Below are 144,179 nucleotides of genomic sequence, written 5' to 3'. Positions count from 1 at the left end.
GTGTGTGTGTGTGTGTGTGTGTGACAGCTAATTCACAATAACCGAGTCAAATCAGCATATCATACTCACTATAGTCACCAGTTTAAATCAGTCGTGCTTAAAACTGAGCACACGTAATGAAAGGGGGCTGCAACTAACTAACACACACTGATTTCACAAAATATGTCTTATTTATTTTTATTTATTTTTATTCTGTGTTGTTGCTATGGCATCCTGGATGTCAGATGCTGGGATCTGTAATACCTCAACCCACGAGGTTGATCTGTACATAAAATGGGTTCTTGACTAGAGTATTGGACAACCCAATCACCAGAATAAATGTTGGCATTGTACGTCTCTGCAAACCACAGATTTGCTACATATGTATGGTAATACAGCGCGAATATGTTAAAACGTTACGTTTCAACAATGCCGTGGTTAACGTGTGGTTAGGTTTAGGCACAAAAACCACTTGGTTGTGGCTCAGGAAAGATCATGATTTGGCTTAAAATACTTGGGTTTTAGTGGCACATTCCCCGCTGAAAAAGCAGTGATGTCTCCGCAATAAACAGCTGTTTTTGGTGAAACTTTCCCGGCTGTAAACACAGCAGTGACTTGCTAAAAACAACTTGTTTTGTTGTTTGGTGGTCTCAAACAGTGGTTTGCAGCTTGGCAGGTGTTTTAACAAGGTGTCACGCCGTCTAACATCCCCTCCACCTCTCAATGACAAAGTCTGCTCATATACTATGTCACTTTAGAGAGGCTGATATGATTCGTATGAAATGTACGTAACGTGGTTTGCAGCAATGTACAATGTCAACATTTTCTTCTGGCGACTACTGCTGAAAATCCAGGTATGGGTATGTAAGACTACGCACTTATATGATAACACCTAATACCTAATAAATTAATTCCTCTTTGCCTCTCTTACACACTTGCAATTTGGCAATATTTTACACTGTAAAGTCCCACCTGTAAAAAGGCAAAATGTACAGTTAGAAAGGCTTTAGTTTCGAGGGGTGGGACTATGTCGCCAGTTTCAACACCAACAATCTTGTAAAGCATCACTTGAAAGAGCAAGTCAAGTTCTCCAACGCAAAGGAGAAAAGGGTTTGTACTATACAACTGTTCTTTTTTTTGGGGGGGGGGGTTTAAGTAATGGTTGCTGAACTCGCTATTGCCCTATACACAAGTTCCAGTATCAGAATCAGGACAAAAAGGTATTGAAACATCTCTATTCTTGACTGTCGAACCAACCAGGATGGGAGGACACTGCCACTTTAAGTAAATAGAATGGGAACTTAAGCTGATGTTACTTTTATGAATGAGCTGGCTAGTTTAATAAAGCTAAAGAGAGAAAGACGGAGAGCAAATGAACTGAAACTTAACCCCCGATGTGTAGATACATTACGTAATCTAATTCTGTGTAACTATGTAACTCTGCGGTTTCGCAATCATTTGTATTGAGCTGCAGATTGAAGTCTTCATTTGTAAAAGCAGTCTCAATTGACTCAAACCTGGGTCAAACATGCGTAAAGCACATTGTACTTGGTTTGTATGAAATGCGTATATGCCTTGTGTGGCTTGCAAACAGGCAGCGGTTAATTTTGCCTCCTCAGAAGCTTCCAGCACAATTTCAGACTGACTGAAAGATTTTTTTAGGTTATTTTCCATGTAGGGAAATAAGGTTCGAGTTTCCCCCCAAAATGGCATGTTGAGTTTTTACATTACTCAAACTAAAAAGAAAAAGAAGCACTGCTAGTTGCAAGGTAATCTGAGTAAAAAAACAAAAATAAAATCACTGAACATTTAAAATATAACGGTGTCCTCTCAGAAGCTGTGGGAATGTTGAACATAATCATTATTATTAAAAAATCAATTTAGCAAATAAAAAAAAATGTCTTCATAAAATTGAGTACATGACTATAAAAGCTATTTTCTCAGTGTTATTAAAACTACATTTCTTTTTGTATGAAAATGAAAAGAAAGCCTCGAGGTAAAAAGAAAAGCTCAAGAAAATAAATTGCTTATGGTTAAAGGTGAATCGGCTGTAACATGCAAAAACACTGTCATGGTAAAAAAAAAAAAAGACATGCTGGTGAAAAACATGTTTTAACCTTACATTAAAACCGCTGCATTAATTTAAGTTTATTACTGTAGCTCTTGAGATCGAATAACTAATGTTTCAGAGGGCTGAGGCGCTGTGTGCCCATGTGGATGATGTAATAGTTTCATCAGATATGAATACTGTAGTGCCGAGATCATTTTACATGAATATTCAATAATCTTTGAAAAAATATCTGCTAAAAAATATCTTGGCAATGGACAACTGCATGTACGTTAATAGAGCAGGCATTTAGTCATCTCTATAGACAGATGTCTGCATATGAGTGCAGAATCTGTAGGCAGCAGGACAAGATTGTGGTATCCAAAGTGTTCTGGTTTCTGTTTGTAGTGCGAGTAGTACTGACCCATCGTGATGAGCAGATTTTGGTAGCATGCAGGTAAAGGGATTCCCTAAACCCCTGGTATTTCACTCAGGGCGGTGCCTTACATGTTGCGTCACACAGAGTATCGTGTGCCTGATGCACATTCTTGTCGGCTCACATTCGGTCGCCTTGACATGTTTTGGATAAACTGGCAAAACCACTGAATCTTTAATAGACTTGACCATCAACTGCTGCGACCCGCAAAACCACGCCCATCCAGGTGAAACCCTGTGTAGGTAAGCAGTCCATGTGGAGAGCAAAAGAGACGAACGCATTGGCTAAAATGCAATCTCAGAACCCATCTACGATGACTGAGCTTTTTATCAGCTTTCTTATGTCTATGTGCACTCATATGCAGATATTTGTTTCAACAGATTAGCCGAAATGACGTCTGGACCTCCATTTCCGATTCTCAAATCAGACTGTAAACGATGAACAGCGGACAAAAGAGGAAGTCTCGGCCCACATATCTGCTGTCTACACCAGAACTCTTAAAATAATGGCATCTCATAAGCTAACTTTGAGGTCAGTTTACCCAAATATATGAATTTCCTAGAGCGATATTCACTGTGAATTTCTTTGAAAATCATTTCTAGTCAGAAGCATCTACTGAGCAACTAAAAACCTCATTTTCATTTCGTGTGGCTTTTTCATGTAGGAATCCAGGATCCTAATTTCATTTTCTGACTCTTGGTCCAAGGCTAATAGAATCACTAGAGACCCAGGCGTAGCCAAGTCTTTGCTTTATAGTTTTTAGAAGAATGCAGACTTGACAACACTTTGCTGTGCGTCACTGATTGGTTACTGATCCCTCGTTGCTGTGCCTGACGGACAGAGAGAGGACAAGCAGAATTTAAGGCTGCTGTCAAACCTGTGATGTCACACACAGCTCCTAAAATGAATCTGAAAAGAGAAGCCAGATAATGACTCTCTGCTGGGACTTTTTTTTTGCTGGATGAGAAAAATTTAAATTGAATCTCTTGAAATCAGACTGAAAACTTGCTTTTTTGATTTGTAGCTCCACTCTGGCTCCTAAATAGTGAATGACTGTCCGACACAATGAGAATAACTGCTATAAATCTGATTTCGCCTCAAGACGCCTAAATAATGATGCTGTAAAAACAGTGAGACGTGATGTCCTGATATCTACTGTATTATTAAATACAGCAATCCACAGACATCATCGTTCGTTCTTTCAGGGCCTGGTCCCTGAGTCTGAAGCATTACAGTCCTCCAGAGGATGTCGACTACTGTAATCCTGGTTATTTGGTTCTGTTGCCACCGGGGCGGTTACCATGTCTGCAGTGGCAAGGGATTCCCCTCAAATGATGGGCGAGGCAGCAGACACACCCCGCTGCCCAGTGCTGCAGAGAGACTGGCTGGGTGAGGGGCAGCTCTCCCTCTGACTCGGCATAAATCGGAAGGGGTGGAGCCGGGCCCCCTCTGGCATTACCACTACAGCCTGGTCCTGGAGGGCGGCACACAGCGTGGCCTTTAAACACCTCACAGCTTACTTGTTGACTCATGTGATTGAAGAAGATGTAGAAAAAGTTGCTTTGTCTACTATTGGACACAAAGCACTGTGCTATAGAGCTCAGACTTACAGGCCTTGGTAATAAAAGCAAACTATATGAAGGACTGAGTCACTCTATGATATCATGTTTAGAAGAAAATTATAGAAATATGACACCAAAACTGCTTGCCTTTGAATAAAGAAGTAAAATGCATACCTTCTATTAACCACAGACACAATATGAAGTCCTGCACACATATCACAGCCATTCTTTTAAATAAAGGAGTGAGCCTTCCTTGACTTCCACTGCCAGCCTGTCCCTTCCCTTCTGATCTTACTGTAGTGATACAGAGAGATGCAGCCTTTGTGAAGCTGGGATAAAACGCTGCCTATGAAATGGTGCACTACGGGTGGGCCTGTGCTGCATCTTGGCAGATGCTGCGGCACGCCTCTGTGTGGGAACCTGCTGGAAGAGGTCGAGGACGCAGGGATGCGGTTCCTCCACAGCATCGATTAATAAACGCAGCCCGTCATCAAAGTACAGTTCGTGGACCCCCCTCCCCAAAAAAAGAGACGACCATTTGCTGCAATACGACATCCACAGAGCTTTCTGGAAAGAAGCTGTCCGTCCACCAACACCCACGTCTGTAAGGTGAACGCTTCGCATTTTGTGCGCTGCTTCTGCGCAAATCGATTGCGATCAACCTTCAGCCAACATTGCTCTTTCTCCAATGCGCCAAATGAAAAGGAGGGCCTGCGAGTCTCTCCACATGCAGCTAAAGAAAGGGTGTTTTTTTAACACTAAACCGACGGCTCGTTATTTCTCAGCATCATGCAAACCGGAACACGACCATCAGCTCAGCCTACGATGTCACTCTCATCATCATGGTACCACCTAGCTCGTCCTCTGCTCCAGTATGCGCATCTTTCGATAGGCTCATTTTGATACCCTTTCACTTCTAAGCTCATATTTGATCCAGACAAACCGATTCTATCGCGTCTCGTGGTTATTTTGTGCTTCATTTCCACCCGGTTCTTTTACAACCGAGCAGCCTGGCTGTTTTTAAAGGAGCCTGGTGAAAGGCACCGCCCCAAGATCAAACAGTCCGCATTTCAACCACAATCCGCCGCAACACAGCTCCGATAAAACCCTCTGATTAACTGCAAGTTACTTATTTCACTCCAACCCCACCGTATCAGAGCGGTTTCACTAATATCTCTGAAATAAATGGAAACGGGTGAAATGTGAACATAGGCTTCACGGGCCTTGCAGTCCTGCTCAACATGATGTTGCCCAAATCTTATCATAGCAGTGTTATTTCCTGCTCCTAATTATGTCTTTCTCACAAACGTTTTCTTTAATCATAAGTTTCATACACCAATTTCGTGTGGTTTATCCGCTTTAAGTCAAAATGTGCTCAAACACAGGAGGCACCGTCTGCTGTCTGCGTAATGCTACTATCTAGCTTTTACGCATTCCTCCCCAACGCGCGCACACACACATCGATGAGGAGATTTTACACTCAGAGAACCAAAAATTAACCAAAAGAGAAAAGGTCATTTCAGAGGGAGCCTACTTACCGATTTCATGGCAGCTGCCATATCATCATACCTCTCCGCCTGCTCGGCCAGCCTGGCTTTCTGCACCAGTTGCTCGCGGTCTACCATTTTTAGATGTCGTGCGTGTGTTTGCTGTCGTGTGTGTTTCGGAGCTAAAAAATCGTAATATAAATGTTTTAATGCAGATAACGGGTCCTTCTCGCTGCTGCAGCTGCTGCCTGCTGTCTGTGTGCCTGCCGACGGGACACCCCTCCCCCTCCGAGCACTTTCCCTCGGTTGTGTCACCACCCAAAAAGGCGTGTCTTCGCAGAGTGATGTAACGAGCCTGGCAGTCCAGAGAAAATGACAGCACAGCCTATTGCCCTACACTGAGGCAATGTAGGGCTTACACTTCACATATCTGACGAAAAGGAGGTCGTTTTTTATATAATGGTGATACATACTGTAGTGGATCCTTCTACCATACTTTCCAAGCATGGTACCAACATGCCCAATGCAACGCTTGACTACCATCCAGGCATGGGCGGATTATGAGACAATGGGCCCCTGAGCAGTGATATGCAAAAGGCCCCACCACACCTCTCCTTTATAGGAGCAAGACAGTCTTTGTGGTGGTTTTGCTTCTTTTTGTAGTCAGTATGCATCTCTTTGTGGTTCTTTTGAAATCTCTCTAAACAGAGATCTGCATACATGGAATGTTGTTATTCTAGTGATGACTAAACACAAAAAGTAAGGAAATTTGTGTTTGGTAGATTATTTCTTTGTTGTAACAATGCTTCTTGGCAATAAATCTTATACTGTTGGAAAGAATGTTTATTTCCATTTTAAATGGTGCCACATTTGTGAGGAACATGCATTTGTGAGATGAGCAGCAGAGCTGAGTATGTGGGTTGCCAAACAGCTTTTTTTTTGCTGTTGCTATTGACACTTGCTTTGAGCTTCTGGTACCCCCAGGTGCTGACAACCAGGTGCCTGATTGGCACCTCACTGGAGGCAATCTCAATGGAGAGAGATATCCAGAAGAAATTCTGCAACCAGTGGTAGTCCCATATCCCAACAGTCTGGGACCAAACTCCTCCAAGATGACAAAGCTTGCCCCCACAGAGCGGGGTTTATCAGAGACTACCTCCAGAATTTGGGAGTGGAGAGGATGGATTGGCCTGCCAGCAGTCCAGACCTCAACCCAATTCAACACTTTAGGGATCAGCTTGGGCGTGGTGTTCGTGCCAGAGTGACCAACACAACCAAGTTGGCTGACTTGCGACAAATGCTGGTTGAAGAATGGGAAGCCATCCCACAGCAGTGTGTGACCAGGCTGGTGACCAGCATGAGTAGGAGGTGCCAGGCTTTTGTGGCACTGTATGGTTCTTCCACATGCTACTGAGGCTCCTGTTTGTTAAATGAATAAATTGTTAAATTACCAATATGTCTTGTTTCTCCAGACTACAATCATCCAATGCACCAAACAACACCAAACAAGAGTCAACGGCAAAAAAAAAAAAAAATGCTGTTTTGCACTGACAGAGGAGATTTGGCAAATTTTTCATGGGCGCAACTCACATACTCAGCTCTGCTGCTCATCCCACAAATGCATGTTCCTTAGAAATGTGGCACCATTTAAAAGGGAAATAAACAAGCTTTCCAACGGTATAAGATTTGTTTTGGTTCAATGACAGACATGATTTTATACATATTACTGTTTTTGTTGTTGTTGTTGTTATGTATCTGTCCTTCATCCGCCTGTTACACCAAATCTCTGTCGACAGACTGAAAGCCGATGGGTTCTAAGACTGGTTGTTTGTCTATGTTTTTGTAGACATTTTGTGTCTCTTTGTAGTTGTTTTGCCTCTACTGTGTCTATTTGTGTCTTTAACATCGCTTTGTGGTCTTTTTGAGTCACTTTCTGGTCAGTATGTGTTAATTTAATGACATTTTGCAGATTAATGCACAGAGAAGCCTCTAATGCATTGGGCCCCTGTGTCCGTTTCAGTCCATCGATGCATCTCGGCAAATGCCAACTGCCCTGGGACCCAGACCCTCATGGCCTGCTCGAAAGGCTGTGCTTTTATGCACAACTCAAGCTCAGATTAAATATCGGTATTCTTCAAACCACGGAGATGCTACATTATGTATGTAGCATCTCCGTGCAAACTTTGTTTCCTTGTATTTCATTGTACAGTTTTATGTTGTGGTTAACGTGGTTTGGGCACAAAACTACTTGGTCATGGTTAGGAACAGATCATATTTAGGCTTAAAATACATCATCGCCACAAACATGGCTGAAGATGTCCCGCCATGTCATTTAAAATACCCACTTCTTTGGTTCGTTGTACTTAACAGTGGTCCCTCCACCTCCTGGAGACAAAGTCAGCTCATATACATGTAGTCAGAAGTACATCACTTTAGAAATGTTGATATGATTCGTATGAAACTTATAAATGTAGCACATCTTGATTGCAGAAATGTACAATACTAACTGAATATACATTACAAAAGCACAACCAACATGATGAGTGCCTACCCGATTTCGGGCTCTGTCTTAAAGAAGGGTCCCATTGTCAAAATCTGGCCTTTATCATTTAAGCTGATATCATGTTTACATTGTTGATAGTCCTCTATTAACAGACAAAAGTATAGTCTTCAAAGTCAAATTAATTAATATCAAAGGTATGTTTGACTGTGTCGTGTGTCTCAGGATTAATCAGTGATTTTTTTTCTGTTAGTATGCTAATCATATTTTCATGTTTTCCAAAAGAGATGACAAGAAACTGAACTTCATGCATGGTAAAGATATTGTTTTTTTCCCGGTAACTATTCCTTTTAATGCACATGTTTTGAAAAATTGTCACAAATGTAAAGTTGTTATGGACCTCAGGCTGCTGCAATGCAGTAATGGGGATCCTAATAAACTAAAGTAAACTCTATTAATATGTGTGTTAACAGATTACTGCACACAAACCTTGTCTTGTAGTATCACAGAACTGGAATACTTGACGCTGTGCAACAGCAGCTCATTGCTACATGCATGTGATGCCAATTCCAAGTAGCCCACCACCATGTGCTGAAATAAGAATATACTGTATGACACAAGATCATGTTCTGAGTCATGCTCCTAAGTGATACTTTCATATGTTGTTTGCAGAATATATATATATATATATATAAACTTGATGTTCAAGTGAAAGTCCCACAGTTTTTTTGCTGAAAGCAGTGGTGACATAATTTTTTTTTACCAAATATAGGATGCCAAATGATCAATGTACATATCTGTAACAGCTAATATGTAACAAAAACATGTTTTATGTATTATTTCTATTAAAGTAATTATACAGTAGTCAATGCAACAGATTTGCTGTCCTCTGCTCTGATTGGCTGAGTCACCTTCAAAGGCTTTGTCACTGATAAAGAAAAGACACACCTGTGACCACAGAGCAGTTCATATCTTGTGTTTGACATGACTGCAACATGGCAGCAGAGAAGCATAACAGCAAGCCTACTATCATTTAAAGTATCATTTATAAGCCAAAGATTCTGAATTTGTAACAAGTTCCACTTTTTAGTTTTAGATAATGAAGTAGTAGAGCCGAATGTCAAATATCAATGTAGCTTTTTTTAATAGAAAATGTGAATAGAACGAGGATGGTCTCATGTAATATATTTCTTTGATAAGCCATCATGGATATGCCATTTCTGGATATGGCATTTCTAGTGATAGAGTAGTGATTGTAGGTATGAAGCAGGCTCATAACGCTGACATGCTGAGTCATTTATCATGAGTCATCAAACACGCCCTCTTACTGTACACAGCCCAGTCTGTTTCCCAGCCTGTGAGACACTGGCTGTTTCTGAAAATGATCAGTCAGCTCCAGCTTTGCTCTCAAGCCTGTTAGATTATATAGAAAGCCGTTTACCATATACTGTGTGTATACATATCTCTGGACATGAGTCAAAATGCCATATTTTACTGATCAAAGTGCTGATTTTAGATGCTGAATTAATCTCTAAGTAAAATTTGATCAATAAAGATAAATTTGCTTTTGCAATCAGAGTATGTGAAACATCCAAAACAGATATCTGCAATTCTGACCATCTGTAATGTGAATCCCAAATTTCTCCATTTAACTGGTAACTTAAAGAAACTCAGATTCAAGATACTGTGTCTCCAGGTAAATTCTGATTATCTTTAATTCCTGCTTGTTTAGGATACCAAAATTCATTCATTTTCCCTAACTGCTTACTGCGTACCCTCAGAGGGGTCGCGGGGGATGGGGGCTGGAGCCTATCCCAGCTGTCATTGGGTGAGAGGCGGGGTACACCCTGGACAGGTTGCCAGACTATCACAGGGCTGTTTTAGCAGGGAGAACATGTAAAGTCCACACAGAAGGGCTCCCCCACCCTGGGGTTTGAATCCCGGGCCAGAACCAGGAACCCTCTTGCTGTGAGGGGACAATGCTAACCACTGCACCACCATGCCGCCGGATATCAAAATTTACTCCTCTCTTCCTCTGTATTGTACCTCATGTATTTATCTTTATTTATTTTGCTCATCATGTGTGCTTCTTGGTGTCATTTATTTTTTGTTGTATTTCTCTAAATTATGTTGGCTTAGGTTTCTATCTTGTTTGCTCGGTTGGTTAGTTAATATTTATTTTTTCTCCTTTCCTTTTTGTTGTTCTCTGTTGTTTCATGAAGTTAAAGTCTTGTGTTAAAGCCTCTGGCTTCTTGACCTCTCCTAAAACATTCATTTTTTTTCAATATGTGGATTTTATAGAAGTTGAATTTATTAACCAAAAAAAAACATTTCAATACATTAGGAGTAGCATACTTAGCTCGTTGTGGCTAATGTTAGCTAACGTTAGCAAACTTTATATCAACACTACTGTGTAAGTGACACTAATGAGTCAATTTACTGACTTTAACCGCTATTTTTGCACCAATAACACTACATTTTAACATTTATCGTCATCTTGTAAATATCACATGTGGCCACAGTGGCTACTGCTAGCTAAGTTTTGTCAGTTTGCTATTGTATACATTGAGTGCAGTCAATTAGCTTAATTTCATTAAATGGTAACTGGGTTTTTTCATTTGCTATGCTGTAAAGCGCTCTGAAGCATTGGGCTTTATAAATAAAATTGAATTGAATTGAATTTGAGACTCACATATCAGCTAAATGATGCTAGCAATACTGTTATTCGGTTACATGGACTGAATAAGCTAACATCATGCATTAGCTCACCAATTAGCTTGTTTATATAATGACAAATTACGGAGGTCCTGGGAGGCAAAATTATTTCTATTTATTTATTTAGGCCTATTTATTTTCAGGCAATGTTGGTGAAAACCTATGGTTATCTCATAGCAGACAACAGCATATTTCCCACATAGGATAGGAAATAATGTGCGCATTTCATTCCCCATACTACCATATGATATAGTAAGCCAGAAAAAGATTTAGTATGTCCCAATACATAGTATGTCAAACACAGTTTATCAAAAATAACAGGATGTCCTACTATATGCGGTAGGATTTTGCAGTATGCAAGCCAGCATGCTTATGTGGTTATTCTGGCCCACAATCCTCTGTACAGCAAACAAAATGTTATATCGATGTCACAGCTCACTGACAGCTGTCAGAAGTCACAGTGATAGATGACAGTGCATTCAGGTGACTGATGACCAGCTGATTAGTAATAAAAGGAATATTAGTTGTTTAATTTAATAAAATAATCATATAACCAACAAGACAGGGCAACAGTATTAAATAACGATGACAGGCAAATGTGTAGCCTATGTCATTTCACCATCAACAGCATTTTGTTTTATCACCATGGTAACGGATATATGTGTATATGGGGGTCAAAGTTCAGGGTGGAATGTTATGAGGAAGTTGCATGTCCCAATTGTGTGCATACTGCATGCAATAGTACATACCTTTGAGGGCAGCAGCAGTACCTACTAAAAGTAAAAAGTATGCAATTCGGAACGCACCCAATATCTTCTACGTAGGAGATAAACCTTGCCACAAGAAGAAATAAAATCACCTTGCCTCTCCAGGCTTCCGCAGTGATGACAAATTGGGCTGGTTTAAGAATTAAAAGGTGTTAAACCTGCTGTAAAACACATCAACTCTGACTCACCATATTTGCATGTGCCATTAAATAAGAATACAACATTACAAATTATAGCACGTTTAGGAAAATTACCAAAGCAGATACTGTTTAAAAAAAACTGTTTTTACACCAAAAATATATTATATACTGAAAAATAACATTTATTTTGTCACATGTAAATGATTATTAGGTACATTTATTTATATGATGGTTTACAGAACAAAAGTAACACATCATTTATTTGTAGATGGAGAGAGGCTGTAAGTTCACAAGGTATATAACACATTTATTTATGGATGTTTTCTGCGATCTTGCATTCTTGTGCTTTGTAGTAAAGCCTATAATTTGATCCCATTTATATCTCTGTTTATCTTATCATACATATTTGCTGACTTTGGAACTGAAGTCTACAAAATGGTCTCCTTTCATCCTCGTAATGATGTCAGTTGTCTTACTTAGTAATCAGGAATCACATGTACAGTAAATATTTTAACAGTTTGGGGCAAAAAAGAGAGAGACAGGCGGTTAAAAGCTTCCTTGGTTTATCAAATAAAAAACTGTGTACATTGTATTTTATATCATATATTTATTTATAAAGTGCTTAATAGGCATAGATAGTTTATAGTATGTAATCATATATTGTCATATGAGTTATTTTGTATGTTGTTGGTGGTGGAGTATTCCTTCAGCACGGTGACAGCTGTTATTTACATAATGTATACAAGTCCCAGGTTGGTGAGCCCACTTCCTACCCATGGTGGAGATGGGAGTGTGGTTCTGCTGAAATCACGACAGCGAGCAGGTGACGCCAGCATCTTCAGAGTGGTCACAGTTGTGCACATCCCAGGATATATGGGAGCACTCCAACAGGGAAGCCTCCGCACCGCTGCACTTGAGATTGTCCAGCAGGATTGTTCCTGTGCCGGGCCCGAAGAAAGCTTCTCCCCAAGCAGCCGTGGCCTCTCCACAGCCCACCTGGCGACACACGACCTGAGCGTCAGGGAGGTCCCAGGCATCATCACAGACTGTGCCCCATGCAGACTTTGAGTATATCTCCACCCGGCCTTCACACTGGTGCTGGCCACCAACCAGCCTCATTGCCCCTGCAAAAACAACAAAGAATCACATAAATTCAGCATCTGAACTGTTTTTTGTAAACTAAAGGAAATGGGTTGATGTTGTGCTGGTTGAAGATATATTTGACGTACCTTCAGAGGGTTGCGGGGTGGCAGTAGTGGTGGTGGCAGGTATCCTTTCTGTTACTCTAAAGTCTCGTCCATATCCAATGTAGTATTCAAAAGCTACAGAAAGTGGAGGAAAGCAGAAAAAAACAGTCATTATTCTGGGTCCTGAGCATACGCAGGAAATATCAAGTGACAAAAGCAAAAGCAAGGCTCAGTGAACAATTCATCTGAAAAATGATCATTTGCATATTAATTACTTGCTATGTGTCTCTTTGAATTCATGAAGAAGACTATGTTTTTCTTGCATGCCTCTCCAATGAATGGAGTATCCAAAAAAGGCGAATATTTTTCATGAATTAAGGAAAACAGAGACGGTGTTTAACAACAGCAAAATTATATAAGAACATCTTTTCACAAACTGTCACACACAACCCAAGTCGTATTTATCAAGCTGTATGCTCAGTACATCCCAAACCAACCCAGTCTCACTCCCAAGTTGTCAAAATGTGGTGCTTGAGCAGTGACTTGCGGCATCAGACACCAACAAAAAAAGCCGTCCTTCAATGTTTGTATAATTTGCAGCTAGTTGCCATTATAGTTTAACAGTGCACAGTGGCGTCAGGGGGAAATACGGCAGGACAAGTACGAAAGTTAAGGTGGCGAAAGTCCGACTACTGTGGCTGGGAGGGGTGGTGGATGGGTCCACCAAACCCTTACCTTCACCCGGGACAGCAGTGTTCACACCCCATAAAAGTCTAAAGCCAAACCCTGTTCTTTTTTCCTAAACCCAACCACATGCTTTTGTTGCCTAAACCCAACCATGTGTGTCGGTTGGATCAAACATCAATTTGCGTTGTTGTACTAACGTTGTGCATTTCCTGTGAAAACAGAAATGCGTTTTGAAAATAGACAATGTATGTAACAGGAAGAACTCAACACAGCGTCCCAGAATGTCAATAACAACCAACGCACCCAGGGTACCTTTGCTGTCCTATCTGGATGTGGAAGGTCCATGATGAAACGTCAATATGTGACGAGGTCGGAGTGAGAGTATGTTGCCCAAACACATGCATTTTCGCTTAAATGTTGAAATATTAAACGCTTCCAAATAAAAGTAGCATGCCCTGAGCATACCTGAGCTCTGCTTGAGCACAGTCCAAATGACCATGGCACGCTACTCGGCCGTGCATGAGATAGATGAGACTTGCATTATACTGCACGAGTTCTGTGAGAGGATATTTTGATATAGTTTTAAAAGCGGACCCTGTTTACTTCGATTCATGAAGAACGTTTGCCTTTTTTGGACTTTCTGTTCACGGTTGAGGCATGCAAGAAAAACAAGGTTCTCTTCGAGGTAACACGCTGTGAGTAGGCTAATTAATTTACGAATGGTCATTTTGCAGGTGAAATACACCTTTAAGGCCACAATACAGGGAGACACTTTGCAGTGCAATTTAACAATATAAATACAAATTGTCATGTCCCCTTTACCCTAATTACCTGCTGAAGGCAGAATTACTCTACAACTGATTAAAAACCGCTGCTTTTTGGAAGCATGGATGTGCTATTTAAGTAAAGAGGAGTCTGTATGTGCTTTTGATTTAGCCCTGAAGAAGTGAAATTTGGCCTGCAGGCATGCAGTGACGCTGATGTGGCTTGACTCATCCACTGTATTTTTTATGCTCTCTGGGCTGTCTCTTCCTCAAAGTACTACAGTCATGCATTGCAAGTGGACAGCTCAGCAGGGCGAGCACAGATCACCGGATGAAAAGGGAAGTACAAGCTTTCACTGGAATTGATGATTCAAGATAGAGGTTTGTGATACAGACACTTCCTTTGAGTTGAGTATTGTACATCTATGCCTAATGGAGGTAGTTTTACCCCCCACATGGTGTTAGAGAGATCCAGGTCTTACATGCACATTTAACTCCAGCGTCCTCATGATGGCCACAGTTGTGCTGACCCCAGCCCAGGTGGAAGCACTCAGACAGCTCCGGTTCATTGCCGCTACATTCTACATTGTCCAGAAGGATCGGCCCCGGACCGTAGCCGTAGTAGGCCTGACTCTTGGCCCCAATAGCTGGGCCACAGCCTAGCTGCCTGCACACCACATTGGCATTGAGCATGTCCCAGTCATCATCACACACCGTCCCCCAAACATTTTTGTAGAGGACCTCTACACGACCCTCGCAGGTGTTGTTATTCAGAGGATTCATCAAACGAATGGCTGGTTTGCCTGCACAGGAATAAATTGACAGGTACATCAATGCAGTGTGTTATCTGAAACGTGAATAAAAGGCTATAAATTAAAACCTACTGTATTTGTGTTTAAAGTTTAGTATTGTTACCTTTTGTCTGGACAGTTGTGGTAACAGTTGTTGTAGTGTGAGACATGGTGACTGGAACCTTTTCTGTTGCTGGAGGGAAGATGTAGCGCATGATAAGATTACTCTCAGTACACCAGAAACTACCTGTTCATGATGATCATGGTGACATTAACCTGTTACACCCTTTCACCAGCATGCTTCATGGTACTGTGATGTAACACATTTCAAGGCAATGAGGGAGAAATGGCTCCCCCTGTTGGCCATTTGGCAAAAGTGCACATTTCATTTTTAAAGAGAGAAAAAATAAGGAAAACATTTGGACATGCTGATGCAAAAGAGTGAAAATCAATGTGTGCTTGCTAATAAGCATCTACTGTATATTATGTTTGCATACCTTCAGTGTTATATACTGTAGAGAACATTCTCTGGCCTTCTGTTACCACAGGAGGTACAGTGGTGGATCCTGAAATGGGTAGAAATGGATATGAAATACTCTGTATATGTACAGAAATACCAAAAATACCTTCTAATACCACTACTACATTATTGTCATTATAAACTCCTCTCATACTCCTTATTTAATTTCCCCTGAAAATCAGTAAATTAGATTTAATCTTGTTTTATCTATACCTGAACATTACTGACTGACTTATTGTCTATGGAGTCATAGGAGTGCCATAAAAAATCTATAAAAGAATAACAAAATAAATGTGGAAATATAAACAGGAATAGATAATAAAATAAAGAACATACATAAAAATGTGAAAATAAATAAATAAAATAACATTAATTTAATAATATAAATAACAAAAAGGAATTAATTAATTATAAGCATTTTCATTTAATATCACACATCTCTCTTTACCTATTTCTGTATTAATTTATAATTATTTATTATTTACTATTATTTAATAGCTCACATTCAAAAAAGCCAAAGCAGAAAAGAAAAAGCAATAGGAAAAAAATTGGAAAAATAAAGAGCAAACAAAATTGCATTCTTATTTTAAAAAGAAATAAAGAAACAGAACAACAAGAAATAGATTAAAATAGAATAAAAACAATCAAAATAGATTATTTTCTAATATAATAATAATAATAATAATAATTATAATAATAATAATGTAATATCTATGTATTGTAAAAACAAAAAAAAGCAAATAAATGCAGAAATAAATGAACAAATACATTTAATAAATAAATAAATATGCTTCGCTCCGAGTTCGTCAAACACGTCAAACTGTGACGCTCTAGCTACTCCTGCAGTGTCGCTCAGGGACAGCATGTCCAGTTATGCTTGTTACATACGATGTCTTTTCAAAATAAACTTAAGTTTACGCAGGGAATGTGTTAATGCAAACTTGTGTTAATTCATATTCTATGACTCAGAGCAGCGTACCAGTACAGGTGACCCCAGCATCCTCATGATGGCCACAGTTGTGTTTGCCCCAGCCCAGGCTCTTGCATTTTGTCAAGTCATGTTCAGTGCCGTAGCAGTTGACATTGTCCAGGAGAATCCGACCAGTTCCATAGCCAAAGTAAGAGTTGGTGTGTGCATAGGCAGCGCTGCCGCAGCCCATCTGTTGGCACACCACATGGGCATTGTCAAGGTCCCAGTCATCATCACACACCGTCCCCCACTTTCCCAGGTAGTAGATCTCTACCCGGCCCTGGCAGGCGTCCTTTCCATTCATCAGACGGATGGTGCCATCTCCTAAACCAAGACAGAAAGAGGGGGATTTATTGCAACATCATTTTCTACAACACAGTTTTAGACTCTGTTGGTTTTTATTAGAATCTATATTAATGTCAAATTTAATACGTGCTGGGATAACTGCTAGGATTTGTGTGTGTCTGCTTGTGTTGAAGTCAGTGGCATGTGTTTTGAACATGAGCAGAAATCTTGCCAGGTTTTTTTTTTTAATTAATTAAAATAGATTAATTTATTATTGACACACAGTAGATACCACATGCACATTTAAAGCTGGGGTAGGCGGTTATATTTGGGTGTCATTGGGCAAAAATCCCATTATAACCTTTCAGTATATTGTGATTCAAGTGGAACGCCTATCCCACCCTAGACAGGTCACCAGACTATCACAGGGCTGACACATGAGCCCTTTTTAGATATGAATTGTGCAAATTTGCAGCAAAGCCCAATCAGTATTTTTTCAGCATTGGTAGTATAAAAACAAAATCGGGGAGAGCGGAAAATTTTCGCCTACCTACTTTTGTTTATACAGAATGCTCCTTTTTGGGGCAATGGGGGGCGTGAGCAAGTAGCAAAACGTGTAGCTCAGCATGTGACATAAACAGTGACATGGGAGGGAAGCCACGGCTAATCAGGCGGCGGTAGTCAGGCGGCGGTAGTCAGGCGGCGATTCTCTCGTAAAATGGCCCATTCTTCACTGCCCCATCATCTGACGGTTAATGGCCTCTTCATTTGCGAGGACAAGGAGGGCGCGCAATTCCTTGTCTCCCCAGTTGCTCATCTTTACAGTGTCTTTCAGGTTTGCGTTTCCCTCTTGCTACTAAATGCTCGCTAATTCCTGCTATCAGCTGTTTCCTGTTTATCCACCGGCGGTGGGTTGGACGTGCGGCGTCATCAACAGCTCCTCCCACAAGTCTTCAACAGCCCCTCCCGTGGTAGAAGGCTGCCTCGGTCTGTTTAAACTTAAAGGGTTCCACCAATATGACTACCCTCCGAGGCGGAAAATTGGGCGCCTCGAATCAACTCACCTTTCAACCTCTGTGTGTATAAACGCTTGCAGCTGGCCAACTTTCGCGGAAAATCTGGCAGTGTAAAAGAGGCTACAGTGTGTCCTCTGCCTCACTCCCCTCTGTTACAGACCACCCCAGCAGGAGGAGAAGCATCCAAAGGCTCTGGAAACAGCTCTCTAATCAGCAACCACAGCAACCCAAATCCAGGCGCCCTGACTCCCCACTGGATCAGCAAACTTTCTGTTGCTGCTGTTACACAGGTTAGACCCAGTGCTGCCAGTGGCCACCAGCCTGCTGTGACATGCAGTGAGGTGGAGAGATCATGGGGTGCACAAGCACAAGCTCGCCAATTCTGACAAACAGAGAGAGACAGCGAGGCAAGGAGGGGCTGTGCAAAACCATTGTGCGCAACTCTAAAATGAAATAAGATTAAATAAATCAATGTATGGGAAACACTGGGTAACTGTATGAAGCATGTGCATATGCCCACATCATAAATTGAGGCAAAAAAATGCACTAAAAATGCAGAAAATTAAGTGTTTGATGCTCAAAATTTCTGAGGATGAATCCCCATACCTCCTGCTTAACATGTGGCCACCCCAGTGTTGAATCGAAACCTACACCCTTGGACAGAGGTAATTATTAAGAGACATTGATACAGGGAAAGGAGACGGGTGTGGGCCTTCACAATACATACTGTGACTCCTGAAGTTAAGGTGAACATCTGATATACCGCTAAGCACAGATGTTGCCATTTAGCAGACAAAAAAAAAAAAACGCCTTAAAAAAGAGACAAAAGACTCTCTCATGTGTCCATCGTTTAAAAATGTGCTTCATCTGAGAGGAAGCCATGAATCAGGCTTCACTGCATTCCCACTGGGTTTCATGAAGGACACCAGAGAATTAGCTTGATACGTCACTAGTTAACAGAACTGGATTCTAGTCTGTCATGATCCTCACGGGATTTAAGGGAAAGAAACAGCCATAACAAAGGCAAAGCCAGCAAACAATACAGACAGCCTGGAATTCAAGATGCCTTTGAGGTGTGTTGTAGTTTCCCAAAAGATACTTTCCACCGAGCTGAAAAGCCTTTGCTGTTGTGTAAAATGTGATGACAGTTTTGCAAAACTAAAACGCCTCCAAGTCAATTATAAACCTGTTTTTCTAAATAAACCTGACTGTGATTATTCCATGAGGATCCCTGCATTTTAGACCCACGAAATGACAAAATAAGCCATCAGTCATTATTTAATGAAACCTGCCCTTGCAGTTTGAAGTAACATCTGGCATGCCACCTGTCTGCTAGATTTCATCCTAGAGCATAGAAAATCATCTAATCAAACACAGAGAAAAGCTGGTCTGAAGTTTAATTCCTTTGAGTATGCAACATATTTTATCCTCTACAGTCAAGAAGGTTTTAGTTGTATTTGAATTTCATCAGCTGTGTCCACTGAAGGTTAATGTCACATACAGGTGTGGTTTGTGCTTTTCAGGGTCAAATGCCGAGACTTGTAATAAGTGATTTGTTTGGCCACTTGGGGGCAGTGAGAACAAGCTGTGAACAAAGCACTGTCAACCTTTTTAGGACGAAATGGCTAACGTGTTAGCAAACTTTTGTCTGAAAACACATCCAGCAGACACTGAGCAAGAATAGCTTTCAGTTTCAAACATGTTTCTAGGCCACCTGCAGAAAGAAGTACTATATGGATCATTCCTGTCTTAAGTCCTGGTTATCACATAAACACAGAATAATGTACATTAAAAATACATTTGTTCATTTAAATGAGCTTTTCTTCTTCTATCTACTGGTATTCAAAATAAGGGACTACAATTACACTGAGTCTGTTTTCAGGACCTGACATAATTTGTGACATCATTTTACATGTTTCATGTTGTTAATCTGTTCTCACACTTATGACTGTTTATTATGTTTATATGTAGAACGGTAGCTAGCTGAATCTGGGTCACTCACAGAGCTAAGGCTAATTAGCTTGAAATGTTTCATCCTGTTAGATCTGTAGTCCAATATGAACCAGTCCATCTGTAAGGATTATTATCTGAGTGCCTGGCTAATATGTTTTCCTTGCAGTTAAACATGTCACTATTCTTATATAATGCAAAAAATATGAAAAATACATTCAAAGGTTTTTCTGTGAATTCATCACTGCACAAGCAACCTCTTATACATAGGCTACAAGTAGTTATGTGATCCATTGTCATATGAAAAATACTACTAGCGCAGCTTTAAATTTCTACAGGAAAGAAGTTTCAACAATGAAACAAGACAAGTTTATAACTGTAGCATGTCTTTTTGTATAAACTAACTTTATAAGAGCTTTGCGATTCAAATTGCAAAGGAATGATGGGATACAGGTATTTTAAATGCAGTTTGATAATAATAAAGATCCTTTCAGCCACTGAGTTATCCAGCTTGTTCTCACTCCCAGATTGTCAAATACTGACACTTTGTCACAACTCTCAGCGTCTGAAAGTGACACACAGGGTACCCTTTAGGGCAGGTGTTTCCCAACTGGTGGGTTGTGGTCCAAAAGTGGGTTGCGAGTGACTTGCAGAGGTGTCAAGTTTGTTAAAAAAAAAAACACACTTGTATTAACTACAATGAATTTCTGCCACAGAACCTTTATTTTGAGGTGCTGTTTCTTCCTGTGGTGTCTCATGGACAGCTACTTGGTTAACGTCTTGACAAGATCATGGTTAGGTTTAGACAACAACATTATTTAGTTAGGTTATTTTCTAAAAAAAATCATGTTTTGGGTTAAAAAAAGTATGTTTGTTACATAACATAATGTGACATACATAAGTGACATCAGTGCTCGACAACCACATGTAAATTATGTGAAGTTGCATTAAAACAACACTGACTTTTGGTCTCACACAGTACACAAACAGCAGTCTCCTGGATGAAAGTCCAGTTTTGTTTGACCCATCCACCCGAACTTGATCCAACCTTGCGTGGACTATTTCGCCTATATATCAGTTACTCTCAGCGTCAAGTTTTGCCCCAGATAGCTTTACATTGGAGTTAGTTGAAGGCTGTCTCATAAAGATGTCCAAAGTTTGCCTTTTGCGTCGATATCACCTGACAAAGCGTCTGTCTTTGACAAACTGGGAATGACAATGGGCTGAGTTATCAACGTCTAAAGTCAAGATAACTGTCTAGCCTGCAGAACCCTATAAAGTCCCTTTTCCATTGCACAAAAACCTGCTAACACTGCGCTCAAACATCGATCTAAATTAGTCTGCACCAAATTTAAAAGAGAGACCGAATAAGTAAGAGATATATATTTCACAGGCCTTCATGCTGCTTTCTACTGTTACCTGTTTTCTGGCCTGTCCTTGATGTTGGACGTGACACACCAAAAAAATAAATAAAATACTGATAGGGCAGCTTTAAATTTCTACAGGAAAGAATTTTCAACAGTGAAACATGACAAGTTTATACTTGTAGTCATTTCCAAGTTTAAGGATTATTGTTTCACTGTCTGGGGTTGTATTTCTACACATCTTATTTAGAGAAGTATTCTTTTTTTTTTTTTTTAGCATTTTCTGAATTTTGGCCATTTGTCTTAATGCTAAAAACAGGACAGATCCATCCTCTGATGTCTCAGGTTGGCAGAGCACCAGTCTCATTTAGATAAAAGCAGAGAGCACTTACGTAAACCGGAGCTCTCGTGGGGCAGTGTGGTGCGATCCTCAGACCCTCTCTCCCCCACCACTGCTGGTTCTAACAGCAAAATGGAAAAGAAGCAGAAACTTTTAGTGACTTTGTCCTCTTTTCTTTTCTGATGATTCACCACAACCTCAGCCAAATTATAGCTGAATTAAAAGCCTTTACCTTTGCAGGTAACACCCACGTCCTCATAGTGGTAACAATTATGGATGCCCCAGTCCAGACTACGGCAGCTGCTGAGGTCTGTTTCACTCCCTCTGCAGTCCACATTATCCAGCAGGATTAACCCGGTGCCTTGTCCAAACTGAGAGCTGCTGTGCACTGCCACAGCCACTCCGCAGTCCAGCTGCCGACACACCACGTTGGCATCCACCATGTCCCAGTCGTCGTCACACACTGTGCCCCATGAGATATTGTAGTACACCTCGACTCTCCCTTCACACCTGTGACGTCCATTCACCAGTTTTACTTTGGAGAGATAAGCAGACAACATCAGTCACAACTTGTCTCTGTCACATTCATTTTTAAACTTTGTCTTTGAGTGAGAAGAGGATATTCAGGTTGTTTGGTTATGATTGTGCCACCTCACTGAAAAATCTGAGGCCCATAAAAGCTCTACTGTTGGAGGGACATTTTAACGACACAGTTCTATTTGGAGAAAGAAAAATAGATGAGACTAGCATGGCTCTCATGTAATGACAGTTAATAGCAAGAAAAGTCTAATCCTACCAAGTTAAGGCACACAATGAGCCACATGACTCCTTGGAAGTGAGTGAGGTGGGTGCAGAGGGTGGGAGGTTACATAGCAAATAAGTGGGGATTAGGGAAATGGAGAGCTGGGAAAGTGACCTTGTTTAAAAAGCCCCAGGCACTGATCTACCTTCTGTACTCTCTGTCAGTGACACACAGCCAGCCCACTGATAAGTTTTCATGGCGTGGCCTGAAAGCAGACATGTTTTTCTGGGTGTCTGGGGCAGGTGTGGAGGTGGCTGTTGGGCTCATGCTTACCTTGGTGCTGCGTCCTCGAGGGGCTTTGCACACCATTGGCTGGAACCAGAGGGAGGAGGGGATATGGGAGAAAGAGAGAGAGAGAGAGGAAGATGGTCAAATTATTTGTTGAAAGGAGGCTCTTGGCCTTCCATAGTTACTGTACTCTATATCTACTATATCTATTTTCCTGTAACACGAGACACAGACTGAAACTACAACAGGAGGCCTGTTCAGATTATACAGCGTACCAGCTACAGCAGAAATATGTTAGCCTATTCCTTTAGTTTGGGTTTTTAGTCATGCTAGCGGCATGGGAAGGTAGAAAAAGTCAGTAACTATTGAATGGACTGCTATTAAATTTTATGCGGACTTTCATGACGAATACATTTAGTGATAACCTTACTCTTCATCCAGCACATTGTGTTCTCATCCCAGGTCATCACATACCAATGGTTTCTCACAACCCTCAGCGTGTAATACTGATACCAAGGGCACCCTTTGGTGTCTGTATGAGATGCAACCTTTAACATCTGTACGTAACACACAGCTGCCTCCTGGGTGAAACTCGGAAAATAAATACATAATGTAAATACTTCACAAGTATGTAACTGAAGTATGTGATTGATGGATGGGTGTTACATAACGTCACGTTTAAACAGTAATGACTTTTGGTTACAAACAGAGTCTGTGTTTGTCTGACCCATCCACCTCCCCTTTGTAGTCTTTATATGACATCATTGGCTTAGTGTGTCAAATACTGATGCAAATCGTTTTACAATGGAATTAGCTTAAAGCCTGGTGTGTCTCATAAAGACGCCAGAGGGTGCACTAGGCCTCGATATCAAACGGCGAGGGATGTGACAAAGCATCGGGATCTGACAATGCAAGCCGGTCTCACTCCGAAGTTGTCGGGATCCAGCTCTTAGGCAGTGACTTGTGGTATCAGAAACTAACCCAAAAAGCCGTCCTTTAATGTTGACATAACACGCTACAGGTCCCGCCGCATTTCCCCCGACACGAAAGTTAAGGCCGCGACAGTCTGAGTAGGGTGGGCAGGAAGGGGGGTGGATGGGTCCAACAAACACCAACTTTCAATCGGGAGAGGGGTCTTCACGTCTTGCAAGATTTTAAAAACAAACCCTGTTCTTTTTCCTGAAACCCAACCATGTGCATTTATTGTTGGAGGAGGAAAAATGTCACTTGGGGTTGTTGTACTGCATGACATAGTGCGTTTCCTGTGAAAATGGAAGTCTGTTTTGAAAGAAGACAAGACATGTAACATGCAGAACTTGACACAGTGTCCAAGAACGTCAACAACCAACGCACCGGGTACCTTGCACATTGTATGTGGATGTGGAAGATCCATGACCAAACATTGAAATGTGAGGGGGTCGGAGTGAGAAATTGTTGGACAATGTGAGAAAAGGAACAGGCTGTCTAGTGCCACCGTGAAGTTGACATTTGTTGTTTGAGTGCCCTACTACCCTCAGGTCAAACTTTAAATTCGTCCGATACTTTATTTTATGAGCCAATGGCCGTAAAAATAATAACACTGCCATCAGCTGCACTGTATTTTGTGTTGCATGCTAATTAGCATATGTTGGTACGCTAACGTGCTAAACTAACATAATGAACATGACGAACATTATACCTGGTAAACAACAGCATATGGAGCATGTTATTGTGAGCGGACATTGGTGTTAACATTTAGCTACCAGCATGGCTGTCAACCCTCAGTCTCGTCATTTTTGTGGCAAATTACATGAACTTTTATCTTTGAGTGGGGGAACACAACATCTAATCAATGTAACTGATGTTTTGCCGAGCCAAATTAATCAGGCCTTCAGGAAGTGCGCCAGGCTTTGAAGCCAATTTTCGTAGTGGCCAAACTGTGGAATTAGCCTACAACTTCCAGGTCCATCACACGATGCCACCGTGCCCAAAAGACTTTTTCCTATACTTATATTGTGAAAGAGACTTCTGTATAGCAGTGGATACATTTCTTTGAGCGTCACAACCCCCATGAAATGAATAACTTCACAATCAAAATTTGAACCTTTCGGTCAGATAACATCTCAAAAGTCTAGAGGAGCTGCAAGATTAAGTCGTCTTAGCCTCATTCAAGTAGGCGTATCTCTAAGCTAAGTCTCTAGTGTTGCCTGCTCTATGGGCCCAGTGATGCAGAAGCAGCACCAAAGGATAATTTTATAAGCTGCATTCGAACCTTTTTGACTTCATGTGCCACTGAGCAACTTTCATAGGAATGACGGGCCCTGCCTTCAATGCTGTATCCAGTTCTCTTTATACATCCATGAAAATAATCAGTTAAAACCAATTTATATCCACTGCTCACATAATAGAGCAGGTTACTTTCATCTATCATTGTCAAGCAATACCTGAACAATTAACATCACATGGTTGGTTTGATTTATAATCTGTTTATTTGCTTTTAATCTTACATTGTTTTATTTGTTTTATTTATTTCTAGAACTGTTTGATATTAATCATTTGTTTCTTTGTCTTTCAGTTACCATGGCTGTTTGGGGAGGTCCCTTCCTGGTGGAGCAAAAGGCGAGGCTGAAGGCTAAGGACTCTTAAATCCTGGAGCCAACACATTGGACCAAAGCATGTGCTGATATGTTATGGGGGAATTTGGGTTCAGTTATTTTTGCTTTATATTTAGTTGTAGTTGCTGTCCATTTTGGTTACCCCTTGGGAATTATTTGGTTTGGCAAAACCACTATGTATGCTCCCTCGGGTCATTTTGACAGGTCAGTTTGTTCATTTAACACCTTGTTTAGTTATTATATTAAGGTTTTTTTGTTTTGTTTTTTTTTTGGTAATTTTTCATGCATTTTTTGGGTAAATAAAAACCCACAATTTTGTCCTAACAGCACTATTTCTATAGTTTACAACATACAGAACACTTGACTTTTTACTTTAAATGTTGGTCATTGGCGCTTTAATATAATAATAATATATATTGTATACTATTAATAAGAAGGAGAAGAGCTTAATTGGTACAGCACATTCACACAAAGTTGCAGCCCAAAGTGCCTAGAAAAAAAGATCAGATTAAGATAAACAATAACCATTTAAAAAAAGAGAATGCAATTAAACATTAACAATACACCAAATTAAAAAGATAGGTTTTAATGTCTTTATTAAGAAAAATTAAAGGGAGTTTGTTGCTCTAAGATCCAAGGGGAGAGAGTTCCACAGTTTTGGGTCATAGAAATAGAAAGCTGCTTCATATACACCCCTTTTTCACATTCTTTTGTACATAATAGTCCTGTCTATTCTTTACCTTTATTTGTTCTGCCTCGTTGTCCTTGTTCTTAGCTGTCATGCCTATTACGTACAGTACGGAGTATGGAGTCATATTCCTTCTATGTGTTCACATACTTGGCTGATAAAGGCTGATCTTGATACTGATATGCAAAACACAGAGGGCTCGTGTTTCCGAGAGGTGTGTTAAGACACACACTGGAAGATGTTTCAGGATATGTACGTATAGAGGACAATCTAACGTCTGAAGACTAATATCTCAGGTTTCAACATCTCACAATGACAGCAGGGGGGATTTTCTACCCCTCACACCCAATGTAGGTCAATTCACAGGCTGGTCTCATTGGTTTGTGGCAGTGAAATATATACAGAGTGTACATACATACTGAAACTACCTATTCAGCGACACATGTAGGTTACATTTTCGGTTTATATTCCATGGAGATGTAGTTGTTATTCTAAGTTGGATCAGAAAAGTAAAATTAAATAGTACTTACCATCTACAGCCCGTCTGTTTATTTTCATGTCTCCTGAAATTTGAACACACACGCAAAAAGAAAATGTTAGTGAGGTACACATTTGGATATATTTTGGCTCTGTGAAGAGACAAAAGCAACAAGCTGGTGTCAGCACATTTGAATTAATTGCTCTCTCTTGGTAGTTGTCGATCCATAACAGCCAGTGAGTGGAATTGATCCTGGCTGGCTCCCTTCAAAATAACTTCAGGGCTTTTAGCCTGCTATCACTGGTAAACATGGGACGAACAGCAACTGTGGACACAAAAGCACTCATCTGCAGGGAGTTCACTTACAGGAACACTGGGTTCTTGAGCATATTAAATCCCCAAATATGTGGTTCAGCACTGACACACAAGAAACCAGATTGTTCTATTTCAGTGTATGGCAGTACTAACCTTTTCCCTTTTTTGGAACAGCTATTAAAGTACAAGTTTAGTCTGTGCGGTGGAGTCGACAGCAGAATATCGATGATTTAAAAACTACTGATGCAAGGGTCATCATGTTTAAGAGTTTAAAAAGCACGGACATGGTGGTTTGTTGAATGTTAAGAGTAGTAGACAGCAGCGTTAGATAAGGCATTGGGAATCAGTTTCAGTCTTTACACAGCCAACCTCTGCTCCTGGGCCAGTGTACAAAAAAAAACTTCTCTTCTAATAAATGATTCACTTTAATAAGCTAGTTTATCCCACACACACTTAAAAAAGCTTGTGTTTGAACTCTAAGTTGACTGAATTGGAGAAGACAAGTTGAGGTAATTTGATAATGATTCAACGTGTCTTCTCAAATTCATTCAGCTTAAAAATTTAAGACAGCCTGGACGCTAACTTTTTTAAGTTTAAACACACAGTTTCTTTTTACAGTGATTGAGAACTTGAAAGTGCACCCAGCTCAGCTGTTTCATATATATTTCACCTCATTCCCTTTAACAAAGAATGCACCACAAATACAAATGAAAAATACAAGGCCTTTAGTTTAAAGAGATAGTGTGTGTTGGAGATATATGGAGATGTCTGCCTTCTCTCTAATATAATGAAATTACATCGCACTCGGCTTGTGGTGCTCAAAGTGCCAAAAGAAAATAAAAAAATTCAGACACTCAGCTGCAATGTCTCTCTCCAGAAATCATGATGTTGTGAGCAGTTTCATGCAGAAACTGTTTTCTTTCTATTAAACTACACCCGCCAACCGTATCACTGTGCAGAAGGCTCGTGCTCTAGACAGTGCGAGATGTAAAAATTAATGGCATTCTCCTCGGCTGAGCTGTAACATTAGCTAGCTCGGTGGTGCTAGGTGAGCTAGCAGTGGATGCACTCTTCTTTCTGCGCAGTGATATAGTTGGTGGATGTTGCTCAGTAGAAAGAAAATAGTTCCTACATGAAACTGCTCACAACAAGGTCTGTGGATTATCTTGAGTAACTGGGTCATGATTTCTGGAAATAATTATTTTGACACTTTGGGCACCACAAGCTGAGTGCCTATCTCCAACACTCAGCAACTCACACCAAAACAACCTAGACTGATAAACAGCACTACAGATGAGACGAAAATATCTTGATTTTGGGGTGACCTGTCCCTTTAACAATGACAATGCACCACAGATATTTAAAATCAAAGTAAACAAAAAAATACAAGGCCTTTATTTTAAACTGTATTTCAGACTGGGGTTGCTTTAATATGTCTTTACTAAATACTGTATCCCCATATTTTCCAAAAATGGACCCAAATAAAGTAAACTACACCTTTTGCTCCTAATCACATGTAGCATTCAGCAGTCAGACAACTTGGAGCTAATGGCCCTGACCCTCAGCAGAAGCGTTGTCAAGCGGTGGCCAGGGGGGGCCATGGCCACACTGATACAGTAGCTGAGCCCCCACTGGCACCCCCTTGCAAAAATAATAGAAATAAATTGGAAGCCTCTGTGTGGTGTTTTCAAACTTAAGTAGTCTTGTTCCTAATACATGTTTTGTTCCATATAATCAATATACTCCTTCGAATGAAAGCTGTATTTGTCTTTTTAAGGAAAAGAAACACCAGCCTATTGTAGCATGTAAATACAGATACATAACACATTAAAACAGGATTGCTATGGAACTCAAAATGTTAATTGTACTGTAATAAGCCCATACACATCAGATATTTGGTAACTTTAAGAGTAAAAGATGAAACCAAAGTTCATCAGTATGAGATTCCTTCACTCTCATATTGATATAGTTTTTTTTAACTCTGCAATATACCACAACAGCATGATAGAATTCCTGACATTTGGTTATAATTTTTGGTTTGGTGTGCCGAGATTTTCAATTGCCCCATCTGGCCACAACTACCAAAAATGTCTCAGGGTGGAACCGACCCCCACTGACACACTCACCAAGTCGCAGCAGCACACTGACGGCCACCAAGACGAGTGATCCCAGCAGCGACACCAGGAGCCAGATGGCCGGGTTCCAGCACCTACACGCGCTCTCCACCACACGCTGGCCTCGCATGGCTGCCTGACTGACCATCCACCTGCAACACACACATTCACACACTGTCAGTCTCTCTCACCAGACTCCCAAAAGTCCTGCACTGTGCTTAAACACACCTCTAAATGTAGTAGGCACTTTTCTACTACTACAAAACAATCACTACTTTCTGTCCTGGTTCAGAGAAGCCTAATTATAGTATTGGATTGTTTTCTCTGATGGAGCCTGCGGCTGTTGTTATTGTGCTGTAGTAGGTATTGATGGTAGTCTGAGTTCAGGCTCGGAAAATGTGTAGCTCAAAAAGAAATCGTTTGCAGAGCTCATGTGGTGCACATCACTTGCCATGGACAAAAGAGAGCTGTAAGGAAGCTCTTGTGGCATACAAATACCAAACCAGGAGCCCCAGTTTACCAGATCTGGGCATGTGCCACCGAATTGTGCTGCTCTTGCCAATAATACAGTGGGAGCAGGGAGTAGAGTTACGTTGCTGTTTTGTAAGCACAAAATGGCCGCCACGTACCCACCTGTAAGCAGGTAACAGGCTGCAACATGACGGGTGACGTCGGCCACATTGATGATTTAAGCTGAGGAAGTTTGATTTCCTCCCACAGTCAACAGCTGGGGAGGGCTAATGTTACAGACAGAGGCAGACACCTGTGTCGTGGCTTTGGATAATCAAGGGGATTTTCCTTTGGACAGAGAATATTGGGATTCACTGACAGTCACTCAATAATCAGAGTTAGATAGTGCCACAGTGAGACACTGAATAGCCTTCATTCTTCTTAAGTGAGAAACTGGGATGAATGACATTCAACTAATACTGCAAGGGGATTCAGGAAAACGCTATAGTGAGATGATGCTGTGGTGTGAGGATATAATTGACAGAATAAAAACATAAAGAGTCAAATTTTTATGCCCATTTTCAAAAACACAGATGTTGTTCCTAGAATCTAAGACAGTCCAAAAAGAATAAGTAAACATGTACAACTCTCTCCCAAATCCAAAAACTAGAGTGCTAAAACTCAAATTTCAGATATCATCAAGCATAAAGTCTGGAGCTGCTCCACCGACAATGAATTGGGAAAGTTCTAGATGACACTGAGAGCACCCAGTGGAATGTTCTGAGTATATGGGTACACCTACTACAATAGAAACAGGCTCATCTGGGTATAAATAGAACAAATGAATTCTCTGTGGATCCACAAAATCAGGCTGCCATTCAGCTCCAGACTTTATACGTAACAACATCACAAGTTTGAGGCTGGGAGAGTGCCTCATGTTCCATCCCACTTACCAGCATAAATATTGGTTCTGTGTGTAACTGCAAACCACAGATACATTACATTTGCACATTTTTATGTAGTAGATACATTGAAACTTTATGTTTCAGCAGCGCTGTGATTAATTTGTAGGTTTAGGCATAAAAAACAATTGATCATGTTTTGATTTTAAATACCCAATCACATCTGGAGAAGCCATTTATGTCCTGGTAAAAATAACCACCTTTGTGGTACTAACCCTGATGGAGAAACAGCGATGGGTCTAAAAAACAAACACGTTTGGTGCCTAATATACTGTTGAAAAAAGAGACGGGTTGCTACAAAACACCTAAAGTTGGTGCCTAAAAATCTACTGGAAAAACAGTGACTGGTTGTTACAAAACACCCATGGGTGTTGCCTAAAAAGCCACTGAAAACAGCAATGAGATGCTACAAAGCACCCAAGTCTGGTGTGTAAAAAGCTGCTGGAAATCGTAGCAACAGGTTGCTACAAAACACCAATGTGTGGTGCCTAAAAAGCTGCTGGAAAAACGGTGATGGGTTGCTACAAAACACCCACATTTGGTGCCTAAAAAAACTGTGAAAACGTGTTTGGTGTCTTTTTGTCTGTTGTTCTGGAACAGTCCAATCTAAAGTCAGCTCGTATACCACGTCACTTTAGAAACCTTGATATGATACATTTAAAACCTGCAATGTAACCTTTTCGTAGTTTGCAGAAATGGACAATGCCAACATCTGCGGCGAGTCAGCTGCATGTTTGCAAATATCATTTGGAATTACCTAGGCCAGGGAAGTAACGTATTGAAATTGACAATCCAGGTGGTGTTCCTCTTTATCGTATATGCAGTCAAAAGCAATACAATAAAGTGGGAATTTGGAATCACTAAATCCAAAAACATCCCAGAAATGAACTCAATAGTGTTATAATAAGTGTGTTGTCACCAGGAGACCACAGTGTGTGGCTTGGCCTTGGGTTGTTTGTCTCTTCGCTCATGCAGAATTCCCCCTGACCTTACACTGGAATGTGTATTAGGGGATGATGAGGGGAGAATTTGATATTGGCCCCTCGAGATAGTGGACATTCCGAGCCCATGGGGCACAAAAAGACATTTCTGCTTTCTGTGGTCCCCATCGTCAGGCATAAACGCTGCTTCCTGCAATCTGTCACTAGAACCCTCCAAAACGCTTAGGCACCTGATGACACTGCAGGGGCGCCTCTCGTCTCCTTGGAGTGCAGGTTGCAGGGGCAGAAAGAGGAGGGGGTGTTAAAATCCTGAGCCACTGTACTGTATACACAGTTATCTTCAGCTTGTGGGGGTACATTTAAAGCACAACTTTTTTGGGGGTCATTACTGACAAGAAAACACTTAACAGCAGCCACAGAAACAACTCTGCACTGTGCAGGCCTAAACCAGATCCAGTCCATTTTCACTGGACTGCATTGTATGAAAAGATGCAGCGCACAAGGCCAGAGGCCCTCAGAGAGACCCTGTGCCTCCAATTGGGAGGTGAGGAGTTTAGCACCAGCACAGCACTCAAGAACCACGGCTGACTCATATGCAGACTGTACCAGCAAACCACTCGAAACTCTGGGACAAATGGCTCAGTTATGAGGGATGAAAAATAATCTAGTCCCCAATGTTGTGTTTTTCAATACTCCATTCATAGTAGGATGTAGCGCAGATCCGCTGGGGAATAATGTTGCCTTTTGTGTCGGCTCTGCTTCCCCTCCCTTCTCACTTCCCCGTGCTGAGAAATAGCTGAAAGATCTCAGCCCCACAAAAATACCCCTTAATGTCTGAGATAAACCACAGAATGATACTGTCAGTTAAACAGAGAATCAGTGTCAGCATGTACGTCTGACCATAGAATTTATAAGCAATATCCTTTTTGTTGTCAAGTTTAATTAGTTTTTTGGAAAAGTGTGACAAAAAATGACAAAGGAAACTTATCTTTTCTCAAAACAGAATTATCCATTTTCATAAATAGATAGAATTGAATGTAATAATTTAAAGAATCTGAACATGTTTGACATAGAATGCTCCTAATTCAAATATCAGCCTTGCAAAAAAACATCTTAATTAAACCCTTTAACCCTTCACATTATGATTAATAAATGAATGAAAGTGCATTTATGGTAAAAACAGTTTAAATGACAGAGATTTAAAGTCGCTCACTCATATGTCACAGAACCAGGTTTAAAATAATCATGATAATCGAATAAAGCAAATCAATTAAAAAAATACATACCTCTTGTCAAAGTATTTATCTTCACCCACAATAATAAAAAAATAAAAATAAAATAGGATTCCTTCCCCCACACAAGTACAGAAAAGTGTCCTCAGAGCTCAAATGGCAGGCGGCTTAATTCCACACAGAAAACACACCAAGAAATGGAGGCAGGAAAGTCAAGAGTATCCAGTGCTACTCGTTTAAGGTCTTTCATCTCCTTAACCCTGCTTGGCTATAAATACCTGGCGTCAGTGACAGAGGTTACGTAAAAAAAATAAATACCAGAGCATTGTATGTTAATATTCTTAACACCCAGTACCTGTCTATGTTTAAAAAAAAGCAGGAGGGGCAACAACAACAAAAAAAGACAAAGACAATGAAAGCTAACCCTTCACTGGTACCCCTGCATCTCCAGTTTCAGGTAGCGCTCACAGAAGGTGCGGTCCTGCTCATCTCTGGATACAGAGGGAGACAAGGCTGTAGCTCAGGTCCTGTGTGTGTGTGTGTGTGTGTGTGTGTGTGTGTGTGTGTGTGTGTGTGTGCATAGGACTGTCCCACACAGAAGAAGAGCAAAAGACTTGTATGATTATGAGGCAGCGAAAGTTATAAACCAGAAAGTTGTACACAGGAGTTCCTAGAGAGTTTTGAAGGTTTTAAAAATCTCTTCACAGAGAGGTGATGACTGACAAATAATCCTGGATCCACCTCGTGCATAGATGAAAAGACGAGGCAAACTGAGCATGAACATCTTGGCCAAGGCTTAATGATGCAATCTTTGTCAGAAGACATAAAATTATGGTCAGAATGCTGCAATCGACCTTTAAAAGTTCACTCGCCTCGAAAATGTTTCATCACCTTAATGAGCAATTAAGTCCCTTAAAGACTGTTGTACTCTTCATGTGTCACCAACATGATCCTGACCTCAGCATGCACAAACTCCTTATTTCCCTGAATAAAAAGTGAAAAGTTTCTCCCTCAAGCTAGGAAGAAGCTTAACACGTCTCAGTGTGGTTATATTTCACACATACAAAATATTCTGTAGTTCTCTCAATTGTCTCCTCACAAGGAAAAGCCAGAGGCCTCTCTGGATTGTGCAGCAATTACCTCCAAACACTAATCCTTCCTGAGCCGTGGAGAAACGTGCAGGCTGTCCGTGGCCATTGACAAGGACCAATTCATGGCTCCTTCCCGGGGTGTCACCCGAATCAGTGGTTGAGCCAAAACACAGGGATTCTGTTACACAAAGCTAATCTGAACCTCCAGGATAGGATTGAGAAAATACAACACCACACAGCCAAAGTGCGACAAGCCAACCAAAGAACATGTTGGCATTGTACGTTTCTGCAAACCACAAATATGTGATTTTCAGGTTTTAGACATATCATATTGATGTTTCTGAGGCAATGTAGTATATGAACTGACTTAATCAGGGGGAGGAGGAGGGCATCAACATCTAGGCAAGACGCCTGCCATGCTTCAGACCACTGTTCGAGACCAATAAACAACAAAACTGGTTGTGTTTCCAGCGGCTTTTCAGCCCCCAAAGTGGGAGTTTTTTTTTGAGACCTGTTGTTGTGTCTACACCAGGAGTAGTGACCAAGACATCATTGGGTTTCCTGCCAGAAAGTGTTACGAAAAATAGTTGTTTTTTACTGAGACATTGCTGCATTTCCAGCCGGAATAGTGCAATGAAAAGCGGTTGATATTTACCAAGACATCGCTATGTTTCCTGCTGAGATTGTGCCACCAAAACTTTTTTTTTTTAGCCAGAGCATGATCTTTTTCTAACCATAACCAGGTGTTTTTTGTGCCTAAACTTAAATTTAAACTTAACCATTAACCAAGTTTCAACATATCAGGTACATAATAATGTGCAAATGTAACATATCCATTAGATGTACAAGGCCAACATTTTTTTTTTCTGGTGACTGGGTTGCAAAGTTGCAGATTTACACACAGCTTTGTCTTGCCTTGAAAATTTGTTTTGCCTTTTTGTGTGTCTGCATATTGTTTTTTACCAAAGAGCAAGGGAAGCTAATCAACAGTAAACAAGTCCAGGTGGAAGCTAACAAATATTTCCATAATTTTAAATCAGTGTGTTCCCAAGCAAACTTGGAATTGTCTGAGTAGTATAGCACTGAGTACAATGACAGCATGTCAGTAAATATACCAGCCATGACTTACTATGGTGAGCTATCAGCATTATATACTTAAATACTGACTTCATTTTTTATTTTGCTGTAATGGGCCCAGTGAAAAGAAGCTGTGAACACAACACTAACAAAAATAATCTCATAAAGTTGTTTGTAGTAAACTGGTTAGCAAACAGCTGCCCTTTTACACGGGTCCATGTCATTGGTCCGACAGCCCATTGGTCCGACATCCCATTAGTCCGACGGTCCACGGTGCTGAATGGCTCCCGGTGGGTGTACTTCTGCCTTGATGGTGTGCCGTGACCAGCTCTGGGTCAGCTGGGAAAGGCTTGAGGCGAAGCAGGCTCAAAGCTTATGTTTGTCACTTTCTTTTTCATTTTAACCCACACCATGATCTTTTCCTGACCCTAACCAAGTGGTTTTTGTGCCTAAACCTAACCAGACCTTAACCACAGGGCATCATGATGATTTTGGAACGGACTTCGGAACAATGGGTTTAATATGGTCGGAACAATGGGCTGTCGGACCAATGGGCAGCTCCCCTTTTACACATCCAGGAGATATGAAGCAACGCTAACATTCATTAGGAGTTATGTCTCTATGACCACCTGATTAATGTAAGGAAGGTATTCACTCTCTTTTAGCTCCGTTTTTGGTCTCTACCAACTCCTTAGGGAAAAATGTGTCTATTTAGCTGCTAAATGCTCAGCTGGATACAAAAGGCCGAAATGAGTTTCCTCTGTGGGGTGGCTGGGCTCAGCCTGAGAGATAGGGTAATGAGCTTGGACATCCAGAGCGAGCTCGGAGTAGAGCCGCTGCTCCTTCGTGTCAAAAGGCGTCAGCTGAGGTGGTTCGGGCATCTGATCAGGATCCTCCTGGGCGCGTCCCAGTGGAGATGTTACGGTAACGTCCCACTGGTAGGAGGCCCTGGGGCAGACCCAGAACACACTGGGGGGGATTACATATCCCTTGTTGTTGTTGGGGGAGGGACATCTGGGGTGCTCTGCTTGGCCTGCTGCTCCCATGACCCGGCCCCGAATAAGCGGATGAAAATGGATGGATGGATGGATGGATGGATGGATGGATGGAAGGATGGAGGAAAAACATTAACATAGTATTAAATATCTTCAATGTAAGTTTTTTTTCCATTGCCTATATGTGCATAGCTTTGATTTTCAACTTCCTACAAACAAAACACTTGATTGCGCTTCTTATAGTTTCTGGGATACAGCCATTTTTTTATCATACTGTATTTAGTCTTTGGACACATGAGAGAACTATATTTCCCTAAAATATAAAGAAATATACTGAAAAAACAGTAGTCCCATGTGCCCAAAGACTAGATATAGTATGATAAGAAAAAGAGCTCACTCTTCAGCCAAACAGTTTGACTGATTTTCTAAATTTCTTCAGATTTGTACTTAGGGAAACCCAGAAAACATTTACACCAAAGGAAATTCAAAACTTTAGTTGCGGGCACAAGCGATATTTGCTAAAATATCAGCTGCAGTAAACCTTACAATTACTTCTATACCTGGAAAATACAGGGTTTCATGCACAATTTGAGAAAACTGCACATTGTAGTAACCAACAGCAAATGATGTTCAACCTGTTAGCAAACAGTTGTTCATTCAGATTTCAGTCAGAGTTGTTCGTGGCCACCTGATGAATATCCACTCTCTTATCCACTCTCTTTAAGCTCTGTTTTTGGTCTCTACCAGTGACGTCAAAGTTGTGTCATTTCAAGAAAATAACACATTATAAATGTCCCGTAATACAGCCCACTTACTGTGTCATATTCGTTAGCTGTTTACTGTGAAGGAAGAGGAACCAGCCCCTTGATTCTCGTTAATACCAGACAGAACACTACATGTGAGATAAAAAGATTCAGTGCATTATAACCTGCCCCAAAGGAACCAGTAAATTATAATCTGCCCCCAAGGTGCCAATAGAGTAAATGTAGGCTACAGTTTACACCAGGGAAAAGAAAGATAGTGTTTCTTTTCCTCTGTGACTTAGCATATTTGACCCACTAACCATGTTAATGATTGTGACATTTCAGAAAACCATTCTTTATCATCTACTTTGCTGTCTAAGTATACAGCACACAGTCGCAGTTAATCTACAGGTGACTCTCCTCTCCCAGTTTGTGACAGCATGTGTTGGAGGGTTCACATGTTACTGGCTGCATCCATATTATATAACATATTTCAATGATTCCCAGTTGTGCTGAGACATACAGAGGTGGGGAGATCATCAGTAGTGAAAAGCTACAGTACAGGCGGACCTGTCTGATCTATGGCTGTGACTGTGGGTTAAAATGCCTCCTGTCTGTTTAGGTGCCTCCTCTTTCTTTGTCAGAAAGATGACTGTAATATTTGCTCACTTTGTACTGGTAATGTTGGAGCAGGGGTGGGTTTCTGAAAGGGTCTATGGAGCAGGGGGTAAGAAAGTCAATCAAACTACAGAAAAACTCAAAATGACTACAAAGAGACACAAGACAACCACACAGACACAAAGAGACACAAAACGCTACAAAGAGACACACAATGGCCACAAAGACATGCAAAATTACTACAAAGAGATGCGAAACAACCACAAAGAGATGCAAAAAGACTTCAAAGAAATAATAAAAGTCTACTGAAACACAAAGCGATCATAAAAAGATTTGAAATTACAGACAGATGCAAAATGACAAGTAAAAGACTCAAAACAACAACAAAGAGACGCAATTTTGACAATTTTGGGACAAGATTTTTGAGACATTTTTGTACATGTGCAATAAAACCATAGACCCAGAGCCACAGCTGGCAATATTTGGTGTGGCCCGATGAGATCCAGGTCTCTCCCGAGCCCAGACTTATGCTTTGGCCTTTTTTATCATTGCGAGCAAGATGTCTCATTCTGTACAACTGGAAGTCTAATCTGCCACGCCATATCGATGGTGCAACAGGTGTAGCACACCAGGGCCCAGAATCTGTTAGGTGTCCATGTAGGAAGGCAGGTTTTTTGCTGCTTGTTGAAATTAGGCTGCAGTGGTTTGAGTCCAGGGCAGGCTGTTAGATGAGCGTTGATAAATTTGACCCTTCTGCTGCTGTACGTAGTGCTGATCAAAGGCTGGCGTGCAGGATGGGATGGACACACCTCTGTTCAGTGTGATGTATTTTGGTGTTACTTTGCCAGGAGGAGAGAGAGGCCTTTTACATATCTGTGCCCAGGGGCTCATTGTCCTATAATCCCTTGTGTTGGAGTCTGAATGTTGTGGGACTGGATTATGCCACCTTAATGAACGCACACAATGAGTTTAAACCCAAATTTAACCAGCGCTCTCTGCACCTCACTAACCTGTTTGAATCTGATATATTTATTGCCAATAAGTACAATGAGCCTAGATGACTGTGCTGCTCTATGCTACAGTTAATAGGGCTGAGATGAAAAGAGGAAACAAAGCTACCACAAACAAAAGGCCTTAAGGAAGAAAAGGCTCAGACCAGTCTCCTCATCTCCCAGTTGGATTTCTGCGCAGAGACACACACAATGTGAGCAAACGGGACATTCTCAGAGGGGAATAGTTGTCTGGAAGAGATGTCTTGACAGTGTGTTGATGATTTGGCGAGGTCAGCTATTGTACATGTTCTTGGAGTCTGTTTTACACAACTCCAACAGTGCAGACGTAGCAAGTCCATAGTTAGATCATCTTGGCATATATGTCATGGGTTATCTAAAAGCTTTTGTCCCGTAGTTATAGGGGTCTTGAATTTGAACTTGACACAAATAGTGCAGCATGACATCCTGTTACCTTTGTCTTGGACAATCATCTTAAGTGGGTCAAGAAGACAGGTAGTGTTCTGTGTCGCAGGTGGTGAAAACTATGACACAGTTCACAAATATCATGCACATGTCAAGACAACAATTTAAGCTCTGTTTTGTATTTATTGTCCTAAATTCTGACTTAGAAATGAATGACAACAGTGGATTGTTTTTTTTGTACAATAAAATCTAGGGTCAAAAAAACCTTGATCTGACATGATTGTTTTAGAGATTTAAGTAACAAATGCAGCTGGTACATTACATAATATGGAGGGTATTATGTATTATGGGTATATTTGACCAGCATACATTTGTCATATGCTATTGTGTGAAGCTTTGTGCTGTGTGTTTTGTGTGTTCTCTTTTTAGGTAACTGTGTATTGTGTCTATTCTCAGCCCTGTTTGCATGATGCTGTTTCTCTGCTTTGGCCTGCCACAGGACTGATGTGAGTTACTTTAAAGCTATAATCTGGTACAGTGCATTAAATGGTGACATTTATGTTTTAAACATGGGCCCTTTTTAATAAATAAATGGATGAATGATTTAATTACTGTAATGAAACACCAGTGTTGTGTGAGATTATCGTTTGAAGCATTATTAGCCATACAGATAGTGCAGTAAAGTGGCAATGCACAACAGGATGCACACAGGTGAGTCATTATAAAAAGGAGACTCAAATATCTTGAATATAAAAGGTCGTAAGACAACACTTTACCTGCCTCTGGGTATTCCGCATGTGTGAATAGAAACAACTAGCAGATAAATCACATATTTAAGTGGCCACAAAAGACACTTTGTTCAACCAAAACTACCGAGAAAAAGAAAAGAAGAACCATAAATGAATACAAAAATAATGAATACATACGTCTCAAAAAGGCTGATATGTTCAAGGGTGTGGGTTTTGTTTGATCATTGGGGGTGACGCACCCTTCACCAGAAAATTCTGAGCATCAAACACCTAATATCTTGCTTTCTGGTGAATTTTTATGAGCCACTTTGTGCCTTTACTGCATCAGTTTATGGTGTCAGTGTCTTTAGTTTTGTGAAAATAAACTCCTTAGTGACTTTTACGTTTTTATCGGGGAGGAATGTAATTGTTTGTTAAATTTTATGTATCTATTCATTTTTTATTTGATCGGGACGATGAAATTCAACATAGTTCCAGGACAGAGTATGGGACTGATGTGTTGCATAGAGAGTTTATAGCTGTTGCTAATTTTCAACCCTTGTCCTTAGTCAGGCTTTTACATGTAGACCTTAAATGTTATATAACTATAAATATACAATTTAAAATATCACACAACCACAATACACTATAAACATGGAAGGCACAATAAAATACATAAACCACAATCCACACACTACAGTACACATGCCACAGCACACAATACATCTACTACAGTAGACATACCACTATACACCAAAACACTTACACTAATACCCCTTAAAGTTCAGTTTAAGAGTACATCTAGCTAAGAGTGGGTACAGCTCTGGTTTGCTTTTATCCAGCACAAAGTGGTGAGACTCACTAGTATTAGGCATTAGCTAGTTGGGATCCAAATAAATTAAACTAAACTAAGCTAGGCTAAGCTAAGCTAAACTAAAGTAAACAAAACTAGGCTAAGCTAAGCTAAGCTAAACCAAACTAAGTTAAACCAAACTAAACTAAGCTAAGCTAAGCTAAACTAAATTAAACTAAAATAAACTAAGCTAAGATAAGCTAAACTAAATTAAACTGAACTAAGCTAAGTTAAACTAAACTAAGCTAAACTAAATTAAACTAAAATAAACTAAGCTAAGATAAGCTAAGCTAAACCATGCTAAGCTAAGCTAAGATAAGCTAAACTAAATTAAACTAAAATAAACTAAGCTAAGCTAAGCTAAGATAAGATCAACTAAACTAAACTAAACTAAGCTAAACTAAATTAAACTAAACTAAATACAGTTGGCAAGTGTAATTCGGTCAACAGAAAATAGTTCCTACATGAAACTGCTCACAACAAGGTCTGTGGATTATCTTGAGTAACTGGGTCATGATTTCTGGACAGAGACATTGCTGTGGAGTTTTTCAAATGTATATTTTTGGCATGTTGAGCACCACAAGCTGAGTGCCATCTAGTTCAATTATATCTAAGGAAAGGCGTCATCTCTGTGGCCGATACCTCTACCACTCAGCAACTCACACCAAAACAATCTAGACTGATAAACAGCACCACAGGTGAGAGGAGACATATATATTTTTAATTTTGGGGTGAACTGTCCCTTTAACAATAAAAAGAATACACAGTGTACCGAGACATAGACCCAAAGATGTGCTTTAATGTAATGCATATAAACAGATGTGAAAACGTTGATGTAAAGTGTAGTGTGACAGATGGCGTCAGCATACTGAGATGTGTCCAAATATGCAGGAGCCATATGTGCCAGAACATATTGTATATGGAAATATATATGGGACGACAGAAATATGCTCACATCATGTGCATGGCCTCAGATCAAAACTGCAGAAGCAGGTCAGATGCAGGAAGTGTGCAAACAAAAATGTGTATTAAAGGGTTTTGCTGTCAGGGCTCCCAAAGTGTTGTTGTGCACGTGGCTGAAGCATGTGCATAGTGTATAGGTATGTTTATGTACACACCTATTTGTGTGGATTTGATTGAGGGAATGAAGCAGCACGCTTTAGGATTTTTGCCTAGCATTTTCTCTCCGTCTCTCTCTGTTTCTGCCTCTTCCCAGCAGCCTGCCACACGTGAGCAGACAGAGATGGAAATGAGAGAGGGAGCGGCCCAAGGACACCCTGATAACACACAGTGGTATGCTGAATCTCCCTCTCATCTCTGCCTGTCCATCTCTGTCTCTTTCACTCTCACAATGAACATAGAGCGTCAGAAATGCTCTCGACACTCACTTGTGTTAGCTCATTAGCATGCTACAATGACACAAGCTACTAGATGAACATAAATATGGACTGAAATGTACAAGCAATTCTGTGCTTGTACAGATGCCACCCAGTGGTCAGACACAGTACGCTTCGCCTCTGATGGATTTTGGCAACATGATATTGAAAAGGTATGTACATACCTCTGAGGATTTATACATTTCAATATCACTGCCTTTGCCAAATAATGAAATCCCAGGAAGCTTTTTATCAAGAAGGCAGGGATCATATTAAACAGTGCCTTCCTGTTCATTATATCCTCAAGTGAAGATAAAAAGTGGGACCTCAAGATTGCAGCAATAGCAGTCACGTACTGGATTAAAGGCAGCACATAACTCTACCAAACTTGTAATAAGATATTACTGTGACCAGGATGTAAGCATGAGAGCATGAAGGATTCAATGGTAAAAGGGAAGGTTAGATGGCACCTGGTTCTCAGTCATCTGATCAGGTAACACAAGGTGATGAGACACCACTCAGGGTTATTAAAGCAAACAAGGTGTCATGGTGATATCGGCACGCTTTACTACCACCTACAGACTTTCTCTCCCTCCCCAGTCACTCCGGACCATGCTGCTGTCCCTCACCTGGCCACTGGTCGTCCCTGCTGAGTGTTCCTTGCACACATACAATAATCAGACATTCCTTAATTCTGTTTCCTGTCTGGCTGCTAAAGTTTTTTTTAACATCCTGTGTGCCTGCCAGTCATCTCTACAGGCTTTGATTTAGTACACTTATTTTAAGCCAAGCCTGTTGTGTTCTGTATCTGCTGCTTTCCTCTTTCCTGTTTTCCAAAACTGTGTCACAAGGGATGTTTGGTCAATGCTTTATGCACACACACATATTATTCTTTCATTAAACACTTTGCAGACACCTGACACTCAGCAAGAAAATGACATTACTGGTAAGAGATGACGCATGTCAACAACAGGAATGATGTTTTTCTAGAGCAGGGGTGTCAAATTCATTTTAGTTCATGGGCCACGTGCAGCCGAATTTGATCTCAAGTGGGCCAGACCAGTGAAACCACTGTATAATAACCTGTAAATGACAACATCTCCAAAATTTCCCCTCAAGCTTAGTGTAAAGAAAAGCAAATAGCCTACATATTCTATCCTTTCACAGCTGCTGATTTCTGCTGTCTCCTCAAACCTGTCAACAGTTCATTTATCATTTCTATTCTCAGCTCTTCATGCAAGTTTTTGTTTTATTTGATAGTTTGTTGCTGAATCTATTATTCATTCATTCATCTTCTAACCGCTTCATCCTCTTGAGGGTCGCGGGGGGGCTGGAGCCTATCCCAGCTGACATCGGGCAAGAGGCAGGGACAAGTCACCAGACTATCGCAGGGCTGACACAGACAATCACAGACAATCACATTCACACCTACGGACAATTTAGAGTTATCAATTAACCTAGTCCCCAATCTGCATGTTTTTGGACTGTGGGAGGAAACCGGAGTGCCCGGAGAGAACCCACGCTGACACGGGGAGAAGGGCTCCCACACCTGGGATCAAACCGGGAACCCTCTTGCTGTGAGGCGACAGTGCTAACCACCACACCACCGTGCCACTGCTGAATCTATTAGTGGCACTTAATATTATTTATATAGTATGTCTTCTTCTATATTTCTTTAGCACTGAAAGGTGCTGTGAACATACCAAGTGCAATAACTTCAAACTTAGGAACTGGTCCTTTTTTCTTGAAAAAAAAACCAAAACAAAACAACAGCTTCCTGTGTGTCCAGTTTTTTTCCTTTTTGACAAAGACATTTACCACTGGTGGCTCCTGCATCAACAGTAGCCAATGCTTGACAGTGCTTGTTGCATAGTAAGGACGTGGGATCTTTAATGGCTTTTCAAACACAGGACCTGCTACTTTTATGTGGACAGTGCCATCCTCAGTGGACAATAAGGAACAGCAGAGCATTTCATTGAAAAATTGGAATAAATGACTTCTTCAGTTTTTGCACTTTGCAAATTCAATCAGTGGGCCTGATTCAACCCATTGGTGGCCCAGTTCTGGCCTGCTGGTGATGTGTATGACACCCTTGTTTTGGAAGATACCACTGTCATGAAATCTAATTCGTTCTCCCAGACAACAAAATTATACTGGACTCATAAAATTGGATTCTTTTCCAGAAAAGGGAAATATACAGGAGGGCTATGTAAACCCCTCAGAACTCTTACATGACAAGAAAGTTTAAATAACGCAGGTTGCGTGTCTTATTATTCAAGGATCAAGAGCAATGCAAATTTATTGTTAAAAAAGAACAGAATAGACAATACTTTATTGTCAGTGTTTTGTATGCAAAAGGCAGAAATTTGTCTTCGGTTTGCATGTGGGAAATTTACTATTAAAAGGGTAAACACACTGACATAAAAACACAACACACAATAGAAACTACATTACTGTAAAAGGAGTAGGCTGCTAGGTACTCGATGATGAGGACTGAATTAAGGATATAAAAATAGATTCAAAGTGCTGTGTGCTGAGGTAGCAAGCTGTTTTCAAAAAAAGTGGCTGTCCTTACTGATATAGTATTTACTGATAAAGATATTTTATGACAACAGGGACAAAGATTTTCTGCAGATGTTTTCCTTTGCACATGGGACTCTGTACCTTTGCTCTGATAATATAATAATAATAATAATAATAATAATAATAATAATAATAATAAAAAGATCTAATACAATGATCCCTCTGATTAGGTTATTAAAATCGGCAGATTTACAAACTTTAACAACACTGCACTAGCAGCCTGTGGCCACTGGTGGTCATCCATCTCACACAAGTTGGTTGGACTCAATGGCTGTGTTGCCTTCAGGGACTGTCGGAAACACTGCAATTTGTAAAAATGCATATTTAAACAACTCAAATCTGTAAACGCAGCCGTGAAAAGTGGAGCTTTCTATATTATATAATTATAATTAGGGTTTGTAGGAATGCATAGGAAGACACCTGACTATTTGTCGAATGACAGGGATTTAAATGCACGAGAAGTCGTACAGTATTATAATAGATCTTTTAATGATGGGTCGAGGCACGTGAAGGCAGCACCGTTACGGGACGAGTCACCACAACAACGCTAAAAACACATTATGTATCTTTTTTTTAATTTTATTTGTGTATTTAAGTTTTTGTTTATTACTGACAGACTGATTTTGTTTGTCTTTCACGTTCACCGGATTCTGCCTTTATTTTGAAGTCACACGCTCTTACCGTAATGCCTAGTATATACACGACGTACCGTAGAACACTGTGGGGGCTAGCTTGACCGCAGTCTGGACACAGACTGTGAGTGGCACTGGTGCCTCACAGATAAACAAACCCCCTCTGGCATGGCTCTGTGGACCTTTAACTACTAACGTGACCAGTCTCAGTGTTGTTAGACAGCTTATTTTTATGCCGACAAAAGCACCTTAGTTGGACTCCATTGATGAAAAGTTGAAATATAAGAGCTAAATCCGCTGAGAGGTGAGTTTGATATAAGTTGTGGCTAGAAAACTTAACGTTAAGCTAACACTCGCTAACAAGACGTAACTAGTAGCTAACGTTAGTACTTGTAACTTGTAACCTATCCAATATACTACAGACTGTTATCTACGTTATTAAATATCGTTACTTACATTAGCAGCGCTTATTTGACCATGTAACAGCTAGCTAAATGAAGCTAATTAATTAGCCATTGACCGAAGTCCCCATCCTCTGCAATATGAGACGCAAGTTATGCTAATTTAAGCTAGTGGTGGGTATAATTGGCCACCGTAATGATAGCTAACGGTGCATTGCTGTTGGAGCGTTTCTGTGGAAGTTCAGCACTTCACTTGTTGCATCCTCAGCTGACTGTTAGCTCCTGGGCATAAGCTCCATTAATCGCATCTCGTGTTGTTTTGTTTTTATGCTGTCACCTGTTAAACGGTTGTTAGTTCTGTCATCCATCTGCATGATATGGACATTATATGCGAGGTTTAAACAGCACAAAAACAGGTACACATAATCATAATTTGCTCAGGGTTAAGGCTGTAATGAACTGTTTAGTATCCATATATAGACTATCAAAGTATGCATTGATTGGGCTTCACATAGATTAAGCAGCAGTTGCCACAGATTTATTTGCTCCTCAGTGCATACAGAGGGCTTCCAGAGTCAAGTTATCTCGCTACTCATAACAAAAACATCAAAATATTTCATTATTCATTGTGCATGCTTTCCTGTTCAGAGTGCTGCTTTCTTTCTAACATTGAAGGCCAACATTGAATATATCACCTGTGCTTTCATGTTGTATTTCTTGTTGCTACATTCATCTAAAACATTTTAAAACACCTGACCATCTCTTCAATTTTTCTCACATCCCCCACTGTCTCATCCTCCCAGTGACCTGCTGTGATAATTGCATGCTGCATGTCTGATAACCACCCATCACCCACCTGCACTTCCTCTCAGTTCTGATGCATGGCCCCCTTCGTTAGAAATGAATGCCTCTCACCGTTCCTTGCATGTTGTGCTGTGAGCGTGGCATCATGAGGGAAGACAGTGATAACCGTCTGGCGCTGTCATCCAAGAAACCATGCCAGGGCCAGACGGACTATGGGCAAGAGCTGCAGAGGCTGCGGGCTGATTGGGAAGCAGAGAAGAGGCGAACGCAGCGGGCCCGTGGCCACCTTTCTGTGGAGCTGAGGCACCTGCGGGAAGAAGCGGAGAGGGAACAGCAGAGGGCTGTGAGGGAGCAGGCGGCCAGGCGAGAGTGCCAAAAGGACAGGCACTCTGACAGATACCGGTGTCTGCTTGCTAAGGAGGTGAAAACTGAAGACAGTGGACGCAAAAGTGAGTCCAGAGAAAAAGAGACTTCTTGTTTGTGCAGTGGAGAAACGTATACAAAGCTTGAGCAATTGCTGCTGACGCTGTATGAGAAGATAGATGGTGAACAGGCAGTCTATAAATTGCATCACAGGCAGGAATTAGACCTAGAAAAGGCCTTCTTCCTCTGCCACCTGCTAGAAGCCCATGGAAGACTGTTGCGGGGGAAGCAGGGAGCAGGACAACCCAGCTACACTCTGAAAACCCTCTCAAGAAAGCCAGCTCAGGAAGACGGCAGTAACTCCTGTCAGACAAAGTCTTGCCTGACATACTCCAGGGCCTTGCTACAGAGATCCCAGAGTGCCTCCCACTCATCTCAGAAGAAAACCAAACAAGATCGGGGTAAGCAGCCTCTAAGGAGGGCCGTCAGTGCAGCTGACCCCTGCACCACGGCCACAGTCGTGGACACCTGTTTGAGCGGCTCTCTGAAAATTTGTCACCCTCACAACACTCCCCATGCAGGCTGGGACGACCACCGCCCCTACTGCGCTGAGTCCTCTAGGTCAGACAAGTCATCGCCCTCCAAATGCATGGACAGAAACATGGAGGTAAGCTAATTCATATTTCCAAATTCCACACATGGTTCCTAAATTAAATGAGTATGTATGGAGAGTATTGCTGGCATTTCCTCTTAAATCTTTAACTCAAAAACTGCACCATGTGTGCACCATGGATGTTTTACTAGGTCTGGATACCAGACCCGAGATGGCGCTTATACAGTTCAATGAGAATTGCTCGCATGGTGCATGTACACTAAAAAGATTTTCTTTCCTCCAGGTTTATTTCAGGGGCTTGCAGCCCACTGAATCTGTGCAGTAGTGTTTCTCCCACTGGCCCCTACACACTCAGCCCACAGACTTTACAGATGACGTCACTGTTTTTTTTTTTTTTTTTTTTTTTTTTTTTTTAAAAAAGGCTTTTCTTGGCTGGAGATATGGAGATATTTTATAAAAATGAAACCTCCATGGATCAAAAATTCATAAGAGAAAGAGTTGTACTGACCTTGATCTCAGTTTGAGGTATCCAGTTTACAGTCATTTGTGTTGGGCCACAGGGGACGTCATCACTTTAATACCCCAAATGGCCACTGGAAAAAAATGTCTGCAAGGCTGAGCAGCTTTCCTGGGGGCCTTGAGTCCCTCCAGGATTTTGTGCTTTTTTGGGGGGGGATTGTTGTTGCTTAAAATGCCTGATTTCACAGCAGTTTTTCTAAAAATGTGATGCATGTCACAATGTTTTGAGGTGTTTTATTGCAATGAAATAGCAGGCAGTGTGAGCAAGCGAAAACTGCAAAATAGGTTCTTTTTTTTCATAATTCAATAAAGTTATTTTATTAACTTTTTACAACCTGTTGACTTGCAATAGATCACCCTCTGTCATGTTGATTTGATTTGTCTGTTGTCAACACATTTCAGCCATTTTGCAGAGCGTTTTGTGATAATACAGTGTTTGTCAGTCAGTGACTCTCATTACTTCAGCACTGCATGTTGTGCAGAACAGAATGAAATTACCTTGCACTGTCTGTAGCAGTAATTTTTGTTGGTGAGTGTGAGCCTTTAGTGTTGTACGGTCGAGGTCAACAAGGAAGTGAGTTTGGTGTAGTAAGGGGACTGCTATGATTGGTGAGACTCAGAGCAAACTACGATGATAGGTCAAATTTGTGGAGAAGTTGCAGTGATTAGGCAAAAATTTAACATTAATTGATGCGATTGCAACATGCTGGCAGGGCTGGCACTTACATATGATGTGTTGGTAGCAGTCTTGGAATATGGAGGTGTAATGTCTTTACTTTTGTTTGGTCGTCTTGCTTCATACTCATATGGACCCTTAGAGATTTGTGGCAACAGAATTATTTTGAATTTAATTTTTGGTAGGGCTTTCGCCAATACCATTTTTTGGGCATTGAAGCTTCAGTGAGAAATATCCGCAATTAATCAAAGCTTCAATGGGGGTATAAAAAAGAGACAATGACATCATTCTACAAACCTAAAATAATGTGACAATTAGCCGTTTTGTTAGCATGTGGGTCGCAAATTGGCCATGATAACCAAAAAAGAAAGAAAAAAACTTTACTGGACAGCTGTTACTTACAGTTTTCAGGAGAGCTTGTCGGAGATTTGTAACATACCCATTTTCTTTGGCATATTTGTCACTCAGTTTTTGGGGGGGTCATCTTTGCAAACTTTCAAACTATTCCAGATGCTTGCCCAGCTCGACATCTGAAAGCCTGTTACATGTGGTCAAACTGCGGGGGACTGATGTTGGATGAGAGCATGTCAGAGTCACGAAACTGTTGCTAAGTTTAAATGTTTTTGTCTGAGAATAACTAAAGATAATTAATCGTGACTCTATAAGATTATAATTGTAAGTGAGATTATTTTGCAAATTTCCTGTAATTTATGCGTGTATTTTAAACACATAAAGTACAGATGCAGACCTAGGTTATAGTTATCTGAACATAAGCTAAAATACTAACAACAACATCATCAAATGAAAATAAACCTATATATATGTTAGTATTGATTGAACAAAGGATGCATCACAGAACTTCAATGCACATTAATGTCCAGGAGTTGTTATGACCACCAAGTCCTCATTGTATGTAAAACAACTGAAGCATAAACCATTTAGGCCATCATAGACACCTCTCTGCCTTCTTATTAGTCGTTTTTGCATATCAAGCAGCCTCGGTCAAGTGAAGACAGTGTGTAGCTGTCAAATAATTCCCTCCTGTTTGAAACAAGCTTAGTGTGTGGTGTAGAATACATGTAAATGTTGTCAGAGAGGGAGAAGTGTGCAGGACGCGAGCAGAGAGGAGGGGTGTGGGCGGATCTGTTCATGCCTCTTGTTTGAGTGGCAGAAGTGGGTCAGTGTGCTTCCGTCTCTTAAATTTTGGATTGAAATTTTCATAGAGAGGAAATTGAATAATTAATCAAAGCTCCGACTGTGTCTAAACAGCAGTGCCCACTTGCCAAGCCTCATATTTCTTGCATGGTCCTGCTGAGGCATCACCCTTGTTAAGTTGATATTTCAAAATTGTTCAAATGGGAATTCCTTTTACAACAATAATGGACTTGTACCTGTTTCTATTATTCATGTGCGTTTTGAATTGTCTTCAGAAGGAGTGTAAAATGCATCAACTGTAATTCATGTCTTTTTTTATAACAAAAACATGCCAAATTTTTCATTGCAGTCAGTCTGTCACTTTTGTGTTTTCTAAATAACCTGCATGTGCTGTGAAAATGTGTGTTTTTGAAGGTTAAATGGGAACCTTGTGTATATGCAATTCAGCAAGACAAATAAGCTTAACAACACAAAGCCATTTAAAGGAGAACTGTAATGATAAGTCGATTAATCGCATAGTTGATCGGCAGAGAATTAAAAGTATACTGTGCATGAATCGTCAGCTTTACAAACAGTGTCAGCAGCTAAAGTGAAAGCCAGTCGCTGCTTTGTCCGCTTGGCGTTTTGCCTCACTTTATTTACATATTTTCAGCGCTATGTCTGCAATTTTTGTAGCTTTCTCTTGGTAGCGTGCTGCTTACGGTCTGGCACCTGGTCGGTTCCTTTTTCTAAAGTTCTGGCCTCACGTTAGCGCTGTGCACACTAGGGATGGGCGATATGGCCCTAAAATAACATCACGATATTTTAACAATATGACAAATTAGTGAAAATAATATTTCATTATTGTTCAAGAAAAAAGAATTGCAACAAAACAAGTGATACAGTTTTACAGTTTGCCTTCATATATTCAGTAAAAACTAACCAAATATTATCTCTCATTTCTTTAATTTTTGAACGACAGTAACTCTGAGTGAGATTCAGATTCTGTATACAATATTAATAGTTTGACAACATAAACTCTACCACAAATTACACATTTAAACAGCTCCCAAACACAAAAAAATGTACCCTAGGATCTTTAAGTATAATAATCAACAGGAGATTTCCTTCTCTTTTAGCAAAATCCTTTTTTTTTTTTCCCCACCTAGACCTTTACACTCTGCCATTTGTGCTATGATAACTAGTGAACATTCAAATATACATAGTCTTATGCAAGCCCGGAGTGTCACATAGATTTACGTTACCAAAGGTTTATTATAGATTCACTTGACAACATGAGTCATGATTGAGAGAATTAGTCGGCAGCTTTTTTGAGAATCAAATAATGGTTTTAGTAGTTTTCTAAGCAAAAAAAATTGCTGGTTTTATGCTTCCTAAATGTAAGAGTGTGATGCTTTTCTTTGCCACATATGATGATAAACTGAATAGCGTTGGCTTTTTGGAATGCAGCTCCAGAAAACTTAAAGTGTGGCGGCAAATGCGGATACTTGTGAAATATGATTCCACAAAGTAGGCAATAAAGAAATGACAAGTTGCTCTGTGCATCAGGATCTCTTCTTTGTTCTATCAGTGTTAATCCTGCTGCTGTATCTGATCAGAGTAATGATACTGTAACAACATCCATCAAAAGTTTGCTGTCAAGCTATTTGCTAAATTCCAAATGATCTTTCTGAGTGGCTCTTTTTTCCTCCCTCTCCTAATTTAATGGAGAACATGTGGTTTGAGATGTATTTGTCCAGCAGCCAGCTCTTTAGTCTAATGACAGGCGGACAGGGAGGCTTTGTCAAAATATGTCAGTGTGACAGAATGTCGATACCACTGAGCGATGATGGGCCTGGCTGCAGCTCATTCTATGCAGAGCATTTTGCTGTTTGACACACATTACTGGATGCTTTTTCTTTCTTTTATGCTCACTGAGATTTTTTCTGTTTTCTGTATTTCTGCTGTGTACAACATGTGATAAGTCCACTTGCTGCTGGCAGCGGCCATGTTGTGCACTTCCGCCATGCAGTTAGCACCTCTGTTCTCAATCAGACTAAATTCCTATTATGAAAGGAGCTGAAGCGGAGTAAAAATAGTGTTCAGAGGGGTTCACGTCAGCCTGGAGGCGAGTGAAGCCATGGTCCTGTGGGCATGCTGTAATTAATGAGGGAATAGACTGAAGCTGTGAAATGCAGCGTTAGGGCAAAGTAAGAGGCTCATTTCTGTGGCATGGGCGTCATCTGTCTGGTCGAGGCTCTTCATTTATTTCAACCTCTCTGTCTATGAAAATCAGCCCCTTTTTTTGTTAACATACTGTAGGTACATTTGTATCAGTTAGGGCAGTGGTTCCCAACTGGTGGGTCCTGGTCCAAAAGTGGGTCACAGGTCCATTCTGGAATGGACTGCAAAGACTCACAAATGTGTCAAAAATACACTTAAAAAATACACTTTATTTTTTTAATACAGCCATGGTCATTGTGATCAGCATATCTGTGTGATGCTGTCAGATGTGTGTGTTAGCATGTTGGATGTGTTTTCCATTCATAGACCCTACAATGGCAGCGCAATGCCGACAAACCGTCCTTGTCTAATACACAGCCGTCTCCCTTTGTAGCTCACTGGGAACCTGCAGGCAGCATTTGCTCACTTGTTATACTGTACTACTCTCAGCATATGCTGCTAACATGGACTGCACTTGTATAGCGCTTTTCTAGTCTTCCAACTGCTCAAAGTGCTTTAACACCACGTCCCATTCACCCATTCACACACTGGTGGCCGAGGCTACCATACAAGGTGCCACCTGCTACTCAGTAACCATCCACATGCTGTCACACACCGATGGAACAGCCATCAGGAGCAATTTGGGGTTCCATATCTTCCCCAAGGATACTTGAGACATGAGGAATAGAGGAGCTGGTGATTTAAACCGCCTGTGAGCCACAGCTGCCCACAGCGGCATACAGCTATATGTTTCTGGGTAGAATTTGCACCTGTGATATTTGGCTCTATATTGTGTGCCTCAGTCTATACACTGTGTATTCTGTGCATACTCTACCTTGACCCCTGTACTGTGATGGTTCTGTATGAATCCACAAACTGTTACAGGCCTAGTATCAGCACATTTAAATAGGGATGACAGACAGTTAAGGGAAATCACATATCACTTTTATCTTCAGAGTCAGCCATTGTAAATGTGACAGTATTAGTGTTGGCTACACTGGCATTGCACCAGAAAAATGTCAGTTGGAAAAAAAATTAAGGTAAAATGTCTTTTTTTTTTTTTTTTTTTTACTTTGCTGCACCGAGCTGTGTGTTTTCTAAGAGTGACCTTTAAAGGTAGACTGCTGCCTTTTATCACAGCAGCCACACTCCAAAGCTTCAGCAAGCTTTGTGTCTGCAGCAAAGCAAAATGTTAAAGCGCATTTTGACCTTAGTGATACCTGACATGAATACAATTTTACCTTTTGTGACATGTAACTAAGAATGTGCGATGTTTGTAAAATCCTAGAACATGGTATATGTATGGTATACATGTATTTCCAGCAAAAAAATCTTAATAGATGGTTTGTTCATTTACAACATGCCTGATCCTAAAAATACTCTCAGATGGCGAGCAGTTGCCACCTTCCTTTTTTTTCTAAAATGAATACAACAGCAGCTATTCCACTGCAGAGAGACAGGGCTGCTGCCTTTGTTGTGAACGTGACTCCTATTTTCCGCCTGAGTTGATGGTAGTTGAACTCTTTTCAGCTTGCCACTAAACATGCACTGATCCAATATGCTAGATTGATATCTGCATCAATACTGAACTTGTTAAGTGGATTTGTATCGACCATAACATGACGATCCACATTAAAGACAGGTTCTTTGTCAGTGTTATTATAAAACTCAGTGTCTCCACTACCAGTTGCACAGTAGGCAGCCGGTTCAGCTTTTAGTGCCGCAGCAATCTCTGGCCTCATGTTAGCTTATATGAAAGTGATCCCAAAGAATGACAACCAAAGAATCATCATTGAGAAAAACAATGCAGGAAATGAATGAAATGGTATTTGAGTTCCCTGCGCTGTGCACCTCTTCACCAGCAGTAAATATACATATCAAACTACAGAAACAGCAACAACTGCTCCATCGCACGTCTCTTGTTGTTTGCTATTTCAGTTGGGCCTGCATGTGCTGTTTTGGCGTCACGTAGGTTAAGTGGAGTACTGTATCTTTTCCATTTTCTGGAGAAGTACTTATGACAAACCCCCCTCAGATGACTGAGCAGTAAGGCATGAAGAAACAGGCTATGTCAGTGTTGTGAGCAGGACTGCATGATAAACCACAGAATGCTCAAGAATGTTACCAGGAGGATGACACTCGTTGAATTGCCTTCAGAAGCCGAAGCTGAAAATACGTAAGATCCCTTTGGAGCTGATTGTCCTCGTTTTGGAAAAACAGTTGAATTAGCTGACAGCTAAACATGCTCTTTTAGTCATGTCATATTGCTAACCATTTCCTCTGCTTTAATCTACAACCTGCTCTATTTAGCTACTTTATGATGAGATTGGAGGAGGTGGATAGCAGCAGCCTGTAGTGTGAGGTATAGGTTGTTGGTAGGATCAGAGGTAGCTGGTAGCTGTTCTGCAACTGTCACAGTATTCTAAAAATGGTTTACCCAGATGAAAGTGACTCCTCCATGTCTAAACCATGTCTGACATTATGGAAAACATGCTTCTTGTTTTACTAATTTTAAATCTCATGCTGTGCTGCATGGCTTTTGAAATGTCACTAGTATCACATGATACACGTAGACCAGACCGACATCACGTCATTGCCAAGGCTGTGGCCCCGTTTTGGGGTAAAGAAACATGCTGTCACAGCAGGAGAGACACAGGAAAATGCTGAAAAGCTGTTGTGGCAGGTTATCCAGGGCTTTCACACTGAGATTAGAGGCACATAAGATGAGAATATCCACTGTGGTAATAGTGGTGATTGAATCAAATATACATTTATAATAATCTTTACCTATAAAGCGCTTTTCAAAACAGAGTTACAAAGTGCTTTACATGTCAGTAATTAAAACAAACAAGACATGAAAACAACAACTCATCAAAGAACTGATAAAAACACGTAAGTATATAAAAACTAAGGGAAAAAAATGAACTTAAAACTCAAGTAAACTCAGGAAAGGCTCTGCGATAAAAGTATGTTTTAAGACGGGACTTAAAAGACATCACTGACTCAGCTGACCTGATTTCCTTGAGCCTCAGGGCCCTCAACCGAGCCTCTGGAACAGACAAAAGACCTCTGCCGGAGGACCTCAAAGTACGTCCCGGCGTGTACGGTGCTTAGAGATCAGAGATATAGCTGGGAGAGAGACCATGAAGAGCCTTAAAAGTGATCAGTAAAACCTTAAAATCTGTTCTAAAACATACTGGCAGCCAGTGTAAGTGAGCTACTGGAGTGATGCGATCACGTCAAGCCTGTCAGCTGAATTCTGTACATCCTGGAGTTGTTTTTATTCTATAATGTCTATAAAATAAACATTTGTATAGCAAGAAACAAATGCATAAAACATGTCAAAATTATAATACAACCACACGTCATATTGCATTGACAATTATATGGTCTTAGGTTTTTTATCGCCAAAAAGGGTGGCCAAAAAGGCAAAGTGTATGTACAGTATGTGTCGTTTTGGTCTATTGGCATGTGCGACAGGGACGTCTAACAAGCAAGTATATTTAGCAGATTACTTTCCTCCAAATAACTGGGAAGTGGATGTTTAATAATGTATGGCTGTATAAGCCTACCCATTTCAAACTACTTAAATAATGTCATGGAAATGGGCTAAAATATTGTAGAAAAGTTTTGAAAAGTCATCGTTAAAACTGTGTGGGAACCCTAATCCCCTCACACTGAGGCCGCTGCTTGTTAAGGGGATTTATTAAGCTGCTTTGTTCATTTAATAGACAGTTAGGTGGAGCACTTGATTGTACCTCCTATAGTAGAGAGGAGGGCAGTGAGGTTAAATGAGATGTAAACTGGCACTGAGTTGTGACAGAGTTAATCTTTACGACATCAGACCTGCAGCTTTACATGTTTTTTCAGTGTCTGTGTCCGAGGCTAAATTACTAACACATGAGTAGCGTTCATTATCCTGTCAGACATTTATTTCTCTAGGGGACAATTGCAGTAAAACATTAGAATTAGTCTGGACACACTTGTTCCTCTGCCTGCCTCTTGCACTCTCCCTGTGTTGCAGTGTGTGCTGCCTATTGATTGTTCAAGAGGCAGCCAACATCATTCCAGCGTCATCTCCATGGAAACGAGCCCTAGTCGCGGTAATGATTGGGCCCCGTCTCGGAGCCTGCCTTTTTGTGATAGGACGGTGGAAGCAGTCTTCCCTGCCCCCTCCTCTCAGCGACACTCGCCGTCTTACACACACACACATTTTTCCCTTCGTCCTCTTTCTTCACCTTTATGGCGCTGTAACCAAGATGGGATTAACCACCCTGTCGAGTTTTCTCGCATCTGGATGAAATGATTTTTGACACAGTGGCATCAGTGAGGACAGACTCACAGCTGGAGAGTCAACATGACACCCACATCTCATCGATACTGAGAGAACAGAGACTGGAGTGGAGACCTGTTAGTTAGATCGTTCTCTTGTTTTTCCTCCATCGCACGTCTCTTGTTGTTTGCTATTTCAGTTGGGCCTGCATGTGCTGTTTTGGCGTCACGTAGGTTAAGTGGAGTACTGTATCTTTTCCATTTTCTGGAGAAGTACTTATGACAAACCCCCCTCAGACGCCTGAGCAGTAAGGCATGAAGAAACAGGCTATGTCAGTGTTGTGAGCAGGACTGCATGATAAACCACAGAATGCTCAAGAATGTTACCAGGAGGATGACATTCGTTGAATTGCCTTCAGAAGCCGAAGCTGAAAATACGTAAGATCCCTTTGGAGCTGATTGTCCTCATTTTGGAAAACGTCATAGTGCAGAGAGGGAGGTACTTTGCAACTCCTGGTTTATCTGTAACTGGTTTTGTCCTGGATATGGCACACAGACTCTTGCTGTAACAGATCTTATGAAAGGAACCGTCCCCTCAAACTCCTGCTTTACAGGGATTTACACATTGGAGGCTGTAGTTACCGATAAGCATGGCAATGACAGCCTTTTGCTTGGTTTCTGACACTTCACCTCAGCTGTGAATATACACTCCTGCTGGTTTGAAAGAGAACAGTAACATCTTTATCATTGTGAAGTTAACCTACCACAGCTGATCCGTGTAATTCTCCTACAGCAAATGAAAAGCCTGCGATGGCTTGGTCTTGGCTAGGCACCTCGTTTAGTCATATTGATCCCATCTGCGCTGTTTGACTTTGACAGAAAGTGATGTATGACCTGTGCACTCGGCCTGAGCAGCCCGAGCCTGCACCGGCACACACAGAGATGGAGAGCCGGGAGGTGGCTGAAGCTCTGGGGCAACAACAGCAGGAGTTGAGGGGTTCGGAAGAGCAGGATAATAAACAAATCTTGGACAAGGCAGTCCCAACCACGGCTAATGCCACTTCAACATCACTCTTAGGAAAAAGGCACCACTCACTTTATGCAAACCTCAATGGTTTTGAAGTGGAAGGCGTACGCAAGGTAAGTGTGGAACATTTGTACTGTTCTTGATGGTTGACCTAAAAATGATTGGGGCCTGGAAATATACGAGAGATGTCCCACAAATGATAGATACTAACAGTGTATTATAGGATTATCAGTCTCCTTTAAAGGTATACTATGCAGGAATTTTCAGTAACTGTTTGCAACCAGTATCGCCAGCAAAAGTGAAAATGAAAGCCAACCCTGGATTCACCCTCATTTTGGAACCAGCTTTGTCTGCTTGGTGTTTCAACCCTATACACGCTGTAGAACATATGTAAATGGCTTTTCATTAAGCAGAAGAATCTTAATTGAAGTTCATCTTAAATACAAGATTGTATAGAGTGAGGTAGAAATCTGCGGGCCCAAATGCTATATTTGCTGTTGTTAAGTGGTTTACTCATATGATCTATGGTTTGAAAGCTACGGTCCTTGCAGTCCGATTTATGCAGACCATTTCAAGATACAACCACAGCTCAGACAAAACACAAACAAATAAAATGTAACTCACCTATGAAGCATTATTGTAATCCACAGATCGATATTATGCAAACAAAAATGCTGGGCATGCACTTCATACACTCCCAAAGGTCCAGACAATCTTAGTCCAATGAAATATTTAGCTCAATTGAAACATATCCTCAAACTACCATTGCATTGTTTTAAAAGTTCATATTTCTCCACATATTATACATAATTTCTCCTGTTTGCATGTAAATATGCAGACTCTTTGCTGTCAGAATGGTGGCAAACTCCTGACCTTTTGATTGACACCTCACTTGAGCCAGTAGGAGCCTCCAATACTGCTGCTATGGCCACGGGAGCCAACAAGGGCCCGTGTAGGCCCGCTTTCACTCAATAGCCACCCCTTTCTATACATGTACATCACGCAATGATGATGCCATGTAATATTTATGTTCTGCTTGAAAATATTATTATTATTATTATAATTTTTCATTGGTCAGGTACTCATAGTAATGCTGACTCGAAATAAATGAGATGAGATAGCCCTGTTCTCTGAGTTGATTGCAAGTTTCCATAGTGCGGTGGAGATTCTGACTTTGATGGGTACACAGTAGCGGTAGTTTGTGTCAGGTCTCACCAGTTTTGCTTGCACTAAACAGCAGAAGTGCGGAAATGTGTATTTAGACATCAGTATCCTCTAGGCATCAGTGAAATTTAAATCCACAGTTTCCCGCCACTCTGTTGCTTTATTGTGGCCCCAAACGCATGGTGAAACACGACACACTCTTCAGTATTCTCACAAAAGTGCAAAAAAAAAGTTAATGTATTCTACAACAGAAACATTTTTGAGTTTTAAGTCTAGCATTACAAGCATTTTGAATCTGCTTTGCTACTCCTGCTGGTAGGGTTGCAGTGGTATACCGGTTATAAGGTATACCTTGCTATTAAAATTGATGGTTATCATATCATTTACATTTGCTTATTTACAGTTTTGAAGGAAAATGCCACTAGACGGAGAATCTCAACTTGATTTTACATTGTACACAAACTTTCATTAAAAAAGTGTTTTAAGTTTCAGTTATAGTAATGACACAATTGTTTAACCAGAGATAACCCATTTGGTTTCATACCTTTAGGGTCATTTTGACTTATAACAACTCTGTAATACCGTGAAACTGACGGTTACCATACGGTGAAAAGCTCATACTGTTGAAACCCTAACTGCTGGTGTCTTTTCCTACACTGACTCAGTGACCCCATTTACAAAGCAGTAAATCACAATCACCCGCAGAAGGACTTGAACCTCATCCAAGCTCACTGTTGTTGCAGTGCTAGACAAATAGTGATGCCTATTTCTTGCTTTATATGGCGCCAACGTTATTGCATAGTCAAGAGCATAAACAATGTACAAAACAGCTGTTGCTTTTTCTTACATTAGTGGTCTAACCTTTGTGGGTCTTTAAGGAAACTTGGAGGACACGTTTTAAAAGTAGGTCCTTGGATTAAAAGTCCCAGAAACTTTTTTTGGAAACAAAATCCATACAACTAACAAAATAGAGCTTTTCAATGTACCAATAACAAATGTCCAGTATACTGTTTGTATTGAAACAATTTGGTGTAGTTGATTGTGATTGGTTAAAGTGGTCTGACCACAGTTATCAGATACAGTATAAAGCTTGCAGGTAGTTCCTAGTATGTCTCCACCTTTGACTGTGAAGAGCAACACATGAAGGCAGCTGAATCAACAAACCATGTTGAGCTTCCACTTGGTAACCCACTACATGCATCACACAAATTTATTTGTGCGTCCTTTCATTGTATTTTAGTATTGGATCATGCTTATTCTCAACTGAATTTTTACTCAGAATTACCTTTTTTGAATCCTACACTGAATGGCTTGGAAAAGTAACTCCAGCTAAAAGTTGACAACATTTTTTTGGCTGTATTTTCCCCCTCTACTAGTACTATTGTGTTTTCCGCCACTAATTCCTTAATAAAACCTCAGTCCTTTTTTCCTTTGTTGACGGTTTGAATGAATCCTTAGTAATCCTTAGCAGAATTTCATCATTTAACCAAGGTAGTAATCTGTGTGCAACATTGCCTGCTGTCTTCCCCACCCCCGCCACTTTATTACCCAGTCACCACAATCACAGCATAGTAAAAACCTCTAATGAACTGTCAACACACACACCATGGGAGAAGATGAGAAGAAACGGTGCATTAGAAATGATTATTTGGCCATTTTAGACCAGTGGGGGTTGGCAGGGAGGCTGTCACTCTCAGATTATTGTTCATAATTACACCATTATTTGCAGGAGGGTACCTTGATTGTGCTTTTGTTTTCTCATCACCAGTTCCAACCATTATTGATGACTGTGTGCAGGGTGTGTGTATGTGTGTTTGTTCAGAAAGATGCATTTTTATTATAAGAACATACTGAATCTGTGTAAAACATTGTAACATAAGAACCGAGCAGGTATCATACAGCAGGAGGAAAGTAGGTGAAACTGTAGCTGGAAATGGCATCATGTTCAGAATACTCCCACATGAATTACAGGTTATAAATGGAAACTATAGAAAGATGTCTGGTTTTACTGTGTAGGTTGATGTTAATCATCAGATCTCCTCAATCCAGCGTGGCTCAGCCCAAGTTGTTCCATGTATTTTACCACTGTTAAAGGACTGTTTTGGTTTTGTGGATTGACTAAACTTTTGTTGGGAACATATATATCTTTATTGTTTCTTACAATATCAAATGAACATCTTTATATTGCATTTAATGTCTTAGACATAAGCTTGGGGAAGATGGTAATAAAGCTTTTAAGGCGAATATATCTTCGAATCAAGGATCATTCGAGAGGTGACACTGAGTTTTTTAATCCTGAAATTTATAAATACTTTTATTCTGAAACTTTTATAAGAGAGGTTGGTTGTCAATCATATAAATTCAAACACATGCTGCATGTGCATGGGTTTTTGCTAGGGGTGTAACGATACTTGTATCCATCCCCAACAGTTTGGTACAGGGCGTTTGGTTCAGTATGCTTCATCCTTGGTTTGGTACAGCCAAACAGTTACTATCAAAATAGCCTATTTATGTCTACTACTCGCATGCACGGGACAGAACTACTAGAGCATGAGATTTATCGATGGTTTGGGCAGTGCACCAGCTGTTGCCAGTGTGTTAGCCAGCTAGCATGGTTAGCCAGGTTAAGTCTCAGTTATGCTTTCTGCACCTATGGTCACACAGACATGAGCTGGCATGGAATTGTGACGAGAAAACATTTGGATCTTTCTTCTTCTTCTTTCTACTTATGGCAAACTAATATTCTCCCAAACTCTAGGGGGCAGGGTATTGGAAACAGCATTGTTCTTTATCCGTGTAGTTAAAAAATGTCAGATGTGTAAATAACCTGCTGCACTGGGCCCCTGTGAAGGGCGTGTCTGGTGGTGTGACATCACTGTCTGACCATGCAGACACTCACAACCCTCACTGATGCATTAAGCATAAATAAAGCTTTGGTCAAGGTCAGTGGACAATGATTTGTGTCAAATTGATGTCGACATTGTCATTTTCTATGTGCTATATGGTAGGCACCTGTACTTGCTTGAGTCTCTTGAAGATGTTTCACCTCTCATCCAAGAAGTTTCTTCAGGTCTAACTGACTGGTGGGGAGTCACAGGCTTTAACCCTGTGTTAGTCATTGTGATCACATGTGAACTCTTAGTCACATGAGTCCTTGACCCACCCGGCCATTGTGTATATCATTAGGGTTTTTTATTTTATTTACAGTGACATCACCAGTATGCGTCAGTTAGCAGAATGAGACAAAAGACTTAAAGACACAGTGTTCAGGCAGCCTCCTACTGCAGGTTCAGACTGTGCCAAAGTAATAGCTTATACTATAGAGTGTTAATTGTTGTGGATATGCGACCGTACTCAGACATAGAAAATATTGAATTAATTGGTTAAAGTGCTTGAGCCTGTCTACATTGTGCCAACATGTTAGTAGATCCACACTCTAGTATTGCTTTAAAATCCATGAGGTCACTGGAGGGCTTATTTTAGACTTATTTGAAGTTTTGGTGCAGTGGTACAAGAACATCTTTGATGTCTGCTTAAAAACAATGGGTCTGTCTGTGTGTGTGCGTGTGTGGTGTGAGAGTGGGGTAGTGGGGCTTGTGTGTGTAGGGGTGTGTGGGATCGTTAGTGTATGTATGTGTGTGGCTTATGGTAAGAAAGCTGAAGAAGAAGACTCACTCTCCTGTGCGCCAGCCATTGTTTACAGTCTTATAAACAACTTGAGGCATGAGAATGGAGTTAGAGGTCAGAGACAGCTAATCTCTATAAACAGATACCTGCATATGAATGCAGATAGATTATTTTTTTATAAAAGCTAAATAGCCGTCAGCTGATAGCCTTTGAGTTCCGAGATTTGTATTTCGGCCAGTGTGTTCTTGTCCCGTTGCCCACAGATTGAGCATTCATATGCATATATCTGTTTATATATATTAGCTGTGCCTGATGTGTTTGATTGGCAAGCAACTTAGAGAGTTAGATTTGAATATCCAAGTGAATCAAGATGATGTTTATGGACAAATGTATTCACTTGCCTGATATGACTGCTCCAGTGGCTGCAGTTGCATCTGTCATCTACAATGGACCCATTATATAAAACCTATATTGGATTGTGCAAATTACACAAAGCAGTCGAGAGTCGTTCCACTCTTTGACAGAAAGAAGCTGATTCCTCTGAAGGCTAATGAGTTTGTTGACTGTGTGGTCCTCTGTGATCCCACCTCCTAAACACCTGTCTGGATACCATATGGCTGCCTCTCTAATAACTGATGGGTTTAACACACCATGAGCTCCAAATGGAGCTACAAAGAGTAACTCAGTAACTCCACTGAAGACAGTTATTTTTCCCGACTGACCCTTTATTAAGCTGTGATCTCTCTCTGTGATTGTGAAGCTCAGGCCACTCTTGCACAGTCCTTTTGTTCAGTGTTGTTCCAGTAGAAAGACCTTTGCCCTAGCTTTACCCTGTCTTTTTTTTAAAGTGTACTTCTAACTCATAACACAACAGCGGTGCTGTATTAATGTCAAAGATGTATTTACTTTCTCTGCAGGAGTCTTGGTACCTTTGCCACACACAGTCTGACTCCAGCCCCTGCTCAATCTGTCACTGTAAACAGGCTGTTTGACTTTGGACGCTGAAGCTACTCTTTTTTATGTTGGGGGTGCTTCTGTTCACACAAGGAATACCTTTACCATAGTTAATCCAGTTAGCGAGGGCACTTCCTGCCTTGTAATATAAGCCAAACGTAAGCACAATTGTCACTCACTCTGGTGTCAGCTGTGGTTCCATAGCCTGTAAATAATAGGCTTTGTTACCCTGTCAACACGTCACTTACCCTGCTGCGGATATAGTGACATAACTGATGTTCTGCAAAAATTGTGGACAGCTATTTTACCCTGCTCAAAACAGCTCATGTGCAGTCAGATTTGTCAGGTATTTCTCAGTATTCAAAGTCAGTGTTGGCACTGACTAAATGCAGGTTCGGTGTTACAGTAGACTGTGACGCACTGGAGCCAGCCCTACAGGTCACCACCGACCCACTTTGTACCTACGGGAGAACTGAAAGTGGAGCAGTGTGTCTGTATTTAAGTCCTGATTTAAACACAACTAAGCGCTCAGTCTAACACCTACCGCCACATCAAAATCAGTTCTCAAACTGAAGTTATTTTAAATATTTGAACAGTTAGCTAACTTCTCAAAATATTTATAGGTTACTGTTCTAAATTCCACTGCACAGTTCTTATTTAAAATGAAAATATGTCACTTTAAAGCTCGTTATCCTGTGACTTCCATTATTTCCTTTTCCAAAACAGCGGAGAGAATATCATGAGCAAATGACAGGAGATTAGTTTTCATTAACACTTGAGGGCAAAACAGTATCACCGATCTGAACTAAAAACACAAAAACACAGAATCCATCAGCACATTAGTGTGTTTAATTACCGAGCCTCTATTTAACCAGTAGCCTAGTCTGACTCGGTGGATGTAGACTGAGGGTAACAATCTGTTATCGGCCGGCATTCTCGTCTCCTTCCTTTGTCTGTAAGCTACTTTTTTGCAAGGGCACCGTAGTTGCATTGTGGGCATAGCACTGCCTGAGACGATTCTAATTGTTTTAGAGACATACAAACAGATCCCTCGTTTATGGACTGATGGTGGTGTGCAATGCTCCAGTACAGAATGAATATTGGGGAAACACTGGAATGAGCATTTGCCTGGCGGAGGTTCTCGTTGGCATGACAGGCCCGCACAATTCTAGGGACACACTGAATTTCAAAGAGCATGTGTTCATGCTATTTGGTCTCTGAATCTTTAAATGCGTCACCCACTTACAGCTCTGTTTCTGATGAGTACATGATGATAAGCCTGGCATCCACTGTGTTAGACATGAATATGGTTGATTAAAGGATTCATTAAAACAGTTTTTTCTTTAGTCATGATTGTTCTGGTTGTGTTGATGAGAGTTGAACTTCAACTTGTGGGAAGTTCAAGTTGTGGTATGTTTGCAAAATAATGTTCCCACACATGTTTCTGTGAGGTTTTGGCAGTTGTCTTTCCTCTTCTCTAGTATTCTGTTACAATACAGTTTTTTTCATGCATAGCACTGTGCACAGTATTTTACAGGTCATACATGGTGGAAAGAAGGGCACTTGGATTTTGCTTCAAATTCTTATAAATTGCATTAGGTGCACTGGAGTTGAAAATAGGGCTGCAACTTGTGATTATTAGTTTCACAATCAATTCACCTGTTGATTGTTTTCTTGATACTCGTTTAGTGTATAATATATTAAAAATTTGGGGAAAGTGTCCGTCCGTGTTTCCATGTCCAAGGGGAAATCTTTAGATTTTTCTGATATAAAACACGTAAAACAGCAAACCTCACGTTGTAGAGGCTACCACCTGATGATTTGGGCATTTTTTTTCTTAAAAAATCACTTAAAACTGTTTTGTTTTCATTAATTGTTTAAACAATTAATCGATTATCAAAATAGTTGCAGATTAATTTTCTGTCAATCAACTAATCGATTAAATGACTAATCATTGTCGCTCTTGTTAAATGCTGACAAGGTTTATCCAGATAATATCAACATCTGTGGACTCACGATACAATATTATCACGATACTTAGGTCACAATATGATATTATTGCAGTATGCTGAGTATTGCGATATAATATATTGGAATGAATTGCAATTTATTAGCTTTTATCCCAACTGCAAATCAGCACCATCTAGTGGGCCGAAAAAGCAATTGATTTTATTATTCCAGTACCAAAAGTTGTATTAAAATGTGTATTTGCAAAAATTAATAATGTATATAATAGGAGATCGATACTTGGCATCCATGTATTGCCAATAATATGGCAATACTATGCTATATCAATTTACCCCCCACCACCTCTAGTAAGATTTATTCCTGTTGCTGATTCTGTATCGCTGCTTTTTGCCACAAGGTCCTACTTGTTTGTGTGTGTGTGTGTGTGCACATATGAGTGTGTTTTATTGGCCAGCCATGTTATTACTTGTAAATAATTAATAGAGCAGTGAGAGGGGATTCTCTGGAGTATTGATCTCTCACTATCTCAGCCCAAACATTGCTGTCTGTCTGTCTGGCTGTAGCGAGGTGCAGACTCTCCCTGGGGGACAGGGGTCACACACTGTGTTCGCTGTTGCATTCACTGGCAACTGTGGAGTCAGGACTGTGGGATATAATTTCCACACCATATACTGCACTGTTTATGGGATTTATGTCCTGTTGATCAGTGAACCCTGAGACATATATTCCAGTGAATTACTAACAGATGCAGAGATTTGCAGATTGAAATGTCAAGATGATTTAAAGGCTGTTATAATGGGCTGTTAAAAATGAAAATGTAGGCTACATTCACAATGATTTTTGCAGTATTAGCAATGCTCTTTACTAGGGGTGTTACTGTATCCAAAATGTGGGGTCATGGTATGTTTTCAGTACAGCAGGGAAAACAACCCAAAAAAATAAAACAGGGGCTCATTGGTCATAATTCTTATTGTTACAGGCACAACAGACTGTCTAAAATGCACACGTGAAGGCACGTTGTAGTGGGACTCAAGCATTTTTGACCATATGGTTCTATTAATTATTTTCTACGATTGAGTTAGATCAAATGTACGCAGCGATAAATACTTCATAGTGTTAGTTATTGCTTTGGTACAGTCTGAATCTGCAGGGTCTGAATCTGCAGGGAGGCTGCCTGAACGCTGCGGGGAGAAGGGTTTGTCTTCCTGTCTGTTTTTGTCTCGTTCTAATTGAGACATTCATGTGATGCCATCGTACATGAAACGCCAGCAGGTTGGGGGCAGGGACATCTTCTACATGCCTTTCATTTGGCAGGAGGCAGAAAATACATATTATGCTATGTCACAGTCTTTATTATGAACACTATTTGCATCCCTCCCTAAATGGGTTCTGTTAGAGTGCCCGTTTATTGTTTCCCATTTTCCTGTCATCACTGTACCTCCTGTTAATATGCTCATAAACCTAAATTATGACACCTAATTCATTATGAGAACAATGAAGGGTTTTTAAAAAGGTGGGAAATAGTTAGGGTTACAATTCTTTACCTGTTTTGTACATGCAGTGTTTGCCTTTTTATAGGCTTTAGCTCAGACTTGACACCCCACAGAGGGCATCTGGCTCTCCCTCCTCACGTTTACATTCACCCGCCTGCTTCCATATTTGGTCCTGCTCCCAAACTGCTGGCGAGATTAAACCCATGATTACCTGTGCTCCCCTTCACAACAGGAGAGGCTTTCTGCCTGGAGGAAGGAAAGGGAGACTCATTTTGTTGACCCACTGAATGTCAACAAAGGTCACTTAGACCTTTCATTACTGAAGTGCCTCTGCCAGATGCACATTTATTGAATGTGACTTGTAAAGGTTTGCTGTGGATCACTGTAATAGTGTCTAGACATTTGAATGGTGCACGATTGTAGTGAGAGACTCATTTACCCTCTGCTGTCCTAGACTGTGCGTGTGCTTTATTAATGTCTCTGTCATCTGGGAATTACCTTCCATGCCTGGTCCAACCCATGTTCTTTTGGATATATTTAATATACAGTAACTGCTTCATGGGAGAGAGATAAACTGTGTTTTTAAGGTTGACATATTTCCTTTATTTTTCGATTGTTGCCTTTAAAAGAGATGCTACCTTACTTGATGTATTGAAGTGTAATGTAGTTTAAAGTGTCAACTCCTGGTGTCAGTAACAGTCCAATCAATATTTTGAAACATTGCCAACAGTGAGAACAATCTCTCAATCCATCAACCAGCCGTGAACTCCTGAGTAGGTCAGAATTAAAAGTCTGAACGTGAGTGATTACATTATAGTAAGTGTGCAAGAAACATGTTGGCAGTACTGGTGACATAGGAACGGGAATTCCCAGTGTCCGCTAAGAATTTGTGTCTGCGCTGGAAACATCCGGGGGAATTTTCCAGCTCTTTATCTGTGAGCTCGTGGTGACGAGATGCTGGCTGAGGAAAACTGCAGTGATGACAGTAACAGACTAAGAGGAGTGATTTTTTGGCAACATCAAGGTCCTTCAGGGGCCGGTTGGATGCATTTTTTCCCCCAATTAATTTTATGCACTTCCATTTCGGGCTAAGTGCATTGTATTTTGTGGAGGTCGGTCCAATCTGTGAAATGGTGTGTCCATATTTGACATTTGCTCACTTTGATTTTCACTAAAGCTTCAGTTATTGATAAGAAGACTGGTTCTTTTAATTTGTTTAGTAGCAATCTGGCTCCTCTCTGACTTATTTGGTTCACCTCCACCCCTCACCAGCCAGCTGGGGGATGTGCATGAGTGCTGAGTTATTAATATAAGCTCTCTCAGCTCTTGTATAGTAATAAATACATGAATAAACCACTGTAATTAATGCCACAATCATATAAACACGAGCAGACTGCACTAACATACCTTTCAGTCTGTCGAGACTGAATTGGTTACCCACCCAGCAGTTACAGCTCATTTGGCTGCTGAATTAGAGTCTATCAAAGATTCTTTGAGTCAGAAGTTTAACCCCAGCTACACTTTTGATCCACTACACAGATTCTTAATACTAAATGCCAATTTAAGCGTGTCTTGGCCGTGTTCAGACTGCCAGCCGAATCTATTTTGTGGCAAATACAGATTGTGTCCAGACTGATTTTAGAAAGTCTAGACGACAAAGCTACAGCTACATGAAATCCAGTTTTTGCAAATCAGATTCAAACCACATTTGGAGGTTCATTTGAATTGCGGTAACAGTCGGTTTTCTACAGATTGTACTTCAGTCCGGATGCTCTGGCTGCTCTTATCAGATATTGAAGTGTCTTTTGCGTCACTTGCAGAGCAACATAAAACAACAACGTCAAATCCAGAGTGACCGAGCAAAACTGCTGCTAGCAGAGTGCAATGGAGGACAACAGGCTGCGAACAGTAGCCGAAATAAATTGTCTGCAATTGTGTCAAGGGCTAAATGATGGACCTCCATTTCTAATACTTCCATGTTGGAAAGCCATGTCATCAATGTAGCTACGTAGCTACTGATGCGTGAGTTGTTACCACAGCAACCCACATAAATAGGTTAATGATGTCTGGACACACAGATCAGATCTGATCACTTGCAAATAACAATGCTGACATTTGCCTTAAATATTGTTTGAAAATTTGTGTTCTGGGAGAGATCAATATTTACAATGTGAGACTAGGGGTAACTTAATATTACATTGTGGGGCGTAAGCAAAGCAGCGCTGTGTATAGGAGGATTAATAAAGCCAAACATTTCCCCTTTTCTCTTTTAAGATGTGGTTTTAAATGTTAACACAGATTTACTACTTCTTTGCCTGTTGTGCGAGGCCACAAATTAAATTGTTGCTATGTGATAGCAGAAGGGTCATATGCATATGCAATTTTCTTTGACATGATTAAGGGTTATATTCCTTTGAAGCAGTCGGGGTTGAACCTGTGGAGGGTCGGGGGGGAAACAAATCATCTCCACTACATTCTGTCTCCCCGCTTTCCATTTTCTGCTGACACGGCACTAAATGGAATAATCCGGCGACCCCTCCTTCTGTTCATCTTTTGACTTTTAAAAAGACCAGATGTTCTCTGCATGTCAGATGCCTTATTAAGCCCTCGGAGGCTCAGGGGATTGTGACATTTTTATTTGTGGACGGTGAGATGATGAGGCAGCCGTGCTGGTATGGATTTTAATTACTGTGTCAGTACGGCAGTGTTGTAGTGGCTGAGTGAGGAAGTCTTCAAGCCATAATGGACACAAGATTGTCTGAAGGCTGGCGGGAAGAGTTATCATAATTAATATTACATTGCAGATGCTAAGACATAGTTACCATGGCGTCCATGTTGATTTCTTAACTCAGATTACTTATAAAATCACTACTACGCAGATGAATTAACCAATTGCTACATGAGAATATATCGTGACATGAGTGTAATTGTTGGGAAACCTGTCCCTGTCTGTAAACTACATAGTTAATGCCAGATAAAGGTTATGTTCTGAAATATGCACGTCTCATATTCTAAGGGAAAAGGCACTAACAAGCATTTCCAGACAGTGCATTTTATTTTTGCACAACCTCACCCAGAGGACGTCTGTATGAGTTGGTGGAGGTAGATTACTGGACGCCTGGGGGGAGTGAGGGGGTGTCTCGTGTTGGTTCTTTGTTCTCTAACGCAGTGAGAGAGACCCCCTAATCTGTCACCGTCAGGTACCCCGGGGGGATGAGTCGTGATAAATACAGGAGGGGATTCGAGAGGACACTTAAGAGGGCTTCTTCATGACTTATATATGAGTGTAGGGAGAAAGCCGCTGTTAATAAAATACCTCAGGCCACAAACAGCGTTGTGGTTATGTTCATATGTAGTTTTTTAAAGAGATATTTCTCTGTTTTGTTTGAGAGCAGTGTAGATAGTAGCCTCCCTTTTCTAACCATAAGAAAGTTTTGCAGTGCCACAGACCTCATAGCCTAGTTTTTGTGCTATGAATAAGGTGGACATTGCTACATAGTAATTACAATAAAACAGGCGGAGTACGAGTATTGGAGACAAACATTCCTAAGAAGTCTTTGCACTGGCAAATTCATGTGCACAGATAAACAGTGGAGTGTTGAATCACACGAGATGTACATGGTAAAAGAGTAAAGCCAACCCAGTTGCTAAAGAAAAAGCAACATGATGGCTTTGTACGTTTCTGCAACCACTGATATGTTACATTTGTATGTTTCATATGTAGCAAGTATGTTTCTTAAATTCAATATTATGTCATGACAACACTGTGGTTATATGGGGTTAGGTTTCGGAACAAAAACACCTTAGTGACAGTTAGGGAAACATCATGTTTTGGCTTAAATACCCAGTTTTGGTGCCACAAACACAGCTGGAAATGACGCAACAACTCATGAAAAAAAATCTGGTTTCGTTGCCAAGTAAAATGGCTGGAAATACCTCAGTATCACCTTCAAAATACCCAGTTTTGTCGCCATAAACACAGCTCGAAATATCCCGACATCTCGTTAAAAATACCCGTCTCAAATATGGTTGGGATGTCCCAACAAAAAATACCAGTTTTTCCGCCGTAATTTTCTTCCACTAGAAATCTCCCAGTGTGTTTAGAATACCTGGTTATGTCACCACACACATGGTTGGAAATGTCCTGACATCTTGTTAAAATCACCCGATTTTGTCGCCACAGATACAGCTATAAATGTCCCGGCATCTCATCAAAAAATACCTGGTTTTGTTGCCATAAACATGGCTGGATATATCCCAGCGTTTCATCAAAATTGGTCTGCTGCTTGACCTCCTGCTTGCCAGCCATCTCACCTTGGTGTCATGCCATCCACCATCCCCTCTGCGATAAGAAACTCATATACATGTAATTTGAACTATGTTATATGTATCAAGCGTACAAATGTAACAGATCAGTGGTCTGCAGAAACATACGTGGTGACTTGGCTGGTAGAACAAGAAAAGACTTCAAAGTATTTTCAATTGAAGAAGATCAAAAACAGATTCATTCTTGAACTTTTTTCATGTCTGTGAGAGTGGAGCAGTTCAGGAAACCTCATTAGAAAACCACTGATGTTACAGTGGGAGACCGAGATAAAGAGAGAGACATTGATTTGGCTCTCTCTGTAACGCTTCACTGATATTGTGAAGTCCATTAGTGTCCACTTCAGTGGTTGGGTGGCCACTGCCTGTCTTCACTGGTTACAGTTTTACTGTTTCTCGCCTCCGCTGCTGATTAAAACTATGTTCAGGAGTCAGTTCTCTGACCATGTACAGTTGGAGTGTTCGGTCTGTGGGAGGAGGCCTTTCCCCTTCCATTATTACTGGGAGTGGACAAGGCATGGATTAATTAAGGCTCATTTCCAGATTCAGCCTCCTTCATGCCAGTCCTCTGAGCGACACTGCTGAATCAATCTCAGCAGCAAGCACTTTCAGCTTGTGCATTTATAAAAATTAATCTGTAGTTTTCGGACAATCCGGCGTAAAAAAGCTGACTCCAGAAGCTCTTGCAGTAATTATATTTCAAGTACTTAAAAAAAATCTAAATTCTTATGCAGAAGTAGTATCAGTACAGACACGCTTTACGGTAAAAACAATAATTATAATATTGCAAAAACTTCCCTTAATGCTTCAATACTGTGTCTTTGAGTATGCCAACACCAAACTCAGTGAGTTACAACAGTGTTATATAACTGCTGTGTGTCTTTTTTCCATCCAGACCTTGCCAAAAGTAGATTTGTGTTGTGTCTGTGGGAACAGTAGAAGAGCACTGGCAAAAAAAATACAGGTTTAAATGACATCTCAATCTTCAGATGGTACAATTAGTGGTATTTTGATGTATTGCTCTAGTAGTAGACCCTTGGATCGCATAGGATGCAGTTATATTACAGACAATATGGCTTCAGTGATCCTGCTTTAATACTGCCACTTCAAATATCATGTCCTGCAAAGAGTTAACAATGGCCCATGTGCATGTCTGTGTCTTTTGTCTTGCAGTCTCCTCAGAGGCTTATAGTGGGGGGATTTCTAGCTGTCAGCTAAAAATGCTGATGTTGGTGTTTCTGTGAAACCAGACTCTAGACATTTCCATATGCCTTACAAAAGCCCGCCGCGCCGTTTCCAGACAAAAGGATAATCTGGTTGTGGGACCTTATGAATATGTAAGAATAAATCTGCAAACATTTAATGATCTATTCAGATCTTTGTTGTCAGATAACTAATGTTCCCTGTTGTATTAGAAAATCTAAGAGAAATGTAACATTTGCCCTCCTAATTGTGCTTACATTTATTGTCAGCATTTCCTGCATTTGTATTTTTCAAATTTTCTTTTTGCCAAATACTCTGTCTACTAATTAACACTGCAAAGATTTATGTCTAATATTGCAGTGTTTTTACATTTTCATCTAACAGGAAAAAAACACCCCATATGTTAATTTTAAAGGGACAAATAGCCCAGATATTTTTCCCCTTACCTGTAGTGCCATCTATCAGTCTAGATGGTTTTGATGTGTTTTAATGTCTGCCTTCTCTCTAGGGCTGAACGATATGGAGAAAATTTCATATCTCGATATTTATGCCAGATATCTCGATACCGATACGATACGATATGACTATGGGTTCAGTGAAAACTAAGCATTCTTTATAAAAAATTTAAAAAAAAAAAAAAAACGAGTCCGAACCATTTTCTGGAAGCCCTCTTTAGTGACTGAATACATAGGAATCATGTGTAGCAATATGGTACGTTATAGCATTTGTAATGTCTTTGTGCCTGCTGGACGTTGACTGGTATGGCATTATGCTACTGAATGCATCGGCAATCCGACCTTGCTTGGGCTTGACACAGGAGGACCCAGATGTCCCTGCCGTGTCTTTTAATGCAAGGCACTGTTCATACAGTCCTCGGTAGTGTTGTCACGGTACCAAAATTGGGACCCACGGTACGATACTAGTGAAAGTGTCACGGTTCTGAGTAGTATCAGGATACCACAGCCAAAATGAGGCAGATGTGCCTTTTGTCATTTATAAAAAGATAAATCACTTTTCTATAATACATCAATGATATTTCAATGGAATAAATTACTTATTGACTTATTCATACTTCAAAAACAGCATCAATCAGTGATTAACATAGGGGGGATCAAAATAAAATAAAAAAAATAAATAAAAATCAACCAGCCACCCTCCTCCCCTGACAAGTAAAGAACAGTCCCTTCATAAGTAAAGAACAGTCCCTAAAGTGCAGTGAGGTTTGTGGAAATGTTAACGGCTCGTTTCTCCTCTGACACATCACATACCTGTGTGCCGCTACGGCTCGGCTGTTCCGGTACTACTGGGCAGTCATGACACCAACTTATTCACCTGGAGCCGGGCTTCTCGGTCGCCGGTAGCCTTGCGTCACCAGGCTCTTCACGTACGGCGAAACGCCGGTAAACCACGTTATCTTGCGGCGGCCATAGCGCTCCGCCGTATTCCCGTCTGTGACCCCCGTTCAACCCACAACTGGTAAGTTTCTCCTTTCGTTTCTGCTGCTGGTTGAAATCTGTACTCACACAGCGTGCTGAATGATTTAATTTGCTCGAACAAAACTATTTTTAGTCGCAAATGTGTTGTGTGTACTAGCAAGTTGCTAGCAGCAGCACGTCTCCCTCGCTCAAGGGGATGTTTGTGATTGGCTGGCTTTGTTGTCGATCCAAGGCAAGCAGGAAATGAGGTTTGTGATTGGCTGGCCGTAGCTGTACATTTAGGGCAAGCGTAAAAAGGATGTTTGTGATTGGCTGAGCTGTACATGCAGGTCAAGCTGGGGAAACTCATGGGGAAATTATATCGTCAATATCGTTGCCTTTTGGGATATTAATATCTTGCATGTTCATATCTCGGTATAGATACGATAACGATATATCGTTCAGCCCTACTTCTCTCTAATACAAAAGAATTAGATGGCACTCAGCTTGTGGTGTTAAAAGCAAAAACCCAACAACAATGTCTCTTTTCCAACCCGGTTACTCAAGATGATCCACAGACCTTGTTGTGAACAGGTAATGTAGGATTTATTTTTTGCCTACCGAACTGCACCTGCTACCCATGTCATGGCACAGAAGTGTGTGGGGTGGCAGTAGCTCAGTCCATAGGGACTGGGGTTAGGAACTGGGGGGTCGCTGGTCAAGTTCCCGTCCGAAACCAAATATGGAGTATGGACTGGTAGCTGGAGAGGTACCAGTACGCCTCCTGGGCTCTGTAGAGGTGCCCTTGAGCAAGGCGCCAAACCCCAAACTGCTTGGGGTGCCTGTCCAAGGCAGCCCTCTCGCTGCTGCCTTGTCGTCCATGAGTAGATGCACTTTCCCTTCTGCATGGTGATAAGGTTGTTGGGTGTAGTTCGGTAGGGAAAAAGAAGTTCCTTACATGAAACTGCTCACAAATAGGTCTGTGTATTATCTTGAGTAATTGGGTCATGGTTTCTGGAAGGAGACATTGCTGTTGAGTTTTTCAAATGTATTTTTTTGGCATCACAAGTCAAGTGCCATCTAGCTCCATTATATTAGGGAGAAGGCAGACACTTCCTCAGGTGATATCTCCAACACTGGGCAACTAAAACCAAAATGATCTAGTTTGATTAATAGCAACACAGGTAAGAGGAAAATATGTGTTTTTGATTTTGGGGTGAACTGTCCCATTAACAGCTTACTCTTTGTGAAACAGGAAACACAGTGGGAGTAGGAGATTCCTTGTAGGTCAGGAGAAATCAAACACAAGACTGTACAGTAGCCCTGAAAGCTCAATGCACTGCAACTTAAGGAAACACAAAACTCAAGCAAATGGAGAAAACATCTTAACCAGTTTCACAGCACATGTGCAAAAAAAATCAGCAAAGTGAGAAAACAAAAACAAATATGGGAATGCAGCAAAACACAACGGAAAACAGCAGAAGTTTCCAGGGGACACAAAAACTCCTTTTATTTTAACGGTCTGGTTGCATGATTCAGACTTTATTTCAGACACTCCAAATTTAGTTTATTTCTGTTAAACTAATTAAACCATTTTAACTAATTTTCATTGTGTTCTGTGTGGCCTGCAGCCTCTCTGTGTTTGGTTGTTTTCTCACTATGCAGCATTTATTTTTCCCCATGCTTCTGAAGTGTTGCCAAACTGATGACGTTTTCTGCATTTGCATGTGTTTTGTCTCTTTCCATGAGTCTTCTCGCAGTGTGTTAAGCTCCCAGGGCCGCCACAAGAATGTCTGAAAAACTTAATGCAAAGCACGGTGAAGCTGGTATTCAAAATAAAACTCTGTGAAGCTTTAAACACGCTTTGCTTTAATTTAGCAGTTATCACATGAGCGCTGTTCTGAGTTCTTTATAGAGCAATAAACATAGATTATTTTTTGCTTGAATGATTTCCTAGTTTGACTCAGCAGCTGTTTATATTTTATTTTATCTGAATTTTCTTTCCAACCTCAAATAATGATATTCTCTATATATTGATATTTTTTATAAGTTCCAATTAAGACTTATCACACAGCAAGAGTTTAATCATAATAAATTGTTTTCCGTCTGCTGTTTTCCTTTAATCTATCCATGGTGTCGGTGTTGCTCCTCTGCGTCAGAGTTTGCAATAAAATGCCAAAGCGAGGGGATGAATTCCAGAAAACCCGAAGCCATTTTCATCTAGACCCTCAGAGGCATATAAAACCTGACCCAGATAATCAAGAGGCAATTTAGCCTGTTCTCTTTACAAAGCTCAGTCTTCTCAGTGTCAGCTTGTTATAAGAAATAGAAGTAATACATGTAGATAATTCGTAATGAGTCACTTATTAAGTTTATCTTTAATGCGAGTTTTGTTTTAGTGCTTAAAGGACGGGTTCATCTGAATTCTTTTTCTCTGTTTTTCAAATGGAAATGCCTGCTGACATAGGTTAGAGAGCTGATGATAATCATACAAATGAAGTACTTATTCATAAACTTGCCCTCTGTCAGCCCTTCCTGACAGCTGTTATGTCACTGTCTTTAAAGCTACAGACTCCTTTGACGAAAACAGTATTTTACCTCTCACAACACAGGAGTTGCTTGTCTATGTACTTCGACCAAAATTTGAATATTCAGATTTAAATACCTAAGGAACAGCACTGGGGAGCCACAGAATGATGCAAAAACCTCAAAAAATATTGATCCCACCCTTTAACTCAAGTTGTTTTCATTGACCTTTAAAACTTAACGTTATAATAAATGGGATTAAAGTGACTCTGCAATGCTCCAGATGTATTTGATAACAAGGACAGTAACATATGTTGGTGCTGGAACCACCTGCTGTGTTGCCACATTGTGACAGCCATGAGACGGTAGAGTTTGTCCTTCAGTGGGTGTACTTAGCATCGTCCCTCTCACAAGTAGAACCTGCAACATTAGACGATTTTTCTCTCAGGAAGTCCCCAGGACCAGAAACACCTAATGTTGGGATCACTTATCTGGGTAATTGTCTTTCACATATCAAGCCCTCCTGTACAGAAAAGGTGTCAGTGTCACTATAGGTGAAGATGTTAATGTGAAAGGGGCGTCTCTCTGAAAAGATGTTTTCTGAATCTAAAAGTATAGCAGTCTTTGTAAGAATCTGAAAAGCCCAAAGAGATTCAGCTCCTCCTTTTAGGTCGGGAAAGAATCACAGAATGATATTATGATGAAAAGCTGACCCTGATGCGAGAGTTTTTCTCACAGTGCTAAATATCTCACAGAGGAGCAATCAGTAGAGGCTTATCCACCCCGCTTTTATCAGCTGCAGCAGCACAAGAGCTCTCACAGCAAAATCAGTCTAACAGGACGAAGATAGAAACGGCCAGTTTTGGCTTACTGTGCAGTTCAGTCGGGCATAATTACCTCTTAGTTGGAATTTTAGATGAATTCCTACTTAATAAGTTATGGATGCAAACAAAAACTGTTTGCCCATTTTTGCATTCAAATAGAGTAACCAGCTTTCCCACACAATGCTATACAATGATGACAAATGCTGAAGGAAGTATGGTACATGATAATGTGTTCCAGGCCCTGCAGGCTGTCAACAGTGTGATTATAGGAAGCTTTTGCAGTGCAGTGTGTGTTATCTGTTTGTACCCACGATGATTGCAGTCAGATTCAAACAGAGAACAGAGAGATGGCTCCATTAGGCCCCTCTGCCCCACCCAAGGTTCAGGCTCTCCTGACAGACGTTTGTGTAGAGACCCCTGCCCTCCTGCTACTGAGTTGCATCTGCCTTGCTTACCGAGCCAGGCCCATATGAAAACAGCTCTGCTGTGAGAGAGGGGAGCTGGCTGAATGCTAATACACTGGCCTTGAGTGGACCTCACCACCTGCAGCCCTTTTCTGTGGCAAGCAAGAGAAGCAAAGGCAGGGCGTGTTTTAGTCTGTAAGAAGCCAGCATTACCTCATGCCCAAAGAAAAGCCTCCGGTGTATTTTAGTGTGATTCCCAGGGAACAATTACAAGACATGGACCGACTCCAAGATCATTAGAATCAGAATGGAGGCAGGCGGAGGCAGGCGGAGGCTGAGTTCACTTTGGCTGGCCTTCCTCTGAGGTGATTGATTGGGCTTTAGCATTGCCGTCCTGAGAGGGACACTGGGACACTGGGACCAGCTCCACTAACTGATGGCAAAATAACTCTCAAGGACACAAAGGTTCATCTGGGAACTGACGCCAACTCTCTCTCAGCCGTTAAAGAATCTTTGCGCTGAGGCTGGGCGATGTAGCTGAAAAATGAATCATGATAAAATGTTTCATCTTAGTCTATATCAAGAATTATTGTTGATTTTAATGACCTATTTTTGATATTTGCTAGGGGAAAAAAGATTTAATTGAGATATTGATTGATGGTACATAGGTAATGATTTTGTTGTGCTGGGAAGCTTTCGGGGGCCAGGCTTTTTATCCATGCAGAGTAGTAGCCTATTATGAGCAGTGTAGTGCATGACTGTGTGGGTTATGTCTTGTACTGTTTTCTCATATGAACCCCAGACAATGTCTGGAGAGATCAGGTGTGGACATTGTCTGGAGTCATGTAGCACACAACAGGCAGTTGTCTGTGTCTGACATATTCTCACCTACTGGAAATACTCAGTTTGATTAAGGCGAGACTTGGCGCCTGGGTAGAGCGTGCAGGAGGCTGGACAAGATGCAGATTGAACCACTGGTTCAATTTCAGCTTCAGCCTTTACCAACAAAAGTTCCTAAATCTCTACAGTTAGACATTTTCATTGCCGTCTTTGTGTAAATGACCCTTCCTCTTCACCCTCAGGTGTTTGTTTTCCTGTGGTTTCACACAAGCTGCATGACGAGACACGCCCACTTGATCACTGTGAATTCTCAGGACAAATACCTGCTCTATTCACACATGGGATCGATCAGACATTTGACGTTGTTGTAGGAGGCTAGCAGAGTAAGTCCTGCCTGATTTCGGACATTTACGTTCTCACATCTTTTTGAGATGTCATGTACAATAGCAGATGGAGGTCGTGACTGATAACATGCTGTGTATTCCAAAGGGTGGAAGTCGTTAAGGTGATAAGTTTGTGGTATTCCTGCTCTTGGTCGGTACGTTTTTCCTACACAGAACACAACAAAAAATGAATTTAAGCTACAACTTTCTGCTAGTTGTGTCTGAGCATCTCTTCAGTGACATTTCATGGTGTTTTGTATCCTTTTGCCAGTGACTTTGTGTGGTGTACTTTAATAATAGCATCCTGTGGTGTGTCACCTCTAATTTTGCTGTGACACTTCTGTACTTCCCCACTCCTAACTGCGCTGCAATATGAAATCAGAGACAGAGCAGCCCTTTTAAAATACTTATTACATCCAGTTTTTTTGTGCTTTTCTACCTCTTGTGTAATAATGTAGGACTTGCTGTACTTACTTGAGTGATTACTTCAGTTCTTTCTTTCTGAATGAAACAAAATAAGAAATTCCAGAAAGAAGGAAATAGCACTGAAGTGAACCATTTGTGCTGCTGCTTCATGAAAAACAATAGAAAATGTGTTTGGGACGAACAGAGTTCTTCCCCAGGATGCCGTCGGGGCAAAATGATACAGTAAACTCACTATTGACACATCAGAGGACCTGACAGTGTTACATTGTGAACAACGAATACGCATTGACATCGGTAAAAGGAGAGCTAGTTAATGTTAGATCTCTGCAGCAGGTGGCCGCAACTAGCTGCTGACAAAGATTGCATTGAGTTACATTAAGATGTATTTAAGTTCTTTTCAGTAAAAATGAGTACTGGGTGAAGGTAAACTACAGCCTTCTTATGATGTGTTCAAATGTAATCTTGTAAAATGTAAATTTTGGCAAGAAATTTTAATAGAATTGTTTGATAGAGAAATTTGTTTTCACAGCATTATAAAATAGATATTAAAAAGAAGGAAGTATGAGTTATTATATATAGTAAAGGGCTTTTGAAGCTGTTATTTCATTAAGTTGTTCTTTATAATGAAGTTTTCTTTGTTTCCCTGGCAAAAAAAGGGGAATAAATAATGACAAAAAGAAAATAAACAACAACAAAACCCATCAGTATTGGCTGTCGGCCTAGAATTTCACTATTGATGCATCCCTACTTGAAAGCTTTGCATTATTAAAACCTTCTTGTTTCCTTTATTTTCACCCTCTGTTGTTCCTTATTTTTTGTTACTGTTTTCATTTTGAACACGTTCCTATTTATTGACTTTACCTGCTTGAATTTGTATTTAACGTTTTCCTGCTATTGTGTGCTACTTTTCTCAAACGGATCTGCTTCTGTCATGCCGCAAGCCAAATCTCCCATGCAGGACAAAAAGACAGAACTCAAGTGAACTTGTAAACTACTGAAAGACCTTTATTGTCAAGCACCCTACAAGAAGTACTGACGCAAGCACTGACGGTGGCCACATGCTCTTGAGGTTCGGTAGTGTCATCAGATCTGTTTAAAAGTAGACACAGTGAACTGAGTGGATGATGAGATGCAGGCAGCAGTTGATGAGAATCACACTTTAAACTGTATAGTTCTTAAATCCTGTGTCATTCCCTCTGATTATGGCTCGTTACAGCACAGCATGCTGCAGGTGTCCCAGCTGTATTCTGTATCATGTGGAAAATATTCATTTTTCTTGGTACAGTATTCATATTAAATGTTGTAAAGAACTGATGCTTAAATATAGTGTCATTTAGTTGTCGGTTGCTAGTTAGAGTAGGAGTAAATAGTTTTCTGTTTATGCTTTAAATGTTTGCACATCATTATAGTGGATACATTGAAACTTAACATGTCAGCAACACTTTGGTTAATGTGTGGTTAGGTTTAGGTACAAAAAACAAAGAGATAAAGATAATGTTTTGGCTTAAAATACTTGGTTTTAGTGGCACTTCAATGGCCAGAAATGAAGCGATATCTTGGTAGAAAAACAACAGCTTTTTGTGGCACTATACCGCCAGTAAAAACAGCAGTGGGTTCCTAAAAAACACCCACGTTTGGTGGCCAAAAAGCAGCTGCAAAAACAGTGATGCGTCGCTTAAACACAACCAGTTTTGTTGTTTGTTGCTCCTTAACAGTGGTCCGCAGCTTGGCAGGCATCTCGCCTAGGTGTCATACCATCCACCACTCCCTCCACCTCCAGATGAAAAAGTCAGCTCATACACTACGTCAATTTAGAAACGTTGATACGTATGAGACATGCAACTGTGATGTATTCATGGTTTGCAGAAACCTACAATGACAACATTTTCTTCTGCCGACTGGGCTGCCCTAACATTAAGGCACAAGAGATAAATCAAACCAAGACAGTCGAATAAGTACCGTCGCCTGAAAAACCCATGTATCATCAACAAAGCAAATGGCCTGGTCATGAAGTGCTGTTCATAGGGTTTTACCAGCTTCACACTTTTCTGTGCAGCTTTGCTATGTGCCCTAATACATCATCTTAAGAGGATGAGGAGATGCTCTCACACACCCTGCCATAGGGTTAGTGTGTTTGCCTCTGTCTTTCTGACCGCAGAAGAAAGAGTGCACACAAAATGGATTGCTAGATTTTTTTTAAAATGGCACCCTTTATGTTTTGACCTTTTTTTTTTTCAGTCAGCGCTAATCGCAGTGACAAACACATTGCATTTCCTGAGACTTCCTCACAATAAATGCCTCCCTGTGTTTGAATGCTTGAATGTAGTTAGATTAAATGGCTATAGCAGATAAAATGTGACAATTAATTTAAGTCTTAAGGCTATAACTTGAGTTTAAAGTGAGTGAAAAGCTTCAGTAGTTGCCCTGATCATATATTTGAGTTATGCTTAACCAGAATCATGAGATGACACTTTGTGCCACAGTTTCTCAGCTGATGCCAAGAAGTGTCTAAAGAGAGCGTTCAAGTTGAAGGAGAGTGTACTTGCTGAGTCACTGCCTTTATTGATTAGAAATGTCGTCCATGAAGCATCTTTTTTGCCTGTAGTGACAAATAGTGATCACAGCTTTGCTTTGACTGCAAGCTAATCACAACTTATTTAGACAATATTGGAAATTTACCAAAACGAGCACTTAATTTGGGCACTTAAAGGATTCTGCAGCCTTGATATGGAGGTTTAGGCAGATCGTTTCTTTTCCTGTGCTACTATTTCTGCAGTTTTAATTTGTATGGTGTTTTTTTGTGCGCGTAATTTCCCTTGGCAAATCATGTGTTAATGATTTCAGTGAAAATATTGTGTCTGCTCGTCTGCATGGTCTCACTGTGAAAAACATATGGTCTTCCTGGCACTAGTTTGTAACCCACTAACTAGATATTCAGACAGGATGTCTAACGTTACCATCACAATAGTCCTGGAAGATGAACACTCCAGAGCCTCAGCTGCCGGTTTAGTAAACAGCTGGTCATTAGTGTCGACTTAAATAACAGGTACAGTAGCATTAAAAAGCCTCCAGGGAGCCGCCAGATTCCCCATCATCTGCAGTTACCAAGACTGGTAACTGGATTTTATACTGCATCATGTTATCTGAATGTGTAATATATTGTTAGTCTTTGTGCTGTTAGACATGTGTCCTTGTTTTAAAGGGATATTTAAGGTTAGTAATGGGTTCCTGAGAGTGTTACGGAGACAGGCTTACTGGCGTTTCACATGTGGAGCCATCTGTGTGCTTTCTCATGCTGAGAGATGCGTCGAGGCCCTTTCCCTCATCTGTCTGTGGATGCTGCAGTAGTAGCTGTGGTTAGGCACATGCAGACCAGTTGACCATAGGTAATGTGAGGCAGTTTCACCTTTTTTTGTTTTTTTTTGTTGCTGAATGTGCTCCACTCTGAGGACAAACCCTCCCCTCACCTCCAGCTTATCTGTTCACCCTGTCTGTCCATCTGCTGTCACTGCAGCCGTTACATTTATGTGTGCCAGGTCTGCTCTCAGCCTGTCCGTCTGAGCCTCGGGGCTCATTTAGAGCAGCGCTGTCACAGAGGCAGGGTGCCATCGTTTCCATTCAAATAAAAGAGCAATCTGAGGTTGCAACCACTTACAGGTTTCCTCCACATGAACAACAAACACAGATGACAGTCTCAATCTGTTTGCGACATCTACTGCTGCTTGTTCACAAGATAACAAGCTAATTCATGCAACACGCGAGACTATTACACTATATAAAACTGCTATGAAATCTCAAACATGTATTCATTACAGCATATGACACCTGACTTTGGGAAATAGCTGATGACTTTCTCAGTTCTTATTTCTACCAAACACACAAAACAGACCTGAAGCGTGAGACAAATTCATATTAACATGCTAATGTTTCTGTCATGTAGTCATCCTAAGAGTAACAGTAAAGTTGAAGTGAATTAAGGCAGGACTGTTCAGCTATATTGTTCAAGGGGCATATTTTTATAAAGTTAAGGGCCCCGTGGGCCTGACATTTCCCCTAGAGCTGTTATTCTCCTTATGTATGTTCAGTTAAAACTTTTATTTTATAACATTGCTATAGTAGCCCGCGAGTACTCAGCTCATAGATGGTACATTGTGATGATGTCAGAGATTTTTTAAATCACTTTTCTGGTCTTACGAAAAAAATTTTACAAATATAAAACCACCATGGCTCAAAAATTCAGAATAAAAAGATTCTTAATTGACAGTTCGAGGTGTCCTGTCAACAGTTAAACAGACGTCGCTTTTGTAATGGTGGCCTGTGGGGCAATTTGCTGTGAGACTCGGCAGCTTTCCTGGGGGCCTGACGTCAACAGCGGCATGCTTTCATTCACAGTAGTCATGTTGTGATTGGCTGTTACTCACAACACAGGAGTGCTCTGCTGGTTTGAAATATTTATTGTGGCAAAATGTCTGTCATTCACGAGACTTTTTTCCATCTCCAGGTTCGAATTTATTTTTAACAGAACTGACTGGTGGGCCGGAGTTGCCCATTCAGGAGTCTAGTAGTCCTGACGTAATGTTTAGCACACAGCTAAAACAGCGCTGAAGTGGCTTTGGGACAGTTCACTTTACGTTCCCGAGAGGAACAGCCAAAGCCCGGACTTGCAACCGAAACAGAAATCTATGAATAGACCTGAAGATCACAGCTAATTGGTATTACTGTCAGAGTTGAAAGAGCCTGAGAGCATCTGCAAGGTAGAGCATGTCATTATGTGGTGCAGGGTGTAGATTGATTACAAGAAATAATCTGAAGTTAAACACATAAAATTGCAAAATCAAAGTGTGTCAATACTTTGTGAATTGTGAATGTCTCTCCAAAGCTGCTGAGTTGGTGTGGTGTAATAGCTGCCCAGTGGCAGTTGTAGGTTGATTGAGTTGGTCTAATGAAAAGGCTTTTCACTGAGCTGTCATCTGTCAGCCACCATTAGATTGCAGTATGTAAACATCGGCTGACAGCAGAGGGAGGCTTTTCTGGAGCTCAGAGAGGGAGCAAGATTTTAGCAATGCTAGAGAAATGAAACCTGATACACAGACACACTGATATTCTTCATTTTGTGGTGTTTAATAAAAACAAAATAAAAAAACAGCAGTTTGTAAACTCTGCGTTTGCCTGTGTTGTGCTTGTTTTTCCAGAATGGCACTGACTATGGGTTCTTGGTGCGTCAGAACTCTGAACTGTTGCGAGCCCTCGATGAGCTGGAGAAGACTTGTACCACACTGAGGGAGGAGAATGGCTTGCTGGTAAGACTAAAAATAAACAGACAGTCTGTAGTCTTGACTGAAGGCTTCCTCGAAAGTAGGGCAGGTGCACAGAAACAGCGAATGAAACAGTTCAAGTACGCATTGTTTCAGTTTGACGCTTCTGTTTCTTTTCTTTCATTGTCCTTTATTCAGTTTATAAATAGATAATTATTTTGTCAGTGTGTTGCCTTTCCCCCTTCGTCTTTCACTGGTAACAAAAGCAGATACACAATTAGAAGGTGTGTTACTGACTCTTCAAACTATTAATAAGCCGTTCTGAAAAGCTGTTTTCGTGTCTCTCTTGTTTGCCATTGCTGTGTTTGCATTTGCTGCAGGCATTGTCTGATGATGGTATTTGTTTCCCATGTGTTCAGCGGAAGAGCAGTGCCCCAGAGACGGAGGAGAAGGTCAGGCGGCTGAGGAGAAAGAACACAGAGCTGGCTGTTCTCGCTAAAAGGCTGGAAGAGAGGGCTCGAAAACTGCAGGAGGCCAACCTCAGAGTGGTAAACTGCACACATTAAAACACCTCTAACAGTTTGACAGCAGCGTGTTTGCCCTCACTGTGACCCAAATGCTGGGGAGTGAGTCATTGTCAAGCACCACCATCCAAATCACCACATCACAGTAGTTCAGCATGTGATGAATGGGAGCCTTGTTGAAAAAGTCCCCTATTGAATAATTTAATGCATCACCAGAATGGCTACATGAATTCAGTTTTCAGTAGCAAGTCTCTCGGGATGTAATGTCTCTAGAAAAATAAAACAAAGATTATATAAAGCAAACTAAAGATCACACACAGAGGTCAAGGATGAAAAACATTTTAACTGCTCATGAATCATTTCTTGAATGCAATATTTAAAACCTTTGTTGATGCCAATTCCTCCTGACGGACTCCATCGATTACTGTCTTGGTTTACAACAAAGCTTTGCCTGTTAGGTGTCATCTGCACTGCTATATCCACTTCTTTTTTCAAATCAAGTATGATAGTATACATATAAAGTATCTTTCTATATCTCACAAATTAGTAGTGAAATGAGCTATTTCTGTAGTGAGCCTGGCAGTGTGAAATTAAGGCATGTATAGACGAATCGATGCACTCTGATGTCGATCAACCAATTGGTGATATTTGACTCCATGGCACACTTTGAATGACAGCTGCCTCAATTGCATAATGAAGGAGAAATGCATTAACAAATATTATATGGAAGATAATACAGAAACAAATAAGTTACGTGAAAGAAATGCAAAGAGAAATAATACATAAATAAACAAATAAATAAATGATGACATGAACAAATACAATAAAATGAATAAAAACATGAAGAAAAAAAAAGCAGACTCGATAAATAGATTTAAAGGTCCAGCGTGTAGGATTTAGGGGGCTACACTGGCAGAAATGGTGCATAATATAATGAATACCAAGCTTATAAAATGTTTGCTTGACATCTGTTCACCTTTTTGCACCCTGACGAAGACCTTAGGGTCGAAACCGGTCAGTGTTTTAATGTAAGCAGCCATGTTTTTTGAATAACGGCTTTTTTTTACTTCCCATATATTAAGTATGTTCCCTTCAGTGTATAATCACCTGAAAATAACAATGGCTGTGTTTTCGTTACCTTAGAATGAGCCGTTTAAATCGACATACTTAGCAGGTTCTCATCCGTGTAGTCCGCCATCATGTTTCGACTGTAGCCCAGAATGGACAAACTACACACTGGCTCTAGATAGGGCCATTCACGTTTTCGCTTCAGCCACCATACTTAGCACCCCCCTCCACGATGAGATGAGCAGCCTTAGAAAAACAGATTTTTTTAGCCTGAAACTGTTGTTCAGTGTTTTTACCAGTTTAAATCACCAGGTCCATTTCTTTTGGAGAAGAAGGAGAGACCTTTGCTGATAATTTGGCTCCCGATAAAAACCTCTGAACAGTGAAGGATCATTCGTCCAGTCATTTACTGTATTTATTTACTATTCTGGCAAATAAATGTAGCCTCTTAAAAAAATTACACAAACACCATAATAAAATCAAGTTATAACAGTTGTATCATGCATGCAGGTGTCTTTCTCTGAAGTCAGCAGTAGTATTATTTTAACAGAGGAGGGATCCTGACTGTGAAGGGGCCTCCAGTCTCTCCTTGAGAGCAGCAGTGAGGAGTACAGTTATCAGGCAAACAATGGAATGACCATCTCTCTCTGTCCTGGCTGCGATGTTCGCTGGCTGCTGAGTATTCTGAGTGCACCTGTTCACCAGTCTGAGGAAGAGACCAATCCCCTCCCCCCTCACCTCCTGCTGCTCACTGAAGGGCACGGCAATGTAGTTCAATAAAAAGTTTACAGACTTGTAAGAGCTCTGCCCTATTTATTAACTGAGTTAGTTTGCTTTTTTATTTGGTATTACGCATTTCGTTAATGATGCATCCCTCACAAAGCAATAAAAGCTCAGAGTAGCTGGACACTGGTATACCTACCTACCTACCTACCTTACCGGGTTCTGTTTATGATGCTGTCTGATGTATAATTTTTAGCTGTTGTTTGCTGATCTTCATCTAAAACCATTGTCTTCACCAGGACAGTACTCTGCTCTCCTTGTACCACCTGCCAAAACAGCAGCCATCCCTGCATACCACCATGAGACTTAAAGGGACAGTTCACCCCAGAATCAAAAATACACATTTTCCCTCTTACCTGTAGTGCTGTTTATGATTCTAGATTGTTTTGCTGTGAGTTGCTGATATCGTAGAAATGTCTGCCTTCGCTCCAATTTAACAGAACTAGATGGCACTCGACTTGTGGTGCTCAAAGTGCCAAAAAATAATACATATGAAAATGTCTCTAGACCTTGTTGTGAGCAGTTTCATGTAGGAACTATTTTCTTGTTCTGCTTTCATTAATAGTCTACTTATACTCCTGGTTCAAACCCAGGGTGGGGGAGCCCTTCTGTGCTGAGTTTACATGTTCTCCGCATGTCAGTGTGGGTTTTCTCCAGGTACTCCAGCTTCCTCCCACAGTCCAAAGACATGCGGGTTAATTGGTGACTCTAAATTGGCCATAGGTGGGAATGTGAGTGTGAATGGTTGTCTGTCTCTATGTGTCAGCCCTGTGGTGACCTGTCCAGGGTGTACCCTGCCTCTCGCCCAATGTCAGCTGGGATAGGCTCCAGCCTCCCTCGTGACCCTCAAGAGGATAAGCGGTTACTGAAAATGAATGAATGATTATTATTGTCACATACACATACTATCATATATTAAGATATACCTCTAACATATATGCTACCAAAATACTGTTATTATTACAATATTATTACTAAAATTAATGTCATTGTAGCTATTGTCATCACTGTCTGTCCGGCATCTCTCTCTGTCTCTCTTTATGTATCATTTTGTCATATGGATCACTTTAAATTTATTATGTTGATCTGTTCTGGACTACGCAGAAAGAAGCGTGCAGCTCAGCTGAGCAGGACGCAATTAATGATTACATCTCATGCTGTCACAAGCACAAGCCTCTTGAGTAGATGCACGCTTCCTTCTGCGCAGTGATAGGGTTGGCAGGTGTAGTTTGGTAGAAAGAAAATAGTTCCTACATGAAACTGCTCACAACAAGGTCTGTGGATTATCTTGAGTAGCTGAGTCATGATTTCTGGAAAGAGACATTGCTGTTGAGTTTTTCAAATGTGTTTTTTCTGCGCTTTGAGCACCACAAGCTGAGTGCCATCTAGTTCCATTATACTGAAGAGAAGACAGACATCTCTACAGCTGATATCTCCAACACTCGGCAACTCACACCGAAACAACGTAGATTGATAAATCACACTACAAATAAGAGATAAAATATGTATTTTTGATTTTGGGGATAAACTGTCCCTTTATTGTTAAAAGAGTTTGGTTTGTGTAAAAGTTTAAAAATACTTTGATGAATCCACGCCCTTCCTAAGATTTTAGTTTGTCCTACCTGCTGATTAATACACATTTCCTTCTTGCTCTTCTTCAGGTGAATTCCCCGTCACTGATGAGACCCGGGTCAGTGGAACAGTACAAGAGGGCATTTGCCCGCCAGCGAGCTCGTGACCTTGCCCAGCACGCTGATGCACTGCTGTCTAAGGACAAAGAGATAGCTGCCTTACAGCAAGAATGCAGAGAGCTGGAGGCACGGCTGGGCACCACTAAGGTATTTACAGCACATCTGCTCAGTGACTAGTTTGAACTCAAGACTGAACCACTCTTCATAGTTTTTACCCCAGTGTTCCTTCTCATCCTTCCTGCCACACGCTCATAATACCACAAGCTCGCTCTCTGCTGGACAACACGGGTACTACTCATCCCCACTGTGTCCTAAGCCAGCATTACAAAGCTCTGCGTCACTGCTGATGACTCGATGACAGTGCAGGAATAGGCTGCCTTTCAATGTGCCTGTATTTAATTACTGCTTCAGTGACTTAAGAGCTCATTTAGTTGATTGTGAACATCTGTTGGGGTTAATAATGATGGGTCTTACAGGGTGAGCTGTCTATTGATCTAGTGAGAGTGTCTGTGCTGGATCCCGTGTTCAACCTCAGCACTTTCTCACCATTAGATGATAAGAGTGATGGAGAGAGAGGTTGGAGTGGCCTTCTCAACTTGACCGTGAAAATTTGAGCGCATCTGAATGAGATGACTTTGATGCTCTTTGAAGTCCATGACCCAGAATCAGTTTTACTGCATGTTTTAGTTTTTAGCTAGGAAGTGTCCCTTCTGACTGTTATATTTAGAGCTGTTGTTAGTCATAGGGATTTATAAACACAATATTTGAAGTGTTTTGAAGACAAGTGTAGGTTGCAAGTTTTAGATCGTAGTGCAAATGATTACATGTACGTTGTTGATTGAGGCTATAGGTCTTTGGATCAGTTTAGCGGAAGATGATTTGAAAATGTTGAACTAGCAATAGTGTTTTAAATTGATGATGTCGCTGTCGTACAACTGTCTTTGATAAACGTGTATGTGTCTGTGCAGGGCTCCCCTGTTCCATCTGGCAGAGTGGAATTTGAGAGGCTTCTCAGGGAGTCTCAGAGGGAGGTGCTGCGGCTCCAGAGGCAGCTGTCGGTCACATCATCCAGACAGCAGCACAACCACAGTTACGACCCCATTGGCCTAGGGAAGTGTGGGGAAATTCAAGAGGTGGAGGAGGAGGAAGAGGGGGAAGAGAAGGTAAAGGCATCACCTCATGTCAGAATTCAACTCCACACTGACCCCTGTTGGTCTTAAGAGAACCTGAAACTGATGACATCAAATCAACTGTAGAACATTTCAAGTCAAACATGAAGCAGTACTTCAGTGTCTGTGTCTCATTGGTAAATACCTACATGGAGTGATATGCTGATGGTAGAAGTGATACTAAAAATCAAGCAAAAAATATTAATATTAAATATTAATATTAAAATATAATGTAATAAGAAGAGGAAGGAGAAGAAGAAGAAGAAGAAGAAGATGGAGAAGATGGAGAAGAAGAAGAAGGAGAAATGTAAAATATTTATGTATTAATATTAACACTATTTCTTTTTTATAGAGATAAAATGAAATATACAGAGATGATAATAGTAATACAAAAGTTTAACTAAAAAAATGTCAAATAGAATAGAATTATGATAATAATGTTAAAAACATTGAAATTAAATTTGAAAATAAAATAAAGAGAAATTAAAAAAAATAGAAAGATGCTAAAAGTGATACAACAAAAATCTTATTAAGAATTAATGAATAATAACTTAACAATAATGATGCTGATGATGACTACCATTGATAATAATTATAATAATAGTAATTATTATTATTACTATACTATTATACTACTACTATTACTATAATATGACAATGATGATTTAAAATCATACACGAATACATATTAATGAATACATATTTAAATAAGAAAATTTTAATAAAACAGTGGCAGATACAAAAAATTTGCTTAAAAATAAATACATAAATAAATAACAAAATAACTAAAAATGCAACATACAGTTAAAAAAAAGAATGGATAGGAGAGAAATTCAAGAGTTCAATACTGTTTTTTTTTTTTTTTTTGCTTAATGAAAAGGTTTATGTGTTAAATAGATTTTACCCTGAGTAAACATTTCCTAAAACATGAAATCCTCATATAGTCTGGTAACCCATCAGAGACAATGTATGAATATATATTTATGTAATACATATGACTAAGCACATTCTGTCTCGGTCTCTGTGTAGTGTAGGGTTGGTTTGGAAAATACTAAAGCAACAATGCTGCATATCAGATCATGTTTTTACAGCTGGGAGCATTGATAGTGCTACAGTATTAGATGATATGTTGTTTGATAAAGTCAAAATCCAGCCCACTGAGGGTTTTTTTTTTTTTTTTTTTTTTTTATAAATCTAGTGTATGTTTACGTTGGCATGGATGTCGTTTTGCAGTGTTATATAATGGCTTGTCGTTGGACTCAAAACTAATCTGCCACAAGCCATAATGAGATGATTCCCTGCCTTGAACTTGGGCCTCATCAAAGATACCGAAGTCACACACCCTGATCCTCTCGTCGTTTAATACTGATCTTCTCTCTGTTCAGTTCTTAGAAGCAGCTCTTCACTGGTACAGTGATGCACACACGTATATCAGTCACTGGACAAAAAAGGAGAAAAATGCTTATGTAGAATCATGAATATATGAACAGGTTACATAATGCAGAAAGGATATTATTTAGAGCTGTGAAATTTAGTTAGTGTGTCCTTTTGAGAGGTCCATTTTCAGTGTATCAGTGTCCGTTTGCATCACATACAGACATGCATCTTATGGATGTTTTAGTAAAATTCTCCACTGCCTGTGAGGTAGAGTAAATTCTCTGCCTGTGGAGCTCAGATGAGAATGCCGATTGTGGTAATCTCTCGTTTGTGGGACGCACACACGCACTCCCAGTGGCACGCGCACACCCAGAAAGGGGCCATGTTGTGTGAACTCTAATCCCCTCTAACAACAGAATGGTACAGTCCAGTAATCCGCTCTCTGTTGCTGTGGCAGCGGTGAGAGGGTTTTGGGTGGTAGGTAAGACTCCAGCCGCACTAAAGACTTTTCTATCTTGCCCTGCTCTGGATAACTAGCAGGCCAAGGAAAGCCTTGACGTTGCCACAGATCACACGAAAGGGGTAGGTCATCTTTTGAGTTTTGTCGTGTCTGCGTGTCGGTGTCAGTAGTTCTCCTCGGCCAACCTCATATGTGTCTTGGATGTGAGGCTGAAGCCGTGCAGGACTCAAAGTTGACTCTGAAAACTAATCAGTGTCATGACGAATCGGGGGTGTGAGAGAACTGGCTCGAGGTTGCAGGCGTTGCATTTGTGTTAGATATTTAAATCATCTTATTCTTTAAGATTATTAGTATGTTAGTATAACTGTGTGACTTGCAGCTAAGGGGATTTTTCTTTTAGGTCTCATAGCTGTTGTTTTTTAATATTCATTTCAGTAAATCCAGTGCTAAATCCCACCCGCATCTGTGATGGACTGCCACTTTCTTACAAATTAGAAAGACGGGACATGTATGAGGCCTAGTCAAGGGCAACCTGTCACAAACCTGGTTTTATAACTGTCATATTTCAGAGCTTCCAGATGTAGATTTTAGACGGGCCGACTTAGTGACAGGGTGGTAGAGCGTTTGATTGGTGGACATCGATATGCTCTGTATTAAAAAAGAAAATCAACGGCCAGGCCAATCCATTAAGGTGCTTTTAAAAGAAGTGATCCAGTTACCCGTTTCAGTAGTCTGCAGGGATTACACCAATGTGCTTATGGCATTCAGGGCCTGCTGAATGGGATCTGACCCTGCTTTAGTACGCATGGGCCCAAGGTGTACTTGATCCTTTAGTATGCATGGACCACATCAGTGTGAAGTGTACACAGTGGCACCTCACCGTGTGAAACATGGTGCAAGCAGAGGTGAGCCTCTAAGCTCGGAGCTCATCTGACAAAAACGCATTCAGAGGTGCCTGCTGTGGCCTGAACATGAGGACAGACTGTAGACATGGCTGCATCCTCTGTCAGGCCACTTATTGAGAATGATGTATGTGGCTCCTTACACCTACAGCAGGATTTGAGTATTTATCTATCTATTGATCACTTGAGCCGAGGAGTTTGTGTTTTCAGATCGTTTCGGTTTGTCAGCAGGATCATGGAAAAACTTTTGGCCTTATTGTCATGAACATGGACACATGAATTATTTTTCACTTTTGTTAACATTGCAAGATAGGGCATTTGGCCTTGACAGAGGTCTGCGCTCTTTGCGTGCCCCTCTAGTTTGATTTAGAATGATCAGAATTATGTTTTTGTGCATGCGTTGTTAAATTATTTATGTCAGTTTTGTCACACACCCTCAGTCACAGTCACTTTTAAATGGGAGCTACGCCCATTTTTCAAAATTCACACATTATTCCCATGGTCTAGGACAGTCCAAAAATATTAGTAAACATGAACAACTCTCTCCCAAATCCAAAAAACTAGAGTGCTAAAACTCAAATTTCAGATGTCATAAAGCATAAAGTCTGGAGCTGCTCTCAAGATGATGAATTGGGAAGAAGTTCTAGCTGTTAGTGAGAGCATAACATGTTCTGTTTCACAACTGACGACACTACAATAGAATTAAAAACAATATTGTGTGGGTCCACAAAATCAGCCTCCCATTCATTGTCTATGGAGCAGCTCGAGACTTTGACATCACAAGTTAGAGTTATCCTTCTCGGGTGTCAGGCTTTGAGAGAGAGTGGCTCATGTCATGACGTAAATATTTCAATTTAAAGAGAAGCTCAGATCACCTTGTCACGTTAAAGTGGAAATTGTTTTTTGCTTTAACTGACCATTATGAAGTAAATAAAGATTGTGCAGTGTAATAGCTTTAGAAAAATGACACCATCTGTGTTTAGATTGGTCACCTATAAGACTCACTTTAACGTGCAATTCTTTCTGCCAGGATACGATACGTACGATCTCCTGGGAAAATGAATCCTCCATTTAAGAAAGCGTGTCAACCTTTGTGCAACCAAAACAAGAAAAGGATAGCACATTTGTGTTCCCTGATAGCTATCAATAGCTGTCCTTAGTTACCACAGAATTCCAATCTAAGTTCTTTGCAGTTACTGTCCCTAGTAGTTGAAATGGCGGATGGTTAAAGAAAAAGAGTCCCGCTGACAGAAAATGGAAAGCGATCTATGTCAGTTTTGTCACTTTTAAAACGTGAAGTATTTTTACTGTGACTGAGGAGCCAACCATCACATTTTGGAAAATCGGAAGAAATCTTGAATTAAACATTCTGATTTAAAAAGGTCTAGTGTGCAGGATTTAGTGGCATTGTTGGCAGCGGTGAGGTTGCAGATTGAAACCAGCTGAAACAGCAAGCACGTGCCAAGCGTGTAGGAGATCTACAGCCGAAATGAAAATGTAAATGGCACTTTCTAGAGCCAGTGTTTGGTTTGTCCGTCCTGGGCTATTGTAGAAACATGGCAGGCTCTGTGGAGGAGTATGTAGATGTCAACAGCTCACTCTAAAGTAACGACAACACAAGACTTATATTTTCAGGCCATTATAAACTAATGAAAACATAGTTATGAATTTTATATTCCATTTCTGCCGATACATCCCCTTAAATCCCACACAGTGGACATCTTAAAGAAGTGTAGATCATCTTGTCATATTAAACATGCGCATTAGGACCTGCTGTCCTGTCTGTCATAACACAAGCAAATCAAAAGTCAAACCAAAGTATCAGTTACAGAATGAAGGACATGAGCAAAATATTGAATCAAGCTGGAGCTGCTCTTCAAGCCCAAATGTTTGTAAATGATTTATACATTAAACTCAGTGCTTGAATGCATATGCACATAAACTGGTAAAGCTCATATGCGCCTCTCATAATTTCATACATTTTCTAAAGTAAAAGTACATACATGTTCCACTTCTTCACATTCCTCTATTTAAATAAAAAATGTCCCTCTGGTTTTAGCATCTTAGCTCCTGATTTGCCTTTTTTAATTTGTAAAATATTAGTGCTTGTTAGCTGTAATTGATGATATATTAATTAAAGTGTCAGATTTTCGCTCAGAGCTGCAGCCAGCTTTTGTTCCCGACAGCTCATTCTCAGTGGTGATTTAATTTGACTCCAGTGGCTTCAGGAACAAAGTGTGTTTGAATGTTTTGTGATATGTTTTAAAAAAATATCTCAGCACGTTGCATTAATCGCACTTTAAATTTGATGTAATGTCATAATTAATTGCTGGAATTGATAAGTTAGATTTGAAGCTTATGCTAACTGTAGCATTTTTTGAGTTAAACTGTTTACTTCCTGACTGACTGTTTAGCTGATAATTGCTCTTTAATTAAAGACCAATTGTGACACAATAAATCAGCAAATTAATGTTCTTGGGGGCTTTACGAGACAGTTCAAGAGCAGGGAACAGCTATACATGTATTTTATATGAGACCTCAAAAAACAAACCTTTAAAAAATGTAAAGGAAACCCCATTTTAGAAATGACTGCTGTTTGAATCCAATCCTTAATGTCCCCTTATAACAGGGCGTGTTTCATTATAACTGCCCAGATGTTTTTCTATCTGCAAAATAAAGCAGCTTTATATAAATGCAACTATTTCTTATCATTTCTTATAGATTTTAAAACCCAGTTTGACTGTTTGTGACCAGTTGAAACCAACACAAGCATGAAATACATAAATATATAAAATATTCTTCAATTGAAACAAGTAGTTGAAGGTAATAGATGTTTCCTCTGTTGGGTGATTACTGAAACAATTCTGTCCTTCACTGGTTCAAGTGAACGTGAAGCTCTGAAGGATGATTTTGCCCTTCTTTTTTTTTTGCTCAATAAGTTTTGATATTTATCTTTTTGAATTAGAATCAGCGCCGCTAAATCAAAACCATCTGAACACCTGTTAATGTGCAAATTCTCATCAGAAAGGGACGACACTACTGCCCTGACATGACGTGCACATGGAACCCCTAATTAATGTAAAAATATATATATGTATATTCTTCATTTTGTACCCCATTGACACCTGATCATTCAGCTCATGTATTTTAGCATGCAATATGCAATAAGATTAAATAAACAAGTCTTGATTCTGTTTCTAAAGATATGATAGTTTTGCTGCTGTATGTGGGACGTGAAAAAATGTCACAATGCATTTGCTGCAAAATGTAAAGTATACGATTTTATTGGTTGGAGCACCAACCTTTAACTCAGATGATCTTTTCTCATAATCGTCCATATGAGAAAACAGAATTAAACGCTGCACCATGACAGAGTCAGATCTCTTAAACATTCAGCACCTGTCAGGTCACACTGAGTTTGGTCAGGTTAGTGTGTTGGCACATAAACCTTTGAAATGATTCATAAAAGCCTACAGTAAGCCTCGGTCTAATGCTCTCCATGACCGTCCCTTTATTCCTCGTAGCATTGTATAAATGAGGCATTATGTAATATTCCTCCTCTGTGCTCATTCGTCGAGACCATGTCGGAATTATATCACACTGGTCGCCTGAACCCTGATTACATTTGCTTTGAAGTCATCATCGTGAGCTCCCACATTCCCTTTGCTCTTTTAAGGGATTTCACCTGTAGGCTGATGTCACTGTGCTCACAGTGTGGCTGAGGTTAAAGTTCACATTCTCCTTAAAATCACCTGTGGCAGAAGCTTAATGGGGTTCACTTGATGCCAAGAAGAGCTGCAAAAGTAGTGGAATAATAGTGAAAAAAAATGGTGATTGTTTGAATTTGCACAGGGATCTTTGGCCTGTGTCACTCCCACCTTGCCTGGCACATGGCTGCCAGATTAAAACAGCAAACTCCACACACTTAAGCTAACCCACTCAATGAGTATGAAGTGCGACAAGCTAATTAGCAATCACAAGAGGGCAGGCCGCTTTAAACAGCACTGAGCTAACACAAAGATTGGCATTGCTCCAGGATGCTGGGATCACCTGGCACCTCTGGGACCTTTCAGGACCACCGAAAAGAATCAGGGAGAAAGAAATCAGCAATTTAGTGCTCTCATTCCTGCACTGTTTTTGTACAGGGGCCAGTGGAATTAGTGCCTCCTGCTGGCCTTTCGTCACCACTACTAACACCATCTGGCCCCCTTTCCAAAAGATAAACCAGGGACAGCCTCGCTTAACATCACAGACATGACACTGATATGGTGCTAAACGGTCACAACAGGTCATCAGCCCCATACTGAGAGCTTTTGTATCCGCCATGATGTTTGAATGTACATCCCTGAGAAAACAAACCTCCCTGATGCAAGCTGCAGACAGATATTTAATAGTGTTGAGAGAGAAAACGTTTGTAGTTTTCATGCTGTAAGTAGTAGTGATATGTAGGGCAGAATTAAAGGATGCTGCGAATGGTTATCTTGGTATGTGTAGTGTTAAATAATACCAATGAGAATCAGCTTCCATCTTTGTGAAGTGAAGGGTTGTCCTCCATAAAAGCCAGCCTGTCAGTGACAGTTTTGTGGTCTCTAAAATAACAATGACCCAGTCAATTCTTGTCATGTTTCAGTTTCTTCACTGGAGCTACAATGGCACTGCAACTCTCTCTTAACCTGCAAAATATCTCTGCTCATGATAGATTGAATGTTTTAAGGGTGAATCAGTTGGTAGTTTTCAGCTTTTTCATTGTAATTGCATGGATGAATGTTAATGCATCTACTGTGTGAAGGAGCAACAGTCTTATTATATGAAATGTGATATGTAAAACAAACTCGTCTTTAAAAATTACTTTAAAAAATAGCCTATGGTTCCAGGATATCCCTCAGTGACCAAGTGTGATGATGGTTGTCTTTGTGGGAGGGGTTGTTACAGACAGACTTAGTAGTAGGGCTGCGTGACATGAGGGAAATATGCAGTAACGTTGTTAAGTAGGGGTGGGGAAAAAATGATTTCTTAGGTGCATTGCGATGTGGATTATTCAGCAGTGTTTCACGAATTTAAATAATTGATTATCTAAGTGTTTAAAAACAAGATGTTGACAGAATGAAAGAGGCGGAAATCAACCGCGAGAGCAGGGCAACACCTGGACAGTCCACAGTCCAGAGTCTATCTTGTAATTCATCTTCACAAAATTAAGCTGCTGCAAGCTTGTTTTGATTTAATGTCTAAATGATTACATTTGAGAGGCGAACGTGAAGAATATTGTTCGTACTTTCTACACCATCACCCAGAGACTGATGTTAACGGAGCGGAGCAGCAATCAGCAGTAATGTCAACAAACGACCAACTGGCCAACACACGCTGCAGCATTAAACAACTTAAAAGGCCTCTGAAGAAAAGAGCTTTTTGCTCAGTCGGTTTCACCACAGAAACCCTGCGCCCGGCCTGCTCAGTGTCTTGACTTTCCCTGGAGCTAATTGGCGGGAGAGAGGCTGCTCACCACTGCTGGAGACGTTAATAACAAATATCAGAGCGCTTTGCATCCCCCTCATTTTGTTATGACCATACAGACGGAAGACTGTAAGGTGTTTCCAAATTAATTAATTCATTCATCAATGCAGTTGACTTTTTAAGTTAAAAAGTCTGCGGATCATAAATCTTAATATACAGTTATGTTTCATATTGTATTTCAGTATAAAAAGGACACCAATGAATGGTTGAGTAGTACCTTAGTGTGAAACCAACAAAACATGCACTGTATACTATTTCGGGTAAAATATGACAGTATGCCGGCAAAGGTATTCCACAGTGGCTTAGTGTGAGTGACCACCAATGCATACAATGATCAAGATGAATTAATAATCATGTTATAATCACATCTTAATCGAATCATGAGGTGCTTAGAAATCCCATCCCTTTTGTCACAATATATCACAATAACAATGTTATTGGCTGTGAACAAACAGATATTATAGTGTAGTCAGTTCTGCCTTTTGTCGCTTTCAGTTTTCTGCTACAATACAAAAATAAATTGCTCGTTGAATTATAAAAATGAAATGATTCCCAACATTTCTATTAAAAGTTGAATTAAACAAAAGGCACCAATAAAAAGTTGCATTTCTAAATGCAGTTTCTTACTGATTTGATTTACTCAAAAAATCTCTGAGTGCAATATCAAAGTCTATCACAATTTGTTTATTGTGCAAGTTAACATAGCAGTGATTATAAAAAAAACAATATATACTTAGCAAAGAACCTACATAGAAATAGTCGATACATATGAGTCTTTGTATTCTGACAGAGAAATGTGTAAAATGTGCCTGAGGTCTAGAGTGATGTGGCGTTTAGTGACTGCTGGTGTGAAGGAAAGGAGAGTGTATAGGAGCGATCCCCTTTGCGGCACGTGGCCGAGCGCCTTTCATCCTGTTATTGGGTCATGGCTTTGGCTGCACTAGCACAGTTTGAGCGTAAGTAGGTTTGCTCTAAAATTAGATACTGATTCCCGACTCTTAACCCTTGACCAATGTCAGCCTGCTCCCCACCTGGATCCACATCAGACAAATCACACAGTTCATCAAAATTACTATCTAAGAGCGGGCTGCTTTTCTGGTGAGACATTTAAGTCATTGCAGCCATCCTAATTAGGAAGAACAGGCATTGCGCTAATGTGTTGTAGTCGTGCTGCAGGCTGCAGGGATTCCCCCCTGGATTATTCTTTGATTGTAGTTGGACCACAGGGAAGGGGGCTTGCTGCTAATCCCTCACTCACAGAGGGGGGTGTAATGTGAAGTGTTTCTGTGCAGTATAATATCCATACATTTGTTCCCTTCGCAGAAGTCTGTCATGTTTTTAAGATAAGAACAGGAGCTTTTGAGTACAGAACCTCAGATCTTGACGTTTCAAGATCACCTCAACACAATGAGCCTGATGCACACTTTTATAACTTGCAGGCTAGACTATTGTCTCATTCTTAGTCTGCAGTGGAATACAATAAATCAGCTACAATTAATTCAAAAGTTGCTGCATGTATGCTAACTAAGGCTAACAGGAGAGCACACATTAGAATCCTTATTTATTGCCAAGTAGATTTTCACATACCAGGAATTTGCTTTGGTATATTGGTGCATAACATCAACAGTAAAAGAGGATGAAATTTAAAAAAAAGGATAGGATAAAGTTAAAATTAAAAATATGACATATCTACTGTATATCTGAATTAAAATGAAAGAGCTGTGCAGGTTTTAGAAGCAGTAGTTTGCTCAAAGATGTGCAATATTGTCCACAGAATGTGCAGAAATTCATAGTGCAAAAAGAGTAGTAGTATAAAAAGACTATGCAAAATTCAGATCACACCTATTTTAAAATCTTTACCTTTTAGTTAACGTATTGATTTTAAATTCTTTTATTAGTTTATCAGGCGCTACATGAGCATATACACCAGAGTACCTCTCAGAAATGCTTTTAGTTTATGAAAAGTTCTGTAATGCATTAAGAAAAAAAAAATCCTGCATCCAAGCTGTTCTTTATTGTTTGTTTATTTATTTATTACAGAATAAGTGAATAGGTCTAAAATATCAAACCGTTCCTTTAATCTTTTTGATCTTGTCTTGTCTTGAGGGAATGTCTCCGTCCTTTGAGGAGAGAAGACTGTTCTCCAGTGTTGCTGCCTTCGCTACCTGAATGAACGACATTTCATTCAGTGTTTCTTTTCCTCGTCTGTACATCTTTTGCGTGGATTAGGCTACATTGATTTCAAACTCTTATGTGCTTTTTGTTCCCAGAGCTTTTGTCACACTTTGCAGTGACATGGCAAGTGTGGTTATTGCTGAAATGAAAACGAGCATTCAGAATTTTGGTGAACAAAACATAAATAAACAGTCACATACTGTGTTTGTGCTGTCGGTTATGGCGTGTAGTGTTTTGCCATGGGCGAGGCTCACACATGGGAGGTCGGCAAAGTGGAGGAAAAAAGAAGAATGGAGAGTTGAAGACAGCTGCACTCTGCGTGTCTTTGCACAAGAGCTTTGCAAGTGAAAACACCTGTGTGACTGCTGACTTTGAACAAAGGATCGGATCCTCGATGTAGCTCAATATAACCGATTCAGATCCGTTAAAAAATGCCTTGATCTGCCCTAATACTGATGTTTGAGATCAGATCAGGACATCCCTTGCATGGACTGTGCAGCATATACATACACACTCACCCTTTCCCTTAGTACCCTGTACCCTCTCTAAGATGTCTAAGATGCACCTCTAATGTGAGCCATAAGAAAAACTATGTCTGGCTAGTTTTGCTTTGGATGTTACGAACCCTGGCAATCATATTTTTAGGCAGCAGTCTCCGTCATGAGTTAAAGCCATGCTGCAGGTTTTTCCAGTTGCATAGAATAAATCTGTCCACTACAATAAAACCTGTTAATATGTTAAAACCACTCATGTTACTGTTCTTAACATCCTAAGTTTTGTCAGCCTCTTGTAAAGCACGTTAAAGTGCATTGATTTGTTAGAAAGGTGCTGTATAAATTCAGGTTTGATTGACTGATTGTAAATATGGAGTGACTGACTGAGTGATTGTCTCTGTCCCTGTCAGGTTGTAGGAGAGACCCCGTGTGTGGTATTAGATGAAGCTCCATCCAGGTGTGAGAAGACTCCCGGAGAGGAGGAGGAGTCGGGGCTGCGAGTAACGCCCCACCCGGGCCTTAGCCCGACCCCCTCCCATCAGGAGGACCACACAGAGGAGCAGCACCTACAGTTTCTGGTGAGAGAATCTGATGCTACACTCTGCTTATATTTCAGAATGATGTTGTCTTGGAGCGCAGCATGCAAACTCCATTAGTGGTGCGCTTTGTCAGGGCTCACATGCTACATATGGATTGTTTTGGTTTTTTTTCTGTCTAAATTTAATTATAAATCCAGTCTAATATTGTTCTCTTGAAAGCAGTTTTTTTGTTCATGAGAGTCCTAAATCTTTATCTTAACGTATTTCCCTTGTAAAGCACATTGAATTGCCTTGTGTATGAATGGTGCTATATAAATAAAATTGCCTTGCCTTGCCTTGCCTAAATTCCTCTTGGCAGAAATAACTGCATATTGTGCACGTATCTAGCACTCCACTTTGTGTTTTCATGTGAAACTGGAGCTTGAATTCAGTGCTGCGACTGAGCTGACGGCCACTGAAGGAAAAACTATAGTCAGATTTGTTATGTAATGCTGGGATTATTTTGATCTTGTCCCCTGGAAACAGAAGGGAAGCACATTGCCCTTGCTGCTTCTACAAGTGGGTCTCATTTTCCCTCTCAGCATCATGCTGACTTTCTTTATCAGGATGGGAAATGGAGGGTCCGCACATTAACTGATGATATCATTAGTATCAGTATAAGGCTTCATGTCTCCTCACCTTTCACTGAGCCGTGTACATGCAGTTATTTCCATAACTGTGATTTGTGTCAGAAGTATTTTGAAAAGCTGATGGTGCAGTTTTCTGAGAAGAAGCCATAATTATTGTGCAGATGTTCTGCTGTGTTTTCTAAGAAGTGATGTGATGCTTTTGAAGTCTCCAAAATGGGTCTTTACACACAGCTTTCTCATTTCACCAAAGTCCTAATTAAATCTGCATAAATATGAAGGGAATGAGCAAGTGTATAATTTAAGTTAGCCAGTGTGATCCTTCAGAACTGAACAGTACTCAGACTGGCTGCGTGAGGAGTAACTTTATTTATGTGAGCTTCATCTTTGGTGAAACTAGCTTAAATGTAGTTGGAATGTTTGTTTGTTTTTTGTTTCAAGATTTTTTGGCTTTTTATGCCTTTATTAGATGGGACAGACCAAGCATGAAAGGGGGAGATGGGGGGGATGACTTGCAGCAAAGGGCCGCACACTGGAATCAAACTTGCAGCCACTGCGGCAAGGGCAGTTCCTTTGTACATGGGTGCTTGCTCTACCCTCTGAACTACTGGACACCTTTTGCCTTTGGTGTTTTGAAAGAATCTTAACCTTACACCATAGACTATCTGTCTTTCCAAGAGCATGACTGAGGAACAGTGGGATCTGAAGGCCTTTGCACACTGAGTCCTTTTTTTGAAATTGTAGTACATCTAAATAAGAATCCAACCTCACGTTGTGTCAGTCATGTTTGCACACTGACTCTGACATTCACTGTTCAGAACAGGTTTAATTTGCTGCATTTTTTCGCATCCGCCAAAAGGCCTTAGAAAGTTTTTTGACCAAGAAGCAGTGAAGAAAATGTGGCGTAACCTGCAGGACACATACATCTGCAACAAGAGACCTTTCAGCAGGTAAGATAGTGAAATTCATGTGGATGATGACGAGGAGGAGAATGTGATACAGGATGGAGACTGCACACAGACAGAGAGGGAGGACAGCCAGGAGGGTAACCCCAGAGGAGAGAAAGGAGCAAATATGTCTTTACATTTTGTTTTGTATCGGACTCTGTGTGCAAGATTTCTAAGTGTAATGTTTTTTGTTTGTTTGTTTTTTTGGATGTTGGATTAAGAAAACGCATGCAAAATAAGCTGACTCTGTGCAATATGGAGCTACATTAGGGTCAAATGTTTTGTACTTGAAAAAATAAAATTTGAAACTGAAAATTCATGTGCTGATCTTGAATTTTGAAAAATACAATAATGTATTCAAAATAAAAATAAGTGTATGAAACGTTTTTTCAGGTTTAATATAATTTTGATTCACTTTGGTAATTCTTTTGAATGAATAATTTATTTTCACTTTTCACTTCCATATGTATTTCAACATTTGAGGTCTTCTTTTTTTCAGTTGCATGTTTTATCTTTTCAGATTCAGATCTTTTTTTTTTACAGTTTCAAATCTTTTTTTCACTTTCAAATCTTTTTTTCACTTTCAGATCTTTTTTTTTTTTTTCACTTTCAAATCTGTTTTTTGAGTTTCAGACTTTTGACCCTTATGTGGCGTGGGGGGCGTGGCATCAACTGAGAGGGGTGTGGAATCATGAGTGACAGTGCCTTCAGGGAACGTAGGAACTAAAAACATTCTGACTCAACACTTATATACACCATATTCATGTGACTGGCAGTGTAGAAATTGATGCCAGTGACAAACTTCCATTTAGAAATCTGTTTTAGACAGTACTGAGCACCAATTGTGGTATAAGAGCGATAAATTATGCCAGATTTTGCAGTTCAACAGCCACATTTTAAGTGCTGATATGTCCGATTTCCACATAGCACTGTGAACGCATCGAAGTGTCCGTTTTGCTTTCGATGATGGCGTCCAGTCGGTTGGGTCAATCTGCTGGAGCCCATACATCCAGCACACAGGTGAGAAATGTTAACTAAGCTTTGGGAAATCATAACAAACATTAAGGGGTCGTTTTTGTGACAACATACATTTTCACAGCTCCATCGTCACAGCCCTGTTGATGCTTCCACATCCAGATGTGTCCCCTGGATGAAACCTTTGAGCTTGGGGGAGAGGAAACAATCCTAAAACACCTCCCTACTCACCTGGTGCCACAAAAATCACCTGGAGCCAGGTCAGGTGAGTAGGGAGGTGTTTTAGGATTGTTTACTTTTCCCCTAGCTCAAAGGTTTCATCCAGGGGACACGTTTACTGGATGAGGAAGCATCAACAGGGCCGTGATGATGGAGCTGTGGACAATCACACTTTCCAGCTCTGACAAACTCGCCACTTAAAAGACGTCACAAAAAAAAATGTATGTTGTCACAAAAACGACACCTTAATATTTGTTATGATTTCCCAAAGCTTAGTTAACATTTCTCACCTGTGTGCTGGATGTATGGGCTCCAGCAGATTGACCCAACCGACTGGACGCCATCATCGCAAGCAAAACGGACACTACGCTGCGTTCACAGTGCTATGTGGAAATCGGACATATCAGCACTTAAAATGTGGCTGTTGAACTGCAAAATCTGGCATAATTTATCGCTCTTATACCGCAATTGGTGCTCAGTGCTGTCTAAAACAGATTTCTAAATGGAAGTTTGTCACTGGCTTCAATTTTTACACTGCCAGTCACATGAATATGGTGTATATAAGTGTTGAGTCAGAATGTTTTTAGTTCCTACGTTCCCTGAAGGCACGGTCACTCATGATTCCACACCCCTCTCAGTTGATGCCACGCCCCCCACGCCACATAAGGGTCAAAAGTCTGAAACTCAAAAAACAGATTTGAAACTGAAAAAAAAAGACCTGAAAGTGAAAAAAGATTTAAAAGTGAAAAAATAAGATTTGAAACTGTAAAAAATAAGATCTGAATCTGAAAAGATAAAACATGCAACTGAAAAAAAGAAGACCTCAAATGTTAAAATACATATGGAAGTGAAAAGTGAAAATAAATTATTCATTCAAAAGAATTACCAAAGTGAATCAAAATTATATTTAACCTGAAAAAACATTTCATACCGTTATTTTTATTTTGAATAAATTGTTGTATTTTTCAAAATTCAAGATCAACACATGAATTTTCAGTTTCAAATTTTATTTTTTCAAGTACAAAACTTTTGACCCTAATGTAGCTCCATAGTGCAAAGGCCTTTAGACAGTGGGGTATCCTAGAAGAGTTAAATGAGTAACAGGTGTAGGAAAAGCACCTCAGCTGAGTAAACACTGAGTAAAACCCCCTGAGAGATGACTTTAACCCACAAAGCATGCAGGTGATATTTTTAGTAATGCGAGCAACGTCGCTCAGCCTACCACTTCAGTCCAGATGACTAGATGAGTCCAATTATCCTGGCCGAAATAATTCTCACAATATTATCCTGATAATCATCAAAATATGCTTTAAACTCCTGAAGTGGCACTTAAACATACTGGAATCAATTCACCTTACAGTATTTAATGCCGGGTTCACACTACACCACATTTCTGTCCGTTCTGACAGTCATTATGTCAGATTACGCGATTGTGGAGTCATAAAACCATGCCCAGACATGGCTGACAGACACAATGGTCCACACTCATCATCCCCAGCCGTTTTTCACGACGTGTGTGATGTCATCGGGTTAATCTTGTCTGATTTGAAATGGCTTTATATCTTTGGATATGAAATATGCCGGATGACTGGTAAAGATCTTTTGTGGTTTTTGAGGTTAGTGTGTATGCTGTCTCTTTGGGTGCTGAGTCAATCAGTATAGTTCATTTGATAACTCAGAGGACTCCTTTTTTAATTTCAGGGGACTTTTTATTCGTATTTCCACATTTATTAATTTCAGGAAGCTTTTTATGTCCATCTGCTACATTCATGTTAATGAGGTGTGGTTATCACACAGATTCAAACCAAAGCAACAATGAATCACAATCAAACTGAAAGTCATTTATGTATTTATTGCACCATTTATTTATTTTCATAGTCATATTCATCTCGTCATTGATTTAATATTGACCTACAGTACAGGCCAAAAGTTTGGACACACCTTCTCATTCAATGCGTTTTCTTTATTTTCATGACTATTTACATTGTAGATTCTCACTGAAGGCATCAAAACTATGAATGAACACATGTGGAGTTATGTACTTAACAAAAAAAGGTGAAATAACTGAAAACATGTTTTATATTCTAGTTTCTTCAAAATAGCCACCCTTTGCTCTGATTACTGCTTTGCACACTCTTGGCATTCTCTCCATGAGCTTCAAGAGGTAGTCACCTGAAATGGTTTTCCAACAGTCTTGAAGGAGTTCCCAGAGGTGCTTAGCACTTGTTGGCCCCTTTGCCTTCACTCTGCGGTCCAGCTCACCCCAAACCATCTGGATTGGGTTCAGGTCCGGTGACTGTGGAGGCCAGGTCATCTGCCGCAGCACTCCATCACTCTCCTTCTTGGTCAAATAGCCCTTACACAGCCTGGAGGTGTGTTTGGGGTCATTGTCCTGTTGAAAAATAAATGATCGTCCAACTAAACGCAAACCGGATGGGATGGCATGTCGCTGCAGGATGCTGTGGTAGCCATGCTGGTTCAGTGTGCCTTCAATTTTGAATAAATCCCCAACAGTGTCACCAGCAAAACACCCCCACACCATCACACCTCCTCCTCCATGCTTCACAGTGGGAACCAGGCATGTGGAATCCATCCGTTCACCTTTTCTGCGTCTCACAAAGACACGGCGGTTGGAACCAAAGATCTCAAATTTGGACTCATCAGACCAAAGCACAGATTTCCACTGGTCTAATGTCCATTCCTTGTGTTTCTTGGCCCAAACAAATCTCTTCTGCTTGTTGCCTCTCCTTAGCAGTGGTTTCCTAGCAGCTATTTGACCATGAAGGCCTGATTGGCGCAGTCTCCTCTTAACAGTTGTTCTAGAGATGGGTCTGCTGCCAGAACTCTGTGTGGCATTCATCTGGTCTCTGATCTGAGCTGCTGTTAACTTGCCATTTCTGAGGCTGGTGACTCGGATGAACTTATCCTCAGAAGCAGAGGTGACTCTTGGTCTTCCTTTCCTGGGTCGGTCCTCATGTGTGCCAGTTTCGTTGTAGCACTTGATGGTTTTTGCGACTCCACTTGGGGACACATTTAAAGTTTTTGCAATTTTCCGGACTGACTGACCTTCATTTCTTAAAGTAATGATGGCCACTCGTTTTTCTTTAGTTAGCTGATTGGTTCTTGCCATAATATGAATTTTAACAGTTGTCCAATAGGGCTGTCGGCTGTGTATTAACCTGACTTCTGCACAACACAACTGATGGTCCCAACCCCATTGATAAAGCAAGAAATTCCACTAATTAACCCTGATAAGGCACACCTGTGAAGTGGAAATCATTTCAGGTGACTACCTCTTGAAGCTCATGGAGAGAATGCCAAGAGTGTGCAAAGCAGTAATCAGAGCAAAGGGTGGCTATTTTGAAGAAACTAGAATATAAAACATGTTTTCAGTTATTTCACCTTTTTTTGTTAAGTACATAACTCCACATGTGTTCATTCATAGTTTTGATGCCTTCAGTGAGAATCTACAATGTAAATAGTCATGAAAATAAAGAAAACGCATTGAATGAGAAGGTGTGTCCAAACTTTTGGCCTGTACTGTATATGTCATTCCATACTGTTGTGGCTGATGACTGATGCTTTTTAAACGTGGCCCTTTTGAAAGTCCCACATTACGTGCTTTTTGTGTGTTTGTTTGTTTTTTTCTAATTATCTGTTAATTTTATTTTGTATTTACTCATTTATCAACAGCATTTTTTCCAAGCAAATTGTTAACCTTATCATTTTGACAGTTTATCGATGAATTGTGAGTTTAATTTAATTGTTCAATGAACTTCTGCCCTCAGTTTTAGAGGGGGGGCTGTGAATGATATACGAACTTGAAGTATACATGGAATGAATTGTATGGAATTGGGGGTGCAGGGGTTTGGAGAGTATGTACATGTTTGTATTTAGTCACTTATTATTATTTCCGATATAATATTCTCTACCTTGTTGAGGGTTTGTGTATGAGTGTTTTTGGTTCTTCCTGTATTTGTGCTTTCTTTCTTCATTTTGCTTAGGGTGTTGTTAGTAATTTATCTCGGTTACATGTCACAATGGTATCTCACATTTTAAAAAATAAAGTTAAAAAACAAGAAGAGTGCAGAGGAGACATAAAGCAACCTATGACTCCATATGTGTGTGGGAGGAGATACACGTTTGTCTATACCATCCTCTGGCCATCAGAAGGATTTAGATCATGAGGAAGTGGACAATCAGTGGTGATGTCCCTTATGTTGGCAGAAATATGTATGGTCGTGAACAGTGAGAGACAAACAATTCTTTGATCCCAATTTAATCACGCCACGAAGTACACATTGACAAACATATTTTGATGTTTGTCATTTCAAGAGATGATTTAATAAGTCAAGACAGATGCAGTTTGTTGTAGGTCTGTCCGTTTGGTTTTGTGTGAACTGCTAACTGAACTACATCTCTCCTCTTGCACAATATTCATCACTGATATTATTATTGCCACTAGCTGGGCACGTTTCACTTTGTTCCTCCAGGACGAGGCAAAAAGTAATAAGTGAATTGAAATCACTACAAGGGAAGTGAAAGAACAAGCAAGACGAGGTGCTTGTGTGAGAACATCTATATGGAGTACACAGGCATCATAGCTTCAGCAAAAGAGAGCTCCATGACATCTAGAACGTGACTTTTAGGTGTGAAGTCTTTCTAATTATGTATTTTCACAGTTGTATACTTTAACAGTTTGACAGCAATCACTTACACAACTATATTTTAAATAGACAAATATCGTGTGTGTAATTCATGGAACAATTAAAACAGGATAAAATAATTATTTGTCTCTCGGGGTTCATACCACCCATAGTTTTTTCTGAAATAAGGTCCCATGGTTGTTCTGTTTCTGGGAGAAAAGTCTGAAAAACACAAGTTAAGTTGGACTCACATCAAATAAAAAGTTAAGTTAGAAGCGTTGATTGTGAAACAGCTGACAGTACATTTAAGTTCCAATCAGTGCCGCCATCGCGGTAGTTTAGCTTCACAGCCCTAATTTGCCTATAAAAACACAACGTTGTTGCTTGATACACATTATTCAGGCCTTTGATACACAATCAAGCAAATCAGACCACAGATTGCAGTTTAATTATCATTATTGTCTTGCTGTGTCATCACTAGTGCAGTATCTCTTCCAGTCAGCTGCTGGTGGTCTGTAATTAGCCTGTCTGTCCTGTAGCTTCCCCCCACACGGTCACAGCAGTAATACTTGATTGAGGTCCTGTGGCTGAAATAAGCTGATTTCTCCGATGCTGGTCCTGCATGTAAGCTGCATTTAGAATAATTAAAGGATGCTAAGCTTTGCAATACCTCATTGCTATGGGGTCAGAGGTCAATACGGAAACTAAAGCCAATGCATTCTGCATAGTAAAATGTAAATGCAAATCACTGACGTTATATTCCATGTTGTTTTTACTGGTTTTGCTCTTATATGCTGCTCTTTGTTTGAAAGTTTGCCCTGTTTTAAACCATGCCAAATCTAAACTCAATATTAGATTTCAAACTAAGGATTCAGTGTAACTCTATTTGTTTTGTTCTCACTGTTGGTTCAGGAAAGCGAGCTGAGCAAGAAGAGAAAAGAATGTGAAAACCTTGAGCATGAAGTAAAGAAGCGGCAGAAGAGATGTCTGGATTTGGTAAGCAGTATTTCCTTCTCCTCTCATGCTCTCTGGCGGAGTTCCAGTCTGGTTTTAGCATTACCGTAGGATGACTTGGACGGCATGGACTTCCTCAGCTTTATCTGAACTTTGTCGTGTGGTTTGGTGACAGGAGAGCCAGCTTGAGGATGAGCGAGGCAAAAATGAGCAACTAAAGGAGGAGGCAGATCTCCTCAGGAGGAAGGCACAGCTGCTCGACCAGGTCAGTTTCAACATGAACGTGTTAAGCTTTTTTGTGTCTCAATAAAAATGGCTCTAGATTTCATAGTTGTGGCATTCAGAGCTGTCAGTTGGGGTAGTTTACTCACCAACTCAAAGGATAACTTCAGCATTTTTCAACCTGGACCCAATTTTTCCATGTTTTTGTGTCAGACTGACTAATGGGAACAACAAAATTTTGGTGCAGTACTGAGCGAGAGGAAACAGGCTGCAATGTAACACACCTTTACTGAGCTTCCACTAAAAGTGCTTGTTTTTGCCACTGACAGGGGACTTTTTATTCGTATTTCCACATTTATTAATTTCAGGAAGCTTTTTATGTCCATCTGCTACATTCATGTTAATGAGGTGTGGTTATCACACAGATTCAAACCAAAGCAACAATGAATCACAATCAAACTGAAAGTCATTTATGTATTTATTGCACCATTTATTTATTTTCATAGTCATATTCATCTCGTCATTGATTTAACCTGGACCCAATTTTTCCATGTTTTTGTATCAGACTGACTAAGTGCTTGTTTTTGCCACTGACAGGCTCAGATTATTATTCTAAGTGTCTGAAAAAATTATGGAAAGGATCCCGACAGAGATAGACGTTTTTGTGAAAGAGTAAGATCCTTTTTTTTAAAACCAGAAACAGCCCAGTAATCGCGATGACCAAATCCACCAGACTCCATTTAAATAAACAGTAATTTTACCAACGTAAAACACACTTTATTTAGAGTCGACAGAAACAAAATAAAACTCACAAAAACAACAACTCACTCAACACTGGATCAGTTTCGAAACTTAGTCAGTTAGACACAAAAACATAGGGAAACAGGGTCCAGGGTTGAAAAATACTGACGTTACCCTTTAATGCTGAAACCTGGGGATGCAGTGACATCTCTACTCCAAGAGAAATGATGATCAAAACTATAAAAATGTCTGCAATAAAATTAAATCTCCGTCCTCCTGCTGTTGTTTCTCAGACTCGGGCTGAGAATGAGGAGCTGAGGGAAGATCTCTCTGAAGTGACCGCTCAACACAATTCAGTTCTCGAGGAGAACCAGAGACTCCGTGCCAAACTGGAGAACCTAGAGCAGGTCCTAAAGGTACGGCTGAGCTCAGATACTGTGAGGTATTATTTTCGCCTTCACTCCTTACCATGCTACTTTACAAAATAGCTTTCTGATGTGCTTTTCTTTTTGAACAGCATATGCGAGAGGTCGCCGAGCGAAGGCAGCAGCTGGAATTGGAACATGAGCAGGCACTGGCTATCCTTAAGTTCAAACAGGATGAAATCAAACGGTTACAGCGGGTGAGGAGCACAGTCTCTTGTACATTTTTCATATTTGACCAGTGTTTTTCTTGCTGAAATGAAACCCTCAGGTCCCCCAGGCTATTTAAACCTCACGCCCAGCAGGAGGCAACCTTTGGGCACCAATAAAGTATTGTGTGTTTTCACACGCAGCTTACTGTGATGTGAATTTTAAGAGCAAACAACCAATGTAACACTGACTTTAATATTGTTTTTTTTTTTTCTTTTTTTAATCAGGCTCAGTTATACGCCAAGAGGGAGCATGAAGGAGTGGTTCAGATGCTGGAGGTGAGTTTGTGTTACACCAGCAAAAACATAACATCTATACCATGTAGTGCTTTTATTACACTCAAGAACTTAGAATGACTTACCTAAACAAAAATCAAGTGTGCCCATGTTTATTATGTCACACAAGGGAGTGATTAACTCAGCCCCAACAAAAGAGGGGAGGAGTGTTTTATGCACTAGCTGTCTGATGAGATCAACTCTAATTCATTATTAAAGGTGTTTCTTTCCTCCATGAAACCAAGCAAAAAGAGTATAAATATTTGTATTACCCTCCTGCTCTTAGTAGACAGAAGCAGCACAATGAGCTCTTCGTTCTTATCTAAACACCTGGCAGAGAAGCTGTTGCAGAAGAGTCATATTTTTGTAGCACTCATGGGTCTGGAAAACCGTTTGAACAGATGGCTTCGCCGCTGCAGTGTGACATTTATATTCACTCTCAGTGTGAGTGTAAAGCACTTTGAATTCAAAATGAATCCAGACAGTCGATGACAGTTGAAGCCCCCATCTGTCTGACTGGCTGCTGATGTTAAACGATGCAAAAAAAAAAAAAAAGTCCCCCACAGTTGATGGCTGTATGTCTGTATTTCTCACATTGTGCATTTTGCTAAATGAAGTGTGTATTTTATTTTAGGAGTTGACTCAGCTTGTGTTGCGGAGGGAGCTGGTAGAGTATAGTTGCTCCTGTTTTTTTTTGTTTTTTTTTAACAAAAAATGCTTGTTTCCTTCCTCCTGCTTTGTTTCTCTCACTTTCTGTCTCTATTTAAACTCAAAGCATCACAGGAGAAAGTCTCTTCCCCTCTCAGGAACCTGAGCTTTGTTCCCAAGTTGACGCACTGCCTTTTGTAATCTGCTAAAAACACATTTTATAAGATCAAGCAGAATGAATTTCTTCATTTAAAAGGCAGTTGTTGGCTGCCGAGGGTAGAGACACATTCTAGTGATACGGGATTTTCAGACTGCTGTGTTTCTTTTTTATTAATATGTTTTCTCTTTCCCAGTTTCACTGTTTCACAAGCATGTGTTTACCTTTGTATATCTTTTTTTGTTCTTTGTGTTATCTCTTTGCTAACCAGAGTACACTGGACTGCATGCAGGTACTGTTAACCAATTTACCTTAGTGCCATAAAACCTCCCCTACCTTCTGCAGGTAGAACCACCAAACCCCTGTTACTTTTAGCTAAAGTGGAAACAGACGACTTTTCCTCCCCCGTGTTGTATCATACATGTTCCCCCATCGAATAGTGTGTCCATCTTGGTGGTTAGGGTTAGGGCGGATTGTTTTGGTCAGGTTTAGATGGAGGGGAAACATTCATCGACAAGGGGACAGTCCTTGACACAACACCGGTGTTTCTAAATGGTAATATTATTGACGCCGCTGTCGCAAAGACAACCGGATTGCTTTCTGTTTTCCTCAGAGCCTCCTTCATCATAATAGAATAAGCTAAAGCCAGGCTAGCATTACAGAACTTTTTGGCCGACTTATCCCTAGCCCTTTTTAAATAGGAATTGTTCAAATTTGCAGGAAAGCCCAATCAGTCTTCTTTCAGCATTGGCAGTATAAAAGCAAAATCGGGGAGTGCAGCAAAATGGCGCCTACCTACTTTTATTTATACAGAATGCGGCTTTTTCGGGGCAATGGGGGGCGTGAGCAAGTAACAAAATGTGTAGCTCAGCGTGTGACATAAACAGTGACGTAAACCAAAAAGGTTCCGCCAATATGACGACCCTACGAGGCGGAAAATTGGGCTCCTCGGATCAACTTGCCAATCCGGCTCTGTGTGTCTAAACGCTCGCAGCTTGCTGGCAAAACGGCCCAACATTAGCTGAAAATCAAGCAGTGTAAAAGGGTCTCCTGATTTACCTCCTGACAAACAGAGAAATCTGGTCTGGGACCTTGGTTGGTACCAAATTTCAGCACAGAGTATCTTGTATTGTGAGAGGTGTGCAGATCCAGTGTGAAACCTCTCAAACTGTTTACAGGCTCATCGGGGCCGCTCTGATGATTTGATGCTAACGTTAGCTAGCATACTTTTGACTGAAATTAAAACTGACATAAAATCTCACCTCCAGTTCTCACTGAAGTATAGACAACCCAAGCTGACCATTTTCTCATCGAGACCCCTTTAGCCGTCTGCTTTTGTTTTTCTCACTGCAAAGTGTTATTAACATTAACGTTTGAGATTAGAGACAAGAACATCTATGAAGATGCTCCTGATGTGTCTGATGCAACCTGATTTCAGTATCACTTAAGAATTTAAAACTCTTTTAATCAGAGCCTGGCTTACAATTAACCACAGCTAATTTTAGGAAAGCCACCGCAAGAAAACACACTCCTTGTTTAGAATATCAAACGGACAATAGATCATGGAGGTTTGTTTCTGGTTGCTAGCATTAGCAACATGGCTAACTCTAGCAGCCAGAAACATAGATATTTGTTTATTTTCTTCTGGCTTGTCTTGGCTTCTTGATAGCTCCTGTTCAAAGCAAGAAACAACTGTAACAAACCCTGATCTCAGTGCTATGATACTAGCACAGTAAAACACTTGGTAGTATTAATAAGTAGGCATCTTAAAGCAAAAGACTTGTTTATATCCACTTTAGGTTCACAGTGTTATATGTATACTGCAGCTGCCAGCAGGAGTGTCAGCCCTGCAGTAATTAGTCTTCCATAAATGCTTCATGTGGCCACAGAGGCCCATTTGATGCAGATGCAGTTTTTCAGGTTACCGAAGTGTGTGTAAAATCAGGTCATTCACATGAGACCAGAAAACAGTGTATGTGGCACAGTTAATGCTCCCAGCTGCACCGAGCACACTTACCATGCTCATTTGATCTGATGATACCGAGGTAAACTCTCCCTACGTATATACCCAACATGTCACTGATTGCTGATTGCTGTAATTGAGCATTCATTTGAGGTTTCCAAGTGATTTCTCTCAGCGTTTTAGCGCCTCAGCTCAGTGTAGCCAGATAACGACTCGCTTTGCGTAGGTGAGAGCTAACAGGAAATGTTGTTGAGACAGTTTTGTGCAGAAGCCTCCGTCAGATCTGCCTGCCAGGAAACTCCCACCGCAACCTGAAGTGAAATCAGCCACATATAGAAACTCAGAGGAGCTGAGACAAACCTCTGTAGTGTTCTGGCAAATAAGCCTGCAGTCTAGTGGCTTTGTTGAAGTGAATGAAGTGTAAAACAGAAGCACGTAATTTAACTTCTCATCATAACATATGCTGCCCCTCCAACTCTGGGTTTTACTCTTGTTTCCCATCTTGCCAGAAAGCGACCTGCCTTTATTCCTTTCCCTTTTTCTTTACGCTGAGCTTGTGATTCTCTGTCTTTTGTGTTTGATGACAAATGTTTAACAGATGTCGTCTGTCTTGCAGAAACCTAACCTCACATTGCAGTATTTCATTTTAAAATGTCTGTACAGGCAAAAAGGTTTCTGCATGACTCTGATAATTTAAGTTGCTTTTACATACAGGGCCCTGTTTTAATCGTGCAAGCATAACGACAATCGCAAGGTAGTGTGTGTGTGTGTGTGTGTGTGTATGTGTGTGTATGTGTGTGTGTCCTGCTGCCTTCAGATGGCTGCACAGATTTAATGAACTAAAGGAGAAGCTTTTTATGAAGCAGCTGTGGATAACAGATACTGTCAGAATCACTCGATAAATGCAGATGTTCCTGCTTTATCCACATCAAATGTTCTTTTTTGATGCTGATTTAAATGCATCTACTAGTCAGAGAGTGTTTTATAAGTTTGCTGTTGTTGGTTCAAGCACTAAAGTGGCACCTGAGTGACGCCAGAAGCAGAAATCTAAATATCTATTCTCAAAATCTTAGATACATTTTTTCGATGAAATACCAACAACTGGCTTTGCGGTGACTCATTTGAAGGACCCTCCCACCTGTTTGCACCTCTCCTCTTACAGTACCTGTGCATCATGCACTCTGCACTGGCCACTAAAATAACACACAGACGGACAAAGTGAATTTCAAGGTCAGAAAAAATAGCAAACTGTCGGAGCACTGCTTGCGCTTGTCGTCGTGCTGTAAAGAAAATAGGCCCACAGGGTCAGATCAATCCACATGACTGAGGTGTTACAATACAAAACTCAAGATCCACCTCAAAGGGGACCTGTTATGCTTTTCCAGATTTTTTGTGATAATGTTACAGTGTTGGATGTTCATATTAAACATAGCCAAAGTTTCATATAACAAGGTAAATGTCTGTAAAAGTAATCTGTGTGAGCAAAAGCATCAGGTGTCAGATCGGTCAGATTACTCTGTTTCCAACAAGACAACATGACGTCAGCTTGGGACAGATTTCTTTATATCGTCATCTGCTCCACGCACGCTACTGCATGTGTTTACTTTACATACGCTACTACATGAGGCTACATGCTAACGACAGGCAAACACGTCTTTGTTGCTGATTTTGGATCGTAGTCCTGCTGGAACAGTTGTGTTAAGAAGCTTTTATTGGTGATTATTCATGGTAGAAAGTGCCACTATTCATTTCCTGGCTGCAATGATGCTGCAGAGACACTGAGATACAGAGGACTTGTGAGGTTTTAAAGAGACGGGCGCTAAAAATACAGGTGTTCCAGCACAAAGAGTGTGAGGAAAGTAAAGTGTTTTTTGAACATTAAAGCATGTAAATGTGTTCTAGTATAAACCCCCAAAAATAGCATGAACCTGAAAACAAGCGCAATAGGTCCCCTTTGAAACACACACCTCTACATGTATGTTTAAACAATACCAACCTGTTCAGTAAAGCTTAGCTCACTTGCTTGCATATCTAGTCAGTTGGTTTAAAACTGCTTTTTTACTGTATGGCTGTCTTTCCTGTCTGTGACGCTGTATGTGTAGTCAAAAGTACGAGAGCTGGAGGACAAATGTCGCAGCCAGAGCGAACAGTTTGGCCTGCTGTCCCAGGAGTTGGAGAAGTTTCGATTGCAGGCCTCGAAGGTGGACGTGGCTGGCTCTAGCCTCCTCACCAACCCCGGCCTCTCAGTTCTGACCAATGGGGTGGGCCTGACTACAGAGCGAGGTGAGCCATGCTGCCATGACATGTACCCACACCCAACAGTACAACCTGTACAGAGAGAGAATCATAGTTGTTACTCAGGATAGATGCCTTACTGCAATTATCTGTACTTTTCCTTTTGATGTTTAGTGTAAACTGGCAAATACACAGTGGTGTCAACAGCCTTGTTTCCACAAGAGATAATGTCAGGTGATCTGCCTTAATCCGTCTTGTTTTAGGATATTCTAATAGTTGCATCATTGTCAAATTCAACTGTCACAGTGTGTATCCTTAGTTAGTTTTCAGTTGCAAAGGAAATCTTATCACCAAATAGCCACTGAACCCAGGCACAAAGCATCGCCTCAGTCCTTTTATGTACAAAATGCTTTCAAGAACATCCACGTTTTTTAACTGTCCCATCAGGGGTGCATCCTTTCAGCTGCTCATTATTGGCTTTTTAGTTTCCTTTTAAACAGTAAGGGCACATGAAATGATGCCTAAAATGTCAGTGCATCAATGTTGTTTATCAGTAATTACAAAGTGAGCAGTGTCAGTTTAGCTTGTTTTACTCGGATTGTGAAGTAGCGGCACATGTTTTTAGAATATTTATTATAATGTAAACCCAGCCACAACTGCCCTTAAGGGTATTTTTGAACCTGGACTCTATTTTACCATGTTTTTGTGTCTAAGTGACGAATGGGAACAACAGTTGTTGAAATTGGTCCAGGCTGCAATGTAACCACTTGGGGTATGTTTGTACGGTCAATGTATGTCCACTAAAAGTGCTTGTTCTGACAGGCTCAGATTGTTATTGAGTGTGTGACAACATAATGCACAGGATCCCCACAGAGATAGAGATTTATGTTAATGAGTAAGATCATTTTTGTTTAATTAGAAACAGCCTCGAAATCCGTATCGCCGAATTTACCAAATTCCATTTAAAGAAACAGTAATTTTATTGTGGTTAAACATACTTCATTCAGAGTCGACAGAAACAAAATAAAACTCACAAAAACCATCTTGGTTTGTCTTTCCACTGTTCCAACAACCACCAGCTCTGGTTTGGTTGAAATAAACCCTTAATTCAACCAGTTAGATGTGAAAACAAGTTGACTCTATACATGCTTAAATTACTGTTTATTCAAATGGACTCTGGTGGGTTTGGTGATAACGATTTCTGGGATTTCTCTGGTTAAATAAAAAGGATCTACCTTTCTATAATGTTGTCAGGTACTTGTTAAAAATCTGAGCCTGTCAGTAGCAAAAACAAACAATTTTTTTGTGGATGTAAATTAACAGTGTGAACATGCCCAGAGTGCAGCTTGCTTGGCCATGTCTGTCTACAGCCATCTCACTTAATACTGGACCAAATTCAAAAAATGTTCCCATCAGTCACGTGGACCCCAAAACATGGGAAAATAGGTTGAAAATTCTGGTTACCCTTTAAATATAACAACAGTGCAAATCTAGTCCAAATCTTTCCTCCTGTATATGTCCAACCTTTTTCTTCTACACTGTTCATGTGTTTTTAGACTGCACTGGTGGCTCATGGGATATGGTGTCCCTGGGTGAAATAGCCTTCTGGAGTCTCGAGGGAGGTGACACTCTCTCCTGCCCTGAGGGTAATGATCCGCTCGGTACTCTGTCCGTCACTGTTACTCATTATATGTGTTGGGACTGTCACAAGAAGCACGGCATGTTCTAACCCGTCATCTCACCCTCACCATTACAGTCCAGCACTGCAGCGGAGCTTGTCTGTAGTCCTCACCCCCACATGAGGGTCAGTGCTCATGGGCTGAGGTGAGAAATGAACCAGTTAAGCCCCTTAACAGTGCTGGTGTGACACAAGGTAGTGCAACCTCTGACCTCAGACAGATGGACACAGGATTTTTTTTTCCTCCACTGTTTAATCAGCCGGGTTCAACCTTGAGTGTCCTGCATGTCAACCAGTGACCTCACCCACCTTGCTGCTCGTGGATTCAGCCAGTTAAACCAGTGAGAGGGCCGGGGGGGGTGTCATCTATTAAAGTCATGGATTATGTATTATCTTCTTCCCCTCTCTTTCCTGCTAGATGTGGCTGCTGCACTGCGGCTCGGGGCCACCCCCCACGCTGCAGGGCTGTCCAGGGTGGAGCGCTCGCCCGTCACCAAGCATCGAGAGCTGCCCACCATCAGTGTCAGCAAGTCAGGCTCTTCCTCCAGCAAGTCAGAGACCACACACCTCACCCCCAAGTCTGACACCCACCTCAGTCCACACAAGTCAAGTCCAACACACGAGGTACCAGCTCTGAGAATCAAAGAATCATCGTACGTTACTCATTTCAGAATAAACACTTGTGTACTGATTATTTCTCAGGAGCAGTTTCAGTCACCTTCACACATACTGTGACTAAATACGTGTTTCAACATCCTTTTTTTGCCATGACTAAGACAAGGTGATGATGGTTTTTGCTTGACTACATATACGAGAATATTGTCCAATGACTAAAAAAGACTAAATATCAACAGACTGACTAAAACTCAGATAGTTCAGGTTATCTTTCACTAAGATATGACTAACATGCCCAGACTTTGAGTCAACTAAAATTTGACCAAAAATGAAAACAGGATGAGGTTGCCTGAATATGATAAAAACTAACAAGGGTATTTAAGCCCATTATAGTCCAATAAAAGGAAAAACACCCCCCAAAAAACCATTCAAATCTTTCAAACACCGTGGAGTCTTCGCTTCAGTTGGAGTACACAGAGTTGGAGCAAGAGGCACCTCCAAGAACCAAACAATGTCTGACAATAAAATGAAGGTTGTGAAAAATATTTGAGTTGTTCGAAAGAGACATGCAACATCAACCTGGGGGCCAGGGTCGATGTAGAAACATCAGACGCTGTCTCCAGACATATGAGAGCCACCTAGACTGAGCCACCTAGTTGATCTAGGGGAAACACTGAACTGTCGCCGTGATATACACTTTGCATGTATGGCAAAGAATGGTTTTCTTTTGACCTGCTATAAATAAGTCAGGTTTAGTGTTAATTTTAATCCTTGGTTGGAAGTTTGGTGTCTTAATGTTCACCTAGGTCACATCGATATGCAGGACTCCTGCCTGCAGCTCTTCCGCTTTCTTTGTTTCTACATGCTCAGGCAGATTGCTCATCAAGATTACCAAGACAGCCATGCACGATCACATTGATTGTGGGGACTTAATGGATTAAAAAGCCCTCCTTAACCTCCCTGTCATCTCACGCGAGGACAGAGACTGTAGCTGAATATGCCACAGCTCCCTCTGCTCATTCACGAGAGGAGTCATTTGGTGTTTTTGTTGTGCCATGTGTCCACAGAGTCAGTGTCAGGTCTTGTACGGTAGACAGGTCGGTGGTCTTTTCATCTCGTCAGCACACATTTCAATAAAGCTCATATTTAGTGAGATAATCCATTCGCCACTGTGGATTATGAAGGTTATACAGTAGTAGTTGTAAGTGATTATCCTTAAAAAGGTTTTCCCAGGGAGCTATAAATATACACACCCTCTTATTGTGCCGTGTGTGACAGCTATGAATGGAAGTCACAATCAGGTATCCAAGTGATTCTCTACTAACAGTGACTCACTGATATTAACTCACCTTATAACAAGAATATCGTACTCAGTATCGTCACATGAGATAGATGTCTTTTTAATTAGTTTTTGCGCGGCAATGCAAGCAGTTTTAGTATTACCTAAACAATCCAAACCATTTATCTTTTGTTCATGGTGTTCTCAGGTGGACACTGCCAGTGAAGTGGAGGAGCTGGATATTGATGTAGCCCCAGCTCCTTACACAGCCAGCAGAGGAGCAGCAAAGCTTCAGGTTTTCATTGCCAGATACAGGTAAGTATCAAACTTAAGCAAGGTTTAGCAAAGAATAACTTCAGTGTTTGTTCAACCTGGACCCAATTTTACCTTGTTTTTTTGTCTAAGTGAAATATAAAGACAATCATTTTGAAATTGGTCCAGTATTTAGAGACAACGATACGGCCACAGTGTCACTGTACATCTGCTAAAAGTGTTTCTTTTTGCCACTGACAGGCTCAGATTGTTATTCTAAATGTCTGACAACATTATTGAAACAATCTCTGCAGAGCTAGACCTTTTTGTCAAAGAGAAAGATCCTTTTTTTTAACCAGAAACAGCTACAAAAATCACCATCGCAAAACCCACCAGATTCCATTTAAATACACAGTAATTTTATCATCATAAAACACACGTATTTCAAAGTGGACAGACACAAAATTAAACTCAGAAAAATCGTCTTGGTTCATTTTTCCACTGTTCCAACAACGACCAACTCTGGTTTGATTAAAATTAACTCTTAAATTTCTGAGTTAGATGTGAAAATATGCTGGCTTTATGCATGCTAAAATTACTCTTTATTTAAATGGGGTTTGGTAGGTTTGGCAGTGGCTATTTTGTGGCTGTTTCTGGTTAAACAAAAAGTATATTACTTTTTAACAAAAAGATCTGTCTCTGTGAGGATCCTTTCCATAATGTTATCAGACATTTACAATAACTATTTGAGCCCGTCAGTGGCAAAAGCAAACACGTTTAATGGACATACATCAACCGTACCAACATGCCCCAAGTGGTTACTTGCAACCTTTTTCAACTAACTAAATTCTGGATGAATTTAAAAAATTGTTGTTCCCGTTAGTCCCTTAGACACAAAACCATGGGAAAATAGTGTCCAGGTTGAAAAATATGGGACTTACCCTTTAATATGTGTTTTAAAAATGACTTCATGGTAAATTAATTTTCTCCAGCTATAATCCGTATGATGGCCCCAATGACAACCCTGAAGTGGAGCTTCCACTCACTGCTGGAGAATACATCTACGTGTATGGAGACATGGATGATGATGGCTTCTATGAAGGTAAATCTTGAGTATTAATTGTTGCATCTACAGTTTCATATTTCTGTCTTGGCATGGTACTCAGTGTTTATTGTGACTCCTCCCAGGTGAGCTGATGGATGGACGGAGAGGGCTGGTCCCCTCTAACTTTGTGGAACGTGTATCGGATGACGATGTCATGAGCACACACCATCCAGAGACGGGGGACATGTCCCATAACTCCTTGCTAGACAGCAGCCTGCACAGTGCCAGCCACCAGCATCACCTCCACGTGGGCGTCAGCGCCTCGGAAAGGACCGAGGTGTCTGCCGCCTTCGGCCCTGCCTCAGCCCCCTCAGATTCAGCATCGGCCTTGGCTGTCCCAGCCCCCCTCACCAACGGCCTGGACTTGGATTTGGAGGAGGTGGGAGTGGACATTGTGCCTTACCCACGTAAGCTCACCCTCATCAAGCAGCTTGCCAAGAGCATCATCATCGGCTGGGACCCTCCGTTGGTGCCGGCTGGGTGGGGCAATGTGTGGAGTTATAATGTGTATGTGGACCAGGAGCTGCGGCTCAATGTGCCCTTCGGTGCCCAAACCAAAGCGGTGCTGGAGCGGCTGGACATAAACCTCAAGGCCTACCGTGTGTCAGTGCAAAGCCTGACAGAAAAGGGCCCCTCAGACCAGCTGCGTTGCAGCATGCTGGTCGGTCGGGACGTTTGTGTGGCGCCCACGCAACTGCGTGTGGAGAGGATCACCGCCACCTCTGCCAACCTGACCTGGCTGCCCAGCAACAGTAACTATGTGCACATTGTGTCCTTGAATGAGGAGGAGTGTGAGCTGGTGAAGGCTGGCTGCTGCTCGCTGTGCCTCAATAACCTCCTGCCCAGCCTGCAGTACACGGTCAAAGTGGAGGCACGGCCACACCGCACGCCATGGGAGTTACCTGTGGAGCGGCGTGAACACAGAAGCGCTACCATCACCTTCACTACACTGATGGCAGGTCAGGATTTAGTGTTTTATGTAATATCAGATGTTCTTTATCTACACTTACACATCTGTGTTCTATGGGTCATGAATCAATAAGACTAATTTTCTGCATTTAAAATCTAATATATTTATGTTGGACAAGAGAAGGTACAGAGCATGTAAGGACGAGTGGAGCTCAAATGTTGGATCCAGAAGGTTTAATTTGGACAACTTTTTGAGAATCTTTAACTAACTAAACTGTTGGGCAGCGATTCTTAAATTAGGACAACACAGTTAGCAGAGCGTCATGTGAGCTCAGTGTGTTGTATCCTGCAGTCCAAATTAAAACCTTATATTCAGCAGTGGTGATTCTGAACCCCTCATACAAGAACATTAGTTTATTCATGAGAGCTGCTCTGACTCACCTTTTCTTTAAGTGTATTGCTTCAAAGGAAAGGGAAATAGGTGACTTGGTTGGTCATTATAAAAGGGAAAAATAGACACAGCATATTGTTGCAATATTTGATGTGGCAATATTGTCTTGATACACAGACACCAAGTAGTGATTTTTAATGATATAAATCATAAATGTTACTTCCTCAGTCCACTAGATATATTTTGCTGCAATAAAAATGATTGCAGTGAGACGAAGAGACTGAAAGCCCCATCTTACGACATGAAAACAGATGCTGACAAAAACACTTTTTTAACTTGCAATATTTTGCAGTATATGTCATAAAAATACTTAGCAATTTGTAGTATGCAATAATATTGTGCCATGACTCATACTTAGACTCACACTCACTCCCAATATCCTACACAAATCAGCTTCATACATATTTCTGAGTAGCTGCAGTGGAAATTTTAAACTAAGCTAATTGTTAAGAGGGAATTATTTTACGAGGACATTATGACCAGAGGGATTGAAATATGTCAGATTGCAACAGAAACAGTAAAAAAAGACGCAATTACCGAAATGCCCTTTCCTCTTTTGATGGATATTTTCCTGCCCTGCCCCCAAAGCATTGCTACAAGTCAAAAATAATCTCAAATAATTGGGATTCCATGTAAACAGGGAAGCGAAATGTGAGGTCTTTTAATATTTTGGTGAGAATTGAGTCACTGATGTTGAGTTTTTTTAATCCCAATCATCAATTAATGTCAGTTTGTGGCGGCAGTATATATCACCACTCTACTCCCAGTCAACAATATTTCATTTTTCATGAATAAATCTTAAACTTAAGATGCTTATGTGTGATTAGTGTCAGTAGCTTTGAGTTGTTTTTCTCTAAATGATCCTTCAAATTTGCTTAAGTTTCATGCCCACAGTCTGGGAACTCAGGTATATGGTTTCTACATTTCTTAATGTCCCCTTAGAGTTTTAGATGGCTTCTTTTTCTCTCCATAGAATCATGTCCCCTTTGTGATAAGAATCTCTTATCCCATGCACTGTAATTTCAGTATGAGTGAATATGAATATAAAAACTTTTTTTTTTTATTTTTTGCTTGCCGCTGGCTGTGGTATGATGTTTTCCATCCCTGCAGGTCCCCCTGATGCTCCTCTGGATGTCCAGCTGGAGCATGGCCCCTCCCCGGGCATTGCCCTCATCAGCTGGCTGCCAGTCACTATAGATGCTGCCGGGACCTCCAATGGAGTCCGTGTCACTGGATACACTATTTATGCTGACAAGAAAAAGGCAAGAACTTGGAGTGTTTGTTGGACTAAGCAGTGCGTTTTGGTTTAATCGTAGTATTTATGGAGTTGAATGAAGAATCCAAAAACGGAGAAATTTCCTGATGTATTCAACTCATAGGGGTCCACATTTATCAACAGCAAAACTATATCAAAACATCCATTTACAAACTCTCACACAACTCGTGCAGTATAATCCAAGTCTGATTTATCCTGTCATATGCATTTTTAAGCTTTTTTTTTCTTAGCGCCAGTGTCATCTTTCAGTTGTTCTTAATGAGTAGCGAGTGGAGGAAAACCGCTGCACCCAGCGTCTTTTTTCAGAGCACCCCGCCTTTTTTGTGCAGCCACTCTGAGTGCTTGAAGTTGAAAATCTTTGAACGTTTCAGAAGGGTGCCACTTCTTTAGCTAGGCTACTGTCTACTGTCACAACAAAGTCAAAAAAGCTTATTTCTTGGGAGCAGATCGGCTGGCGTACATTGGGTGTCGCTGGCGAGTGTTTTTATCGCCATTCGCTGTGTAAGCTTAAAGTCGACTGTGTAGTCAACCCTGTGGCAATGTGGCGTTAAGTTAGCTACCTGGCTAATGTCGGTGTCAAGATATTGTTGTCATAGAAACAAAACCCATTATATGTCATTAAAAAAAGCACTGCCAACGCTTTTCTGGACACAAGCCCTAAGAATGTTCTCCTGTTTTGGATTCTTCGTTCACCTATGAGGCATGGGAGAACAACAAAATTGTCTTCATGTATTCAGTGTAGCATGGGGTAAGTAATTGACACAAATGGTCATTTGGGGGTATTCCTTGAAAATGTACCTGTTGCTCTCCTATCCTAGGTGCTGGAGGTGTCTTCCCCAACAGCCGGCAGTGCCCTGCTGGGCCCCTCTCAGATGCAGTCCTTGCTGGCAGCTCAGGAGCTCACTGTCCGCACCATGTCCGCCCATGGGGAGTCCTGTGATTCTTTACCAGTCAATGTGCCCTCCAAGCTGGCTGCCATCATGGCAGGTCCAGCTGTCGCCGCCCCAGTTGTGCCACCCCTACCCTGCAACCCTACGGGTTCCAGTAACCTGCCCTCTCCCCAGTCCTACGGGAACTCTGCTGCCAAAGTCTCCATGCTGCCCAGCCCTTTGCCACCAGACACAAACATCACTGGCCTCACAGTGGAGGCTGCTGCCAACTCCCCTCACGCTCTCCACCCAGAAGGTCTTCTCTTAACTACTTCATATGTGAACGCTTGGGCCAACCCCTGTTCTGCTGCTGCCTTGGCTGTATGTGAGGCCACATTACCAGTTGCCTCCACCATTACTCCAGTGGTAATACTTACTCTTCCATCCTCATATATATATATATATACAGTACAGGCCAAAAGTTTGGACACACCTTCTCATTCAATGCGTTTTCTTTATTTTCATGACTATTTACATTGTAGATTCTCACTGAAGGCATCAAAACTATGAATGAACACATGTGGAGTTATGTACTTAACAAAAAAAGGTGAAATAACTGAAAACATGTTTTATATTCTAGTTTCTTCAAAATAGCCACCCTTTGCTCTGATTACTGCTTTGCACACTCTTGGCATTCTCTCCATGAGCTTCAAGAGGTAGTCACCTGAAATGGTTTCCACTTCACAGGTGTGCCTTATCAGGGTTAATTAGTGGAATTTCTTGCTTTATCAATGGGGTTGGGACCATCAGTTGTGTTGTGCAGAAGTCAGGTTAATACACAGCCGACAGCCCTATTGGACAACTGTTAAAATTCATATTATGGCAAGAACCAATCAGCTAACTAAAGAAAAACGAGTGGCCATCATTACTTTAAGAAATGAAGGTCAGTCAGTCCGGAAAATTGCAAAAACTTTAAATGTGTCCTCAAGTGGAGTCGCAAAAACCATCAAGCGCTACAACGAAACTGGCACACATGAGGACCGACCCAGGAAAGGAAGACCAAGAGTCACCTCTGCTTCTGAGGATAAGTTCATCCGAGTCACCAGCCTCAGAAATGGCAAGTTAACAGCAGCTCAGATCAGAGACCAGATGAATGCCACACAGAGTTCTAGCAGCAGACCCATCTCTAGAACAACTGTTAAGAGGAGACTGCGCCAATCAGGCCTTCATGGTCAAATAGCTGCTAGGAAACCACTGCTAAGGAGAGGCAACAAGCAGAAGAGATTTGTTTGGGCCAAGAAACACAAGGAATGGACATTAGACCAGTGGAAATCTGTGCTTTGGTCTGATGAGTCCAAATTTGAGATCTTTGGTTCCAACCGCCGTGTCTTTGTGAGACGCAGAAAAGGTGAACGGATGGATTCCACATGCCTGCTTCCCACTGTGAAGCATGGAGGAGGAGGTGTGATGGTGTGGGGGTGTTTTGCTGGTGACACTGTTGGGGATTTATTCAAAATTGAAGGCACACTGAACCAGCATGGCTACCACAGCATCCTGCAGCGACATGCCATCCCATCCGGTTTGCGTTTAGTTGGACGATCATTTATTTTTCAACAGGACAATGACCCCAAACACACCTCCAGGCTGTGTAAGGGCTATTTGACCAAGAAGGAGAGTGATGGAGTGCTGCGGCAGATGACCTGGCCTCCACAGTCACCGGACCTGAACCCAATCCAGATGGTTTGGGGTGAGCTGGACCACAGAGTGAAGGCAAAGGGGCCAACAAGTGCTAAACACCTCTGGGAACTCCTTCAAGACTGTTGGAAAACCTTTTCAGGTGACTACCTCTTGAAGCTCATGGAGAGAATGCCAAGAGTGTGCAAAGCAGTAATCAGAGCAAAGGGTGGCTATTTTGAAGAAACTAGAATATAAAACATGTTTTCAGTTATTTCACCTTTTTTTGTTAAGTACATAACTCCACATGTGTTCATTCATAGTTTTGATGCCTTCAGTGAGAATCTACAATGTAAATAGTCATGAAAATAAAGAAAACGCATTGAATGAGAAGGTGTGTCCAAATTTTTGGCCTGTACTGTATATATATATATATATATATATATATATATATATATATATATATGTATGAGAGACCACAACTTGTTTGTTGTCCTTCCAGTTCATGCCAGTGTTCTAAAACAACTGGGAGTTAGTTATTGCAGTTTAGCCTGGGGATTTGACCCTCTTATAAACATAATCAGCAGCTGGTAGCAGTGGTAGCTCATGGAGTACATTAAGGTACCTTAAAACCCTTAGCACCTGATTACTGCAATCTGCATCAGCAGCAGCCAGCATCTCTATGGCTCGCTCAGTCAGTCAATTGGTAGGTCCCCAAAAATTTCCCCACCCTATTCGGTCAGAGTTTTTGCCCTTGCCACAGAGATCAAGTGTGTGAAGGTGTGTGTTTGTGTTCATGCCAGTTGGCTAAAAGCGATACATGGTAATGGGAGGGGCCGATCGCAAAAATGCACTTAACTTACAAATGGATTCACAGACTTGCACAAATTTTGTGGAAAGATTGTTCATGGGTCAAAGAACAGCTCATTAACTTTTCGTGCTAATTGGCAAAAAGGGGCAAAGCATGGATGCATTTATGTATGTGGTTGCAGCTTTTGCAAATTCGCTAAGTAAGGTAAGTGTAAGGTTAAATGGGACTTAATTTTCCATGTCATAAACTTCTTTGTCCATCACAAATTAATGTCCATAAATCAGCTGAGAATCAGCTTATAACTCCAGAACTTAGAAGTTGTCCTTAAGGTAATCCAGTAATAGTTGTCTGTACATCCACGGGTACACTGCAAACAGGAACTGCTGATTGATAGCTCAGAATATTGAAATGGTGCCAGTTTGCTAAATGGAAACAAGTTGTTGTCTCAGTTTTGTGTGTCTGGGGCCCACACTCTCAGACTTTAGAAGCCCCTCTTCTAAAAGAACCAAGTTAATTAAATAGCGTTGTATTGACTGTCTTTCTTATCTTCAGGTTAATGTGACCTCCCCCCCAACCGCATCACCTCAACCATCGCCTGTAGCAGCACCAGCACCAGCACAGTCACCGGTAACAGCAGCAGCAGCAGCAGTGTTGGAGCAGCGCAGAGACACCGACAGCCCTGGAACGATACGTCCTTTCCCATCTCTCACAGAGTTCATCGAGGACTCCAGTGCCAAGCTCGGGACCCCTGAGCGCATCCCTACCCCACCCAAAGCCCCGATCGCAGACTTCCTTAACCCTCAGGACATTAACCTCCACCGACCCCCCAGCATCTCACCGCTGGAGTCAGAGGCAGAGGAGGAGCTGGAGAATACCCGCTTGGTGTCCATCGAAGAGTTCTTGAGACAGGACCAAGAGCCAGCGTACTGCATGAAGCAGCAGGTCAGACATAGACCCTTAATTCTCTGCCTGAACCCAATTGAGCCAAGTGGGGCTGTAATTTCTCAACATTTCCCCAGGCTAAGGCCCAAAACTACTACTGTAGCTCAAGCGCAGGCTCGGACAGAAACTGTGCAAGTTCATGTAGGGTTGGGCGTGATTTTTTGGGACCCAGTCAAAGCTCTAGTCAACCCTGATTCGCTGACACTTTCTACTGTTCTGTAGTGTCAAATACTCAATATCCCATGAAATGACTAAGAAGGATGTAAAATATATATGTGCTTCACAGTCTAAAGACCATTCTGCATACTCTGTTTCCAACGTTTTTTTGGTTTTTTTCCTCAGCCCAGGATGGATTCTTTACATGGTCATTTGATCCAGGCACACTACTGCAAGTGTTTACATTGTAACACTGCTACATGTAGCTACATGCTAATGTCAGGGGAAACATGTCATCTTGGTTGCTGATGTTGTTGATTTCTGCACGATTTTGGATCATATTCCTGCTACAACATGCCCAGTTGTGTTTAAATGCTTTCTTGGTGGTTTTTCACAGTAGAAAGTGCCGCCACACGCCGTTTCCCAGCTGCAGTGACGATGCAGTGACACAGATATGCAGATAGTCCCAGGAATGCTGAGCAGTCAGAGCAGACTAGGCTTTTCAGATGTGGGGCTTAGGCCTTGATTAGACAGAGCACATTTTGGAGGTTACAAAACATGAGGCCCACTGCATTACCGTTTTTTGTTGAATCCTGGGCAAGTGCGAACAGAGCGCTTTTTGCTACTTGCTGTGTACTTTTTTTAAATATTGTTGCTGGGCAGCTGCCAAATCACCTGTCTTTAGCTTAACCACTATGTTGCTGTGAAGTAAGCTCATAGATCTGTACCTTAAAATCTGGCAAGCTATTCTCAAACTGTACGCTGGTCACAGGGAAACAGAACAGTTTGGGTACATGAGATCCTCAAAAAGAGGAGGAACCACAGGGAGTTTCCACCAGGTGGTCTAGGAGCTTCACATGGATGATTGTTGGTTGTATTTTAGGATGAGTCAGGGACAGTTTGTCCATCTACTGTCAATCGCTCAGCCTAATTACAGTTCGTAAAACGTTAGAAAGTAGTTTTAGCAATAATTGGTTCAGCTATGTCTTGAAGCTTTACCAGGGCAACAATGAAAGCGAGCTAATGTTAGATTCACAGAAACCATGTACGATACTTGTGTTGTCATTGCCACCACAGAAGGCTCACCCCTCAATTAATTTGATGGGACAATTGGAAAACCCACCAACGACGTCCCTTAAAGTTTTTTAAACTCGAGGCAATTAGGGCGCTCCTGCGAAAAATGCGACATGCTCAGGAACACAAAAGCAGCAAGCAAAACACTTCACTCTCAAAACCATTACAAAACGCACTCTGTCTGATCAGGACTGAGCATCCCAGACACAGGGTTAACACAGGTGGTCCAGCACAGACAGTCTGAGTTAAAATAAAGTGTTTTTGTCCCGAAAATACAAGTATGAACCTGAAAATGAGCATAATAGGTTCTCTGGTTGAGAATGTTGACGTATTTTTTGCAGAGTCACAACAGAGGGCTTGTGGAGCCTCCCAGTGATTACCACGCAGACAACAGCCGTTCAGATCTGTCTGACATCCTGGAGGAGGAGGAGGAGGACCTTTATTCAGACCACCTGGGAGAAGCACAGGCCAGGGGCTACACAGTCACAGCTAACAGGGTAAAAGAACGATCGCACAATATATTTCACTGCCAAACGCACCTTTTGAGTGACATATACTTCTTTCAGTTTGTCTTGTTATGTTGTCATTGGGTGTTTTTTTTCTGTTATATATTAATCATGCTTGATTGAGATCATTTTCGTCCTCTTTCTTTTCTCTTTCCTTTGCATGGCCTCTGTTTTGTTTGCACTTCCCTTATTTTCTCTGACCAATATGATATCATCACGCCATCACCTGCACTGTCTCGCTTGTGTGGTCTCGTAGTCACGCAAGTTGGAGACTCCAGACAGTGATGAGGAGGTTCTTGAGAGGATCCTCAAGTTGCCTGCTCAGGTCCAACACAACACGCAGCTGTTCAGCATCCCTGAGGTGACAGAAGAGGAAGATAGCAGTCAAGAAGAGCTTTTAACCCACCGCAGTCACCCTCGGCCCAGGCCCAGCCACCTTCGCCACAGAGACTCAGAACGCCTCCACCATGCCCCCCAGCATCACCCCAACCCACATCCACACCCAAACGTTCCCCCACACCATCACCACTTCAACAGGGATCCTAGATCACTAACCAAAGAGCCTTTACTCAGGCACGGATCCTCGCAGGTCAAACCTAAGACGCAGCACAGGGTGCACTACGCAGACACGGTGGACACCATCAGTTATCCTGAAGAAGAGGACCTGTGTTTATATCCGGGTCCCACCAGCAAGCGGGTCTCAGCCCGCTGTCCTTCCCAGCTGACCCCCACCAGCAAAGCACTGCTCAGAGGGCTAGGGGACCGCCTTAGGAGGGAGGCCATGCTCAGGAGTCAGATGGCTGTCGCCGCAGCAGCCAACCCCGGCTATGGTCTTACCCCGCCAAGACCCTACCCAGCCAGCAAAACAGTACACACTGTGAGGTCACAGATTGGTCGCGGGGTGGAGATTGACGTGGAGTATGGCACGGATGACAACGAGGAGCCTGTGGAATACAGTCCGGGGGAGGTGGTGCTGGAGCAGATGAGCTCTGAGTGGTGGGTGGAGGGGGCTCAGATGGAGCACAGCAGACCTCATCACCGCCGAGGGCTGAAGGCCGATCCGCTGGTAAACATTGCTGCAGGCCAACTGCAATGGGTGTGTTGTCCCAGCCCGCCCCGCTTCCCTGTAGCTGTGTGGATCTAACCCTCTGAGTCCTTTAGTGGATGTCACCTAACTCCACCGCTTAGTAGACAACTACGTTTTCCATCGTCATCATCATCACTGCAGTGGACAAAGGGAGGTTAGGTAGCACATTGTGTGGCATATAAAAACAGGCAAAATGCAGGATATTATTTATCATTTATTATTTCATGTTACGCTAGCCTAACACCAAATGACTTTTCAAGCAATTTGACTATCACAGACCAATATCCAATGTCAGAATGAAATCATGAGTTGTGGCGCAGTCTTGTGATCTCAGTTGTTTGGTGTAACATCTCTTCCTCACATACAGGGTGAGCAGTTTTTCAAGCAAGCGATATATCTTAGCCCGTTCGCTGACACACAGAGTAGGTTATGGCAAAAGGTTATGGGAAAAACTGAAAACCGAAGCAGAACAATGTTCATTTATTAGCATCGCATCCACTTAGGAAGAGGTGTGAGGTGGTCAGAGTAGTTTAAACCAGTCCATCACCCAGTGGCCTCAGACTTATAATCTTTGTAAGATTCTGTGTCTGCCAAAGCATGGCTCAATCTGTCCTCCCTCTGTCTGACTGCAGTACTTCCTGTTGCATTTAAATTCTCCTCCAACCACTCAGCTTTTGTCTTTAACTAGTCAGTACTGCCTTGTCCTGAATTAGGTTAGAGGAGTTGTGCTTTGGTCTGCTAACAAACACCACAGTGCAAAAAAGGAACATGTTTATGCTGAAACAGTAGAGTGTTGGAAACCTCAGGGTTTTTTGCACTTGACAAAGTTTTCATCTCTACTGAAACAATTCAAACAGATCACATGAGGAAGCATAGTTACTGAATATTGCTTTAAAAATTGAACAGTTGTAGTTGTTGTTCATTTCCTCTGACCCCTAAGGTGTCCTCTCCTCCCCAGTAGAGATTGTGTTTCAGTGTTTAGATGTTTGTCTTATTGCCTTGTTTCTCTTTCTGCATGTCGAGCAGGAGCCCGGCCAAATCCCTCCAGCTGAGGCCGGCCCATCATGGGGAGCGCAGGCTGAGCTCTCTTCTAAACCAGCGTGCTCACAGGCCAGGCAACTCAAAGGTCAGAGACCGTTTCCTCATTTCTCTTCCTGCTTCCTCCGTCTCTTGATTTCTTTCCCTCTCTGAACTAAGCAGCCTGACGCGATGCTGACACACCTGTGCTTTCTGTTGGCAAGTCTCTCCCTCTCTCACATGATGGCAGGCAGATTAGCACCTTGTGTGGGAAGGGAGGGGGGAGGAACTGTAGCTGCAGCGAAGAAGTGGGGGAGAGCCTGCTAAGCTGAGAACCGGCTTAACTCAAAGTGGCTTGTCATGACAGGAGGAAGTGACAGACATTAAAATAGTAACCTCGATTAGCCAGCAAAGAAACGGCCTGCAGTGAGGCTCCTCCTCCTTCACATCTTCCCTCACTCTTCTTTTTTCCGCTCAGTTGTGATGACACAAACATTACCCTCATGAATAGACCTGACCTTTCTGGTAATTCGGGTGTGTGCACAGTTGACTACACACACACACACACGTATACACGTGCACACAGATAGAGGAAGGGAGCAGGGAGAAGTTCTGTCCTATATACTAGAAAATCAGTGAGGATGTGAAAGTGAGCAAGTTGTCTGCCCGTGACTCTTGCCACAGATGGGCTGATTCTCCCTAATGAGATAGAGAACACGTCTTAAAGTCTCACAATGGCTCTTCAAACGTGTCGCTTGCCGTCAAATAGGCTACAGTTGTAATGCTTTTAGCCACCCTGGTGTTATACCTCACGACTGTAGCTATCAGCGCTACACGCCACATTTACAGGCTGCTTTGCACGATCTGTGACGTTGCACCTTTGATAATGTTCTTTTTTTTTTTTTTTTGCCCGAGTGTTTCAGTGACTGTCCTCAGATTTAGATCAGAGTGTGGGTCAAACACTGTTTCCCTGGTGCTCGCTTGCTGCAGATCATGAACGAGTGCACGTTTGTCAAACGGCTCACACAGCTTAGGATCAGTGCTTTAGCTTGATTACCTCTTTTAAGGACATGCCTGCGCTCGGCGAGCGCTGTTCATAGCAGCAGTGCAGTTGGTGGGAGGTGGGGGAGGGGCAGGGTGGCTATGCTATTTGCAGAACTCATTGCAAGCAATGCATGGCTTGTGTGCAGAGTATGTGGAGTGCACTAATGGAAAGAATGAATTGTATTTAGTTTTTATAAAGGCTAAGTTAGCCGAGCAAAAGAAAACAAATGAATTGCATAACAAGGACAAGGGATTCAGGGCTGTGTGTTAACTTTGTTTGCGCATAGCACTGGTGCTACAGAGGTTAACACTTTGTCCACATTAGATACATCTGGTGTATGAAATTAGAGTTTTGATCCAGCCCAAAGAATCAGGCACAACTTTACATGAATGTACACTGGAGCCCGAAGTATGGCAGCAGTTTTGGGCTTGAGCTTGATTAAAGATCTAAATTTGTATTGTTAAAAACATACTTAGCCCTACAGCTAAGGGCTGACATGATTCCTCGCAGCACTTCTCCTTCTTCTCTTCCTTCTGTTATTTAAAAGTCTGTGGTCTGCTCTGCGTCTAAGGCACAACCAGTTCAGCAGAGCAGGCTGCGCCCCTCGAGCCATCATCTTCCAGTGTGCACAGTGGTCCACGGCGGTGTGGCGTGCAGATGGTGATCCCTGCTCTCCACTGCATGTTACGCACATCTCTCCCAATGCTGGGGAAGCAGAGGCAAATTCTCCCAAAGAAGTCGTCTTGCAGCCCCATCACTCTCGCTCTCGCTTTATGGCGCCTCCCCCTTTCCCTCTCGATTCAGTCCAGTCCACTCCTGCCATTTTCTCATAAGAACTGCCAGTTTCAGTTAAATAAAAGAAAAAACACAGATTAATTTGTGAGAACCTGACCCAGTGGTATATGGAGAAATTACAGCCCAGCTAAGCCCGAACCTGTCAGGCTGGGTTGGGTCCAGTCAGGCTCAGGCAGAGAATCAAAGTGTGATATGAAATGTCTGTATTGTCGCAGTGCTCCACTTTTTTATGAACAAATCTGTCGCCCGTGTGTGTGTGTGTTTGCAGGTGTTGATTCACCAAAGATGAAAGGAGAGAGTGACATACGGATCTTTGTGGCCCTCTTCCCTTATGATCCCGCCACTATGTCGCCTAATCCTGATGCTGCTGAGGAGGAGCTGCCCTTCACTGAAGGACAGATCATCAAAGTATGTCCCCACACAGCTCTGACACTCATGATGTTTTCATTCAAAGCATCCCTGATAATCTCACATTAACGGCAGGGCTGCAGCACATGCAAGGTTAAACATGCACCCTGTGTGTAATGGTCTTCTCATGAGAAACATTTCTGTAACTTTGACTTGTGTTTTAAAGCTCAAAAGACACAAAGCTAGCAATATAGGTGTGAAGATACACCGTTACTCTCCTCTCTGCAGGTTTACGGAGATAAGGACGCAGACGGGTTCTACCGAGGAGAGTGTGGTGGTCATCTGGGCTACGTGCCGTGCAACATGGTGTCTGAGATCCAGGTGGAGGATGAGGAGACCCGGCAGCAGCTCCTGCAGCAGGGCTTCTTGTCCACAGCGGCCTCCATGGAGAAGATAGGTAGGTGAAACTGCCTCAAGACAACAAACAGTGTCCTCTTGGTAAATTCTAATGATGCTGGGTGCTGTTAAATGTGTTCTGTTACAGCTGAAAATGAACACATTTGGACATCCTTTACCATAGGTGTCAATTGTAATGTTTTACTCATGATGTCACCGCTGTTCATGTTACAGTGGTAAGTGAAAATAGCAGCACAAGTGTTACAGAAGCCAGACCCAAAATATCTATTATTTACTAAACTTTATTTTTGTAGCCATGAGATTGGTCAACTGTGTGAAAAGAAACTTTATTAATATACTTTTGTCTGTGGTTAATAGCTTCCTTTGCATATGACATCATATATCAGCACTCTTGTCAGATGGAGGGCATGTTTTAAAGATTGAACGGCCTCAGCGGGACGTTTAGCATTTACGTAATACAGTAAACAAGCTACTTGCGCTAATGACAGATTGGAAACGGGCAACAACATTTATTTCAGACACTAGATATCAAACAAAATCCAGAGACTGTGTCGTATTAAGTATCTGTGAACTCTAAATTCACCACCTCTAGGCAGAAAAAAGAAGATAATGTTATCTCGGAGCCTTACAGTGCAAAGCCTCTCCCCCTCTGTGTCCATGCAAAGAATTGCGTGAAAGTCAAGAGCGCTCACTAAGCATTTAAATTCAGGGACCAAAACTTCCCCAGAAGTACAATGTTCTGATATTTTATTGGAACTATTTAAAGTTTTGGTGTAATTTATAATCACGCTGCAGCCTCTCCTTTGCTCTTTGTGCCTGGGATGACCTCCTCTAAATACACTCAGGCACACAAACACACACATGACACAGAGTGAAGTCAGCGTGTAGCAGTACAGAGAGTCAAAGTCAAGATAAGTGGAAGACTACTGCAGCTGATGAAAACGGCTTGTTACTGTGTGCAATAAAACCTTTGCCAGTAAAGTGCCAATACTTAAACAACACATGGAAACATATAGAAAGGGATATTTCAGTCTGCTCTGTCCACAGTCTCTCTTCCACCACTGCTAACGTTATGTTTTACACAAGCACAGCACGCTAGCTCGGCTAATAGCTAATTGTTACAGACGAGCAAAAACGAAAGCTGTCTGTGTGCAGTTTAAGTGTTTAACTTAGTGTTCCACTTCTCTTAAAATTGGGCAGATTCTTGTAAACTTAGCTGCCGGCTGACACAAACAGCCCCTCCTCTCTTTATCAGCAGCATCTGCAGACAGTGATTCAAAGAGGACAGGACGAAGGACTGATGCTGACTGATGTCTGATCTTCATCCTTTATTAGTCTACTTATTTTCTTTGCTCAGTACTTTGATGTCAGGAATATTAGTCATTTCACAGATGTTAGATTTGTTTGATTTATGGATCACATCCAGGTTCATCCAACCCTTTTATGGCGTCACTTCACTGTTTTTCTGATTTATGCAGTATATGAATTCATCACTTCCTGCCCTCCATCTGAATTCTGCACATCTTAATAGTCACGTGGTTGCAAACAGGCTGTTGGAGAAAAGGCGAAAGCAGTTGGCCTGTTGACCTTTTGGATCGGCAGGAAGCACAAAAAAGAGATCTCATCAGATCAGACCAGATTTCAGTTGAACTAAATGAAAATAGACCCAAACTTTCCCCCTGGCTTTACTTTGTATATTTGTATGGCTTCTGGTTCACTGTGTTGCTATTAAGGAAATCAGAACCATCTATTCTCAGTCACTGACACCGTTTTCATGCAGGCGTCTAAAAAGATAAACCTGTCAAAGTGTTTGCCTGTGGCGAGTTGTAGCGAGCCACACGGAGAAAAAAAAATCAAGCTGTTACTTTGCTTCTGTTTCCTGCTTTCTACCCAGAGCGGTATCTGCAGATGGTTTAACCTTTTCACTTCCACTTGCTCTCACTGCTGTGTCTGCTGCTCACTGGTTGTCATTTTTAAATTGCTCTTCACTGGCTTTTCATTGTCGACTTTTGTCTGGTCTGCTTCTCTCAAAGATTGCACCTCTGTGTTTCTTTTTGGTTTCATTTGTTTTCCTTTCTAAAACTCCATAAAGGCACTCGCACACACGCACAGCTTCCACGTCGCCCTGTTCCACCGCCGAAACCGAGACGATCCAAGAAAGGTGTGTCTCGCTGCAGATTGTGGCTTCCCACCACCTTTATTCTCTTCTCTGGTTTGCTTCTGTCTCTTTCTCTGTAGCTTTCACTCTTTCAGTTGCTGCTTCTCACTCAGCGACCAGGGGGGATTTTTCTAGGTCAGATACTGTAGTAGTGAAATCAGACAGCTTCCCAGCAGTCTGGTAAAATATGAATATTTTCGGAGAATATTTTCACAGTCTGTAATTAAAGCTCAGTGTTACACTTTCTTTCTGAGTGCTTATAGGCAGAGTAACCATCTCCACACAGGTTAACTTCTTTATGATTTTTTCAGTAATGTTTTCACACATGGGTCATTCCATACAAACTCACCAAGAAACTCCCGGCTCATGTCATGGAATATTTTATGTTTCTCTGGCTTTGTCCACAATGGTACAAGTGTAAGAAATGCTGGTTTATAGGGAATTATTAAACGGTAGAGTAATGAAAGATCTTCAATTTTTTTATGTATCTGCAATTAGGGGTGTAACGAAATGTGTAATTCCCGTGGCACGTCTGTGTCACCATTTCTGTCCAGGCAGGCACACCTTGCTTCTTAAACATTCAATCAGGCAGACGATGGCGAGCACCCGCAGAAAAAGGCAGTGAGGATATTTCCTGTTCATCTCATTTACAGCCCTATCTGCAGTGAATATTAAAACTGCCCGTACAACAAGAGTTTAAAGGAAATAAAATGATTATTCTTGGGAAAATATACAGTCAGAATATATTAAGAAATAGGTTTTTCGACTTCAAAGTTATATTAAGCAAAATCTGTGGCACTTTTCTTTACGCAGGACCAAATAACTCCCAGATGTGATGGAACAATATTAATACTGAGCAGAATCAAGCCCACAGCTGCCCCAGAATCTACCACCACCGAGTTTTGGCATTGTGAATCAAATAGAAGTCACAATATTGTAACGTGTCCTGAGGGGTTCTTTGATGTTCAGTACAAATTTCAGCCCAATCCAGTGAAAATGAGCAATGAGTAAGGCTTGGAATAAACCAGGCGTGGACTGGCAACAAAAAACATCCTGGGAGTTTGCTGTCAAGTGGCCCCAATGTGATGCCCCAGATTTTAACTGACACAACAAGTCTGTTGATCAATGAATCATTTATTTAAAATGCTAATGTGTATTCTGTGTGTTTTGTTCAGTGTTCTGTATTTATTCTAATTTAGTTTGTGAAAGGCATACATGAGGTTTTCCTCCTCATGTTTGTGTGTACAGAAAGCAAACATTCAAAGCTGAATTAGTATAATGATCACCTAACATCTAACTTGACTTAAAAGCCTGTTTTGCAGAATTATTTAAAATATTGCAAAACCGTCAACAGCGGTTAAAACGTAGACTGAATATGAAGATGGACAACATGACAGCTCCCCAAAAGTGAAGCCAAAACATCCCGATTGCCCTCTCGTTGCTGGCTGCAATACAGGTCATAAACCCCGCCCATTCCTTGCTGTATGTTCAAGTGTTAGATTTTCTGATAAGTTTGGTTTTAAGTAGTAATTGAAGTCATGATTGACAGCTGTGCGCGCCAGTCGTTGTGCTTGTTATCAATGCTGTTGCTTGCAAATGGTTGGATGGGTGTGTGGGCAGGAACTCGATACCGGTTGAGATCACTACTGCGCAGACATCACCAGCACAAGATGACAGTGGCTCTATCTGGGATATTTTCATTTTTGTACAGTGAAAAGAAGTGCAGATGCCCGTCCATCGTTATATAAAGTCTGTGGTTTAAACCCAGCAGACTCTTCCCACAGGAGCACAATATATTCACACTGAGTATTTCACAAATCATTTTCATTGCTGGGCTGGCTATCACATCATATATCAGGGGTAATGTTCGCCAACACGGTGCCATGAGCGCCTGCTCGCCTGTGGGGCACATTCTAAAAATAACTGTGGTCAAGCCAGCCATCACTCACATCTCTGTGGTCAAACCAGCCAACGCTACAACTGTAGTGTAACTATACACTCACACTGAAGGTAAATGCATTTAGATGACCCAGATCCAACGAGCAGGGAGAGCTAGTGATAGACTTGGCAAAGTTAGCTGAAGGATACACGTGTAACTGGACCTTGTTTTCAAAATAAGGTGTCATTGCAGGGGTCAGGATAAAAAGAATTTGGAGGAGAGCTTCACTATTTTGCAAGGTCCCATGAATCAGTGGTTCCCAACTGATGGGTCATATGTCAGTTTTGTAAAAAAACACAATTTATTTTTAAAGTACAGTGAATTTCCAGCAAAGAATTTTTATTTTGAAGTGCCATTTCCTGCTGTAGAGTGAGTCAAATTAAGACAGCTAGAGAGCAGAGACAGCAAACTAGCTCTACGACACGGATGAACACAAGTATAACACTGAATATTTTAAACTCTGTGGACCTTGAGCTAATGATTAAGGAGAACATGAACTGGGAAAAGTTTTGAATTCAGGATGAGTTGTCATGGGGTGACCCAAATGTCAAAAGGCACATACATGAGTACTGAATCAGTCCTGTCAGCTTTCATTGGATATTCATGTAATACATCGCAGACATCGCAGCAGAATGACTCACTGATTGATAAAAGTCCTTTTACCAGTGTTCTGCTCTGATGTCACAACTGCATTACATGACGGGCTAAAGTTCACCTGTTGAGACATCCATCCCCTCTGATCTCCATCTTTGTGTGATGACTGAGACAAACTTTAACTGCAGGCAGGATTATTCTTTTCATATCATTCTGTGCTTATCATGTTTATGCTCTTTCCCCATACCTCGTCTCTTGCAGTGGAGTCTGCGGCACTTTGGGAGGAGAGCGTAGACTCCTCCAGCCAAGGTTTGTAGTTTGACTCCTCTGCCTCTCATCTGCATGATCAGACGACCGTTTCAATGCCTGCTGGAGGACAGCATGTTTTTATCTGCTATTTAACGGATCGTTTTTTTACATATCTTTTAATGGTTGTACTGTATTCTAGCTTCTGATAACACCAGGTTTGACTTTCATTTGTCCTTATTAGGGGCTGTTTGATCATTTGGGGATTCACTGAAGAGTGCATGTTGCTTGGTACCAAATTAAAGTACCAAATCTAATGTCTTCTTTGTAAGTTCCTTATTAATCCCCAATTATAAATGTCAAGCAGCCCCTTCTCCTAACTCCTCTTTTCATTTCACAGTTCATCATTTATTCATCACCTCATTTCACTTGTCCTCATTTTTATAGCTCAAGCTGCTCCGAGCTTCTTAATGGAGACATCAACTCCCACTGCTAATCTCCGGTTGTTTATATTCTTATTTCCATGTGTTTGACTGCAGTGATGTGACTTTTCCTCAGCTCAGCATGACGCTGAGGGAGTCGGACGTGCAGACACAACAAGCCGCATGCTGATGTTGCAGAGACGTGTGACTCCTCATTACCAGGATGTCAGACTGAGCTGTTTGCTCCTCTCTGTTTGACAGATCCCAGCCAGACTGCCCCTGCTGCTGCAGCCGTGGGGAACCCAGCCCCAGGAGCTCGCAGGATGGTCGCCATCTTTGATTATGATCCACGAGAGAGCTCCCCCAACACTGACATAGAGGTCAGACACATGCATATATCATATTCCAGACAATTTTCTGTATGTGTGGTGGTAGTTTTTGCTCATTATCTGCCTCATTTTTTCTGACCGGGTTCAGGCTGAGCTGACCTTCAGCGCAGGAGACATCATACATGTGTTTGGTGACATGGACGAAGACGGCTTCTTCTACGTAAGTGTCGACATAGCTCCAGAATTAAGAGTGGTCTGTTTATAGCTGCATTTTGGTGATGAAGCAGTACTTCCTCACTTAGGAAGGACATATGACTATCAAAATAATAGTTGATTGGGGCGTCAGTGGCTTAGTGGATAGAGCAGGCGCCCCATGTACAAGGCTGTTCCCGCAGGGGCCGGGTTCGACTTCAGCCTGTGGCCATTTCCTGTATGTCACTCCCCCTCTCTCTCCCCCTTTCACACTTCTCTGTCCTATCGATTAAAGGCTAAAATGCCCTGTTGATTAATTTTTCTGTTGATTGACTAATAAGAAATGATGGCTTTACAGTAGTTAAATCACAGCATTGTCATCCTAATGTTTTCCTCCAGGGAGATTTGAATGGACACACCGGCTTAGTGCCCTCCAACTTCCTGCAGGTTGTACCAGAGGACGCTCCAGCCCAGCACCACGCTGCTCAGTCTGCACCAGAGCCCAAGAAGGAATCACAGGTGGCTTAGTCTTTCTGTCTCGCTGCATGTACCACTGTGTATGGAGCTGTGGGCGCCCTGCTCACCTGCACGCATACGTTATGTGTCATTTTCACAGGTCACTGACATCAAAAAGTTCTTGTCTACTTTTTATTTCCAGCGTCTGGTTGCTGTTATTTTCTGTTCTGTTTCTTTAATTCTTCCCTGTCACATTTCTTTCGCCCCACTGTTTCCTGCATGGCCTTCTGCAGAAGCAGAAAAGAAGTGTACACTTCGAGACGTGATTGTAAGTGTTGTTAGGGACTGTAGCAGCTCAGTGAGCACCACTAGTGCCCCCTGTTCACTCCCTGTTTATGTCCTCTTCCCTACACTGTAACTGTAGTTCTATACCACTCATTTACATAGAATCCTGCACCTGTGGATGGTTTTATTGGGTCAAAACACAGGTCAAAAAGTTCTTAGATCATCTTCCTCCACCTATGTGTTTGTTCTGTTTTAAGGAATACCATTTAAGTTAATATTAAATAGATGAATAAATAGATAAATGCCTATAAAAGAAACCCTGGAATTGATAAATAAGACAAAAGATATGGAAATAAACAGGTAAATGCTGAAAGAAATCTATATAAATGAGTTAGTATAGTTCAATTAAAAAAATAAAGAAATAGATAAATAGTTTTTTTAAAGACTGATAAAAAAATGTTTATTTATTTAACTATATTGACTAATTTTTATATTTATATTTATTTTTTAATTATTATTATTATATTAGTATAATTATTATTATTGTGTATTAAATATTTATTGTAATAAAATTATTTAGATTTTTATTATTTATTTTTATTATTTATATTTATTTTGATTTTTATTTATTTATGTATTTATCTAGTATTGACATAAATGGCATCCCATACTATCCTTGTGTTTCCTTTTGGTATTATAAATATTGTTCAATATATTTGGCATGCTCATGCTCAAAGCCTTACTCTGTTCCTGAAGGGTACCTGGACGTCTTCTACAGAGACACAAGATCCCTCCACCCTAGAAGAGGCTTTGCACCCTCAAACAGAACCTCCCGTCCCCGACCCAACAGAGCACACGGAGCTGCGACCCAAACTGGAAACCACTGCAGGCCTCACATCAGACCTGGACCTAGCTCCAGCTCCAGCTCCAGCTCCAGCTTTGGGTCCAGCTCCAGCTCTAGCAGCAGCGGAGGCCTGCTGCTCCCGTCCAGCCCCTCTTGCAGCCGACCCCCCGACACTGACAGACTGCTCTGCACAAGGCAAGAAGAAGAAAGGCTTTTTCTCCAAAGGCAAGAAGCTGTTCAAAAAGCTGGGATCCAGCAAAAAAGAATGAGAGTCAGGACGTCTGACTCAGAATACTTGCATCACATTGAAAGCACTTTTTCTAACTCCACTGTTAGTCTCAGTTGGTTAGCGGCCATCAGATCTAATAACAGTAATTATACATTTGCCTTAGAGCACTGCTAGCAGCCGTTAAATTTAGAGCACATCAACACACCGCTTACAGCATTACACCGGCATGTAGAAGCGCATGTCGAAGTGTGCAAATATACTCTCTGAATACTACCTAATTAATCTAAGCATTTGCAAACTTTCAACTCAGTAGAAGCTTTAATGCTCGATGTTAAACAGTTATCTCTCGATGGATTGGATCTGTCTGAACAGCAGACGAGACTTTAGCCCGGTTCAGACACAGCTAATGAAATATTAGCTTTAATGTTCATATTCTGGTGCCACTTTATTTATTTGAAGCAAGCGAACAGAAGCAGCAGTCTTTCTCTTCCTCTGTGTGACTGTAAAGAATGCACTATTTTAAGTATCTGTCTGCTCGTCCCTCACGTGTCTCTTGTCTCTAAGAGTATTTATACTTTGTACAGAATATGTTATTTATTTGCATCAGACTCCTGCTCTCACCATCACCACATTGCATGACGTGACATCAGGGCAGGAGGTTAGTCATATGATAGGTGTAGTTTAGATTTAAATAGTTTTGGGGATTTGACGTTGAACAGCTGAGACTGTTAAATGAAGCTGAACATACTGTAAAGAATGTGAAGGTGTGTGTGTGGGCGTGTGTGTGTGTGTGTGTGTGTGTGTGTGTGTGTGTAGACAAAGCAGTCCAGTCCACTGGTGAGACTGGGAACAGATGCCTTTCTCAGACGTTAACACAGGAACTCTTGATGTTTGTGACAGCAGTCACAACTGGCCTAAATGTTGCATACTACATATTTTCTGTGTGTGTGTGTGTGTGTGTGTGTGTGTGAGTGTGTGAGAGAGAGAGAGAGAGACCTGCAGTGTGTAGTATCTGGGGATCAGCAGGCTGCTCTGTTAGCTGATAGGGCTGCAACTAGTGGTTATTATTTAATCACTGTTGATTAATCTTTTGATCATTTTTTCGATTAATCAATGAATCATCTGGTCTATAAAACATCCAGAAAAGGTTAAAAAAGCCTGTCACAGTTTCCTACAGTCCAATGTGATGTCATGAAATGTCTTGATTTATCCAACCAACTGTTCAAAACCCAAATATATTTAATTTACTACCATGTAAGACGAAGAAAAAGTGATTTTGTTTTAAAGAATTTATGATTATGTTAATTTCTCAAGATAAAAAGTTAATTTTTCCGGAATCTAGAGAAAATGATATGTATTTTTTTCTTCATGAGAACCCGCTATCATGAGAAAATAAAAGGTAGTTTCCTCTTATGACTTAAAATGTTTATCAGGGATGAGTAGCGCCATGGCAGCATGCACAGACGGCATCTTGACGACCGTAGCAGCTGATTTAAGGTGTAACTGTCACATCAAGAGAACCCGTTATTGATCACATTCATGCCTCGCCTTGACAGTCATGACAGTGATCTTGAAGACGGTGTCATCAAATGAATCGGACGCTCATTTTAGAGTTCTCCATAATTAAAATCTCCATAATTATTATCTCAAGAAATTTGTTTTGAAGTTTTGTTTTCTTCAGAATCAACATAAATGTAATTGTTATCTTGAGATATAATTTGGAAAAATTAACTTGTGATTTTGAGAACACGTCCCTTCTCAGCTTCCATAGCTGTTCACATGGTTGCTGATCGATTTTCTCTCTATGATTTCCAGTGGTTTTAACAGTCTGTAAGTGTGAGCAATAAGAGTCACGTTGATGGGAAATACGGAAGGAAATCTATGGAGCAACATAAAAATGGTTTATATTAACAGATTTTGTCACTCCTTATAAGAGTAGGGCATGACTACATTTCCCATGATTTTAGGGACTTTAGGAGATGTAAGCATGAAGTGCAGTGTTGCCATGTGAGTGAGTTAGCAACAACTTCAGCCCCATTTCTTCTTCCTATATTTGTGTGGCACCACACAAAGTAGGGCTATATTGGCAAGAATCTGGCTATATGAAACGTTTCAAGAAACAGGGGTTACAATTAAATATATTGCAGGGGTTTTCTTTTTGATTTAACTTCAGAAAAACTGACATAGTATAAAGACCACACCAGTATGTGCATACAAAGGTTTGCTTATTTTATGAAATCAGAACAGAGGGATCTGTATTTGTATTCTTTGCAGCCCCTGTAATATTTAACATTATGGGGCCACGTTTTGTTCAGCCTGAGCAAACATTTAACATTAGTCCACATCAGTAAAAAAATAAATCAGAGTGCTTGCAGGATTCTTTAGGTAAACAGATTAAGAAAATAAAGAAATGTAAAAAAATTAAAAATCTATAACTGTTTTTGAGAATCGATACAGTAGCACAAAACGTGATATTGTGATGCTGCAGAATGTTCTATTGGCACTTCCTGTTGGCAGTGTTGCCACGGATGTACAGATGTTTACCACTGAATTAATTTGATACTGAGAAAACTTAAAGACGTGATGATTCTGAGGCAAGTTTGGAGTTCATTTTTCTGTCATGTCCAAGGGACAGTTTGAAAACCTCTCGACTAACTGATTAATCGACCAGCTGTTGCAGCTCTATTCAATTACCAGTCCGCAACACTTAAAAATGTTCTCGTTTAACTTGATGTCCAGAGTGAAGCAGAGTCAGTCGTGCTGGTTACATTAATAACATACAGTATTTAAGCCGTTGGGATTCATTCTGGTTTGAATGTAGCGTGTAGGAACACTAACTAGAGCTGCATTTAAAGTTTCTGGCACTGGTGGTTTGTGGCGCTAATGTACTGTTACAGACTGCAATAAGATGTTTGTGTATCTTTTCTTTTGCCTCCATGTTTGAGTGTAACGACGTTCATCATGTGGTGTGTGAATATTGGGTCAGA

The 144,179-nt window shown here is 41.0% G+C and overlaps 3 protein-coding genes across 15 annotated transcripts in view; 1 reads left to right on the top strand and 2 right to left on the bottom strand.

The window, feature by feature from the left end:
* The window catches only part of ywhag1 (3-monooxygenase/tryptophan 5-monooxygenase activation protein, gamma polypeptide 1), a 20,472-nt gene extending 14,656 nt beyond the window's left edge, over positions 1 to 5,816 (bottom strand). The window contains exon 1 of the mRNA XM_033650483.2: positions 5,563 to 5,816. Within this exon, the coding sequence (XP_033506374.1) occupies positions 5,563 to 5,649 (87 nt within the window). The 5' untranslated portion in view covers positions 5,650 to 5,816. The remainder of the gene's footprint in view (positions 1 to 5,562) is intronic.
* A 6,363-nt stretch (positions 5,817 to 12,179) lies between these two features.
* Positions 12,180 to 32,762, bottom strand: LOC117272270 (scavenger receptor cysteine-rich domain-containing group B protein). The gene is made up of 12 exons (XM_033651102.2): positions 32,366 to 32,762; positions 28,739 to 28,878; positions 26,350 to 26,382; positions 22,583 to 22,621; positions 21,740 to 22,042; positions 21,560 to 21,628; positions 16,562 to 16,876; positions 15,560 to 15,628; positions 15,187 to 15,255; positions 14,754 to 15,074; positions 12,863 to 12,955; positions 12,180 to 12,757 (listed from the first exon to the last, which is right to left on the bottom strand). Exons 2-12 carry the CDS (start codon positions 28,872 to 28,874, stop codon positions 12,441 to 12,443), a joined length of 1,764 nt encoding a protein of 587 aa, XP_033506993.2. The 5' UTR covers positions 28,875 to 28,878; positions 32,366 to 32,762; the 3' UTR covers positions 12,180 to 12,440.
* Positions 32,763 to 44,587: 11,825 nt separating this feature from the next.
* On the top strand, positions 44,588 to 141,383 carry tspoap1 (TSPO associated protein 1). 13 transcript variants are annotated; one of them, XM_078172385.1, is made up of 34 exons: positions 44,588 to 44,726; positions 45,627 to 46,657; positions 83,197 to 83,304; positions 83,679 to 83,807; positions 87,296 to 87,472; positions 88,294 to 88,488; positions 99,824 to 99,991; positions 108,278 to 108,361; positions 108,495 to 108,584; positions 109,576 to 109,698; positions 109,800 to 109,904; positions 110,142 to 110,192; positions 110,824 to 110,856; positions 115,060 to 115,240; positions 116,749 to 116,838; positions 117,289 to 117,494; positions 118,973 to 119,079; positions 120,009 to 120,118; positions 120,205 to 121,080; positions 122,592 to 122,743; positions 123,576 to 124,052; positions 126,664 to 127,053; positions 128,625 to 128,780; positions 129,046 to 129,885; positions 130,903 to 131,002; positions 133,002 to 133,141; positions 133,370 to 133,538; positions 135,591 to 135,659; positions 138,451 to 138,498; positions 139,119 to 139,237; positions 139,335 to 139,406; positions 139,778 to 139,897; positions 140,128 to 140,162; positions 140,876 to 141,015. In XM_078172385.1, exons 2-33 carry the CDS (start codon positions 45,728 to 45,730, stop codon positions 140,158 to 140,160), a joined length of 6,648 nt encoding a protein of 2,215 aa, XP_078028511.1. In that variant the 5' UTR covers positions 44,588 to 44,726; positions 45,627 to 45,727; the 3' UTR covers positions 140,161 to 140,162; positions 140,876 to 141,015. The 13 variants fall into 13 exon arrangements, with proteins under 13 accessions (XP_078028511.1, XP_033466478.2, XP_033466487.2 ...); XM_033610587.2 differs by lacking the exons at positions 110,824 to 110,856; positions 140,128 to 140,162 and adding an exon at positions 111,266 to 111,286 and having other exon boundaries at positions 140,876 to 141,383; XM_033610596.2 differs by lacking the exon at positions 140,128 to 140,162 and having other exon boundaries at positions 129,046 to 129,855; positions 140,876 to 141,383.
* The last annotated feature ends 2,796 nt before the right edge of the window (positions 141,384 to 144,179 follow it).

The sequence above is a fragment of the Epinephelus lanceolatus genome, chromosome 11, assembly GCF_041903045.1.
Source record: "Epinephelus lanceolatus isolate andai-2023 chromosome 11, ASM4190304v1, whole genome shotgun sequence".
Taxonomy (NCBI): domain Eukaryota; kingdom Metazoa; phylum Chordata; class Actinopteri; order Perciformes; family Serranidae; genus Epinephelus; species Epinephelus lanceolatus.
The sequence above is the reverse complement of the archived record's forward strand: the minus strand, read 5'-3'. Positions and strand labels throughout refer to the sequence as shown.

Coding starts and splice junctions, on each gene's coding strand:
- LOC117272270 (XM_033651102.2), bottom strand. CDS start 28,874: ATGGTCAGTCAGGCAGCCATGCGAGGCCAGCGTGTGGTGGAGAGCGCG. Junction 22,622..26,349: donor AAACAGACGGGCTGTAGATG/GTAAGTACTATT, acceptor CTCTGGTTCCAG/CCAATGGTGTGCAAAGCCCC. Junction 15,629..16,561: donor TGCTGGGGTCACCTGTACTG/GTACGCTGCTCT, acceptor TACCCATTTCAG/GATCCACCACTGTACCTCCT.
- tspoap1 (XM_078172380.1), top strand. CDS start 45,728: ATGCCTCTCACCGTTCCTTGCATGTTGTGCTGTGAGCGTGGCATCATG. Junction 108,362..108,494: donor AGAAGAGATGTCTGGATTTG/GTAAGCAGTATT, acceptor GTTTGGTGACAG/GAGAGCCAGCTTGAGGATGA. Junction 127,054..128,624: donor CGTACTGCATGAAGCAGCAG/GTCAGACATAGA, acceptor TATTTTTTGCAG/AGTCACAACAGAGGGCTTGT.